The sequence below is a fragment of the Mustelus asterias genome, chromosome X (genome assembly GCF_964213995.1).
Source record: "Mustelus asterias chromosome X, sMusAst1.hap1.1, whole genome shotgun sequence".
NCBI lineage: Eukaryota > Metazoa > Chordata > Chondrichthyes > Carcharhiniformes > Triakidae > Mustelus > Mustelus asterias.
In genome coordinates this window covers 13,227,091-13,371,269 of record NC_135834.1, presented here as the reverse complement: position 1 = coordinate 13,371,269, position 144,179 = coordinate 13,227,091, and the positions used below count along the sequence as shown (strand labels likewise).

The following is a 144,179-nucleotide window of genomic DNA, read 5'->3' as shown; positions in this document are numbered from 1 at the left end:
TTGTCCAGACATTGACATCAAGCAAACCTGAGTGACATTTCCCTTCTGACAATTCAAAGTGCTGAATGTTGACATTTTCTCAAGTTATTAGCAAATTAACCACCCCCAACTTTACTAATACCTTCCCAACCTCAGTTTCCACTCCAAAGTCCTTAAATGTATTGTCACTTTCCAAATCCATGCCCATCTTCCTCACAACTCCATGTTTGGACATCTCTAATCAGATATCAGGATGAACTTTCGCTCCTCGCCCTTCTTGGCCTGTCTGCAAGCTTTGATGTGGAGATGCCGGCGGACGTGCAAGCTTTGACACAGTTGATCACATAATTTTCCTCCAAAGTCTTTCATGTAGCTAAGTGGGACTGTCCTCACCTGGTTCACACTTACCTATCCTGTCATAGGTATAGAGTTTCCTGCAATGGATTCTCTTGTCATTATGCACGGTTACCTCTGCAGTTCCTTTAAGGACCTATCCTGGATTCCCTCCTATCTCATCCACGTGCTGCCCCTCAACGACAGCATCTGAAAACACAACCATAGGTTCCATTTGTACCTTAATGATATGCAGCTTGACTTCACCACCACCTCTCTCAAATCTTCTACTGCCTCTGTGTTAGCTGACCGCTGTCCAACATCCAGTTCTGAGTGAGACACATTTCCTCAATTAAACATGAAAAAGATCAGAGTTCTTGCTAGGAACTCTGTTTAAATTTCCAAAAGACGGTGTCAGCTACCCTTGGGAAACTGCTCCCATGCTTTTTATTACTGGAAAATTGTGCAAGTAAATCACAAATATAGAAAAATATAAAAATCTGATCACAAATGGATAGAAATCTAATGCACTGACATGGGATCCCTTCACTGATCCTAAATTAAAATCTTACATTACTACACTGAAAGGTGGTGTTGCTTCGAGATCAATTTTGACAATGGATTGACGAGAACTACTGTGTCGATCAATGGAACAGATTTTTTCAGAACACACAGAATGGTTGAAAAAAGATTCTGTATTTTGATGTCATGCTTGGATAAGGTGAATGGGAAGTGGTTTTACATTTTAGAATTCTTTATTTACATCTGTCTGGAATTAACTGTATTGTTTTGTAACTTTTATTTTGCTTAGTCTATTTGTCAGCTGTGCCAAATTAATCTTGTAAGAAAATAGAGTTTAAACCTGTGATTATTATACAATTCCAAACAATCTGGTCATTTCCTCTTTCCATCTGTATATATTATCCTGTTTACATCAGAACTGAGTCTGCTCAATGTCATAAATTTTCTCGGCCAAAATTATTCACCTAATGACAATGTGAATAAAAAACATGGTCCAAAGTATCCGAGCAATATGTGCAAGCCAACACCATACTCCAGCAAGGCAACACTTAGGTAACAGTTTAACATGAACTACATATCACTGTGTATAATTTTTCAAATATGTTTGCTTGGACATTTTGTCTGTAGCATCAGAACAAATTGCTTCACCAACAGTACATATGAATATCAGATTGTATAAAGCGCCAATACTTTTTGTTGGTCATGACGCAAACTAAATGCACAGTGTGGGGGTGATTTTACCATCGAGTTGCGCCCGTTTTTGGGCATACAAATTTGGTAAAGACTGGCGTGAGGCAAGGAGCGTGATCTGTGCCCACCTCCGCACCGGCTCACACTTTACCAAGGCCCGAAAATGGCTGCAATCGGGAACCCGTCCAAAACGGGCGCAACCATTTAAATAATTTTGCATGGATTTCAATACAATTAACGAGCTGCACGCCTCACTTTACCGGCACGTCTGCGTTTACCACCACGTTCGCCCAATTGGGAATCGTCCTGGAACAGACATGCTCGATAAAATTCTGATTCGGGCGTTCCATCAGTGAGGGTTAGTGAGGAGGTAAGTGCCTACCATCGGACAGCTCCGTGCTGCTCACAGGGGTCCTTTCGTGGTGGCCATGGTCCGTTTCAGGCTGGGAGGGCTCTGCGAGTGTGTTGGGGGTGGGGTGCTGTTGCTCAGCAGGGTGTTTGAAGTCTGATTCACAGCACAGACCCAGGTCTCAGCACTGACCTCGGGTCTTGTGGGTACTGCTGGGTCCTAGTGCACTCAGCACTCTTCCAGCTGAAGGATGTGCACAAAGCCCTTGGAAATTTCACTGCTGCAGCCTCAGAACTTTTCAAGCAGCAATGTCTGTGCTCACTACTGGGGGGAAGATGGTGGGGGGAGCTGTGTTGGTGGGGGGCATGTGGGTGGGGAATGACGGGGCTGTGTTGGTGGGGGGCTGTGGGTGGGGAATGGGGGCTGGGTTGGTGGGGGTGTGTGGATGGGGAATGGGGGTGTGTGTTGGTGAGGGGGCTGTGGGTATGGAATGGGGGGTCTGTGTTGGTGGGGGGCTGTGGGCGGGGAATGGGGGGTGTGTTGGTGGGGGGCTGTGGGTATGGAATGGGGGGTCTGTGTTGGTGGGGGGCTGTGGGTATGGAATCGGGGGGGTCTGTGTTGGTGGGGGGATGTGTGTGGGGATGGGGGAGTGTTGGTGGGGGGCTGTGGGTATGGAATGGGAGGGTCTGTGTTGGTGGGGGGCTGTGGGTGGGGAATGGGGGGGCTGTGTTGTGTGGGGCCTGTGAGTGGGGAATGGGGAGGCTGTTGGTGGGGAATGGGGGGTGTGTGTTGGTGGGGGGTGTGGGGAATGGGGGGGGGGTGTTGGTGGGGGGCCTGTAGGTGGGGAATGGGGGGCTGTGAGTGGCAAATGGGGGTGTGTTGGTGGGGGCCTGTGGGTGGGGAATGGGGGGGTGTGTTGTTGGGGAGCTATGGGTGAGGAATGGGGAGTGTGTGTTGGTGGGGGTCTGTGGGGTGAGGATTGGGGGGTGTGTTGGTGGGGGTCTGTGGGTGGGAAATGGGGGGGATGTTGGTGGGGGCCTGTGGGTGGGGGGTCTGTGGGTGGGGAATGGGGGGGCTGTGTTGGTGGGGGCCTGTGGGTGGGGAATGGGGCGTGTTGGTGGGGGGGCTGTGGGTGGGGAATGGGGGGCTATGGGTGGGGAATGGGGGCTATGGGTGGGAAATGGGGGTGTGGGTTGGTGGGGGTCTGTGGGTGAGGAATGGGTGTGTATTGATGGGGGTCTGTGGGTGGGGAATGGGGGGGATGTTGGTGGGGGCTTGTGGGTGGGGGGGCTGTGGGTGAGGAATGGTGGGTGGGCTGTGTTGGTGGGAGGGCTGTGGGTGGGGAATGAGGAACTGTGGATGGGGAATGGGGGGGTGTGTTGGTGGAGGGGCTATGGTGCGGAATGGGGGTGTGTGTTGGTGGGGGGCCTGTGGGTGGGGGGCTGTGGGTGAGGAATGGGGAGTGTGTTGGTGGGGGTCTGTGGGTGGGGAATGGGAGGGATGTTGGTGGGGGCCTGTGGGTGTGGGGGGCTGTGTTGGTGGGGGGGCTGTGTGTGTGGAATGGGGGAGTGTGTTGGTGGGAGCCTGTGGGTGGGGAGTGGGGGGGGGGGGGGGTGTTGGTGGGGGCCTGTGTGTGGGGAATGGGGGCTTGTGTTGGTGGGGGCCTGTGGGTGGGGAGTGGGTGGGGGCCTGTGTGTGGGGAATGGGGGTCTGTGTTGGTGGGGGCCTGTGGGTGGGGAATGGGGGGGCTGTGGGTGGGGGGGGGTGTGGGTGGGGAATGGGGGGGGCTGTGGGTGGGGGGGGGTGTGGGTGGGGAATGGGGGGTTGTGTTGGTGGGGGGAATTGGCAGTATGGGCAGTGAGAGTTGCTGGGCAAGGGGCAAGCAGAGTTCCTTAACCTCTCCATGTGCTTCTCTCCTTCTCCAAATCCACCCCCTCCCTTTAGAGTGACGAGATGGCTTTTGCGATGCAACCAATCGATCTTGCTGTTCTTTTGGTTGCTGCTGGAGCTGAGGAGGAGGAGCAGGAGGATGAATTACGGGCACAGGAGGCCCAGGCCTTACCACTCGCAGGAGTAGAAGGTGAGGGCCACCAGAGGCAGCAGGTGGCCGCTATTCACCCGGGGCGGTGGGGGGGGGCAGGAGAAGGAGGGAGCAGAGACCCCAGCACTTCCGACACGAGTGTCGTTTGAACAAATGTCGGACACTGTGTGCCACCAACAGCTCTGAAAGGAGACAGTGCAACACCTGTGCCACTTGTTGCAGGATGTGGCACCTCAGGGCGGGGGCACCCATTCTCAGAGCTCTGAATTTTTATGCCACTGGCTCCTTCCAGACCCCCAGCAAAGATGCATGTCACAGTCAGCTGTCCACGCCTGTGTCAAGGACGTTACGGATGCCCTGTATGCCCGGGCTGGCCAGTATATTAAATTTCACCTGGAGGAGGCCCAGCAGGAAGCTCGAGCTGCAGGGTTCGTGGCCATTGCGGGGCTGCCTAATGTGCAGGGGGCCTTCGACCGTACCCACGTCGCCCTCGAGGCCCCGCTGCAGAATCCATGAAGATTTGTCAATAGAAAGGGGTTCCACTCCCTAAATGTCCAATTGGTTTGTGACCACAAGATAAACATCACGCACGATTGCGCGAGTCACCCCGGCAGCGTGCATGACTGCTTTATTCTGAGGAGCTCAGACATACCGGAGGCCTTTGAGGAGGAGCCCAGTCTGCAGGGATGGCTCGTGAGTGACATGGGTTACCCGCTTCGGACTTGGCTGATGACGCCTGTGTGGCGGCCCGGTATAATAAGGCCCATGTAGCCACCCGCTCTATAGTGGAGAAGTGCATAGGGCTTCTGAAAATGCGGTTGAGGTGCCTGGCCCGCTCTGGCGGTGCCCTACAATACAGCCCCCTGATTTCTTCCCGCATTGTGGTGGTGTGCTGTGTCCTTCACAACCTGAAGCAGCAGAGAGGAGACATATTGGAGGAGGAGGTGAATGCGGAGGCTGACCAGCCGGGCATCGCTGGGGAGGAGGCCACCCAGCAGGAGGAGGAGGAGGAGGAACAGGAGGAGGAAGAGGAGCAGGATGAGCACGCCGAGCAACACCACCCAGGCACTGGAAGACTGGCAGCTAGAATGAGGCATGCGAGGGCGGCTAGGGAGGCCCTGATCACCAGGCGCTTTGCTAACTAGGGGCCTGTGTCTGTGCATGTGGGTTCCATTCCACCCCCCCAAAATCCTACTATCTCCTGCAACATTGTAACACCAGAGTGGTGGGCCTGGGTACTCTGTGTTGGCGAGTTTTTGGCAGGCAAGAGGGTGATGACGACTTGCTAAGCACCATTATGATGATGCCCTGGTGCAAACTAGTCTGACCCCTACCTGAGCACCGCATGCACGCTGGCACCTGGACTCACGTCTGTGTCGTGGGTGAAGGATCAGTGAACCTCCATAGAGGGCCCGGGGCGGGTGGGGTGGGGGAGGGGAAGGAATCACTCGTGGGTTCTGGGGAACCAATGGCTTCAGTTTGTCAGTGGCACAGCAATGAGGGGCCTCCCCAACTGACATCAACATGAAGGATCTCTCCGGTGACCATCAAGGGAAGAGGATTCCTGTTCGAGGAAAATCTGAGACAAATTAGTCACAGGTGGGTGGTGAAAAAACATTTATTGATTACAATAAAACGGTGTAAATAATAAGTTCTAACATAAAAACGTGTGAACGGAAAACGTTAAGGTGCGTAAAAATTTATCTAACTAGTGCAGCCCTTCAGCCGTGCCATCTTAGTGCAACTATAACTTCCTAACCTTATGTGGCCTACCACTACGTCTTTGTGTCTCCCCAGAATGTACATCGGAGGTGGAGGGAGCCAGCTGCCTATCTCACCCCGTGGCCTGTGATGCGCTTGGTGGGCATCCTCTGGAAGGCCTGGACCTTGAGGGCCATGGCCGGCTTCCAGGTGTCTGGGACATTTCCATGACACCCTCTTCATCCGGCTGCCTCTGAGATGCCCCGGTGTCAGGAAGGAGGGGCGGGGGAGTCAGAAGATGTAGCCACAGCCACAGTCTCCTGGCTGGAAGGCCCCGGCATGGGCTCGAGCCCTTCCTCCTCCCTTGGGCGTCCTGTGGGCCCCTGGATCACTCCATGGGACGGCAGTGCTTCTGCAGTGAGCTCCAGAAGCTTCAGCATCACCTGGCCTTGCCAGTTCTGGAGGACCACCTGCGTCCTACCCTCTGGTGGTCGAGCCCTCTGCGATGGCCACCAGAGTTGGGGGCCACCAGTCAACGGTAGAAGCAAGTGCCCTCTGAGACTGGGCCATGCTCTGCAACCCCTCAGCCATGGCCCTCTGTGACTGGGCCACATTCTCAAGAGCTGCTGCCGTAGCCCGCTGTGTCTCAGCGCTGTCCCGCTGGGTCTCGTGCAAGCTCTTGAGCCTCTCAGCCATGGGCCGCAGAACCTCAAGAATCCTGTTGAGTCCCTCAGCTGTGGCCCTCTGGGACTCAGCTACGGCCTGCTGTGACTCGGCCATCACTTGGAGCCTGCCACTTATGGTGAGGATTCCCTGTCCCAGGCTTTCCACCGCGGACGCCACCCTTGCAGTGTTGGCCTGGGAACCACGCAAGACAGGCCATAGCTGGTCCAGCTGAAACCTTTGGGACTCGTCCCAGCAGCCTTGCAATCGGTCCAGTGTGGCTGTCAGTCTCTCCTGCATTCCCTGGCTCTGTTGCTGCATCTCCAGCAGCTGAGGGAGAAGTAATCTCAGAGGCCCAGTATGTAGCCTGGGGCCAGCTGAGTCCTCGCCTCCGGCAGGCCCCCATGTACCAGAGGCCTCGGACGTTCCCTCCTCCACCTGATCTACATTATCAGATGTGTCATACTCACCAGAGAGTGACCCAGAAGCCTCACCACTAAATGGACCCACCAATGTGTCAGTATCTGGGATGGTGAGTTGTGACGTGGAAGCTGATGCCAAAACGGTGCCACCCTCAGAGGTCCCTTCACCCATATCCTGCAAGAACACGTCCGAGGTGTCTGGGGCAGGATGGGCGGGAGCCGCAGTGAGGGCTGTGATGCCAGATAGCCCCGGGGCGTCCGGATCTGTCCCTGCAACACAGGACACAAGGTTAAGTGCAAGGGAGGGAGAGGAATCTGAGATGCAAAAAACCTGATTCACATTTCTCCATTGAACTTAGAACAAAACACAAAGAAGATTACATCACAGGAACAGGCCCTTCGGCCCTCCAAGCCTGCAGCGGCCATGCTGCCCATCTGAATTGTAACCCCCTACCCTCCCGGGGACCATATGCCTCTATTCCCATCCCATTCACGTATCTGTAAAGACACCCCTTGAAGGTCACTCTCATATCTGCCTCCACGACTCCCCCGGCAGCGCGTTCCAGGCACCCACCACCCTCTGTGTAAATAAACATGTCCTGTACATCTCTTTTAAACCTTCCCCCTCGCACCTTAAACCCATGCCCCTAGTAATTGCCTCAAATTGAGTGGAGGAATGACAGGTGCTCACTTGTCCTCTCTCGCGTGTCATGGTCGGTCTTCTCCTGTGGGGACAGAAGGAGCCCTGAAAGAAATGGTGGTGTGTCTCCTGTAGAGTATCACGGGGTGGTCCTCAGAGGGCAAGCGCAGTGATACTCTTGGCGGGGGGGGGGGGGGGGGGGGGGGGGGGAGAGAGGAAGGAGGTGCTTGGGGTCAGGGACTGGAAGCGTGCAAGGTGCTGGGGATGGGGGGATCTGTGGGTGATTTGGGGGAAGATGCAAGATGGGGTTAAGCACTCACTCTTGCTGCCCAGATGAGGCCATTGACCTTTTTGTGGCACTGCTTTCCTGTTCTGGGGGCCAGTGCCATGACACTGACTGAGGTACCAACTGCCTCCCAGGCTTCATTGCCGTCATCCCCCGGGTCTGCATCCTGCTGGGGGGGGAAGAGGGTGTCCCGCCTCGCCTCTGCAACATCTTGCAACCTGCTGAGATCGCCCTCTGTGAACCTGGGTGCTGGCCTCTTGGACATTTTATCCTGCACTGCCTGCCTCCTTGTCCATCCTTGGGGTTTTTATGGAGCTGCCCCTTGTTACGGCAGATCAGCTGCAGGCAGTTTGGCAGAGCATTCCAGTGAGTTAAATGAAATTTGCTTGTTAGCATTGAGGGGAAGGCAAGTGAGCACTTGGGTGGGGGAGGGGGAGGGGAATCAGTGCCTCTGTGATAATTGGAGGTAGGGGAGAGAGAGGGAGGTGCCATACAGTGATCGGGGTCGGGGGAGATAGGGGCCTTGTGCAGGTGGGTCGGAGTTGGGGGCTGCTGCCACTCTGCCTGCGATCGCTGGGGGGGGCGGGGTGAGGGGGCCAGGATCACTCTGCCTATGACTGGTGGGGGGGGGGGGGGGGGGGGGGGGTGCTGGAATCACCCTGCCTGCGATGGGTGGGTGGGAGAGGAGGGGGCGCTGCCACTCTGCCTGCGATCGGTGGGGGGGAGGAGGGAGGGGGCCGGAATCGGTCTGGGTGGCAGGGGGGTGATCAGATAAGGGGGTCAGTAATGTTGTGGGGGGGGGGTCCAGTGTCCGTGGGGGTGCCAGGGGAAGGCATTAACTGGCTCAGGAGGGATGTGGCAGGTGAACAGCATTCTTTTTTTTTCTCTGTGCATGCGCAGTTGGAGGCTCCGATCGGAGCTGCTGGGTTTTGGGCACGTTAAGCCCCACCCACAGGTTTCTGCAGTGAGAATCGTACTCGTTGATATTTTTGCAGACAGAGTGCATGTGGGGGGGCCTAAAAACGGCCCAGAAGACGGATCTGAAACTCTCCCAGTTTCAAGGCTGCCCAGCACTTAGAAAAAAATGGTAAAATAGCACCCTATGTGTCCATATTAATTGTCCTCCAAATACTATATGTGTTTCCACTAGAATTGAGCAATCCATCTGCACTCCACTTTCACAGAAAGCACTGGCTTGTCACTGGATGTCTTCTGCACTTTCAAAAATATTACAAAGCCCGGGTGCCATCTGCTGGTAAGCAAGATACATGTAAGCAAAAGTTCTTTAGTGGTGGAGACAACACATGCTCTTCTACCATATACCTTAATATCTAAGGAATTCAACTGGTCTCCCTTTCCCTTAACGGTTCAACAATTTTATCTGCTGGATAGTTGAACCGTGCAGATCAACAAGGTCCCAGATTTGATCTCTGGCTTATCCTATGTTAGCTGATGTCGACCAAAGCAGCAGCATTCTGGGTGCCTCAATTAGCCTCAGGGTTCCTGGATTAAGTAGGAGGAAAAAACATCAGCCTGAGTTTCCCATGCATGAGGAGGGGATCAGGCATGGCTAAGGTGCTCTCTATGGTCAAAGATTTTGCCGACACTGACCATCAAGGTTTAATGACACAACTACAAATTTGCATTTGTATAGCATTTGTAATTATAGTAAAATGTCCCAAAGTGCTTCACAGTAGAGTCATCAAACAAAATTTGACACTGAGCCACCTAAGGAGATAACAGATCAGATGACCAAAGGTCTGGTAAAGGAGAAAGGTTTTAACAAGTGTCTCAAAGGAGGAAAGAGATTTAAAGAGGCAAAGAGGTTTAGGAAGGGAATTCTGGAGCTTAGGGCCTCGATTTGGAGCAGCACGGTAGCACAGTGGTTAGCACTGCTGTCTCACAGCTCCAGGGAACTGGGTACGATTCTCGGCTTGGGTCACTGTCCGTGTGGAGTCTGCACATTCTCCCCATGTCTACGTGGGTTTCCTCTGGGTGCTCCGGTTTCCTCCCACAGTCTGAAAGACATGCTGGTTAGGTTGATTAGCCATGCTAAATTGCCCCTTAGTGTCCCTGGATGTGTAGGTTAGAGGGATTAGCGGGGTAAATTGTGGGGGTGTGGGGATAGGGCCTGGGGTGGGATTGTTGTCGGTGCAGACTCGATGGGCTGAATGGCCTCCTTCTGCACTGTAGGGATTCTATGATTAGGTCAGATGATCAAAAGCTTGGCCAAAAAGGTAGGTTTTAAAGGCAGTACGGTGGCACAGTGGTTAGCACTACTGCCTCACAGCGCCAGAGATGCAGGTTCAATTCTGGCCTCAGGTCACTGTCTGTGTGGAGTCTGCACGTTCTCCCCGTGTCTGCTTGGGTTTCCTCTGGGTGCTCCGGTTTCCTCCCACACTCCAAAGATGTACGGGTTAGGTTGATTGGCCGTGCTAAATTGCCCCTGCTAAATTGCCCCTTAGAATCAAAATGGTAAAATAGCAGCCTAAGTGCTGGGCGGACTTGAAACTGGGAGTGTTTCAGATCCATTTTCTGGGCCGGTTCTGAGGCGCCCCCATATGCATTCTGCCTGCCAAAATATCAGCGATTCCAAATCGCGCTGCAGGAGCCTGTGGGCGGGGCTTAACGCGCCTGAAACCCTGCAGCTCCCATCTGCATGCGCAGAAATAAAATAGAATGCTGCTCCCCTGCCACATCCCTTCTAGGCCAGATAATGCCTCCCCCTGGCCCCCACGGACATTGCCCCCCCCAACATTACTGACCCCCTTATCCCCCCACTCCCTCGCCACCCAGATCGATCGTGGCCCCCTCACCCCAGCAATCACAGGCAGAGTGGCAGATGCCCCCTCTCTCCCCATAGCGATCACAGGCAGAGTGGCAGCGACCCCCTCTCCCCCCCCACCAATCGCAGGCAGAGTGGCAGCGACCCCCCCTTCCCCCAGCGATCACAGGCAGAGCGACAGCTGCCCCCTTTCCCCGCACTGATCACAGGCAGAGTGGCAGCTGCCCCCTCTCCCCCCACAGCAATCGCAGGCAGAGTGGCAGTGGCCCCCCTTCCCCCAGCGATCACAGGCAGAGTGACAGCTGCCCCTTCTCCCCCCACAGCGATTGCAGGGAGAGTGGCAGTGGACCCCTCTCCCCCGACAGCGATCGCAGGGAGAGTGGCAGCGGCCCCCCTTCCACCCCCACCGATCACAGGCAGTGTGATTCTCCCCCCTTCATCTCAGGCAGAGTGATCCCCCACATTCCCCCCCCACCCCAGACCCACCTGTACAAGGCCCCCCATCTCCCCCTGACTCTGATGGTTGCATGACAACTCCCTCTCTCTCCCCTGCCCTCAATCATCATAGAGGCACTGATCCACCACCCTCCCCATCAGCACACCTGCAAATGCCCACTTGCCTTCCCCTCAATGCTAACAAGCAAACAGCATGTAACTTGCTGGAATGCTCTGCCAAACTGCCTGCAGCTGATCTGCCATAACAAGGGGCAGTTCCATTAAACATCAAGGATGGACAGGCAGGCAGGCAGTGCAGGAAAAAAATGACAAAACGACCAGCACCCAGATTCACTGAAGGCGACCTTGGGAGGCTGCTGGACGCGGCAGAGGCGAGGTGGGACATCCTCTTCCCCCCAGCAGGATGCAGACCCAGGGGGGGTGACGGCAGTGCGGCCTACGAGGTAGTTGCCGCCTCGGTCAGTGCCATGACACTGGCCACCAGAACAGGGAAGCAGTGCCGCAAGAAGGTCAATGGCCTCATCCGGGCAGCAAGGGTGAGTGCTGTACCCATCTGGCATCTTCCCCCAAATCACCCCAGATCCTTCCACCCACACCACCCTGCATACTTCCACCCCCTGACCCCCAAGCACCTCCTTCCACACACCCCCCGCCTAAGGGTAGCACTGTGCTTGCCCTCTGAGGGCCACCCCCTGATACTCTGCAGTCACACCATCATTTCTTTCATGGCTCCTTTTGTCTCCACAGGAGAAGACTGACCATAACACCTAAGAGAGGGCGAAGACAGGGGGTGGTGAGCCAGATCTCTGCGTCCTCACCCACTTTGAAGAGCGGGCGCTGGAGCTGTCCAGGGAAGGGGAGATCCAGGCCGTCAGCAACAGCAAGGTCAGGCTGAAGTCAAGAAGTGAGCACCTGTCAATCCTCCACTCAATTTAAGGCAATTTCTAGGGGGCATGCGTTTTAGGTGCAAGGGGGAAGGTTTAAAAGAGATGTACAGGGCATGTTTATTCACTCAGAGGGTGGTGGGTGCCTGGAACTCGCTACCGGGGGAGGTCATGGAGGCAGATACGAGAGTGACCTTCAAGGGGTGTCTTTACAGATACGTGAATGGGATGGGAATAGAGGCATATGGTCCCCGGAAGGGTAGGGGGTTACAATTCAGATGGGCAGCATGGTCGCTGCAGGCTTGGAGGGCCGAAGGGCCTGTTCCTGTGATGTAATCTTCTTTGTGTTTTGTTCTAAGTTCAATGGAGAAATGTGAATCAAGTTTTTTGCATCTCAGATTCCTCTCCCTCCCTTGCACTTAACCTTGTGTCCTGTGTTGCAGGGACAGATCCGGACGCCCCGGGGCTATCTGGCATCACAGCCCCCACACACCCTGCCCCAGAGAGCTCAGACGAGTCCTCGGAGGATATAGGTTGAGGCCCTGTTCCCCTGTATGTCGGCATGAAACACACCCCCTTGATTTTTTTTTGGCAGAGTGTCGTAAGATCTGGAGAGAAAACCAATCAGTCTCTCTGGAGAGAAACACGTAGCAGACATTTGTTTTGTGAAAATTCCATCCAGAATGTCGATTCTTTTCCCAATTTCTTTCTGCCTTGAAGATACTGACTTCTTCCATGGTTACAGCTTCACTGATGCAGATCATCATCCCTCACCCAAGTGGATATTGTTAATATGATCCATGCCGTTTAGTCAAATTAAAACAAATACACATTGGGCGGAATTTTCCGCGTGCCCCCATGGCATGTTTCACTGCGGTGGAGGCGGCCCACCATTGGCTAGCAGCGGGATCAGAAGATCCCATACTATCAACAGAGTTTCCCATTTTCTGCACCCCCGCCACTGGGAAACCCGTGATGGGGGTTCGTCGTCAGCGGCACTGGAAGATCCTGCCGGCAAGAATAGCCAGAAAATTCCAAACATTGCCTTTGTTTGCTGGACAGAGTTTATTGACATAGCTTACAATCAACACTACTTACCTCCCAGTGTCCCAGCTATCCCCATTTGTAATTGTTCCTATACTCATCACTGGTTTAACAGTGTACTTAACATTAAACCATAACAATGTAATTAATAAAACCTGAATGGATTTTATTCATATGTGAGGCTGATCCAAACTGTTTACAACCTTTGCGTCACATTTGAACTTCTACACCAGCATTAAGACGATTTCCTCTGTAAAATCACCCAACTCTGCCCCTGCCTTTGCACATCTACTGCTGAAACCCTTATCCATGCCTTTGCTATCAGTTGACTTGATTAGTCCAATGCACTCCTGGCTGGCCTTCCATTTTCCACCTTCCATACATGTTTCACGCCACTCCACCAGTGAGGGGCTGGTAAGATCAGAACTCGGAAACTCGTTGGCACATATTGTGCTCTCTGGATTTTGAGTACATGCCGCCATTCCCGCAGATGGACAGTGCGGGCTCAAAATTAGGAAAAAAACCTTTTTAGACAAAATAAATCCTTTTATAGAATGTGAGCATCACTGGCATGGCCAGCATTTGTTGCCCATTCCTCACTGCCCTTGGTGGTGGTGAGCCACCTTCTTGAAACTAATCTGTCAGTGATTGCCTTTATCATTTCAGCGTACGTTTTAAGGAAATTAACAGTGGATTATGTGGGGGCGATCTTCCCATAAAAATTTTAAGTGTCAAAACAGTCTAAAAACCGGGGTGGGAGTGGGGGGTTGGTGGGGTGGGAGGTGGATAAGATAAGGTGAAAAGCGAAAAATCTGTTTTGTGCCCAGTTTCTCGCCTCTCCCAATCATACCAGCACTGTTTTGCCGGCTAAATTAGCTTTGCACACAGCAAGGGCACGAAGCTGATTTCAATATTAATGACATTACTTAAATGTCATTAGTGAGTCCCGAACGCTATCGTCCAGGACTCACTTGCACTTACTTGCTCACCAGTCAAGGTCCTCACCAGCAAGAATCGCAGCTAGTCTCCGTCGGCAGAGACCAGACGTGATGCCTCGCCAGTGGGATTTGAGGCCATTGCAACCCCTAGGTGGTCTGGAGCAGGGCTGGGCAGTGCCCTCTGGGCAATGCCAGCCTGGCAGTGCCCACTGGGCACCCTGGCAGTGCCCACTGGGCAGTGACCTCTGGGCAATGCCAGCCTGGCAGTGCCTACTGGGTGCCAGGGCCTGACAGGAGTGAGGAGGGGAGGAGGCAGAGATGTGGAGCTCCAAAGTGGGGCGTGGGAAGGGAGGAACTCTGCAGGATGGCAATCGGGGATGGGGGGAACTCTGCAGGGTGGTGATCAGAGGGGGGGAAGGGGTCATGGGTCCCGATGTCTGGGTCTGGGGAGGGAGGGGGGTGTTCCCTATGTCTGTTTTGGGGGTTGGGGGGGCGGGGTTAAACGAGATCTGTCATTACACTGGGTGATCAGGGCAGCTGCACAATGGCACACCAAGAGCTCAGCAGCCAGCTTCACCAGCGAGATTAGGCTGCACTACTCCCCCTACTGGTGAGAATCACATCCTGGCTCTTTTTTTGCACTAAGATCCCTAAGATTACAACTCGCAGCTTGCTCAAATAACCAGTGCAATTATCTCCCCTTTTTCCACTCATTTAGCACTTAGAATCTTTCTCGCAAGCTCACGCCTAAGTTATTGCACCAATAAATGTTATTGCACCCAACTAATCTGTCTGTGATTCGCCTCCCACAGGTATGACTGTACCCACAAGGACTCAGAGTGTTGTTCACCACAGGAGAGGCCCTTCAGCCCACCAAGTATGCAATCCCCTTTTCCCAACGCCTGTGTCAGACCCCTAACTGGCATGGGATTCCAAGCTCTAATCCCAAACTGTCCCATCAGTAGGTGCCCTGGTAGTCTCACTGTGTCACACAACCTGGCATGGCATCCCCAGCTCCCGCTGGACCCTGGAACAACCCAACCCACACCCAGAGCATTGAACTGGACAGTTGAGCCCCCGACCCTCATTCAGACGTGGGCCCAGGCGCTAGTGTGCGGTCATAGAACAGGTAGGAGTCAGACATGTGGTTCCGGGGCTGCATCACAGTGTGCCACATAGCAAGTCATCATCACCCTCCTGTCTGAACCAGTAACTCGCTAACACGGCCAACACAGGCCCATCCCCCTGGTGTGATGTCAATGGGACCCAGGCGGGTGTGTGGGCAAGAGATGAGGGGAGAGGGTGGTTGCTGGCTCCAAGGGATGCACATAGGAGGTGGTGGATCGTATGCCCCCTAACTGTAGAATCTTGTGGCGATTAGTGCCTCCCTCGCTGCCCTGTTGGACCCTTGCCACCACATGTCCTCCAGCCCCCAGCTTCTCCTAGGCCGCCTCCTCATCCGCATGGGCCCCCGCCTCCTCAGGGGCATCCACCTGGTCGCCCTCCTCCTCCATGAAGCCTCCCCGTTGCTGCGCCAGGTTGGGAATGCAAGCAGACCATCACGATACAAGAGACCCATAGGGGGCTGGAGGGCACCGCCAGAGAGGTTCAGGCAGTCGAACCGCATCGTCAACAGCCCAATGCACCATTCGACAATGGACCGGGTGGCAGTATGGGCCTCATTAAAATGGGTCTCCAAAATGGGTCTCCACATTGGTCTCTGCCTCCGCACTGGCGTCATCAGCCAAGCCCTTAGCAGGGAGCCATTATCCCCAATGTACCATCCTGGCAGCCTGGACAGGTCTTTGAAGACCCCGGGGATGTCAGAGCTCCTCAAGTTGAAGCTATCGTGCACGCTCCCCAGGTAGCATGCACACATGCACATGACATTCATCTTATGGTCGCACATGATCTACACATTCATGGAGTGGAACCCTTTCCTGTTTATGAAGTGCAATGCTTGACATTTTGGGGACTGCAGGGCGACATGTGTGCAATCGAAAGCCCCCTGCACATTCAGCATCCCGGCAATGGCGGCAAAGCCTGCAGCCCAGGCTTACTGCTGGGTTGGCCCACGTTGAAATTGATGTCATGGCCTCCTTGGGCGAACAGGGCACTCATCAACTCACGGACACACTTGTGTGATTGAGGACTGGGAGATCCCACAGAGGCCCCCGCTGGAGGTTTGGAAGAACCCGGTTGTGTAAAGGTTTAGGGCCGCCGTAATCTTCATCGCCACCGGGAGCGGGTGTCCCTCTGTCCCTGGAGGTGACAGGTCCTCAAGGAAATTACATAGGTGCTGAGCCAGAGCCTGTGGCGGCACATGGCATCTGTCAGCTCATTCAAGAACATGTAAGACCTGAACTGCCGGGGCCTCTGTCTCCTCTGTGCCCTGGGCTGATGCGCGCCCGTCTCCTGACCCCAGCCAGTGACTTCCTGCTGCAGTCTCTAGCCCAGGTTGGCCTTGCAGTGCATGGCCGTCTCCTTCATCCTCCTCCTCCTCCGCTGCAGCCACAAGAATGACTGCCAGGTCTATTGGCTCCATGCTGAAATCCATCTTTGCTCTGGGAGGCCCAGTACCATGAGCCACCTCGACGGGTTGACGACAGTCACTGCACCCTCACCATGGGGGCACGGAGAGCATACGGTGGCTGTGCCCATCGGGAATGCTTGAAACATAGGCATGGGTGCACCCACTTGGATGTCTGGTTCAGTGGCTTCCAGCTTGCAGTTCAGACAGATGGTGGAGAAGCACCCTCATGACCAGCACGAGATGAGTTCCTATCGAAGGCACCACTGCAGAGTCCATGCAGTGTGAGGAGCCACGTTAACACATGCAGAGCTCCCTTGATTGGAGCAGCATGATGTAGGTGTTGCTTGTTTCTGTTCGGGGGGCCTGGGTTGGGATGTCAGCAGTCAGCCAGAGAGTCTGTCCAGCAGACAGATGGCAGGGTAACCATGGTGACATCAGTGGGTTAGGGGTCGATCTCATATGCAACCCCTCAGGGGTCATTCAGTGGGCAGGGGGAATGCACACAACAGGAGCCCCAAGCCAGCGTCGACCCCCAACGGTTGGAACCCCAGACCAGCACGAGCTCCCTCAAGCCACAGCACTCATGTAAGCCCTCCAACCCACACCATGGCCACGGCTGAGATGTCCACCTGCATCCTGGAGGTTGGTGCTCAGTGGTACTCACTTCCTCACTTACCTTCGCCACTACTGGGCCTGAAACTTACATGTAAATCAGCTGTAATTCTCGCTGGTGTGACCGCTGACCGACGAGCTAGTTAACGTAAGTGATGGGGAGCGACTGCGTGCTGCACTCGCTAATTATATTGAAATGCATTCAAATACATGCAAATTGATGTCTTGCCCATTTTGGGTGAGAAGCTGTTCACGCCAGGAAAAAATGGCTGGTAAGATGGTAACCGAAGTGAAATCAGGCAGAACGAGGTGGTAAGATCTCGCCCATTATACATTTATATACCCAGAATGTATAATGAGCATTGGAATGCTTGCTTTATTTTACTCATGATCCTGTCCTTCCTTAATTAACAAGATTGACTTTCATTCTGAGCCAGTTGTCAAGATGTACTCGCAAAAAATCTTAAAGCACTTCTTACCATGCTTTAATTTGACCATAGTCCATCAGTATTTGACGTAAATGGTTACAGCTGGTCTCACTCTACATTTACATAAGATCACAATCTATTTGGATCAGGATGTTTGAGTTACGCACCAAAGAAAACAACAGGATATTTATCCTACTGTTGATAGTTGTACCACAGCTGTATTGTTCAACTTGTGAGATAACACACAAGATATATTTTTCACCTTTTGACTATGTGTGAAAATGTTCTATCACACTGTTGATTTCAGCTTCAATTGCTTTTCTTAAAGAAAACACAAATGGAAACTATTATGTGTTACAGAAGCTAGTGGAGTTCAGAATCCACCGTTAGCCCATTGTAACATGTGACATATTTACGCAAAGTACTGTATCTTTAAACAGATGGAGTGGACTGGTATCCATGGACACAGCTGACATATATATGGTATAAAAAGAAAGCAACCATTTGCACTTATCTGGCACCTTAGCATGCACTCAACACACCCCAAAGCACTTCAGATACAATTAGGGTTGCCAACCCTCCCAGAATGGCTGGGAGTCTACTGGAATCGGCATCAATATCCCGGTGGCCTAAGAAAGCATTCTGAATTATTGGAATGCCGTTTACTCAGTACAAATAGAAACATGGAAACATAGAAGATAGGAGCAGGAGGAGGCTATTTGCCCTTCGAGCCTGCTCCGCCATTCATTACGATCATGGCTGATTGTCCAACTCAGTAGCCTAATCCTGCTTTTTCCCCATAACCTTTGATCCCGTTCACCCCAAGTGCTATATCCAGCCGCCTCTTGAATACATTCAATGTTTTGGCATCAACTACTTCCTGTGGTAATGAATTCCACAGGCTCACCACTCTTTGGGTTTGGGATGGCACGGCGGCACAGTGGTTAGTACTGCTGCCTCACAGCGCCAGGGACCTGGGTTCAAATCCGGCCTCGGGTCACTGTCCGTGTGGAGTTTTCACATTCTCCCCGTGTCTGTGTGAGTTTCTTCCGGGTGCTCCGGTTTCCTCCCACAGTCCAAAGATGTGCGGGTTAGATTGATTGACCATGCTAAATGGACTCTAGTGTCAGGGAATTAGCAGGTAAATGTGTGGGGTTACGGAAATAGGGTCTGGGTGGGATTGTGGTGGGTGCAGACTTGATGGGCCGAATGGCCTCCTTCTGCACTGTAAGGATTCTATGATATTCTATGAAATGTCTCCTCACCTCCGTCCTAAATGGTTTACCCTGACTCCTCAGACTGTGACCTCTGGTTTTGGACTCACCCACCATTGGGAACATCCTCCCTGCATCTACCCTGTCTCGTCCTGTTAGAATTTTATAAGTCTCTATGAGATCCCCCCTCATTCATCTGAACTCCAGTGAAAATAATCCTAACCTAGTCAATCTCTCCTCAAACATCAGTCCCGCCATCCCCGGAATCAGCCTGGTAAACCTTCGCTGCAGTCTCTCGAGAGCAAGAACATCCTTCCTCAGAAAAGGAGACCAAAACTGCACACAGTACTCTAGGTGCGGCCTCACCAAGGCCCTGTATAATTGCAACAACACATCCCTGCTCCTGTACTCAAAACCTCTCGCAATGAAGGCAAACACACCATTTGCCTTCTTTACCGCCTGCTGCACCTGCATACTTACCTTCAGTGACTAGTGCACAAGGACACCCAGGTCCCATTGCACACTCCCCTCTCCCAATTTACAGCCATTCAGTTGATAATCTGCCTTCTTGTTTTTGCTTCCAAAGTGAATAGCCTCACATTTATCCGAATTATACTGCATATGCCATTGATTTGCCCACTCACCCAATCTGTCCAGATCATTCTGAAGGATCTCTGCATCCTCGTCACAGTTCACCCTCCCACCCAGCTTGGTATCATCTGCAAACTTTGAGATGTTACATTTTGTTCCCTCATCCAAATCATTAATATCTTTTGTGAATAGCTGGGGTCCCAGCACCGATCCCTGTGGCACCCCATTAGTTACTGCCTGCCAATTTGAAAAGCATGCATTAATTCCTACTCTTTGTTTCCTCTCTGCCAACCAGTTTTCTATCCATCTCAATACACTTCCCCCAATCCCCATGCGCTTTAATCTTGCATGATAATCTCTTATGCAGGACTTTGTCAAACACTTTCTGAAAGTCCAAATATACTACATCGACTGGCTCCCCCTTGCCAACTCTACTAATTACATCTTCAAAGAATTCCAACAGATTTGTGAAGCATGATTTCCCCTTCATAAATCCATGCTGACTCTGTCTGATCCTGCCACTGCTTTCTAAATGCTCCACTATAAAGTCCTTAATATTAGATTCGAGAATTTTCCCCATTACCGATGTTAAGCTTACTGTTCTCCAATTCCCTGTTTTCTCTCTACTTCCCTTTTTGAATATTGGAGTGATATTAGCTATCCTCCAATCTGCAGGGATTGTTCCAGAGTCTATAGAATCCTGGAAGATGACTACCAATGCATCCATTATTTCTAGAGCCACTTCCTTAAGTACTCTGGGATGTAGATTATCAGGCTCTGGGGATTTATCCACCTTCATTCCCATCAATTTTCCCAGCACCATTTCTCTGCTAATATTGATCTCCCTCAGTTCTTCCCTCTCACTAAATCGTGCATTCTCCAACATTTCTGGCAATGATTTGTATCCTCTTTTGTGAAGACAGAACCAAAGTAGGTATTCAGTTGCTCAGCCATTTCTTTGTCCCTGTTATACATTCCCCTGTTACTGTCAGTAGGGGACCTACATTTGTCTTCACCAACCTCTTTCTCTTCACGTATCTATAGAAACTCTTAGTGTCAGTCTTTATGTATCCTGCAAACTTACGTTCGTACTGTATTTTCCCCCTTCTGTGTTGAGTGCATGCTAAGGTGCCATCATTGAGGATAGGGATATTTGCAAAACCTCCTCCTCCAGCAAGTTATTTAATTGTCCACTACCATTCACGACAGGTTGTGGCAGGACAGCAGAGTTTAAATCTGATCCATTGGTTGTGGGATGGCTAAGGTCCGTCTTATCACATGCTGCTCTTGCTGTTTGGCATGCAAGTAGTCAGGTGTTGTAGCTTCACCAAGTTGACATCTCATTTTTAGTTATACGTGGTGTTGCTCCTCGCATGCCTCCCTGTACTCTTCATTGAACCAGGGTTGATGCCCCAACTTGATAGTAATGATAGAGTGGGGGATATGTCGGGCCATGAGGCTACAGATTGTGCTTGAATACAATTCTGCTGCAGCTGATGGCCCACAGAGCCTCATGGATACCCAGTTTTGAGTTGCCAGATCTGTCTGAAATATTTCCCATGTGGAATGGTGGTAATGCTATACATGGTGGAGAGTAGTTAAAAAAAAGTTTCAAAAGTTTAATTTATTAGTGTCACAAGTAGGCTTACATTAACACTGCAATGAAGTTACAGTGAAAATCCCCTAGTCACCATACTCCGGCACCTGTTCGGGTACACTGAGAGAGAATTTAGCATGGTCAATGCACCTAACCAGCACGTCTTTCGGACTCTGGGAGGAAACCCACGCAGACACGTGGAGAGCAGACTCTGCACAGACAGTGACCCAAGCTTGGAATCGAACCCTGGTCCCGTGAGGCAGCAGTTAGAAATCATAGAAACCCTACAATGCAGAAGGAGGCCATTCAACCCATCGAGTCTGCACTGACAACAATCCCACCTAGACCTTATCCCCGTAACCCCACATATTTACCCTGCGAATCCCTCTAACCTAGGCATCCCGGGACACTAAGGGGCAATTTAGCATGGCCAATGCACCTAACCCGCACATTTTTGGAGTGTGGGAGGAAACCCACGCAGACACGGGGAGAATGTGCAAACTCCCGACAGTCACGGTATCCTCAATGTGAAAGCAGCACTTCGTCTCCACAAGGACTGTGTAGTAGTCACTCCTACCAATACTTTCATGAACAGATGCAACAGGTACATTGGCAAGGACGAGGTCAAGGAGGTTTTCACCCCTTGTTGTCTCCTTCACCACCTATCAGAGACCCAGTCTAGCAGCGATGTCCTTTAGGACTCGGTCATCAATGGTTCTGTCGAGCTATTCTTGGTGACAGACGTTGAATTCCCCCACCCAGAGTCTTGTCACTCTTCCAATTGGTGTTCAACATGGAGGAGTACTGATTCATCAGCTAATTGGGGGGATGCAGTAGATGATAATCAGCAGTCAGTTTCCTTGTGCATGTTTGATGTTATGCCATTAGACTTCCATGTTGAGGTCTCCCAGGGCAACTCCTTCTCAATTGTACACCACTGTGTCATCACTCCTGACTTTGTAAATGTCTTGGGTACTGGGAATTGTGCCAAAAGCCCTGTAGGTGAGACAGGACCTACCCAGGGATGATGATGGTGGGGTCTGGGATAGCATGGTGGCACAGTGGTTAGCACTGCTGCCTCACAGCACCAGGGACCCGGGTTCGATTCCTGGCTTGGATCACTGTCTGTGTGGAGTTTGCACATTCTCCCTGCGTCTGGGTGGGTTTCCTCCAGGTGCTCTGATTTCCTCCCACAGTCCAAAGATATGCAGGTTAAGTGCATTGGCTATGCTAAATTCGCCCTCAGTGTACCCGAACATGCGCTGGAGTGTGGCGACTGGGGGATTTTCACAGTAACTTCATTGCAGTGTGAATGTAAGCCTACTTGTGACTAAATAAATAAATTATCTGTATGGTATGATTCGGTGAGTATGACGATGTCAGGTTATTGCTTGACTCACCTGCGAGACAGCCCCCTAGTTAGTAAAGAGGACTTTGCAGGGTCAACAGGGCTGGGTTTGCCATCATCAAAATCAATGAAGGATGATTTGTTCAGTTTCATTGCGGTTTGACAACTGAGTGGTTTGCTCAGTCATTTCAGAGTCAACCACATTCCTGTGGGTCTAGAATCACATGTAGGTCAGGACAGCAGGGCATTAGCAAACCAGATAGGTTTAGATGATAATCACCATTTTTTAAAGTCCCAAATTTATTAATTGAATTTAAATTTCACCAGCTGCCATGGTGGGATTGGAACCCATGTCCCCAGACTATTAACCTGGGCCTCTGGATTACTAGTCCAGCGACAATACCACTACACCACAACCTCCCCCATTCTCAGAATGCATCCAAAGGCATTTGCTTAGGTATTATGTTACAAGTCCAACCTGAAGGATGACCAACAAAGCAGGACAAGTAAGAAAACTGAAGGCAAACAAGCACTTGGGTAATAAGTGACAATAACTTAATTAGGTTCACATTGAAAACAGACACTTGGAAAAAAGGGGCAGGTCAAACAATGGACAGGACAATAGGAGATATTTAAATATGAGATGACTAAGGCACAAGTTAAATGCATTCTGACTAGAACAAAGGGACTGCATCAAAAACTATGATTCTTTGGATGAAGAGAGGTTATGTTTAAGAACGGGTCTTTGATAAACATGAGAATAATACAGAACAGAACTGTGAAGAGTACAGTAAGTATAGAGGGGCAGGAAAAGGGAAAATTAGGAAAGCTAACAAGAAATTTAGAAAAGACTAACAGCCAATATAAAGGGAAAATGCAATGAGAACATAAGGAAATCAAAGAGTAGAACTACTTTAAGGATAAGTGGGAACCTTGTATTTGTAAATGAGAGATATTTAGTAAATAATGTGTAACAAGTTTTGCAGAGAAAGGTGAAAATGGGTTTGTAGGAGCACCTGAAGAGGACGTGGAAGAGTCACTAATCAAAATGAATATTCAAAAGGAAATTAGATTTGAAAAAGTCAATAGGATTAAATGATAAATATTGATGGAGGTTGGGGAGGAGATAGCAGAAGTATCAACCATAATTTTGCAAATGTCTTGGGAAATGGGAATTGTGCCAAAGGACTGGAGAGGCGTGAATATTAATATAATACAAGTTGAAATTGGTGAACACTTAAAGGCCAGTCATTGTGGATTTCTAAAGAACAAGTTAGGCCTAATTTTTGGGGAACAAAAGATACTGGGAATGCAGTGGATATTGAATATTTAGATTTTCAGAAGGCCTTTGGTCAGACGCTAAACAAGAAAGTTATTAAAAGATTGAGGCACCAGGTATTAAAATGGAATGTTACAATAAGATGGCTGGGGGCAAGAAAGGAGAGAGTAGGGATTAACAGATGTGTTTGAGTTGATCGATGCAAGTAACCCAGTATTCAAGGCATATGTGCTCGAGCCTCTTTTGTTTATATTTACATAAATGATTGAGACACAGACAAAAGAGGAAGGATATGGAGGTCTGTTGATGAAATTGGGGGCATGATAAACTGTGAAGTACAATGTAGGAGAAGCACAAGTAGATAGGGTGGTGAAGAAGGCATACAAAATGCTTACCTTTATTAGTTGGGGCATAGAATATAGGAGGAGGGATGTCTTGGTACAACTTTATAAAACATTGGTTAGGCCACAGAAGGAATATTGTGTGAAGTTCTGGTCGCCACACTATCAGAAAGACATGTTTGCAGTGGAGAGGATGCAGAGGAGATTCACCAGGTTGTTGTCTGGGATGGAAGATTTCAGCTATGAGGAGAGACTGTTTAGGCTGGGGTTGTTTTCCCTGGAGTAGAAGAGGCCGAGGGGGAATTTGATAGAGGCATAGATAGCATAGATCATCTTTTCCCCATGGCAGAGGTGTCCAAGACCAGATGGCAAAGGTTTAAGGTGAGTAAATGGTTCAGAGGAGATCCAAGGAAACTTTTTTTCACCCAGAGGATGGTAGAAATATAGAACATGCTGCCTGAGAAGGTGGTGGAGGTTAGTAAATGGAATTAGTATAGATTGGTATATGATGGGCCGAAGAGCCTGTTTGTGCTATAACTTTATGACTAGACAGGTTAAGTATGTGAAAAACGTAGATCAAAAGTGTGAAATAGTACATTCTGAATTAACTGTAAAAGGAAATATATTCTAAATGATAATGTCTGTGTGGAGTAGAGACATAATGAGATATAGGGATGTGGATACAAAAATCACTCAAGGTAGAAAAGACAGTAAAAGGAACAATGAAATTCTGGGTTTTATGTAGAAGAACACTGAATATAAAAGCAAGAGGTGTTGAGTGTGTGTGAGACATTGATCAGCTTAGAGTTAGATTCACGAGGAACTCCAGAGGTAATGCTGCAGGGGTTGGAAAAGACATTGCAGGAGATTCCCTGGTTCAGACTTCATTCGAAAGAGCAGGACCACATGAGGTCACTCAGTTGGACAGAGAAGGCATTGGAAAAGTGGCGAGGCAATAACTTGATTAAAGAGGTTCAAACAGGTTTCATTTCAGTGCAAATCTGTTTTGGACACCTATGCTAAGCTTGAATGTAAATTAGATGTCAAAACCCAAACTAACTTCAAATGAGACAACGGTCATGGATTCAGATCCAGGTTGTGTTTGCACTATAACTACAGTAAAGCTAGTTATAGCGTGAATGCCAAAAGTAGCATCGCATTTGGTACTAATGCAGGAGGCATTTTGCAAAACACTCGATGGGAAACTTTTCACCTTGGGGGGGAAATTTGTCTAAAATTCGGTGCCGGATAGGTTCACATCAATAAGCGGAGAAAATAACGAGAATTAGTGACCAACATCGTATTTGGCGCCTTGGGGAAATGTTGCCGGCTCTGAGTTCAAACCACAGCAGGTGGCGTTACTCTTCATCAGAATTAACTGCAAACGCTCGAGGACATTTTAAATAATTCGTATATTTAAAAAAAGTGTTTTCCTCAAAAAAAAGCAGGAAATAAAACAGCTCGTAACATAAATCTGTCGAATGTTCCAGAACAATTAGCAGAATTGACCATTCTGGAACTTTCCAGATCTCTCAGGGCAACTAATAGAGTTACTTGCTTCCGAGCTGGATTGAAGACTATTTTTTTTACTCACTCGTGTTTTATAGATTTAAGAAAACTTGTCAAGGCTAGTTGTGTTCGACTAATTTCGGCTCCAGCAAGACTCTTTGGGGGCGGCATTTTTCACTCGTTTCTCCTCAGGTGTCGAGCGCCTTTCGGAATCGCTCGGCTTTTCCCTGTCCGCGAGTCGCCTCTTCGGCGCGGAAGTGACGTGTGGGGAGTGAGCGGCGGAGCCGAGTTACTGAGTTTTGTTGCGAGTCCAGTCTGAGAAGTGGCACTGTCGTCGTCTCTGCTGAAGGAGGTTCACCCTTGACCTTTCTTTAGAATCCTTGCTAAAATAACTGTTTATTCTGCTTCTTCACCTTTTTAAAACTCTTGGAAAGTCACCAGGTGGAGAAGAGGCGGGAGGGGAAAATTGCGAGGCGAGTTTCCTCAGGAAAGCTCGGGTTAGCTTTCTCTCGGTCTGCAAGACCAGTCCTGTTTGAGACCAGGCTGACCACCTGGCTGTTTTAATTAAGTAGAGAGGGGGATTGAGAGAAAGAGAGGACAAAGGCTTTATTCTTATTATTGGATCGCTCCAGTCTGGAAAATAAAAAAAAAGCAAGCAACTGTAGGCGAAGAAAAGGAAGCCTGATCACTGACTGCAAGCTTCATTTGTTGGGGTGGGAGGGAATTGTGAGACCAAAAAAACCCCCAAAATTTTGACATCACTGGGCCCCTTTGCAGAATCGCCCCCACAAAGAAAGGGCTTTGTGACAGAGAAAGCTCCCCATCCTCGCCTCACACCCCCTCCTCCCCTCCCCCTCCCCCATCGCCGTAATAAGACTTGTCTATCCTGATTTTTCTTTAAAAGGCTGTTGCGTGTCTGTTTGATTCCTTTTGTAAGATTTGAAGTCTTATCGCACGGAAGACGGGAGTGATCACTAATCTTGTAAATTTTCTGACAGTCTGCAGTGGACAGAACAAAAATAATCTTTATTAATTGTTGTCGATTTGTAGTGCGCTCAATGTCAGGGACATTGCTGAGAAGAGACCTTTTAACGGAAACTACACCTACTTGGAGGAGTGAAGAAGGTGATTACTAAGCTCCCGTTCATCAAGTTAAACTCGGTGACTGTGCGCCTAAAACTTTCTTTTAAAAACAACGGGGATGGCTAAAAAGCAAAATCAAAAGGGTGAGTGAAAATCAGTAAAAGACATGCATGCTTTGCTCGAGTATTAATTTGTTTTTCTACACTTCGATACACCAAACTGCATTCACCTTCAACTTGCAGTAGGTTTGCCTCTTAATTTTGAAGATAATTTTGTAATCAGTTTTTCAAAACAATCTATTTAATATCGCAGGGTTTTAGTATGATGAAAAGGAAGTATGATAAAGAAAGGAAGGATAGACTATGAAGCTAGGCTAGCAATTAATATAAAAAAATGATAGTAAAAGTTTTTATAAATATATAAAAAGGAATAGAGTGGCTAGAGTGAATGTTGGACCCTTGGAGGACGAGAGGGGGGAGTTAATAGTGGGAAATGAGGATATGGCTGAGTCTTTAAATAAGTTTTTTGTGTCGGTCTTCACGGTGGAGGACACAAATAGTTTGCCAAATATTAACGATAGAGGGTTGGCAGCAGGAGAAATACTTAATACAATTAATGTTACCAGAGAGGCAGTGCTGGGTAGACTAATGGGACTGAAGGTGGACAAGTCCCCGCGTCCGGATGGAATGCATCCCAGGGTATTGAAAGAAATGTCAGAGGTAATAGTGGATGCGTTAGTGATTATTTATCAAAACTCGTTGCATTCTGGGGTAGTGCCGGTTGATTGGAAAACGGCTAATGTTACGCCGCTGTTTAAAAAAAGGAAGGAGACAAAAGGCGGGTAACTATAGGCCGGTCAGCTTAACGTCTGTAGTAGGGAAAATGCTGGAATCCATTATTAAAGAGGAGATAGCAGGGCATCTGGATAGAAATGGTTCGATCAATCAGACGCAGCATGGATTCATGAGGGGAAAGTCGTGCTTGACGAACATGTTGGATTTTTATGAAGATGTGACTAGGGCGGTTGATGGAGGAGAACCGGTGGATGCGGTGTTTTTGGATTTCCAAAAGGCGTTTGATAAGGTGCCCCATAAAAGGCTGCTGAAGAAGATTAGGGCACACGGAGTTGGGGGTAGTGTGTTAAAGTGGATTGGGGACTGGCTATCCGACAGGAAGCAAAGAGTCGGAATAAATGGGTGTTTTTCCGGTTGGAGGAAGGTAACTAGTGGCGTGCCGCAGGGATCGGTACTCGGGCCGCAACTGTTTACCATTTATATAGATGATCTGGAGGAGGGGACGGAGTGTAGGGTAACGAAGTTTGCAGACGACACAAAGATAAGTGGAAAAGTGAATCGTGTGGAGGACGGAGAAGATCTGCAGAGAGATTTGGACAGGCTGAGTGAGTGGGCGAGGATATGGCAAATGGAGTATAACGTTGAGAAATGCGAGGTTATACACTTTGGAGGAAATAATAACAAATGGGATTACTATCTCAATGGAAACAAATTAAAACATGCTACCGTGCAAAGGGACCTGGGGGTCCTTGTGCATGAGACGCAAAAGCCCAGTCTGCAGGTACAACAGGTGATCAAGAAGGCAAATGGGATGTTGGCCTATATTGCGAAGGGGATAGAATATAAAAGCAGGGATGTCTTGATGCACCTGTACAGGGCATTGGTGAGGCCGCAGCTGGAATACTGTGTGCAGTATTGGTCCCCTTATATGAGGAAGGATATATTGGCATTGGAGGGAGTGCAGAGAAGGTTCACCAGGTTGATACCGGAGATGAGGGGTTTGGATTATGAGGAGAGGCTGAGGAGATTGGGTTTGTACTCGTTGGAGTTTAGAAGGATGAGGGGGGATCTTATGGAGACTTATAAGATAATGCGGGGGCTGGATAGGGTAGAGGCGGAGAGATTCTTTCCACTTAGTAAGGAAGTTAAAACTAGAGGACACAGCCTCAAAATAAAGGGGGGTCGGTTTAAGACAGAGTTGAGGAGGAACTTCTTCTCCCAGAGGGTGGTGAATCTCTGGAATTCTCTGCCCACTGAGGTGGTGGAGGCTACCTCGCTGAATATGTTTAAAGCGCGGATGGATGGATTCCTGATCGGTAAGGGAATTAAGGGTTATGGGGATCAGGCGGGTAAGTGGTACTGATCCACGTCAGATCAGCCATGATCTTATTGAATGGCGGGGCAGGCTCGAGGGGCTAGATGGCCTACTCCTGCTCCTATTTCTTATGTTCTTATGAAAAGGGCTTTACAACAGAATACTAGTTTTTAGATTATTTCAGAAGTAGAGTTTTATTGAATCCCAGGTGTTGCTGCCCTATTCAGTGCAGGATTAATGAATGAATTCTGACAAGCTGATCCCCCAGTTTTAAAAGTATGGAAGGGAAAGAGAAGTGGAAGTGGGAGCACATACCAACAGTGGCAAGTAAGGGTGAAATTTGTAGACAAATTAGAGTGATTAGCAGAGGGCTATAATAGTGGATTTTATTTATCAAAAAACAGACTGCAGTAATGTTTGTGGTGAGGAGAGAGAGAGGCTTTTCTGTCATGTTCTGGGGCAGAGTGTCAGCCGTCAATCAGTTGGTAGTACTCTCGCCTTCCAGGTTCAAGTCCTACTTTAGGGCTTGTGCACAAAAATCTGTGCTGACACTCCAGTGCAGTACTTGGAGAGTGCTGCACTCTCAGAAGTGCTATATTTTGGATGAGTCATTAAACTGAGACTCCATCTGCTTGCTCGGGTGGAGGTAAAAGATCCCATGACACTATTTCGAAGAACAGGGGAGTTGTGATCAGTGTCCTGGCCAATATTTATCCCTCAATTAACATCATAAAACAGATTATTTGATCATTATCACATTGCTGTTTGTGGGGATTTGCTGTGTGCAAATTGACTGCTGCACTTTCTACGCTACAACAATGACTACACTTCAAAAGTACTTTGTTGGCTGTAAAGCACTTTGATATGTTCGGTAGTTGTGAAAAGTGCTATTTCAATGTTTGTTTTTCCCTGTTTTCTCATTCACTATTTTGCTACTCCTAAAAGGAAGGAAGTGCTAGCTGTTCTGATTCTGGGTAAAGAAAGTATTCCACCGATAAGGAAAAGATATGGAAAACAATATCAATATAATATTGACTATTGGCTCAATATGATAATAGAGAAGGAAAAATTAAAGTTCAAGGCAAGAGTTTGTGAATAGTAGATGGCAAATTAAAACAAGATGTGGAGTTATCGGCGTTGGACTGGGGTAGGCACAATAAGTAGTCTCACAACGCCAGGATAAAGTCCACAGGTTTATTTGGTAGCATGAGCTTTCGGAGCGCCGCTCCTTCATCAGGTGACTTTAACCTGGTGTTGTGAGACTACTTACTGAAATTAAAACAAGGTAGCAAGGGATCTTTGCCTAGGGAAAAATGGCAAACAGAACCATAGATCAGCAATATATTTTAAGCAGGAATGGAATGTCTGCAAATCAAGTACATTCCAGTGATAGGGAAAAAGTGTCCTGAAGGATTGGATTAAATGGCTGAATTGGGACATCAGATCAAATTCAAACCTTTCAAAGAATCATCCAGTTTTTAACAGGGTAATAATAAAAATGAAAGGACAAATGTAAAGAATATGTAGGAAAACTACAAACCGAGGTTAGGGAAGCTAATGGGTTAGAGAGAATTGGCAAAAAAAGCAATAAAAAGGTTTACTGTAGACGGTCATAAAACAATGGTCAATGTAGGGGTTGAACTGCTGAGAATTAAGTGAGGCAATGACCGAGATACGATGGACCTTTACCTCACTTTTCATGTGAGAGTTGGATATTGAAACCGGAGGTCATCAGAGTTAATATTCAGTGAGAAATGACGCTAAAGAAGTTTCTAAAACATAAGTAGAAAAATCATTTGGAACCTGAATATCAGGTCATTAAATTATTGGTAAATTGCTGAGGCTATCCGAGCTGCTATTGAAGAGTCCATCGTCTCATACAACATGTTCAATTTTAAAAATAAAAAAACTGTCCTTCCTGCCAGGAGTCCCAGAATCCTCGTGAACTTCTTCACCACACAAGCATGTATTGACTCTTTCTCTCTGGGCAGAGTGGGGTTTATTACAATTGAAGCTGGCAAGTTGAGTTTTAACAAGAAAGTGAATTGGTGGGTGGGAGAGCTGGAATGGCTGTGATGATGCTGAGGTGTCAGAAAATGCAATTATGCTTCCTCCAGGACTCCTGAAGAAATGCAGTTGGGTATATAAGGCAAAAACCAGAAGTTCCTGGAAAGTGAGAGACTTAGATTGAAGATGACGCGCTGCTGCCTTGTGTAATTGTTACCAGTTATTTCATACATAGTTGGAACTATGACTGGATGAAGTTGAAGACCCTAGTGGTCTTCAAAGCTGGCATCCAAACAATTGAAACTGATATGAACTTGCGTAAGCCACAACCACAATGATTGGAGTCAGCAGGTGGCTTCGATCACTTTTGCACTTTGTGCCAGCATGGATGATACTCTGGTCTGGAATGTGTGTTCCTAAGAACCATGACCAAGATGGTGCCGGAGCGTGGCGACTTCTTCCAAGCTGTGCCCAGCATACCCTCTAATTCTATCTTTTACTCTTGTTCTATGCTTTTAAAGAAAATTACAGATTTTGTTTGAGGCTATCTTGTTTACATCTGTTTGTTCTTTCTCTTTTTTCACCTCTATTTTGGAGGGAAGAGATTGTACTGTTCTATCACTTCCTCCTCTGCCATATTCTCTTTTTTTAATTATTAATTTTGAGCACAAAGTAATAGTTTTAAAGTGTGTGGATCTCTTGTGGCATAACTCATGAAGAATCAGAGGTTCCATTGTTGCAGTGAAAGGGGAATGGTGCACATTGCCACTGAAAGGATGTGGAGAAACTTTAAAATGAGGCACTGTGGGATGTATTTTTTTGGATCCTAATAATTTTGTTAGCCTGACGGATACTTCACACACGACATTTCCATTGCTGAACAGGAGATTGGATTTTCAAGTAGCATATCCCAGTATGATCTTTGAATGGCCAGTCCTGCTATTGATCCTAAAAAGAACTCTTGCCGCAGCTCCAAATCGTGATGGTGTTCACGAGACTTGAGTTAGGCAGCTTTGTGTTGCATTCTGAGAATTGAAAGGCACAGATTACCTTATAATATATATTAGATTGCAATATAATGCTGGAATATTCCAACTTGCTACCTGGTTGAGCCTCATTCATTCAACAGTAATAGCTCAGTGAAGCCCATGAATTTAAGCCTCAACTTTCTTAGCTTGGCATGGGCCATTGACAGAAATATTTTAAAACACAAATGACTGCTATAAATCTTTAACAGTTTGTGATTTTGTTTTCCTGGCGGATATTGGAATACTCTAAGCAGAATACTATATAATGTCCTGTGACACTGCTCAGATTTTTTTTAAAACCTTGAGTTTAGTGTTTCTTCATGTGCTACGGGTAAATATATTTGCCTCCCTCACATAACAGTTACATTAATAAATTTATCCATGTATGTAACAGGCAGTTTCAGAAATAAACCCTTGGATTTAGTTACATTGTGTTTCCTGTCAGTTATCTCTGAGGTCATGGTACACTTTGCTTTGAAGTTTATAAATACACAAAATTCAAGGTTAGCTCTACTTTTAACATTTCAGTGTGACAGATGTGCCATATTTTTTAATGTACTAATTGAATAATTATTACTCATCTCCTGTAGCATTGCTCAGCATTTAACTGAGTACTAGACTTAAGAAATTTGCGGAATAGTTATTAACAGTAGATGGACGCTTATGCTTTTATTCCAACCAAGTTAACCTCACCAAAGTTTGTGTACCTCTGGTTTTTGTTAACTTAACAGTTAACTTATTTGCATGCCAAGTATTCTGCAGTTAAAAATCACAGCAAATCTATATATGAAGTTGATTATCCACTGACAAACATGATTAAGAATTAGTCCAGTAATTTAATTTGTAAAGTACTGCAGCTTGTTAGATTCTGAAGTTTTCCTTTTTAATACACAATTTATGGGCAATCTTAAAAAGTTTTTTAAAAAACAGCTTGATGATTTTCCAAGGAGTAAATTGTAGAAATTTAAAGTGTTTCTCGAACTGTACACTTTGTAAATATACTTTAAACTCTCAAACCCCTGCTGTTACATTTATTTTGCGGTCAGGAAAACCCTTGCCGTCTATCTTTAAGTAATAAGATTGAAGTCTGCAAAACTTATGGCAATTTATTGTGATCGCCAACCCTGTTTTACTCTGTACTTAACATATTTGTAAATGAGGGAAAACCCCAAAAAAGATTCTAACAGAATCGCTCTGTGCTAATGACTCTCTCAAAAGAAAATGGACGCAGTTGCAACACAGAATTAGGGCAAGTTAGTTCAAATATTCTAGATCCTGATGATGATAAAAGGCAGCTCAGATGGCATTTTAAAAGCACCTGCCAACTTTCAAGTATTGTGTAGCCTCTTAGTGTAATCCTTTGAATGGCTTAGTAAATTGCAGAAAATGGGTACTGCAGCTTTTCACTTGACTACAAGATTAATTAAATGTTCAGAGGCAGATTTGCAGTTCGTGGGGCCCCGACCTCCCCTTCATTTATGGGTACCCTCCCAACCCCGCCCACCCTCGCCCCATAGAATGCAAAGCCAATAATACACAAATTTATCACTGTTTTGGTGTTTTGTAAAAACACCTGTATGAATATTGCTGAATTGAAATCCAAGCTTATCCCTTGTCCGAATGATGGTAAAGTTGGTCAATATTGCGATGCGAGTCTCCAGGCAAGCAAACATGGAATTTACTGATGAGAAACGAGATGGAAAAATCAGCCAATGACTTCACTGCAGTGCGGGACAGAATGAGCCAGTGCAGGAGCGAATACTGTAATCGACAAAATACATATACTCTCATTCAGTATTTTTGATGTCCAAAACTAAATTTGCAATGATTTCCAGAAGTGTGAGAGTGTAGCTGGACAAAAAGAAATCACTCTACAACTTCACCATCGCTGGTCACATATGTTAAAATTATTGTTAATTGGTCCATATGATCCGCATATGGTGTTGAATCAACTATTATGGAATAGTATTTGGTATCTTTAACATCATTAGTGAATTGGTTTCTGAGCCGCTCTGCCATTAGTGATGAAGTTATCATAGGTTTGGTGCGTTAAAAAGTTGTGCCACAATGTTGTTAACTTTTCAGATGCTGTTTGAGAAACCCATCAAATTCACTCGAGATATTCAAGGCAGGCTAAAAAATTACTTCTAAATTGACAATGATACCTCATCATGTCCTCTTAGAGGTAGTCCCAAAGAAGACAGCGGTTTGACTGTGGTAACAACATGTCTCAACATTTTCCTCCGATAAGAACACTACTTTTCAATCTGAGCCGATAATGCAGAAACAATTCTTCCAGATAATTTACATCTTTGCATGAATGCACACATAGCTTTAATATGAGCTTTGGAAGTTTCATGATCAGCAATATCTCTTCCAACATTTCTCCAGTTAGATTACCCATTGCAAATGCTTGTTTGCCCTTTCTGGGGTCAGAGAATCACAGGTAAATAACAGTAGACTCCATGAGCGGTTTCGAGGGGAAAAATCAACCAATTTCTAATTTCCATCATTCCATTTCTCTTCACCCTCAGAAAAATGAGACTTATGAAGACTTCCAACCTGTTTTCAGCCTCCAACCTCAAAATTTTCTCAATTTTTCCATATTATCTATTATAACTATTCCATCATACCCAGTGGAACAGATTCTAGCCATAAGGCAATATCTTCAGGGTAAGTTTCTTCCCTCACTTCAACAGAAGAATCGGTAATATCTTGTAGTTCCATTGTCATTTCAGAGTCCACTTCTTGTTCAACTTTTTCAGGCGATGTGGTATCTCTGGAAATCAGAAAGTCTAATCATCAGATAATCCACCCATACATTTGGTGGATGAGGAGGAATGCACAGTTTGTGTACTGCTCAATACTTTGAACTTTTTAAAGTAAAATGACAAACTGTCTTTTTGCCTGGCTTCATCCTCTTGCCTCACCTTCAATTTTCTGCGTTTTTGACTGTCAGATTAATAGTGTCACTTCATATTGCTAAAGAAACTGATCTTGATTTCAATGGCGTTTGCACAGTCAATCCCACATTTTTATCAACTTCAATTCAAGCTCAGGTCAGGGCCCTGTGCCTAGGCGTAGTGTGTTTCATTGTTCTGTTGGTCATGGCCGCAGTACGGATCCTGGACCATTGGAACTTAGAAATCTTTCCAACAGTGTATTCAAAATCAGCTAACCTGTGCACTTGGATTGATTTCAGAAGGCAGTCAATAGATAATTTGGTGACTTAGTAAATCATTCATCAATTTCATTTTTAAGCAACTGAATTTTACTTGCCTCGTAATAGATATTTGCTGTACAAAATAAGAGCTGTTTATATAAATTGCGATCCAACTGCTTTAAGATATTCTTGGCTTTGTTCATTGAACTTCTGGAAGAATTCCTGCAAGGGAAAGTAGGTTTCTTAAACATAGCAAGTTGTTACAAAATGCACCGCCTGAGAAGTTGGTGGAAACAGATTCAATAATAAGTTTTGAAAGGGGAATTGAATATATGCTTGGAGAAATTTGTAGAGCTATGGGAAAAGGAAGGGGAGTGCAACTAATTTGAGTAGATTTTACAAAGAGCTGGTAAAAATATGATGGGTTGAATAGCCTCCAGTGCTGTATTGAAGTGTCAGTTTAGATTATGTTGTCCAATCTCTGGAGTTGGGTCCTCATCTATGATTTTCTCAATCAGGCAAGAATGCTGCTATTAAGCTGAAGCTACTCAGGTTCCATTGGAGGAATTTATCAGTGGCATGTCAGGTAGGTAATGCTGTTGCAATCGGTTTTGCCATGACCTATGAGTTGTAACACCTCCATATAGTGTAATTTTTTACCTTCCCAGTATTTCTCTCTTAAACTAGAAAGAATATGTGCAGGTAAAATAATCTAGCATTTGGCAAAAAAGTAATCATGTCAAAAGAGGTTAAATGTATGCTGTGGGAAACAATACCTATAGTAATGGTATTCAGTGTAGTCTGGGAACACTTAAAACCCTACTTCTGCTTCCTTCTGCTTCATCTGTGGCTGCTGAAGACTCACCCTTTTACATACTTATGGGTTTGCACTCGTGTTTAAGGTCTTCCTGCCTGTGGGATGTTAATAGAGGTTGGTTGCAATACTGTCCTATCTCTGGTTCTCGGCAGAGAAAGTAAGTAAATTGTTAAGAGCACAGCTGATGTTAAATGCCAGGGTATTCCAGGAAGGGAAGCTTGAAACACCTGCTCTCTTATTTTGCAATTTGGGATAAGAACTAGGAGCAGGAGTAGGCCATCTGGCCCCTCGAGCCTGCTCCGCCATTCAATAAGATCATGGCTGATCTTTTTGTGGACTCAGTTCCACTTAACCGCCCGCTCACCATAACCCTTAATTCCTTTACTGTTCAAAAATGTATCTATCCTTGCCTTAACATTCAATGAGGTAGGCTCAACTGTTTCACTGGGCAGGGAATCCCACAGATTCACAATTCTTTGGGTGAAGAAGTTCCTCCTCAACTCAGTCCTAAATCTGCTTCCCCTTATTTTGAGGCTATGCCCCCTAGTTCTAGTTTCACCTGCCAGTGGAAACAACTTCCCTGCTTCTATCTTATCTATTCCCTTCATAATCTTATATGTTTCTATAAGATCTCCCCTCATTCTTCTGAATTCCAATGAGTATAGCCCCAGTCTACTCAGTCTCTCCTCATAAGCCAATCCTCTGCACCCCTTCCAGTGTCAGTATATCCTTCCTCAAGTAAGGAAACCAAAACTGTATACAGTACTCCAGGTGTGGCCTCACCAGCAACTTATACAGCTGCAACATAATCTCGCTGTTTTTAAACTCCATCCCTCGAGCAATAAAGGACAAAATTCCATTTGCCTTCTTAATTACCTGCTGCACCTGCAAACCAACTCCTTGAGATTCCTGCAAAAGGACACCCAGGTCCCTCTGCACAGCAGCATGCTGCAATGTTTTACCATTTAAATAACAGTTCATTTTGCTATTATTCCTACCAAAATGGATTACCTCACATTTACCAACATTGTACTCCATCTGCCAGATCCTCGTCCACTCACTTAGACTATCTATATCCCTTTGCAGACTTTCAGCGTCCTCTGCACTCTTTGCTCTGCCACCCATCTTAGTGTCATCTGCGAATTTTGACACACTACACTTGGTCCCCAACTCCAAATCATCTATGTGAATTGTAAACAATTGCGGTCCCAACACTGATCCCTGAGGCATCACTAGTCACTGATCTCCAACCAGAAAAACACCCATTTACCCCCCACTCTTTGCTTCCTGTTAGTTAACCAATCCTCTATCCATGCTAATACATTACCCGTAACACTGTTCACCTTTATCTTATGTAGCAGTCTTTGGTGCGGCACCTTGTCAAATGCCTTCTGGATAATGTGAGGAAAGATGTGAAAACTAGAGAATGATGTCCCAAACATCTTTGTGATGGTTTTAAATAAAATAAAAGTTCATTAAGCAAAATTCACAACAGGAAAGTTAACTAGAAAGGTACTTAATTAACTCTATGGCCAAACACAGTATATTTAAATGTACTCAGTTCCAAATCCTTGTTTTCCGTAACTTCAGAGCTAATCCTCCCAAACAACATCCTATAGGGTTCTAAAAGCTATAAGCAAAATCCAGTATGAGTTACCACACAAGCACAACTGGTTTTCCAAACGGGTGTTTCTACAGACACAGCTTGCTGGGAGCTTACACAGCTTTTCCTGCTGGGGGCTAAGTTCTCAAAAGAGCTAACGTGCATAGGTTGAAATTGCTCTTGATAAACTGTTTTCCCTTTTGAATCTTCCCTCATCTGAACTAACCTCCTTAGAAGTTACTCTCTGGGCACGGCACAGTGGTTAGCACTGCTGCCTCACAGCGCCAGGGACCCGGGTTCGATTCCTGGCTTGGGTCACTGTGTGGAGTTTGCACGTTCTCCCCGTGTCTGCATGGGTTTCCTCTGGGTATCCCACAGTCCGAAAGACGTGCTGGTTAGGTGCATTGGCCATGCTAAATTCTCCCTCCGAGTACCCGACCAGGTGCTGGAGTGTGGCCACTGGGGGATTTTCACAGTAACTTCATTTAAGTGTGAATGCAAGCCTAATTGTGACATTAATAAATAAACTTTAAAATTAATTACTTTAATTTTAAGTCCACCTTTTAGAATATAATTTTGAAGTTCACACCTCCCCTCCCCCTCTGAACTTTTAACATTTTACTCAAACCTTTGACGTTCTATTTTCCATTGTTACCAACTGCACATTTTCCTACATTATATTCCATCTGCCAAGTTTTTGCCCACTCACCTAACCTGTCTACATCCCCCTCTAGACTCTTTGGGCGAGATTATCCAGCTGCGCTCACACCACGTTTGGAAAATCCTGCCCGAGGCCAATGGACCTTTGCATGGTCTGTGTCCTGCCCGCTACGATTCCTGTGACGGGCGGGACGGGAAAATGCCACCCTCACTACTGCCTTCCCACCTATTGTGTTATCTGCAAACTTGGCAATAGTACATTCACTTCCCTCATCCAAGTCATTAATATATTAAGTAAGGCCAAGTGGTAAATTCTGGGTTTTCAGACTATGGTCTACACTTCAAATGGGAACATATCGGCATGGTGGCACAGTAGTTAGTACTGCTGCCTCACAGCTCCAGGGACCCGGATTCGATTCCCGGCTTGGGTCACTGTCTGTGTGGAGTTTGCACATTCTCCCCGTGTCTGCATGGGTTTCCTCCGGGTGCTCCGGTTTCCTCCCACAGTCCGAAAGATGTACTGGTTAGGTGCATTGGCCATGCTAAATTCTCCCTCCGTGTACCCGAACAGGTGCCGGAGTGTGGCAACTAGCGGATTTTCACAATAACTTCATTGCAGTGTTAATGTAAGCCTACTTGTGATAAATAAATTAATTTCCCTTTGCTGTAAATTAGGTTCCTAAAATACAATATGCTAAATGTGAGTAACTATTCTCTGTTGTGGTTAAGTTGAAGATATACTGCATTGTTTCTTGATTCCTGACATTCAAAGTAGAATCGAAAGTTGCTTGTTGGATTTTTGTTAATGGACAATGTCTGATATAAATGTATTGAGTTAAACCAAGTAGTGGGTTCCAGGCTATGGGTATTTTGTTCATGAGCATTCCATGGCGTTATCTTCATAATGCTACATTCAGTATCTTGGAAAGATATTACATTGTTTGTATTACAATTGGTCTCCATCAAAGGAAGTAGCATTAAAAACAAACATATGTCCAGAGTTTAGTTGATCATATGGGTAAGGAGGGCTCTGTATCAAAAGCTGTGTTAAAAACTCTCCCAGGAATGGAGATATGAGAGCAAAAAGGTGTTTCTGACGTGGATACTTTTCAGTGAACAGCCCCCATACTTAGCCTAATACAACTTTTCGGAGAGAGGTTTTGGCTAAGATTTGGCATTTGACAAAATGTTAGTGAGCAACACTGAATTTTAGTAACCTGTCCCAGCAGCAGGATTGATCAATCCTGGCAGCCCAAAAAGTACCACAAAGAACCTACTCCTGACTTGGAGTTGGTTGTGATGTAGAGCAGGGAAATTTGTTTTCTGATTCTCTGTATCTGGTGTCATTTAAATTAGATGTGGGACAGGTAGAGTTAGTTTTTACTGGACAAAATGAGTACTGTCTATGTTTTGCCTACGGGGCAGATATGGTTTTTTTTTGCAGGCCTGCCAAATGTAGTGCTTTATATTTCAGTGCTAATAAACAGGACAATGTGGGAACTTTAGCAATTGCATCAAGTTCACTTCACTTCCTCAAGTTGCCACATTTGCGATATCAAACCCAGCTATCGCTATTAGCTTATCACTAGGAGCATAGCCCAGTTTAAACAAAGGAATACAGACCTGAAGGTCCAACTTCATTTGCTAGTCTAATCTGAGTTAGCTGATTTGGTCTAGGTGTCAGTTGAATTGCCACAATTGACTTCAGCACCCCTTTGTGAAGGGGAAGAATTAGCTGGAATTCTTACTCCTAATTGCTGTCCAGCAGCCTCTGATGCACAGGAGGACAGGATCAGGCTCCTGTCACATCCCCATTTAAAATAACTGAATGACACTCATAATATCTAGGCTCACAATGGGTACTTGGGTGAAACAAGTACAGGTGACCAGCCGCTGCAGAAACAGGAAATGCCACATCAAAGAGTTAACACTTTCAGAAAGGAAGGAGAAAAATGGGAGATGAAAAATTAAGAAAAAGCAATATTATATATAAAGTTACTTGTGCTTAGGTATTCATTTTTTTATAAACGAGGACCAAGTTCTTGGCATCCCACAAACATTCTAGGAGATATTTTCATCCAGCATATTTGTTCTGTCGGGTTGCAACAGTTATGTTCATCTAGTATATTTGTTCTGTCAGATTGTGGCAGTTGTGATTCTGAATATAATGTTGCTACATCCATTGGCTTTAATGTTTGATGTATTATTTTGTCATGGGTGCTTTCGGGTATGCCTGCCAATAAAATTGTTGCCGTGCCATGCTTTCCCCGTGCCCCCAAGCCAAAGCTTTCTTGCAGTTTGCCTAATGGTTTGTTTTGCTTACAGGCACATTTTAAGCTATCATACTTGATATTTAACATTACTGACCATGTCGGTTTGAAATTAAGGCAGATAGTGTTTTTAAAATCTGGTAATTTTGTCACCACTTTTCTGTCTAATATTGTATTGTGTATGAATTAGAGCATCTTCCATTGTAGTATCTCGAAGACTGAAGCCATGGTGTTCAGCTCCCATCAAAAACTGTCTCTAAATCTATCCCCTTGCTAAACCTGATGCAAATTTTGATAGCATTGAAATTCCACTGTTCAGTCTGTTACTGCAAAATAGTTAAATTACTCTGCAAACTTGCTAATAGTTTCCACGATGCACTACAGCTGTGGAATTCAAAATGCTTCTTTCATGCATTGTTCTGGTGGTAGACACAGCACGATATATAACTGACACATGAATGTTCGAAAAATTATTCTCCCTTCTGCATACAGGCAGTTGGTAGAACACAAATATAACCATTCAAAGGGAGATGGCAATGCAGTGGTAATATCATTTGACTAATAATTGAGAGATCCAGGCTAATGATGTGGGACGAGGGTTCAAATCCCACCATGGTAGCTGGTGGAATAGAAGTTCAATCAATAAATCTGAAATATAAAGCTAAATTCAGTAATAGTGACCATGAAGCTATTATCGATTGTTGTAAAAACCCATCTGGTTCACTAATGTCCTTTAGGGAAGAAAATCTGCCATCCTCATCTGGTCTGGCCTGCATGTGACTCCAGACCCACAACAAATGGCCCAGCAAGCCATTCAGTTCAAGGGGTAATTCAGGATGGGTAATGTTTGCCTTGGCAGCAATGCCCACATCCCTTGAAAGAATAAAGGGAAAAAAATTAAATTGAACAAAAATATAAAATGAGCATGAAAATGCATTACTACAATCTTATTGGATGGTATTTATCCAATGAATTATGGCATTATTCGTCAGTTACTGTTTTGTACTAAATGAATGTTTATTTTGTACAATGCATTTTTTAAATAGCTCCTTAAGTTGCAACTTGTAAGGTTTGCCAAGTACGATTTCATTTTCAAGATGAGACCAAGCATCAGCTTCCTCCACCACAATAATATTTGATTTTATGTCTGTGATTACTTGCTAATTAGAAGTTACGAAACCACTGCATCGTTTCCTGTACATCAAATGCAAAATGTCTATGTTCAAATAAAGTATTTTTAGCACGGTGCTTACCCTTCCCATCTAGTTGGATGGGTGAATTATTTGAAACTGCATAATTCTGAATTTGCCAAATTTGAAGAATATCGATGCAGTGATATGTTGTAAAATAGATATAGGTTCTCCGTACTTCAGACTTGGATATAATGAAGGCTGCTGAAACAGGACCCCCACCCTCCCAGGACCTCCAGCTGAGATAATTCTCAATGAATGCAATCCTTCTTCTCAAAACACCTGTAAGTTTCACGCCTATGGAAAGAGGTAGATAAACAAATGCAAGGCAAATGAGCTCTATTGTATTTTCTAACAGATCAAGAATAGTAATGGCAGAGGATCATAAGTTGCTTAATAAAGCTTCCAGGTGTCGGCCTCAACTCAGTCGTAGTACTCAGTTCGGAACCAGTAGGTTGTGGATTCAAGTCCCAATCCAAAGACTTGAGCAAACGATCTAGGGTGACACTTCAGTGCGGCACTGAGGGAGGGAATGCTGCACTGAGGAAAGGTGCTATCTCTCAGGTGACATGTTGAACTAAGACCCTGTTTTTCCTCTCGGATAGATGTAAACAATCCCATGGTAAAAAAATTTTAAGAGCTGGGGCGTTGACTCGGTATCCTGGGTAGTATTTATCCCTTAATCAGCATCACTAAAGCAGATTATTTGGTCATTATCTTACTGCTGCTTGTTGGACCTTGCTTTGCACAAATTGACTGCCACGTTTCCTACATTACAACCATGACTAGACTTGCATAATACTTCATTGGTTGTAAAATGTTGTGGGACGTTTAGGGTTGTAAAAAGCATACAAGTACAAGTAATTTTGTTGTAGAGTATTTGATTGAGATTTTAAAATATTCCAGCATATTATTATGGAGTCTAGCACTAGATTTCATTTTTTTCATTGAGAACTGCCTTTGTGGAAAAAGTAAAAGAAAGAAAGTAATTTCCCACTTCAACAATCCAGTCCCGTCTGAATTGTGTTAGATGTGGGAGATTGCCTCCTTTTTGCTGACTAACATTGTTTCCATGAAACATGTGCTACTCGGGGCAAACACTGTAGGAGCTGTAATGAACCCTACACTGGGAGGCTGTGACTCAGCATAATTGTGATGTGGAGATGCCGGCGTTGGACTGGGGTAAACACAGTAAGAAGTTTAACAACACCAGGTTAAAGTCCAACAGGTTTACTTGGTAGCAAATGCCACTAGCTTTCGGAGCGCTGCCCCTTTGTCAGGTGGAGTGGAGAAATGCTCACAAACAGGGCACAAAGACACAAACTCAATTTACAGAATAATGATTGGAATTCAGTCTTTACAGATAATCGAAGCATAATACAGCATAATTGCCATATGTTCATTGCTATGTTGCAATGGTTCCCCAACCAGAGTGTAAAGTGTGGTGAAGACCGCCCCCCCAACCTCCCCTTTCAAGGGGAAATGAAGAAAAGATTCAAAATGATTGAAAATTCATGTACATATAACTGAAACTAACCTTCACCTTTAGCTCCATGGTTGGCATCCCCAAGACCCGAAAAACCTCAGGTCTCCTGCGAATGCACTAGCTGGCAAAGAGTTGCACGTGTGGTTTAGATTTTTTTATGTTGGTCAGGCCAATCTGCATGATCAATGGGACTTGGGGCTGAAGACAAAAGCCCCATGCGCCTAAGCAAAACCCTGGGAGAAGTGAGAGAGACGAGGAGAAGTTAAAATAACAGGCAAGACGAAAGAGAGAAGTTAAAAACAAAGTTCTCAGTAAGGGAAGAAGACAGCAAAAATAGGGGGTTATGCTTCACCTTTTTAATAGTATAGAGGTGTGCCATGACATAAAAGATTGGGAACCACTGCTATATTGTATTATTTTGTTTAACAATATTTTACTGAATGTGCTTAAAGAACTTGGCTAAATTATAGAGGTCTCCATAGGTTTGGTTGGATTTTGAGTAGTCATGAAAGGGAAGGTTTTGAATGATCTCCTACACGGTAATTTTAGTTGCCACTTTATTACGCCTTTGTCTGTTTTGGAAAACCATCATTGTTGCATTGTGTTGAAATTAAAAACTGAGAAATTATCAGTTTAATTATATTGTTTCTTTTAGAGCTTTTCTTTTGATAGAACTCAAATTTACTATTTTTGCCCTTGATTTTTCATGCAGCAAGACCTGGGCAACATTCAGGCTTGGGCCGATAAGTGGCAAATAACATTCGCAGCACATACGTGTCGGGCAATAGCCATCTACCCTTGACATACGATGAACGTCTGAGGATCGTGGGATTATATTCATTGGAGTTTAGGAGGTTGAGGGGAGATCTGATAGAAACTTACAAGATAATGAACGGCTTAGATAGGATGGATGTAGGGAAGTTGTTTCCATTAACAGGGGAGACTAGGACGCGGGGGCACAGCCTTAGAATAAAAGGGAGTCACTTTAGAACAGAGATGAGGAGAAATTTCTTCAGCCAGAGAGTGGTGGGTCTGTGGAATTCATTGCCACAGAGGGCTGTGGAGGCCGAGACGTTGAGCGTCTTCAAGACGGAAATTGATAAATTCTTGATTTCTCGAGGAATTAAGGGCTATGGGGAGAGAGCGGGTAAATGGAGTTGAAATCAACCATGATTGAATGGTGGAGTGGACTCGATGGGCCGAATGGCCTTACTTCCGCTCCTATGTCTTATGGTCTTATACAACAGCATTGCCATTACTGAATCCCTTGCCATCAATATCCTGGGGGTCACCATTGACCAGAAACTTCACTGGACTTATCTTTAAAAATATTGTAGCTACAAGAGCGGGTGGGAATTCTGCAGGTAGTAACCCACCTTGATTCCCCAAACCCTGTCCACCACCTACAAAGCACAAGCTTGTCTTCGAATACTCAATACCTGCTCAGATGAGTGTAGCTTCAACAACACTTGAGGCACAATACCATCCAGGGCAAAGCAGCTTACTTGATTGGCACTCCATTTGCCACCTTGAACATTGACTCATCATCATCAGCACACAGTAACACCAACCAGTGATTACCATCTATAAGATGCACTGCAGTAACTTCAATCTATAATGAAAACTATTCACAAATAGAAATTTATCGATAGCTTATCACAGTCTCAAAACATGTGAAGTAAAGGTGTTTTACTGATTATGCTAGTTTCTTGGGTAGGTTCCAGGGTGGGTGGAATGGAAATAAATGGTTAGGTGAGCCATGCAGAGGAGAAAATTGAAGTTGATTTAAGTGAGCTTGGGAGTAATTGGATGACTGTTCTTGGTTCTGGTCAAATTCTTCTCAAACGTTTATGTGACAGGACTGTGAGCACAAGATTGTGGCACTGAAATAGGAAAGAGACTAAAATGGCAGCCTCTTGTGTGATGTATAGGTATGGCACATGGTCCAAAATAGGTGATAATCTCTACTGTAGTATATTAATTTGCTGTTAACAGGATTAAACTAAAATTGTCAAAATGAAGAAGATTGAAATGAGATATGTTTTCCTTCTCTGTTATACTTGCCTGAAACATAGGTTTCCTTTTTTAAGTGTGTTCTTATAAAAGCATTTCAATGGTTCTCTCAGCATGTTTTCCGGTCCTTGATTTTCTTTTCACTGGCTGTTTGTGGAATTTGTCGAAAGTGATGATGAGAACAACCCTGTGGTGCTTCCTTTAGTTGCCTGTAATTAATCCTGCTATTTTTGCTGCAAATTAACCTGTCATTCAGCAATGGCTGCTCTGTGTTTTTATATAACAAAAGCTGATCTGTGTGACTGACTCATCTCCTGTCTGCCATCCTCAACCTTTAATATAAGGTGAGCTGATGCTCACCATCTCAGCTCAGATCAGTCGCAATTGGACAAAATACCACTCAACACCGGTGTACTACAAGGCAAACACGTTTGCAGTAAGTGACTTCAGCTCAGTTAATGAGCTGAGTCGCCTATCAGGGAGGGGGAAAGTTACTTAGACACTATCTTAGAAGGTAGTCACACATCTTACACTCAGGTCTTCTGAGGATGTGACTGTGACTGAGGCAGGTATGGGCATTGAGAAGGTGGAAGTGTAAGAGCCTCAGCGTTTGCAGTTGTCCAGCAGGTTTGAGATTCTTGCAGCTTGTATTCATGAGAGTTGGGGCTGCAAGGTGGTTGAGTGAACTGACCATGGCACCGTGGTATAGGAAGCCATTCAAGTGGGGCAACTAAATACAGTGGAGCCCCGTTTTAACGTGATGGTTGGGGTCCATAAAATGTTATCGCGAATGTTATCGGGGTCGCGCTAATTCGCTAAACCGGAAATAGCAAAAAAAAGGGTCCATCGCGCGATCGCGTCATATCCGATTTCGCACTAAATCGGGGCGCTTAAAATCGGGGTTCCACTGTAGTAGGTAATGGGGCGTTATATAGTCAGGGGAGTAGATACAGATCTCTGTAATCGAGAACAGGAGTTCAGAAGGCTGGTGCCAGGGTTTGAAGTATCTGCTCGGGGCTGAAGAGGAACCTGCAGTGGGAGGGGCAGGATTAAATTGTCACGGTCCACATAGGTACATGATGTGTTGGGTGGGTGGGAGGGTGAGCTGTGAGGAGGATACAGAGATGCTTCAGCATGATTTGGACAGGCTGAGTGTGCACATCTGCATGGCAGATGCCGTATAATGTGGATAAGTGTGAGGGTATCCACTTTGGTAGCAATAATAGGAAGACAGATTATTACTTGAATGAGTGTAAATTGAGAGAGGTGGATACTCAACGAGACCTTGCAGTCCTCATGCATTAGTCGCTGAAAGTAAGTGCGCAGGTACGGCAGGCAGTAAAGAAGGCAAATGGTATGTTGGCCTTCATAGCGAGAGGATTTGAGTATAGGGATAGAGATGTTTTACTGCAATTATATAGGGCGTTGGTGAGGCCACACCTGGAGTATTGTGTGCAGTTTTGGTGTTCTTATCTGAGGAAGGATGCCCTTGCTGTAGAGGCAGTACAGCAAAGGTTTACCAGGCCGATTCCTGGGATGCAGGTCTGTCATATGAGGAGAGAGTTTAGAAGAGTGAGAGGGGTTCTCATAGAAACTTATAAAATTCTAACAGGGTTAGATGGGGTAGATTCAGAAAGAATGTTCCCGATGGTGGGGGGAGTCCAGAACTAGGGGTCATAGTTTGAGGATAAGGGGTAAACCTTTTAGAACTGAGGTGAGGAGAAATTTCTTCACCCAGTGTGTGGAATTCACTTCCACAAAGAAGTTAAGGCCAAAACGTTGTCTAATTTCAAGAAGAAATTAGATATAGCTCTTGGGGCTAAAGGGATCAAGCGATATGGGGGGGGGAATCAGGATATTGAATTCGATGATCAGCCATGATCAAAATGAATGGCGGAGCAGGCTCGAAGGGCCGAATGGCCTCCTCCTGCTTCTTGTTTCTATGTGAAAAGAGGCTCTGCTTACGGGGTATGAGCAGCTAGGAGCTAAACTAACAAAGAGAACCTGGATTATTACCTGAGCCATGAGCAAATTGGCACAGGGTAAATAAGATTAGGGAGTTGAATGTGTGGCTCAAAGGTTGGTGTGTGAGAAATGAGTTTCAATTCATGAGGTGCTGGCATCCCTACTGGGGAAAGTGGGAGCTGTACCATTGAGACAGTCTTCACCTGAACCATGCTGGAACTAGAGTGGTAGAGAGGGCTTAAAACGGAGAGATCATGTGAGGGAAGATTGATAAATTAAAGGGAATGGGCAAGACAAGAGAGCAAGGGAACAATAAGGGTAATGATAATCCGAGTAAGACCGGAAGGGGCAGCATGTACAAACTAGTGCGCCAGCAGTTAAGGCCAGCAATTAGAAAAAAGGACAGAACTGAAGGCTTGGTATCCAAATTTGCATAGCATTTGTAAGAAGACAGATGAATTATTAGCTCAAATAGAAATAAATATGTATGACCTGATGGTCATTACAGAAATGTGGCTGCAAGGTGACCAGGGCTGGGACCTTGATATTCAAGAGTACTTGACATTTTGGAAGGACAGGAAGCTAGGAAAAGGTGGCGGGATGCCTCTGTTAATTAAAGATTATATTAGTACAATAGTGAGAGATGACCTTATTACTAAAGATCAAGATGTAGAATCTGTTTGGTTAGAAATAAGAAATAGCAAGTGTCAGAAGTCACTTGTGGGAGTAGTTTATAGGCTCCCTAATAGCAAATGCACTGCTGGATAGGGTGGACAGGAAGAAATCAAGGGGGCTCGTAAGAAAAGCATGGCAATAATCATGGGATGGTGGGGAGGGGTGGTTGATGTACATTGGAGGCTGGTAATATGCAATGAGACAGGCTTAATTAATTACCTCATAGTGATGGAGCCTTCAGGTAGCAGTGATCATAACATAATTGAATTTTGCATTCAGTTTGAGAGAAAGAAGCATGGATCCAAGACTATAAATACAGTTATGAAGTCAGCTGGGAAATTAGGTTAAAGAGTGGGTCAATAGAGGTGCAGTGGCAAACATTTAAGGGGATGGTTCAGCAAATGCATGTTCTAGTGAGAAAGAAAGAGACTCTAAGAGAAGGATGTACCATTTGTGGCTAGCTAAGGAAGTTAAAGATAGTATCAAATTGAAAGAAATAGTGTACACTTCTGCAAAGATTCGCGATGGGCCAGATGATTGGACAGAATTTAAAAATCAGCATTGATTTTTTTTAAAAAAGAGAAATTAGAGTACGAGAGAAAACTAGCTAGAAATACAAAACAAGATGGTAAGAGTTTTTACAAGTATTAAAAGGGAAAAGACTAACTAAAATTACTGTTGGTCCTCTGGAGTGTAAACCTGGGAAGTTAAAATGGGAACTGATTCCTGGGATGAAGGGGTTATCTTATGAGGAAAGATTGGACACGTTGAGTCTGCATCCACTGAGTTTAGAAGAATGAGAGGTGATCTTAATTGAAACATAGATGTTTCCCCAATGGGAGACTATAAACTGGGGGCACGGTTTCAAAATAAAGGGTCTCTAATTTAAGATAAAGATGAGGGGAATGTTTTTCTCTGAAGGTTGTAAGTCTGGGGAATTCTGTTCCTCAGACAGCACTGGAGGCAGAGTCGTTGAATATTTTTCAAGGCTGAATTAGATAGATTCTTGATTGACAAGGGAGTCAAAGGTTATAAGGGGTAGGAAGGAAAGTGGAATTGAGGCCACAACAGATCAGTCATGATCTTATCAAATGGCACAGCAGGCTCTAGGGGCCAATAGGCCTTCTTTTGTTCATAATTCATATATCTATATGTATATATAAATCGGACCATGATTTTGTTTTTAAAGCAGCCTCTTCAGAAAAGGTAAAAGGTCACAAAATATTGGGAAATTTACCGTTTGAAGATGCTTGTGGAACGTGCTTTCAATCTTGAATATTCCCGTGGCCTTTTATTTATCTTCTGACAATCAAAGAGAAGACAATTGTCATTTTAGTCGTTCAACAGCTTGCTGTTAGGACTCTGCTGGAAAATATCAACTGGATTTTATATCTAAATAGTCTATCTCCAGCTGGCTATCATCAAATTTAGCGAGAATCAGCATCTACCCTGCATTCTGCTACTCAACAGTGAAGTAAACTGTAAGGCCCGAGATTTGTCTCCTTGCTGAGTTTGGTGGCTGACCATTGACTGCAAATGAGATCGCCTGATAAATTATCCAAATGAGATTTTTCCAGCAAAGAGTTTTGATGACTTGAATGTTTTTCTGTAGCAAAGTGGTAAATATTTTAACAAATCGTTTCTTTCTCTGATTTTTCTGGATTGAAGTTACTACTGCCCACAGTATTCTTTCTTGAAAATGTATAGTTCTTCAAAACCCAGCTGAACACCTGTATCAGCAGACATTAGGTTTGTTACTGCAATTATACCCTCTGTCACACCAAGGTGTCTATTTGATTGTTTTTGCTTTCAAGTATTTAGACTATAAATGTTAACTTGGTAGGCCTTAAATAACTTTTGATGCTGCAAGGCATAGAAATTGCCATTCAAATTCTGGGTTGTTGAAGATGGCAAATGCTTCCTGTTCTGATTATTACTTAGCCACGCTTAACTCTAACCCAGATTTTATAACTCCTAAATGTGTTGGCAGTGCTGGAATTTATATTTGAGATTGCACCACATCTGAGGCCCTAATTACATAACTCGAGGCGAAATGTTTGTCTTAAAAAGCCTAGAGTTTTAATAATGCAGGTGATGTCACATCTTTCTGCTGAAAAACCTTTTAAATTACCCACCAGGGTTGTACTTTCCAACTAAATTTGGAGGGTAACCCATTTCAGTACTCAAATGTGGTATATGTCTGGCTGCTTATTTTTAGTTCCTATATATTAGCTTTTTGTTGCTGTGTAATTAACACTACTGTGATTTAATTTTAACTCCAAAAATTAGAATCGGTGTATTATGGTATTAAAATGGAGCCACTATGAACAAGATGCTCATCCATGCTTTTGTACTTGCAGACTCAACTATTTCAATGTTCTCCTGGCCAGACTGCCCTAATTTTGAACCCATCCAAAGCTCTGCCTATATCCTGACGTGCAACAAGTCCTGTTTGTACATTACCTCTGTCTCCTCTGACCTGTGTTAGCTTCCAGGTCACCATTGCCTTAATTTTAAAATTCTCACCCTTGTGTTCAAATCCTTCAAAGTCCTCATCCCAACTTATCTCTGTATCTTCCTTTGTGCTGTACAACACTCCCAAGAACTGTGTTCCCCGAATTCTTTTTCACCCACCCTTTCTTTACTACTTCATTGCTAGGCAGGATTTGGTGGCTGTTGATTGGGAGAGGCTGTTCGAGGGTAAATCCACATCTGGCATGTGGGAGTCTTTTAAGGAGCAGTTGATAGGACTGCAGAACAGGCATGTACCTGTAAAGAGGAAGGATAGGAAAGGTAGGATTCGAGAGCCGTGGATAACCAGTGAAATTGTGGGTCTAATCAAAAAGAAAAAAGAGGCATACATGAGGTCCAGGCAGCTAAAAACAGATGGAGCACTGGAAGAATACAGAGAAAGTAGAAAAGAACTCAAACAGGGACTTAGAAGGGCAAAAAGGGGTCACGAAATGTCCTTGGCAGACAGGATTAAGGAGAATCCCAAGGCATTTTATACATGCGTTAGGAACAAGAGGGTTGTTAGGGAAAGAATCGGACCTCCAGGACAAAGGAGGGGAATTGTGCTTAGAACCAAAGGAAGTAGGTGAGATCCTAAATGAATACTTTGCATCAGTATTCACAAAGGAGAGGGACATGTTGACTGGTATTGTCTCAGAGAGATGTGTTGACCCGTTAGAAAAAATCTCAATTACAAGGGAGGAAGTGTTAGGTTTTTTAGGAAACATTAAGACAGACAAGTCCCCAGGGCCGGATGGCATCTATCCTAGACTTCTCAGGGAGGCGTGAGATGCAATTGCTGGGCCTCTAACAGAAATTTTTGTCTCTTCACTGGACACAGGTGAGGTCCCAGAGGATTGGAGGATAGCAAATGTGGTCCCATTATTTAAGAAGGGTAGCAAGGATAACCCGGGTAATTATAGGCCGGTGAGCTTGACGTCCGTGGGAGGGAAGTTGTTGGAGAAGATTCTTAGAGATAGGATATATGCGCATTTAGAACTGAATAATCTCATTAGCAATAGACAGCATGGTTTTGTACGAGGGAGATCATACCTCACAAATTTGGTTGAGTTTTTTGAGGAGGTGACAAAAACGATTGACGAGGGAAGGGCCGTGGATGTCGTCTATGTGGATTTTAGTAAAGCGTTTGACAAGGTCCCTCATGGCAGGCTGGTACAAAAGGTTAAATCTCACGGGATAAAAGGTGAGCTAGCTAGATGGGTGGAGAACTGGCTTAGCCATAGAAGACAGAGGGTAGCAGTGGAGGGGTCTTTTTCCGGTTGGAGGTCTGTGACTAGTGGTGTTCCGCAGGGCTCTGTACTGGGACCTCTGCTGTTTGTGATTGGAGGAAGATGTAACTGGTGTGATCAGTAAGTTTGCGGACGACACGAAGATTGCTGGAGTTGCGGATAGTGATGAACATTGTCAGAGAATACAGCAGGATATAGATAGGCCGGAACATTGGGTGGAGAAATGGCAGATGGAATTTAATCCAGATAAATGCGAAGTGATGCATTTCGTTAGATCTAATGTAAGGGGGAGCTATACAATAAATGGCAGAACCATCAGGAGTATAGACACACACACGGACCTGTGTGTACAAGTCCACAGATCCTTAAAGGTGGCAGCACAGGTGGAGAGGGTGGTGAAGAAGGCATATGGCATGCTTGCCTTTATTGGACGGGGCATAGAATATAAAAGTTGGCATATGATGTTGCAGCTGTATAGAACGATGGTTAGGCCACATTTGGAATACCGCGTCCAGTTCTGGTCGCCACACTACCAGAACGACGTGGAGGCTTTGGAGAGAGTACAGAGAAGGTTTACCAGGATGTTGCCTGGTATGGAGGGTCTTAGCTATGAGGAGAGATTGGGTAAACTGGGGTTGTTCTCCCTGGAAAGACGGAGGATGAGGGGCAACCTAATAGAGGTGTATAAAATTATGAAGGGCATAGATAGGGTGAACAGTGGGAAGCTTTTTCCCAGGTCGGAGGTGACGAACACAAGGGGTCACGGGTTCAAGGTGAGGGGGGCAAGGTTCAACACAGATGTCAGGGGGACGTATTTTACACAGAGGGTGGTGGGGGCCTGGAATGCACTGCCAAGCAAGGCACGCTGGGATCGTTTAAGACTTATCTAGATAGCCACATGAACAGACTGGGAATAGAGGGATACAAAAGAATGGTCTAGTGGGCACATGAGCGGCGCAGGTTTGGAGGGCCGAAGGGCCTGTTCCTGTGCTGTATTGTTCTTTGTTCTTTGGCTGTGTCTTCGGCTCAGCTTTGGATTGCTTTCCTAAACCTCTCTCCCTCCCTTCTCCTTTATGACACTCCTCAAAATCTAACTCTTTGACTTTTAGTCACTTGTCAAAAGTTAATAATTTGATTAGCTTAAACATTGGAGTGAATTTAAAATATATAAAATTTTTCTTATATGATTCAGATATATTACTATTCATTCCACCGGCTTTAGATTTTCGATCTATTTAGTCTTGTGATCATACCCAAAGCATATAAACTATGTAACTCGCTGTTATCTGAGCTCTCTCCTGCACTAATTAGTTTCAGTTTCCATTCCCCACTATTTTCTGATTTGGTATCTTTGGACAAACAAGCTTAGCTTGACTTTTCAGCAGTTACATGATTACACTGATTGTTTGAATAACAATTATCTTCAAACATTGCTTAAATTGTGATCCACTTTGTTTTCCCGTATGAAATTCTAGTGCAGTTGTCTGCATCAAAACTGCTGAAGGACTTATAGATTGTTTGGACTCTTAAGAGTTTGATTGTTAGACTTTGAACAGACTTTGTTCTGTATTATGATCATTGGAAATGACTCTAGGCACACTGATATTTGCTTTCAATTAGAACAGTATTGTCACGAGAATTTCAGTAAAGTGCAATAGTGAAGTAGCTTTTCATAATACATTGGGCAATGAAGGAAATGAAACTTCTATCTTAATAGTCTTGTTTATATCTAAATATTTGTAAGTGATTAACACTGAGGCTCCACTTGTGGGAAGCAAGCTGCTGGTTATTTCATTATTGATAAATAAAGGTTGTCATTGGGGGTACAACATGAATAATACATAAATGTATGCAGCATTTAGCAAAGTAATGCAATTTCTGATCATTATCATGTATTGAGATAGTCCAGTGGAAATGTGCAAAGCCGCAGGGCCTGAAAACAACTGCTGCAACTCAAGACTGTCATTCTTTATTGAAGTGTGAAGTTCAGCTTAATTCCTTTGAAATGTTGCTTAAACTTTTTAAATGGGAAAATATTTTTAGCAATTGAATGTCTACTGTTCAATTGTTATAGCACAGAGGTCACACAGATATTTTGAATAAGTGGAACTTAATTGACGCTTCGGACTTCCTATGGTATTGCCTCTGTGAAGTTTCCTCTGGAAAGATGCACCTCATGATGATTTTTCGGTTTACCAAGGAACGAGGGAAAAGGTGCTTTGGAATATGCTATGTCCTTTTAAGTTTTGTAGTGAATGGGCTTTTGGAGCTACAAATTCAATAGTCAAATGTTGCTACAAAAAACCTTGAAAATGGAGATTGTAATCTTCTGGTGTTTTGCAATGGCTGAAGTTTGCAAGCAGTACACCTTGTATTAGATGTGGATGTCTGAGTTTATCTGAGAGAGGGAATTTCTCCAAAGTTCATGCAGCTGTGGATTTGCCAAACTTAATAAAAATGTGCTTATTCCAAGATCATGGATAGTGGCTGTTAAAAATATCACCGTTCGCTGTGAAAAAGGGCAATGACAGACCACAGCTATAATCTACACACACTATACTTTCATGTGCTGTGGGTCTTGCAGGCATGGCCAGCATTTGTTGTCCATCCCTAATTGCCCTTGAATTGAGTGGCTTGCTGAGCCATTTCAGAGGGCATTTAAGAATCAACCACATTGCTGTGGAGTCACGTGTATGCCCAACCAGATGAGATTTCCTTCCCTAAAGGACACTAGTGAACCAGATGGGTTTTGACAATAGTTTCACAGTCACCATTAGATGGTGATCTGGAGAATTCCAGATTTTTATTGAATTCGAATTCCACTATCTGCTGTGGTGGAATTTGAACCCGGGTCCCATTACCCTGGATCTCTGGATTACTAGTTCAGTGACAATACTACTACGGCTGTAGGGACCACATGGTTTGTCATTCCTAGATACACAAGGGTGGGGAGGGGATAGTGGAGGAGGCATGTTAAGCACAAAATTCTCAAATTTAACTGTTTTTGAGGCAAGTATTGGATGGAAAGGGCTTCACAGTGTTTAGAACTAGCTCGTTTTTGGATATCCTATGCTGAAATGCCCAGGGTAATGATAATATCCAGTATCCTTGTTTTTACAATAGTTAACCACTTGGTTATTGCTGGGTCGCTGGACAGTAGCATAGTTCTAGACTCTTCCACAAAGTACAGTAATCCTCCAGATAGGAATGACTTTGAAAAGTGGGTAGCAAAACCAGTTTCAAAGCGATTAACCTTGCTTATGAGCACTTTATAAATAATTTGAGTGCAGTAAGGTTATTCACTTTTCCTGAGTTGATTCTTTTAACAGTTTGTGGTGAATTTTCCTCTTCCTTTTAGAAGTAGGGTTGGTAATGTTTCAAAACTGATAAACAGGGTCAGGAACGTTCATGTATGTGGACACGCACAAAGTTGAATCCATATGCAGGGTAGGCGTAACTGCAGTAACTGCATAGTGTCATGAAAAAGTGCTTCCTGCCAAATAACTCACCGACTGAAAACCCAAATTGAACTAAAAGAGGCTGAGGTTTTATGGTCAAACGAGGAGAGCGAAAGAAGGGGAACCATCTGACCCCTCCTCACCTAATCGTAACAATGCATATTTATAATTTCATGCAGCGCTCTTATCAGAATCAGAAGGTCGTGGGTTCAAACCCTACTCCTGAGACTTGAGCATCTCATCTATGCTGGGAATGCTGCACTGTTGGTGCTGGCATTTTTCAGATGAGAAATTAAAGCCTCATCTGTCCTTTTGAGTAAAAGTGAAAGATCTTAACACTATTCACTGAAGAGCAGGGAAGTGTCCTGGACCACATTTGTCCTTCAGCAAGCACCTAAAACAGGTGATTTATTTCATTTGTGCTTTGGAATCTGCTGAGTGCAAATTTTCTACATTTGCTACGTTACACCAGTGATTATACTTCAAAAGTACGTGATTGGTTGTAAAGTGCTTTGGGCTCTCCTGAGGTTATAGAAAAGGCTATATAAAAATGTTAAGTGTTCGTAGTTGCCACCCTAATGATGGAATAAGTTCTTCTATGATGTATTAATATTTTTGCTTCGGAAATGGGAAATGTTTCAAAACGATTATCCAGTGGAAGGTTTTTGGATACAATTGAAATATGTATGTTTTGGGGGGGGGGTTAGCAGAGTAAATGCGTGAGGATACAGGGTAGAGCAGGGTGGGATTCTTGTCAGTGCGGGCTTGAAAAGCCGAATGGCCTTCTCCTGCACTGTTGTAATTCTGAAATGTAAAGCAGGTCAGTGAGCGTAAAGGAAAAATACTATTTTTGTTTTCTGATAAAACAGTCAATCTTTTTTCTTCAGCAGATGTTGGCTCATCTGTTGCATATTAGCATTCTTAATTTTTTTGATGGCCAGCAAGTTCTGCCTGAGAACAAATTTCTCTGGATTTTGCCATTTCATTTCTACAAAATTGAATTCCTTTTAGGGCAAGCTTCTCGGTTGATAGAAAAAAACGTAGAGACGTAGAAAACAGGTGCAGGAGTAGGCCATTCAGTCCCTCGAACCTGCACCACCATTCAATATGATCATGGCTGATCATGCACTTTCAGTATCTCACTTTCTCTTCATACCCCTTGATCCTTTTAGCCACAAGGGCTACGTCCAGCTCCCTCTTGAACATATCTAACAAACTGGCCCCAACAGCTTTCTGTAGTAGAGAATTCCACAGGTTCACAACTCGCTGAGTGAAGAAGTTCTTCCTCATCTCAGTCCTGAATGGCTTATCACTTATTCTTAGACTGTGACCCATAGTTCTAGACTTCCCCAAAATTGGGAACATTCTTCCCGCATCTAGCCTGTCCAGTCCCATCAGGATTTTATGTTTCTATGAGATCCCCTCTCATTCTTCTAAATTCCAGTGAGTACAAGCCCAGTCGATCCAGTCTCTCTTCGTATGTCAGTCTTGCCATTCCAGGAATCAGTCTGGTGAACCTTCGCTGGACTCCCTCAATAGCAAGAATGACCTTCCTCAGACTAGGAGACCAAAACTGCACACAATACTCAAGGTGTGGCCTCACGATGGCCCTGTATAACTGCAGCAAGACATCTTTACTACTGCCAAACTTCGATCCTCTTGCTGTGAAGGTCAGCATGCCATTAGCTTTGCTCGCCGCCTGCTGTACCTGCATACCAACCTTCAGCGACTGTTCCACCATGACACCCAGGTCACGTTGCACTTCCCCTTTTCCTAAACTGCCACCATTCAGATAATAATCTTCCTTCCTGTTTTTGCCACCAAAGTGAATAACCTCACATTTATCCACATTATATTGTATTTGCCCATTCAGCCAGCCTGCCCAAGTCACTCTGCAGCCTCTTAGCATCGTCCTCACAGCAGACACTGCCACCCAGCTTAGTGTCATCTGCAAATTTGGAGATATTGCATCCAATTCCTTCGTCCAAATCATTAATGTATATTGTGAATAGCTCGGGTCCCAGCATTGAACCCTGCGGTACCCCACTAGTCACTGCCTGCCACTCTGAAAAGGACCAGTTTACTCCAACTCTCTGCTTCCTGTCTGCCAACCAGTTCTCTATCCACCTCAATATATTATCCCCAATACCATAAGCTTTAATTTTGCTCACTAATGTCTTGTGTGGGACCTTGTCAAAAGCCTTTTGAAAGTCCAGATACACAACATCCACTGGTTCACCCTTGTCCACTCTCCTGGTCACATCTTCAAACAAAATTCCATGAAATTTGTCGAGCACGATTCCCCTTTAGTGAATTCATGCTGACTTGGACCAATCCTGTCACCACTTTCCAAATGCTCAGTTATTACATCCTTAATAATTGACTCCAGCATTTTCCCCTTCACCAATGTCAGGCTAACCGATCTATAATTCCCAGTTTTCTCTCTCCCTCCTTCATTAAAAAGTGGGGTTATATTAGCTACCCTCCAATCCACTGGAACTCTTCCAGAGTCTATAGAATGCTGGAAAATGATCACCAATGTGTCCACTATTTCTAGGGCCACTTCATTGAGTACTCTGGGATGCAGAGCATCAGGCCCTGGGACTTATTAGGTTTTAATCCCAGCAATTTCCCCAATACAATTTCCTGACTAATAAGGATTTCTTTTAGTTCCTCCTTCATGCTAGACCCTTTGTTCCCTAGTATTTCTGGAAGATTATTTGTGTGTCCCTTAGTGAAGACAGATCCAAAGTATTTGTTCAGCTGCTCTGCCATCTCTTTGTCCATTATGAATTCACCTGATTCTAGCTCCAAGATACCTGCATTTATCTTCACCAGTCTTTTTTTTTCTTCACATATCTATAGAAGCTTTTGCAGTCAGTTTTTATGTTTTCTGCAAGCCTACTTGGGGCGGGCACGGTAGCACAGTGGTTAGCACTGCTGCTTCACAGCTCCAGGGACCTGGGTTCGATTCCTGGCTTGGGTCACTGTCTGTGTGGAGTTTGCACATTCTCCTCGTGTCTGCGTGGGTTTCCTCCGGGTGCTCTGGTTTCCTCCCACAGTCCAAAGATGTGCGGGTTAGGTTGATTGGCGATGCTAAAATTGCCCCTTAGTGTCCTGAGATGTGTAGGTTAGAGGGATTAGTGGGTAAAAATATATGGGGGTAGGGCCTGGGTGGGATTGTGGTCGGTGCAGACTCGATGGGCCGAATGGCCTCCTTCTGTACTGTAGGGTTACTATGATTCTTTACTATGATACTCTCGTATTGTATTTTCCCCTCCCAAACTAAACCCTTTGTCCTCCTCTGCTGGATTTTAAATTTCTCCCTGGCCTTAGGTTTGCCGCTTTTTCGGGCCAATTTATATGCCTCCTTTTTGGCTTTAACATTATCCCTGATTTTCCTTGTTAGCCATGGATGAGTCACCTTCCCCATTTTACTCTTACACCAGACACGGATGTACAGTTGTTGAAGTTCATCCATGTGTTCTTTAAATATCTGCCATTGCCTATCCATTGTCAACCCCTCAAGTATCCTTTGCCAGCTTATCCTAGCCAATGCACGTCTCATACCATCAAAGTTAGCTTTCCTCAAGTTCAGGGCCGTAGTCTCAGATTTAACTGTCACTCTCCATCTTAATGAAGAGTTCAACCATGTTATGGTCGCGCTTCCCCAAAGGATCTCTCGCCACAAGGTTGCTAATTAATCCTCTCTCATTACACAATACCCAGTCTAGGGTGGCCTGCTCTTTGGTTGGTTCCTCGACATATTGGTCGAGAAAACCATCCTTTATACATTCCAAGAAATCCTCCTCCATCGCATTGCTACCAGTTTGGTGAGCCCAATCAATATGCAGATTGAAGTCACCCATGATAACTGCTGAACCCTCGCTGCAAGCATCTCTAATTTCCTGCTTGATGCCATCCCCAACCTCACTACTACTGTTTGGTGGTCTGAACACAACTCCCACTGGAGTTTTTTTTTGTACTTTGGTGTTCCGCAGCCCATTCCACATCGTCCAGGCTCACGTCCTTCCTTACTATTGCATCAATGATGTGGCTACTGCTTGGTTATCTTAACTGCAGCTTTTGACAAAATGTTATTACTGTATTCTACAGGTTATTCTTCAAAGCAAATGACCACCATATTCAAAGCAGTAAGCATATTAATAATGCAATCATGAGTTCCTCTAGTTTTTAGTTTTTTTTTCTAGATTTCACTTCTTTTAGCTTAATTTAATATAGAATCCTACAGTGCAGAAGGAGGCCATTCGGCCCATCGAGTCTGCACCAACAACAATCCCACCCAGGGCCTATCCCCGTAATCCCATATATTAATCCCTCTAACCTACGCAATCGGGACACTAAGGGGCAATTTAGCATGGCCAATGCACCTAACCCGCATATCTTTGGACTGTGGGAGGAAACCGGAGCACCCGGAGGAAACCCACGCAGACACGCGGAGAACGTGCAAACTCCACACAGACAGTGACACAAGCCGGGAATCGAACCCGGGTCCCTGGCACTGTGAGGCAGCAGTGTTAGCCACTGTGCCGCCCCGGTAATTGGGATTGTAACAATGCTGCTTGATTACCCTTTTCTTGTCAGTCACCCATTCTTCCAATCCCTAACGTAATTAGGCTGGTTTCACAACTGTCTTATGGATTCTTCCTTTCAGTTTCAGCACTACTTTTCTACTCACAACACTCCACTGCACTCTGATCCGCTTCTGCAGGCTCAGATTGTTTGGTCTACTTTTCTTCCTACCCATCTTCCAGTACTTTGCTCCACTTCTCCAGATATTCAGTCATGTTCTTACCATCGTGGATTTCATTGTTTGGCTATAAAGCTAACAATTCATAATTCAGGATTGTTCTGATTGTAGCAAAGTAAATGTTGAAATTAGTCTTTGGTATGATACCTATATCTAAATTGTATTTTTATCATTCTTATTCCCTAATCAATTGATACACAGTTTGCTGTCTAATTGTAGAAGCTAAAATTAAAATGTTGCTAAAAGGATTATTCTCATTTAAAATTGGCTTCCTTGGTTAAGGATGAACAGGTTCCAGATATTGCAAAAATAGCAAAACCCTGATTACAAAGGAACAGCTGGAGATGGTGTGGTTGGAGATATGATGACTAACAAAAGGGGTGTCTACGGGTTGCTTTCAGAATGAATTGTGTGAAATTACTGGCAAGTCCACATATTTCTTTTTGAGTGACTATTGGTTCCTGATTGAAACATTGATCTTAAATCTCAGGTACCCAGCCAACTGTAGGAGCTGACTGATTTCCACCAGCATTAAAGGCTTTTCTTAATGTTGGACTGCATACTGTCCTATGCAAATACGAGGTCCAGCCAGCCACCTCTTAATATTTAACTGATAGTTTTTGATCGTGACCATACAATTGGGAGGGAAAAGTGCTGAGCTGAAGGCAGATCCTTTCATTCCAAATACGGATAAATTGTTTCTAAGATACTTTAAACCTCTGAAAGCTAGTTTTCAGAAGAAGTGCAGCAAAGTCTCCCAGAATGTTTAAGCCTCTTGAATGGTTTTGTTGGCATATGTCTGCAATTGAACAGAGACTGGCTTGTTCCAAGAAGAATAACTTGCTATCACCAAGAATTTAGTCTAATTCTAGTTCAGAAATTCTGTGCACTTTTTTTACAAAAATAAAAAGTCACCTATGAGAATAGCTTTGAAGAGGTGAAGCTTGTATAATGAGATGGCTTAGAAATAAATTCTAGCCAAACTTGTAGAAACACTGGCAGGTTTGTGTGACGCATTGCATACTTTCAAAAGGATCCTCCAGATTTGTTTCATCCTGTTAGGAAATGATCGAGTTATTTTAAAATGTGGGGGCAAGTGGTTTACTTTGTGTTATACAAGTTTGTGGACTGGATATTGAACTTATGGCAACTTTCACTTGCAGGAACCATTGAAATCCTCGTTCACTTAACAATTATAACATGTATCTTCTGAAATTTCATAGGGCATACGTGTTTATTAAAAATAATTGGAACAATGTATGTTGTAAAATGGAGCATATAAATACAGTTTAACAAGGTTAGGTTAGAGGCTTTGCATGGACCGCGAGCCAATGTAGGATAGAGAGGACAAGCGTAATGTGCAAGTAGGTCTTAGTGTAGGGTAGAATGCAGGCAGAATTGTGAATGAGCTACAAGTTTACAAAGCACAGTGTATGAGGCTTGGCAGGAGTGTTTTGATATTCTTCAGTCTCCTTGACAGCTTTTGGATTGGTGCCTCGCAGTTGCCTTTGTTAATCTATATAACGTCTGACCAGTAAAACCAACCATAGTCATTATGTCTGAGACACTATATTCAATTACTCGATTGATTAATGGTAATTCGTTCTGTTTTAATAGAAATATCATAAAGGTGGGTGTGCCGTTTAAGGCAATTGTAACAGTAATTTAATTTGAAAGAAAGTGACTTGGCCATTCACAGAAACCATGGGTTGTTCCTCAGCGAATGGGCACCACATTGGATGTCAGTTGAAAATCTTGCCACTCTGATTACTTGGACATTCCTTTCAGATCTCCCCCCACCCTCCAAGTTCCCAATTATTTCCCCTTTTTACCCCTGTTCACTTGAAGGAATTGATTTAAGTGGAGGTTATCCTGGATAGTGGTCTACCATCTCCTAATTCAAGTCAAGAACAAAGAGCCTGTGAGCAGATCATTTGCTTGCTCTTTTGCCAGAGGACATAGATGTAGAATAGGAATACTGAAGAGGAAGGGATAACTGATAAAATAGATCCTTATGTAATGAGCTTTTGTGACTGACTCCTGTAGCAATCTTTTCTCTCTTAACCTTGAGGTTTCAACTTGAACCTTATTTGGTTCTAGGCACCTTTTTGTTCCGGTATAAAAATGAACACCTGTGCAGAAAATACAGTGTAGCTTGACCTTCGTAACTGCTTGCTTTGGGTGGACGAGAAAATGTTTTAAATAATTCCACATATATTTGCCAAGTGGCTCGGATGCTTGCTTGAAACTTGAACATTTCAATGAAGCTAACATATTGTATTCTGAACAAGCAGCCAGTGGATAAACAATCTCCGAACACAATTGCTATTCCTTTGTTTTTATAGTTGTGAAATGTGGCTAGCAACAACAACATCTCTGATCGTGCCTATTAAGGGTTTTGATACTTGGAATCTTTGATACTTTAAAAACAATTTAAATACTTTTGAAAGTGTATTTAATTGATGATTTTTCATCTGGAGTATAGCACACATAACAGTTATTGGCTGCCTGAAATTGTTTCTTTCAATTAGGATTGAAAGTTTAAACATACTGGGGCTTAACATTGACAAAATCAAAAAGCAGATCTGCAACGTACAATGGGAGAGGAATCTATGAATGAAACAGTAATTGATCTCTGAATCTAGATGGATTTTGCCAAATCCACTGACACCTGTGGTAAGCTGGAACAAAGCAAAATAAGCATACTATCTGAGAATAAAAATTGTCATTTTTGTTTCAGCAGACGTACTGATGGCTTGTCAGAGAGGGAAATATGGGCATGGCATGTCGTTTCCAAAAATAATGGGTCTGTGGAATGCATTTCCTTAAAGGATAATGGAAAGGGTTGAAGGTTAAACAAACTGCTCAGGCTGTTAAATACCACACTAACTTGAGTAGAAAAAGATTTCTAAAGATTGCCTCTTTTTAGAATTAATCATGTAGAATGAATTATCTTTGGACCAATTTGATGTCATTTGCAAACTATTACTGTACGATTATATTTGGTTATTGCAGCCTTCAACCATCTATAATCCCTAATCTCTTCAGTGACATTAATGATGGGCAATATTTAACAATGTTTAATGGTTATGTTCTTTAAGCACAAGCTTCATCTGTAAATAGTGTTTTAGTGCAAGTATCGTTTGTTGATTCCTGGACAATTAATTTGCAATTTAAATATACTTTTGCAGTTACACAAGAGTTTCAGAAATCCCATGCAAATAAGGACATGGCAATGCTGCAATGTTGCATCTTCTTACTTGCAGTATTCAAAATGTTCTGTGGGTGTTGGCTATCGTTAAATGCTTTTGTATAGTAAAATACGTGCAATATGAGCAAAACTTACCTTTAAGCGCGCGAAGTATAAAAGGTAGGCTGCAGTATAGAGCAGGCAGCGTCGGGAGCAGGCAGTGGAGTGCGTGGGAAGCAGAGTGTGAGCTATAAGGCTTTGGCTCACAGGGCTTGTGTGGGAAGCAGAGTGTGAGCTATAAGGCTTTGGCTCACAGGGCTTGTGTGGGAAGCAGAGTGTGAGCTATAAGGCTTTGGCTCACAGGGCTTAGGCAGAAAGGGCGAACAGGGGTGAGTTTAATTCATTTTTGCTGTTTCTACCTGGTACTGGCAAGGTATCTAGAGGGGATGGGTGCGCAGGCAGTGCTATGTTCCTCTTGCACTATGTTTGAGGTGAGGGACGACGACAGTGTCCCTGCTGATTACATCTGTGGGAAGTGCACCCATCTGCAGCTCCTCCAAAACCGTGTTAGGGAACTGGAGCTGGAGTTGGATGAACTTAGGATCATTAGGGACGCAGAGGTGGCCATAGACAGAAGCTTTAGGGATACAGTTACTCCGAGGAATGAAAACAGATGGGTGACGGTGAGAGGGGCTGGGAGGAAGCAGTCCGTGCAGGGATCCCCTGTGGTCGTTCCCCTTAGCAACAAGTATTCCGCTTTGGATACGGTTGAGGGGGATGACATACCAGTGGTGAGCCGCAGTGAGAGGATCTCCAGCACTGTGTCCTCTCTGTGGCTCGGGAGGGTAAGGGGCAGAGCGGGAGGGCAATAGTTATTGGGGACTCGTTAGTTAGAGGGATAGATAGGAGGTTCTGTGGCAGCAAAGAGACTCACGGATGGTATGTTGCCTACCGGATGCCAAGGTCCGTGACGTCTCAGACCGTGTTTTCCGGATTCTGAAGGGGGAGGGGAAACAGTCACAAGTCGTGGTACACATTGGTACCAATGACATAGGTAAGAGAAGGGACGGGGATTTAAAGCAGGAATTTCTGGAGCTGGGCTGGAAGCTGAGAGCCAAGACAAAACATGTGGTCATCTCTGGTACGTTGCCGGTGCCACGTGATAGCGAGTTGAGGAACAGGGAGAGAGTGCAGTTAAACATGTGGTTGCAGGGATGGTGTAGGAGGGAGGGTTTCAGATATGTGGATAATTGGAACACATTCTGGGGAAGGTGGGACCTGTACAAACAGGACGGGGTGCACCTGAACCAGAGGGGCACCAATATCCTGGGAGGGAAATTTGTTACGGCTCTTCAGGGGGGTTTAAACTAATTTGTCAGGGGAGTGGGAAAAGGAGTTGTAGTCCAGGAGTCAGTGAGGGTGATGAGGTATTGGGGAAGGTATCAGGGTCAAGGGTGGGTACCGGTAGACAGGAAGGTGGGTTGAAGTGTGTCTACTTCAATGCAAGGAGCATCCGGAACAAGGTAGATGAACTTGGGGCGTGGATTGGTACTTGGGACTACGATGTTGTGGCCATTACGGAGACGTGGGTAGAATCAGGACAGGAATGGTTGTTGGACGTTCCGGGGTATAGATGTTTCACTAAGTGTAGGGAAGCTGGTAAAAGAGGTGGAGGAGTGGCATTGTTAATCAAGGATAGTTTAACGGCTGCGGAAAGGCACTTCGAGGGGGATCTGCATACTGAGGTAATATGGGCTGAGGTTAGAAATGGGAAAGGAGCGGTCACGTTGTTAGGAGTTTACTATAGGCCCCCAAATAGTAATAGAGATGTGGAGGAAGAAATTGCTAAGCAGATTATGGATATGTGTGGGGGTCACAGGGTAGTTGTCATGGGGGACTTTAACTTTCCAAATATTGATTGGAACCTTTGTAGGTCAAATAGTTCGGATGGGGCAGTTTTTGTGCAGTGTGTGCAGGAGGGTTTCCTGACACAATATGTGGATAGGCCGACAAGAGGTGAGGCCACATTGGATTTGGTACTGGGAAATGAACCGGGCCAAGTGTTAGATTTGGTTGTGGGAGAGCACTTTGGAGATAGTGACCACAATTCGGTGTCTTTTGTTATTGCAATGGAGAGGGATAGGGCCGTACGGCAGGGCAAGGTTTACAATTGGGGGAGAGGTAATTATGATGCGATTAGGCAAGAATTAGGGGGCATAAGTTGGGAACAGAAACTGTCAGAGAAAGGAACTAATGAAAAGTGGAACTTTTTCAAGGAACAAATACTGGATGTCCTTGATAGGTATGTCCCTGTCAGGCAGGGAGGAAATGGCCGAGTGAGGGAACCATGGTTCACGAAAGAGGTGGAATGTCTTGTGAAAAGGAAGAGGGAAGCTTATGTAGGGATGAGGAAACAAGGTTCAGATGGCTCGATTGAGGGTTACAAGTTAGCAAGGAATGAGCTGAAAAAGGGGCTTAGGAGAGCTAGGAGGGGACACAAGAAGTCCTTGGCGGGTCGGATCAAGGAAAACCCCAAGGCTTTTTACTCTTATGTGAGGAATAAAAGAATGACCAGGGTGAGGTTAGGGCCGGTCAAGGACAGTAGTGGGAACTTGAGCGGCACAGGCTTGGAGGGCCGAAGGGCCTGTTTCCTGTGCTGTACTGTTCTTTGTTCTTTGTGGAGTCAGTAGAGATAGGCGAGGTGATGAATGAATACTTTTCTTCAATGGTCACCAAGGAGAGGGGCCATGTTTTTGAGGAAGAGAAGGTGTTACAGGCTAATAGGCTGGAGGAAATAGATGTTCGGAGGGAGGATGTCCTGGCAGTTTTGAATACACTGAAGGTCGATAAGTCCCCTGGGCCTGATGAAATGTATCCTAGGATTCTTTGGGAGGCAAGGGATGAGATTGCAGAGCCTTTGGCTTTGATCTTTGGGTCCTCGCTGTCCACGGTGATGGTGCCAGAGGACTGGAGAATGGCGAATGTTGTTCCTCTGTTTAAGAAAGGGAATAGAAATGACCCTGGTAATTATAGACCGGTTAGTCTTACTTCGGTGGTTGGTAAATTGATGGAAAAGGTCCTTAGAGATGGGATTTACGACCATTTAGAAAGATGCGGATTAATCCGGGATAGTCAGCACAGATTCGTGAAGGGCAAGTCGTGCCTCACAAATTTGATAGAATTTTTTGAGGAGGTAACTAAGTGTGTTGATGAAGGTAGGGCAGTTGATGTCATATACATGGATTTTAGTAAAGCGTTTGATAAGGTCCCCCATGGTCGACTTATGATGAAAGTGAGGAGGTGTGGGATAGAGGGAAAGTTGGCCGATTGGATAGGTAACTGGCTGTCTAATCGAAGACAGAGGGTGGTGGTGGATGGAAAATTTTCGGATTGGAGGCAGGTTGCTAGCGGAGTGCCGCAGGGATCAGTGCTTGGTCCTCTGCTCTTTGTGATTTTTATTAATGACTTCGAGGAGGGGGCTGAAGGGTGGATCAGTAAATTTGCTGATGACACCAAGATTGGTGGAATAGTGGATGAGGTGGAGGGCTGTTGTAGGCTGCAAAGAGACATAGATAGGATGCAAAGCTGGGCTGAAAAATGGCAAATGAAGTTTAACCCTGATAAATGTGAGGTGATTCATTTTGGTAGGACTAATTTAAATGTGGATTACAGGGTCCAAAGGTAGGGTTCTGAAGACTGAGGAGGAACAGAGAGATCTTGGGGTTCATATCCACAGATCTCTAAAGGTTGCCACTCAAGTGGATAGAGCTGTGAAGAAGGCCTATAGTGTGTTAGCTTTTATTAACAGGGGGTTGGAGTTTAAGAGCCGTGGGGTTATGCTGCAACTGTACAGGACCTTGGTGAGACCACATTTGGAATATTGTGTGCAGTTCTGGTCACCTCACTATAAGAAGGATGTGGAAGCGCTGGAAAGAGTGCAGAGGAGATTTACCAGGATGCTGCCTGGTTTGGAGGGTCGGTCTTATGAGGAAAGGTTGAGGGAGCTAGGGCTGTTCTCTCTGGAGCGGAGGAGGCTGAGGGGAGACTTAATAGAGGTTTATAAAATGATGAAGGGGATGGATAGAGTGAACGTTCAAAGACTATTTCCTCGGGTGGATGGAGCTATTACAAGGGGCCTAACTATAGGGTTCGTGGTGGGAGATATAGGAAGGATGTCAGAGGTAGGTTCTTTACGCAGAGAGTGGTTGGGGTGTGGAATGGACTGCCTGCAGTAATAGTGGAGTCAGACACTTTAGGAACATTTAAGCGGTTATTGGATAGGCACATGGAGCACACCAGGATGATAGGGAGTGGGATAGCTTGATCTTGGTTTCAGATAAAGCTCGGCACAACATCGTGGGCCGAAGGGCCTGTTCTGTGCTGTACTGTTCTATGTTCTATGTTATTACCTCCTTGGAGAAGACATGTCATCTTTTTAATTTAGAAACTGCATTATTGATACTGAGAGGAGAGGGGAAAAGAGTGACTTTGAGGTCAGATCTTGATTAACTCAATTGTTCCATAGATTAATCCAAGGCATCACTTTAACAATTTTCCTATGCTTCAGATGGTAAAATTGTGTGCTCATCTGGCAACAGATGTATACTTGGCTTTGGAAAGAGGACAAAGGTTAATTTTACAATGCTGCACTTGACTATTCCTTATTCAGTCTGTGATAAAGTATTTGTTCATTGATCTAAGAAGCTTAAGAGTAACTGTTTCTGGTCTGCAGCTAAATAAACACCCTTTGTGTACAATAGTGATCTAGTTCAGAGAAAAGAAGGATTTCAAAAGTATGTTTTTTGCCGTTTTCCATAATTTAGTTTCCCTTCAAAAGTTAACTTATCTGCTTTGTGAATTTGTCTGTAATTTTGTTTTAATCATCTCCACACTTGAAGTTCAAAGGCGTGTTCAATGATTTAAACATGTCCCTACCTTTTTAAGTCTTTCGTATTGATCTATAACAAAAGCTTTCCCAAGTTCAGGAGAGTAAGAATTAATTATTGAGTGAGAAGAATTGGCAATAAAATGGCAATAGAATTGGAATAAAATGCAAACCTCTTTTAGAAGCTGGATTTTCATTTTGGGTAAGATTTTCTTAACTGGATGCTTGAGGCTCAGAAAGATGCATTCTTCCTAATGTGGTGAAGGAGACAAGACAATCCAACAGCAAATTGCTGCCTGCATTATTTTCCACATCAGACAATAGTTAACGTGGCAAGGGCCTGGCTGTGGGTGCATACCTAGGAGGTGGCATGGGGAAGGAAATGATCATTTGAGAGAGGAATAAGTGTGTCTGGCATTTCGGTTACTTCAGTGAATTTAATTGGGGAAAATTATTATCTTTCCGGTATCTCTACTGCAAGGTAAGGGTCGCCTTCCTCCAGATCAAAAGGGGGAATGTTGGTGGTGGAAGAAACCTATTGGAAAGAAGTGCTATTGATCAAAGAAAGTAATTGCTGTGTGATTTTTAGTTTTAAATGTGAATTTTCAATGTCCTTCGGTTGAATACTGTCTGAAATTTAGCTGCATCTTGGATTTCTTTTCTGTGACCATTGTGAAACATTTCCTCGCTCCATTGCTTTGTCACATGGGTGCAATTTTTCTGTACGAGTTAAATTGAGCAAATCCTTTTTAACAATTTAAAAACCAAAAACATAACAAAATAATCATCCTAAACTTTATATATAGACGAAAACATACCCAGTTCCCTGATTTGGATTTCAGAAAGGTTATTGCACAATGAGATTGTAGTCCTTTTGCTGCAGGGTTCAAATAGTTTTTCATAGTGGAAGATACCCTTGGAGATGTAGTTCCTAGGTTGTGTGACCAGTGCAAGGGAACCTCCAAGTAGACTTCTTGCTCTTATTCTTTGTATTCTTTAGATCAACCCAGAATTCTTTAAAAAAACAATTTCTGGTACAGTATAAATGTCTTGTAAAATTTGGGAGTTTCTGGGCCATTGAGACTACTAAAATATACCAAAGAAGGTATCCATTCAGGAATGAACAATGAAGAATGTGAAAGAAAAGATGTTCTGGAGATTTGCTTATTTAGTTTTATGCACCAGGAAAGTTAGATTGCATTGACTGTCAGTGGAAATAGAATTGATGGACTGAGTGATGTTGACAATGAAGAACTCGGTGTATTTGCAGAGATTCCCAGTTGAGCATAAAGGTCTGACAATAGATCTCCGGTTAAGCACCAGACTTCCTCTCCATCTCCTCTTCATTTGCTACATCAGGGGAAAACATGTCAACTAAAATATGCTTGCAATTTTGGCCCATAACTTCCTGGCTCGCCAACCTTGAATTTGTGGGTTACCCCAGCTGGGAAATCCCACTCTGAAGTTTCCAGGTAAGGATTCATGTGGCAACTGTCCAGAAGCGCTAACTTTCCCTGGACAATTGCGATGTGCTGGGAACCATCTGAAAAGTGATATAAATCGCTAACTTTGGATGGTTCTGCCAGGGCTGGGTTATCCCTGACCTCCAAATCACCCCTTCTGAGGACACTTGCCTTCTCCCTGGCCTGTCAATTTCACTGGGCCCTTTAAACTTATCTGCTTTACGGCAGCCAGTGCAGTAAAAGGAAAAGGTGGCATGGCCACCCTGAATCCAACATTGCTGGACTATGCTGGGGCCTGTAGGAACGCTTTCAATGCAGGCTCAAAGCAGCTCCAGCCATCGGAGGTTGCAGCACAATTGTCAAAAACAGATAAGTGCGCATTACGGTCTTGTAATTCCAGTGGGCCAACACTAGTTGTGAGTCGTGGCCCTTAGTTTGAGATTTGATTTATATGACTGTAACACTACATTCTGCACTCTCTCCTTATCTATGTATGGTATGGTGTCTATAGCGCGCAAGAAACAATACTTTTCACTGTATACTAATACATGTATCAAATCAAATCCAATGATCCTGAGGAAAATGGGGAAATAAATAATGAAGGTGTCAGAAAGTGGTATGCCAGAGAATTGGATTCTGGCCAATATATAGTGCCAAAAAGGAAGACCCAATAGCCTGATAATTACAGAGCAGTTAGTGTAATATTTATGGTGCAAGAAATTTGGGAATCATCAAAACAAAATGCAAAATATTTAAATGAAGGGAAAATGATTTGAAGCAGCCAGCATGGATTTCAGATTCCATGCACAGGTTGTGCTTGACAAACCTGGTCGACCCCATTGAGAAGGTGACAGTTATGGTGGAGGTAAGGAGTTGCAATGCATATGATGTATAAATTATACTGAGAAGAAATCCGTGACTATTTGAAACGGCCTGATAGTTTGAAATTCCTGGAAGAAAGTCAGTTGATTTATTATTAGATTATTGACTTGTTTATTGTTAAATTTGTTTGATGTTTTAAACTTAAAACCCTGTCTGATACGATACTATGCTGCATTTCAAGATAGAAGTGAGAACTTAAGCTAGCCCAGTGCCTGATTGACATTACCAGACAAAGTTTTCCTTTCTCCCCCTCTGAGTGTTTAAAGTAAAGATCCTCAAAGGTATAAGCAGCTGGCATTCATGCTTGAGAATAATTAGATACATAAGAGCTGAAATAATTTAGGGTACAAAGGTTGGACAGGGCTCAAATCATAATGGTGCATCTCCTGACATCTTTTCAAACTTCATGCATGAAGAATAACCACTTGTGTAAGAGGACTGCTAGTGTCCATGGGGTTTTTGTTAAAGATATGCCTACCCAACCGCTTGGGGTTTTTAAACACTGGCATGACTGCTGCTATAGGAACAGTTTGTAGACATTTGTTGCATGTTCAGTGTCAAAGTGGTTCATACTGTGAGTTATTTTATTGAATGGAAATGAAATGTTAATTGATTTACATTAGGACAGAATAGTACAAGAACTATTTCTCCTCTTCAAATAGTATCGTGTGATCTTTTAACATCTGGTCAAAAAGGCAGACGAAGTCTTGGTTTAACATCCTATTGTAAAGGCAGAACCTCTATCAGTATTGCACTGGAATTATCCTACTAGGCATTCAACATCTGGTGTAAGTTCAAGCTATATAAATTCCAGTATTTAAAGAAACATACATTTATTTAGTCTTGCTCGCCAATTTTTTTAAAGTTGGAAGAGTATTCAAAATCAACATTTCATTTTGGATTAATTGTTTCTAAAATATTTCATTTTAAACAAAATCCTCTCATACTTATAAGAGATTTGAAAGTAGCTGTTCTCTGCAATATTGAGTCCTAATTTGCCAAGTTCAAAACCTCACTCCAGCTGAATTTTTTGTTTCACTTATCTTTTAATCCATTCTTTGGGAATGTTCTTGGAATAAAATGTTATTATCCCCATGGGGGAACAGTAAACCAAATTCACCAAACTACCCCCAAATAAGAAATCACCAACAAGATTTTGCTTCTTCCAGAACCAACACAAAATAAACATGAATTAAGAGGCGGTGGGATCTTTCACTTTCCCACCCAATTGATTCGGTCCTTGAGTTGCATTCCGTGCCTTATTCCATTTGAGGACTCCGGAGATGGTTGTCCCTGGAAATGGTTGTCACCAGAACTGCGCACTCCTACAAAACTGCCTTAGCTAGATTCACAACAGGCTCTTGATTTCCCAGAGTCTCTAAGATAAAGGCAAATTACTGCGGATGCTGGAATCTGAAACCAAAATCTCAGCAGATCAGGCAGCATCTGTAAGGAGAGAAGAGCTGACGTTTCGAGTCCAGATAAAGGGTCATCTGGACTCAACGTCAGCTCTTTTCTCTCCTTACAGATGCTGCCCGATTTGCTGAGATTTGGTTCCCCAGAGTCTCCTTGATCCCCCCTCTTTCATAAATCCAGTAAAACAGTTTGGTGGGCTCTGGTAAAATTGAAGCAGCAGCAGTAAAATTGTCCGATTTGCAATCCCTGCTCTAACCCTATCCCTGTTTTCAGCTTTTTGTCCCGTTTAACTACATTGCACATATACAGCTCCTCGTAAATATGTCTCCTCTGTTCTCCCTGCTTTTGCAGCTCTCCTTTATTTATCTTCTCCATGTCTGGGCACATGGCTTTTTGTATCTGGACTGCCTTCCTGCTGGTACTGTTTCCAGGTCAAGGGTCATCAGGTCACATGGACCAGTATTATTTCTCCGTCAAGAAAATTACAATTTACAACAGATTCAAACTCAAGTCCTTTTTCAACATGTTTAAAAACAATTACAGATTCCACAGACACTTTAACGAACTTACAAATGTTCCTTACTGCACAGCATCTGGGTAGATTGTTTAGCACGGTTTATGCTGCATCATTTGTGGGTGAAAGTCATTCTAAAAAAGACATATGACAGAGACGGGCCCTTCGGCCTAATTCAATCCAAAAGGTTAGGTGGATTAGCCATGATAACTGCACAGGGTTATGGGGGGGTGGATTCTGGGCCTGGGTAAGAAGCTCTTTCAGTGAGTCAGTGCAGTCTCAATGGGCCAAATGGCCGCCTTCAGCACTGTAAGGACTCTATGATTCTTAATAATACCTGAAATTTTATATTTTGAGAAGGGGGAGGAATTAGTGAATCAATATTGTTAGTTATGCTGCAAGTATCTGAATTTTCCTGAATAAAGGTTTTCTAATTTTCTGGTTTCCGGAAGTATTATTGACGAGATAAAGTTCCTGACATTTCGAAGGATGAGAAGTGATTTCATTGAAACATATAAAATTCTTAAGGATCGTAATAGGATAAACGTTGAGAGGCTGTTTCTCTCACCTGGAGAGTCAAAACATTGGGCCATAGTCATAAAATAACAGATAGGACTGAGGTGACAAGAATTTTTTTCACTTAGTGTTGTGAATTTTTGGAGTGCTCTATTGCAGAAAGCTATGGCTGCTGTCTTTGGATGCAATCAGTACAGAGTGTGTTACGAAGGGCACAGGGGATCGTCAATAGTACAAACGCCCTTATTGAGTGATCAGAGGCACACTCAATGGGAAGTGAGCGGGGCAGGTTAAAACCCATTGCTTCAACCCAGACCATTGCTGTGCGTCCCAAGGTATAGATTTGTTTGGTGTAAGCCGTGGGTGCGGCTCTTCCTTTGGTTATCAATCTGGTGTTTTAAATTGTGGATAAATTAAGGAAGGTTAGAACGTGGTGACTTATGAATATTCAACCCTAACACAAATGCAGAGTCCTGCTTATTAAACAGGCAATTTGTTAGCCCTGATGTCTCCATTTTGTTTGTGCAATGGAAAGACATTGGATGTTTTAGATTGGTGGAAAGACAAGGGAAATGCACATATGTGATCACATTATCCTGTAGGTTTTTTGCAAAAATTCCTCTACGTTGTATAAGACCACTAAATGCTAGTGCACAGCTACAAAAGGGCTAGTGGAACGTTGGCCTTTATTTAAAGGACACTAGAATTTGAAAGGGAGTAAGTTATGCTTCAGTTGTGCAAAGTCTCGGTCAGATCCCATCTGGATCAACATAGTGTTGATCTGTGATCAACCTGTGCTAAGTGTTGGGTACCACATCTCAGGAGGGGGATATATTGGCCTTGGAGGGGGTGCAGCACAGATTTACCAGAATGAAAGTGCAGTTTTGAGTGTGAGATTATGAGGACAGGTTGCATAAACTTGGCTTTTATTCCATGGGAACTTGATCGGTTAGATACAGAGAAACTATATCCTCTCGCGGAAGAATCCAGAACAAGAAACACAATCTTAAAATTGGACCTACTTAATTTAAGAGCAAAAACAGGAAGCGCTTTTCCCCCAAAAGACTGAGTGCTGGATCAATTTAAATTTTCAAGAGTGAGAATGCTCAATTTTTATTAGGTAATCTCGGGGTGCAGATCAGCCATGTTCTAATTGAACAGCAAAACAGGCTTGGGTTAAATAGCTGACTCCTTTCCTGATGTTTATGGAACACCTCAGAACAGGTAGCGTGTTGGTTGTTCTGGTTGCTAGGTGGATGCTTCTATTGCTAACGTATGGGTGTGTTATTTTTAGCTTTGCCTCTAAACAGCTGGGGAATTTTGATAACAGGACAAAGGTCTGTAACAAAAGTTCATTTTTGTTTGCTGTATTTGAAAAGGGAGGTGACTATTGACAGTGTGCATTAGAATAGCTCTTTTGTAGACGTCATAGAGCAATTTTGCAGAGGCACTGATGACATTTCACAATATTGTGATTATCAGTCATTTATCTGGATATGCAGTCGCCTTTGACCAACCCTGATGCTATTCTTTTGTATCATAACTCATTATGTTTGCGGGAGAATCCCTGATCATTGAGTTTCCATGCCGCAGTGCGTATTGTGTTCTGTAATGGAATGGTTGGTCACTGGTTCCTTCTACTCCACACGTGCCAAATTTATCTCTCTCCTCCCTTCCCATGTTGAAGTCCTGGGTTATGGAAGTCTTTGTATCATTCAAACTAGAAAACTCCTAACATTTGCTTTGGTGTGATGGCTCGTGGAGTTGCCTCATGAGCTCATGTGAGATGCATTTCGTCTTTATGCTGCAGCCACATAGTGGACAACAGGAATCACTGAAGAAATAATTGGGCCATCTGTTCTTGACATTGCCAGAGTATTTGTGGAAAAGACCAGTTGGATGAGAATATAGTTCAGTAAGCATATAACAGTGCTAGTAATTTGTAATAGTGGCATAACTTGTAGTGGTAACACTAATTAGGAAGGTTCAGTTGATGTATGTTAAAGCTGCTTGCAAAAGATATTTTTAATGTTTTGTTATTTATTGGTAACTGGAAATGCCATTTGGATTTTTATCTTTGGATCAGATTTGTTTGTTTTTGCGCAAGCCATTTTTCAACATTTTGGAGCCATGGAAGTTGTGGAACATGCACAATTGTGTGTAATTCAGTTGCTGGTAGGCTTGTGTTTGCAGTTCGTTCATGGGCGGCGCGGTGGCACAGTGGTTAGCACTGCTGCCTCACAGCTCCAGGGACCTGGATTCGATTCCTGCCTTGGGTTACTGTCTGTGTGGAGTTTGCACGTTCTCCCCGTGTCTGCGTGAGTTTCCTCCGGGTGCTCCGGTTTCCTCCCTCAGTCCAAAGATGTGCGGGTTAGGTTGATTGGCCATGCTAAATTGCCCCTTAGTGTCCTGGTATGCTTATGTTAGAGGGATTAGCAGGGTAAATGTGTGGAGTTACGGGGATAGGGCCTGGGTGGGATTGCTGTCGGTGCAAACTCAGTGGGCTGAATAGCCTCCTTCTGCACTGTAGGATTCTATGATTTCTATGAAAGATCCAGATTCTAAAGCACACAGCAGTGAATAACCAAACATTTATGGCTAGAATGATGAGCCCATACAATGCCTTTCCTTCGGAGCAAGGGGATACAATATCCTTGTTGGCAATGTGACAAATCTTAAGTACAAACATTCAAGACAGGCCAAACAGGAACTAAAGTGCATAGCTATAATGTGAAATTTGGAATACACCCAGAGTCCGTTCCGAAACATCTACGCAATACAAAGTGTTAGAATATAAAACTTCTATGGAGCTGTTCAGAAAGGCATATTCTAGAGCTACCAGGAAAGCATCTGTTTTGTCAGGAAAAAGTAAATTTGAATGTGCAGTTTTTGGAAATAAAGGAACTTTTTGAATTTAATCCTTTTGTATTTTCCCTTGGTAGAAAAAAGTATTTTTTTATGTTTGCACCATGCTCCTCCCATTAAAATGTTTCTCCTGGCCAAAGATTCTTTTGCTCTAAACTTGGCAGAAAGCTGTATGTATTCAACAACTTGTAATCCTCATTGCATCATTTGATTGTCCCTTTTCTGTCCGTATTCTGTTAACTCTATTCTGTTGACATTATTCAGTGTGACAGAATAAACATGATTTGGTTTCATTGGTACTAAGGTCATTTGACCCATTTTTTGTTCAACCGTCCAAAAAGTTCATAAAGTCTCTCTCATTTCATCAGTTTTTTCCAAAAGAGATTCCAGAGCTTGTGCCATATATCCATTACCCTTTGTGTGACTAATTTCCTGAGATCAATTCTAAATTTACATTTTTGCTAGTTTGAATGTAAGTTGCCTTACCTTACTGTTTAACTTGAAGCTTATCTCTTTGCATTTCCTTAACAATCTTGTACAGCTCTTAAGATCAGATGCCTGCTTTCAGACTGGTAAACCCAAGTTTCTGCAGACTTCCCTTATAATTTACTAAATATAAGATGCAGCGCAGTACACATTTTTATTGTATAAATGTTGAATGTTATAAATATTAGTGCCCTTTGGCTATATCAAAGACTGATGTCTCCTGAATTTGACCATAGTGATTTTTAGAAATGCAATAACTTGGAGAAATTGGTGATTCTGGAAAGTTCTGTTTCCTGACACTGTTACAAAGCTGATGCTCTGCATTCTATCCAAATGATGTGTTGCTACAGACCTGATTAAACTGTTTTTGTTGAGCAGTCTTTATCTGCAGCAGGGATTAAGATTTCATACCAAAATGGTGTAAAGCTTGTGAATTTTATAAAGTTACAATCGAGGGGGGCTGAAAGGGGATTTGAAGTTGTTGTACTATGGGATATATGGGCAGGATTGTCTTGATGTGCACTTTTCCAAAATTTACTACCTTTTCTGAGATTCATCATTATTCCATTCCAACTTTCGCGCTACTACTCAATCTCCAGTTGACAATTGAGGTTTTCATTAGGTGCAAGGTTTGCCCCTGTTGTTCAGCTGTAGAGCAGCTCCACTGCAGCATTATCGAGCATTTTAACTAGTACTGAAGAATGTGGGTACAGTGCATAATACATTGCTTTGCAATAATGTGTAGAATGGAAAATTATGTCAAAGTTATCCTTCCACTGAACCATGTAGATATTCCTTTCAGTGGTGAACTCTTCTTCCTAAGTAATCTCCTGAAGGCACACAATAGCCAAATAATGCTTTTGAGAAGAGACATGTGCCTTTGGGGTCATATGTATCTAGCAAGTAGAGTGGAAAAACTTGCAAATGTGTCCACTGTTATTCAACCCTGAATATTTGCATTCATTCACATTTGTACTCTGTAGTGGATGTGAAATCTGATGCCAATAAAAACTATGCCAGTGTTTCATATAGTTCAGATTTTCTGTGTTTGTACATAATCCAGTAATCCATAGTTTTATTTTATAATCAAATATTTGTCCAGCACCCTTTTGGAGGAATTGATTAATATAGTTTTAATTGAATGGCAATAGTTCTAGATATGGATGCCTCTTAACTGAAACATATAAGATTGTTAAGGGGCTTAATGGAGTAAATGCTGAGAAAATGTTGCCTCGAGCTGGGTGATCTCTTCCCTTGCTAGTTTTCTGACCACTACTTGGTAAGAGTAAATTAAGAGATGTGTTCCCTTAAGAGTACACTTGGCTTTTCAGAAAACATTTCATACATTTCTGCATCCAATACTCTATGAAAGTTGAGCAGGTTTTTTTTCCTGCCCCTCATCTGTTTGCTATTGCTAAAACTAGTTTTGAATACAGTAATTCTATTATTCATTCTATGTGCCTTTATATTTAAGATCAATGCTGATATTTTATGAAAGTCCAAATGTATGTGTCCACTGAGAATGCTATGTCTCCTAACTTAAAGTTACATTCTCAAATTATTTGAATAGATCTAGAAAGTATGGCTTGTTTCTGAAACCATACTTCAGATGAAAATTGATTGCATCTTGTGAAACGTTGTTGAGTATTTTTGTGCATTACTGGGCTATGACTCCTTGATTTGTATCTTAATTTTTCTTGGTTCTGATGGGCCACTGATTTGGAGCTACTCAATGCATAAAGCATGCCCTCACCAACCTCTTCGTATATTCTTGAGTAAGATGTCTCATCATCCAGCTACACTTAATACTTGGGATTTATATTAATGATTGATGCCATAAGTTACAAACTTTAGAACCATTTTGTGATGGATGAATTCTAAATCCACCCAAGCAGGAGCCAAAACATGATGCAGGAAGGTGGACATAATATGGAGCTTTCATCTACTTCTTTTGGCCCTTTCACCTTTCAGCCCTCTCCCTCCCTCTTCAGCCTTAGTGTGTGCTGCCTGCAATTTATGTGAATACATTTTTTGAAGGTTGAATCCTAAACATTCCTGTTAATTTTGCTGGATCAATGGTTACCATGTTCATGTGACATTCTTCTGTTGATTGTTTATACACAGGTGTTTATCTGTTAATGATAATTAGGTTGTCATGTCCATTAAGATAAAAGGCAGAAAAATGTCATGTGAATGAGCAAAGCTCTGCGAAACAAACCATACTATCAAGTGCCTGGACCAGACACTCCAAGGCCATCCCTACTGATGCCATCTACTGCATTATTAATATTGAAATTGAATGAGATGGGTATCGGTGGACAGCCTTGCCTCACTCTTTTGAGATGGATAGGGTCAATGGATGAGTTTTCTACATAGCTATCAATAGATCTCAGACCTGGTCAACAGATCCCAGATAAAATCCAACATTTAATCTTGTACTCCTAATCAACTTCTTTTAGGACCACAGGAGACCAAGTCTTACAGTAATCAAAGAAAGCAATATAATTGGCTTTCTTCTAAGCCTTATTATATTGTTCAATCTGATATAAAGTGGAACCTAATATGTTGCTGTGATTCCTCTATTTTCATCTCTTCGGGTGTTCTTATGGACAGAAACAACTGTAATCTGGAGAAAAGTGGAATAGGTGCCTCGAATAGGATTCCATTCGATCTCGGAAGAGGTAGTTTCTGGGCAGATGTTGGATCCTGGCGCTAAGACCACTCACTTCCTCTCCTCCCCTCCCTTCCTTGCCTACAGCAGCTTTTAAGAATTTGGTATAGTCGTGTGAGATATACAAATGCCTAAAGGAGGCAGATTAACGACAAGAGAAAAATATGTTCACAGCCCCAAGCTAAGCTACTATACTCCTGACTGTCCCATGATTTTGGGTAATGATTAGTAATGTTGAAAGATTTATTTAGCAAAATGTTCACATTAACTGGCGTGCTCTGCACTTTGCATCTCTGCAAAATAACTTTTCTATGTACTTGTCCAATGCCTGTGCTGTAACTTGATTTTTTAGTACAGGCTGCAGGATTATTACATTCAAAGATCATGACCTTGCGTTCCCTCATACTGAGGACTACTATACAGTGTGTTCTATTTAAACCGTAAAGGTGTACATTTAGATTTTACATTAAGATATGCACTTTATAATGTTTATTCCACTATGGCTCTTCTACAAAGCTGAAAACAAATTATTGGCCACATTAAAAGAAACACACAACAGCATCAATCAAACACTCGGTCACATGAGCAATGTTGTATAAGCAAAAAATAGAAAACTGTTTTCAACTTGACATGTTTCTTCGGAGTTATAAAGTTGTACAACATTGTTCTCAATTGTTTTCAAGATTCTCTTGGCTGAAATCTAGCCCTTTTTAATTTAATCTAAAGATTACTGAAGACTTCTCTAAGTAGCCAAACAGGAGAGGACCCCTTATTGGGCATTCACTGAATTGCACACTCTGCTTTTAATGGTCACAACTAGGAATATTTTGCTGGGGACAATGCATATACAAAACAACTTGACTCGATGTCAAAGCTTTTGAGAAGGAGCAGCAGTACTTGAAAAGTTATCCAGGCATGACTGCTAATGTGGTCAGTCGCATATACCATGATCTGTCCAATAAGGAAAGGCCTTCACATCAGAGTTCACAAGGCTCAACAAGATCACCAGAAGGAACTTGAGAAGAAACTGTCTCCCTTTGCCAAACCCAACAGCTGATTCATTTGTACCTCGAATATTTCACACTTGGAGTTCTCATTGCATTGGAATCATTTATAAGGCGGAGAAGCCTATTTCAAAATTCTCCTTTTGCTTTCTGTAGTGCAGCGGCTAACTTTTTCTTGGAGTGCTCTTATCAAGGAGATTTTAAAGATAGCATCATCTGTGTTACAGTAAAGAAATAAAGTCCCTTCACAGCATCTTGTATTAAAAAAATGTTAGATTTGAAAGAAAATAAATTTAATCTTGTTTGAATCCAGAACAGTCACTAAAATGTTGTTTACTGATGATTGTGACAGCTGCTCTTACTGTCTAAACTGTGTCGATTGAAATGTTAGAATTCCAGTGAGAACATATATAAGTGAAATAATTCTGTAAATCTCTTCCTAAACAGATCCCACTGGAGTCATGTTTGACACTCGATTCAAAGCAGTGATGGCCCAGGGAGGATCCAATGACAATATAAAGGAAAAGGTAGCAATATTTTGTACATTTAGCTCACCATATTTAGTATACAAGCCAATGTCAAGAATATTCAGTGATTTTAGAATTCTCAGTGCATTATCAGAAAATGGTGGTTGATATCATAGAAACCAGTACAGAAAGAGGCCATTCGGCCCATCGAGTCTGCACCGACCACAATCCCACCCAGGCACTACCCCCATATCCCTACATATTTTACCCACTAATCCCTCTAATCTACACATCCCAGGACACTAAGGGCAATTTTAGCATGGCCAATCAACCTAACCCGCACATCTTTGGACTGTGGGAGGAAACCGGAGCACCCGGAGGAAACCCACGCAGACACGAGAAGAATGTGCAAACTCCACACAGACAGTGACCCAAGCCGGGAATCAAACCCAGGTCCCTGGTGCTGTGAAGCAGCAGTGCTAACCACTGTGCTACCGTGCCGCCCATAAATGGCATCCATAAATGATGAAATTAGATTTTTAATTATCCTATGATGAGGAAATCTGCCCATCAGGAATTTAGCCCATCGTTGGAAGCAGATTTCCTGATCTTTTTCATTAAAAATAATTCAACAGTCCTATGCTATCATAGCAACTCATTTTTAAACCTTTGTAGCTTTCTTTTGTATGTTGTACTGGATTAAGATGTAGTAGCCTGAAGAGCCTTTTACAGTTTGTTGCTTTCAACTTGCCAGCTAAGGATAATATGGATCTGAGTCAAACAATTTAGATGAAACGTGGTTACATAGCAACAAATGTCTGTTATGTGGTGATTGAATGCAGTAATCATTTCAAAAATTCTCTAGTAGTTTGCATCTGATTTTCTCAAGAAAACTGACATGGATGAATGCTTGTTCCTTCCCCTGCCAAAGATGGGAACATTTGTATGTCAGTTGGAAATTAATAGCAGTAGGTTTTGTGGAACCTTGCTGTGTGCAAACCTAGCAATGTGACCTGATACAATAGCATGAAGTCATCTGACTGTGTACTTGATCCTAGAATAGGAGTAGCATAATACCCTGTCACTTTTTCCTTTAACATGCAAAAGAAAAGGTCTAAGCCTTTAATTGCTGTAACTTGTACTTGGAGTGGTATTGCAAGGTTTAAGAAAAGAAAGGGTTTGCGTCTAAACAATGTTTGATCACATCCTTAGGATATCCGAAAGTACCTACCAGTGCTAATTATTTCAGCTTTGAGCAGGAATTCTTAAGGAAGTTTTCTCAATCATGTATTTCCTTGAGTAATTTGACAACTGACACCAGTTCTGCTCCCTCACCATCATGCTTCAGCAGCATCACAAAATTGTTATGGCACAGAAGAAGGCCATTTGGCCCATTATGTCTGTACCAGCTCTCCAAAACAAAACATGACATGGTGCCATTCCCTTGCCTTTCCCCATACCCCTGAACATTGTTTCTATTCAAGTAATCTTCTAATACCCTTTTGAATACAGAATCACAAAATTGTTAAAATATCATCAGCATTCCTCTGGTGGAACAAAACCATATATTAAATGGGCTGAAATGAGCATGGACAATCTGTTGTAGCCCTTTGTTTTACTTTCCTTAGAAGTGGATACGACTAGCGAAAATCCCTCCTGAGATCTCTCTCTACTGGATTTAGAAGCCTTTCCTTTTTGAAAGTTAAAATTATTTTGAATGGAAATAAAAGGTGACTTGCTGACTGCTTTAATTCCCCAGAGATTGGGGAATTGATACCATTTTCTCATATTCCAAAAATGAATTTAAGATGTATCTGTGCATCTTAGAAGGAAGGGAATGGGGAGAGGTAATATATTCGCATGGATAGAAGATTGGCGAGCTGGCTGGCTAGCAAAGACTAACAACACCAGGTTAAAGTCCAACAGGTTTATTTGGTAGTAAACGCCACGAGCTTTCAGAGCGCTGCTCCTTCGTCAGATGGAGTGGAAATCTAGGCTAGCAAAGAACAGAGTATACATTAATGGGCCTTTCTGATTGGCATGTTTTAACGAGGAGTCTCACAGGGATCTGTGCGGGGACCTCAACTTTTTACAATTTATATCAATTACTTGGATGAGGGACTGAAGGCATGGTAGCTAAATTTGCAGGCGACACAAAGATAGATAGTAAAGTATGTTGCGAAGAGGACCTACGGAGGTTGCAGAGGGGTATAGATGGGTTGAGTGAGTGGGGGAAAAATCTGACAAATGGAATATAATGTGGGGAAAATGTGAAAATTTTCATTTTGGCAGGAAGCATAAAAAAACAGCATTACTTAAACAAAGAACAGCTGCAGAATTCAGAGGTACAGAGAGATCTCGTTGTTCTAGTACATGAGTCACAAAAGGTTTGTATGTAGGTACGGCAAGTAATTATGAAGGCTAATGGAATGCTATCTTTTCTTATGAGAGGAATTGAACATAAAAATAAGGATGTAATGCTTCAGTTATGCAGGGCATTGGTGAGACCACATTTTGAATGCTGTGTGCAGTTTTGGTCTCCTTATTTAAGGAAGGATGTACTTGGGAGATGGTTCAGAGGAGGTTAACTAGATTGATATCTGGAATTAACAGGCTGACCTATGAGGAAATATTGGACAGACTGGGCTTGTCTCCACTGGAGTTTAGATGAGTGTGGGGTGACTGGATTGAAGTATATAAGATCCTGAATGGTCTTGACAAGATGGGTGTGGCAAGAATGTTTCCCGCTGTGGGTGAGCCCAGAACTAGGGGGCACTGTTAAAATTAGAAGTTGCTCTTTTAGGGCAGAAATGAGGAGAAATCTTTTCTCTCTCAAGATTGTGCGACTTTGGAACTCTGCCTCAAGGCGGTGGAAGTGGGATCATTAAATATTTTTAAGGTGGGGGTAGACAGATTCTTGTTAGGCAAGGGAATTGGAGGTTATCAGGGATAGATTGGAATGTGAAATTCGGAACACAGATCAGCCATGATCTTATTGAATAACAGGCTTGAGGGGCTGAATGGCCTACTTCTCCTATGTCGTATGTTAGTAATATAAACTAAATGGTACAGTTTTAAAGCTGGTTTGGGAACAGAGACTTCCAAGGTTTCACCTACATAAATCTTTGAAGATGGCAGGGCAAGTTGACTATGCTGTTGTTTTTTTTAAAAAAGCACATTTGGGATCCTTGACTTTCTATATAAATGAGCATCAAGTTCAAAAGGCAATCTTCCACAAGGGGGCAAGATAAACTGTGTGTGTACAACACCCAGCCGGATTGATGAATTCAATAATTAAGTATTTGAATTGAACAAATTCGGAGCACACTTTCTTTCATATGTCATACAATTTTCCAAAAAGGATTGTTTTATTTCTCCCCTTTTCTGCTCTCTGACTGCTCATTTCCTACTACTTTTCACTTGCAAAATAATTTTAAAGCTAATTTGTACATTGATCTCAGCAAAGCATGATTGCATTCCTGCACCTATTCGCATAATCCCCATCAGCATTTTCTTTTTCAAGTGCTCACGACAGAAAAGATCCTTCATTGTTCAAAGTTTAGTTTCTCACCATGATTCTGAACTTGTAACAGATTAACATACCACATTGTGAGAATTCTTGATGCACTCACCATGGAACAAAACCACTTTTTTCACACCAGAAAGTGTAATACTCTTTCAGGAACGAAGGACATAAATTGCTGCAAGCAATTCAGAATTCAGTGATGATTACAACATTTCACATTTTCTCTCCCACCCACACCATCCCGTTATTCGGATTTCTAGACCACCCAATAATGTTAGGGATCTGCATCAATTCAAGTTTTAGATTTAACATGACCATTGTGAAGCATATTTTCTCATTAACTATTTTCATTTACTTGTAAATTTGACCAAAAGTTCATCTTTTTCATCTTTAGTACACTGCAAGCTAATTATTAGAAATATCTGTCTGCTTTTGGGTAAAGCAATAGTAGCAGAGTTAGGAGATTGTATTTTCATTACTGTACTTGTGGTCCTGAGCTCAGAATTAGTGGGGAGGAAATTAATCTTGGGCAGCAATGCAAAATTGGATGAAAAAGAGTTTTGGATAAAAATGGAGTTTTGTGGAAAAGTACAGCTGAGATGAATGCCATCCTCAATGTGTTCTGTCAAATAGCCTTGTTGCCAGTATCCATATTAGAATAAGGATTTTGCATAAATTTCCAACTACAAAGTTCTGTTGCCAATCAGACAAAATTGTTGGAACGGTGTAGCTTTTCTCTGTTTTAGGTCTTCTAATTGGACCATGCAATGTGTAATTGTGTTTTAGATCACGTTTTCATACTTGTAATATTTGTACTCTTTTCTCAGATTAGTGCTGTCCGTGCAATAGTTCCTAACAGGAGTAATAATGAGATAATTCTGGTGTTACAACATTATGACAACTGTGTTGACAAAGCAGTGCAAGCTTTTATGGAAGGTAAGACCTTTTGCTTCATTTTATTATATTCTAATTCTTGAGACTATATACAATTAAATCCAACTTGCTTTCAAACGTGCAACAGCAATTTTTAAATAATGGCCGTTGATATTAAGGATAGAGGTCAGGAGCATATAATAGAGGTCAGAGCAACAATGCTCTGTAAAGCCAACAAAGCAAGTTCAAGTCATAAGCAGTATGGTAAGCCTTAGTCTTCAAGGAACGCATTTGCAATGATTCAGCCAAGCTGGGCAGATGATGCTCCAGTTACTTCTGAGTTGAACTTTTAGCATGGCTTTGATATTTGTACCTTTGTACATAAAATGTACCCCATAAAGCAATTCTTTGGACTGCATTGCATGTTTTAATTGCTGGAGTGCTTTTAATGCTTTGTTTTTATAATTTTCTTTCTGTTCTCTCCTTGTGCTAGAAAATAACATTCTGAAATAAAAACAAAGCCATGGTTCAAACAAATAAAGACTCGAGCTGTGTCAAGACGCTACCAATTGCATTTTGAATAGTCATCATTTTATCCATATCTTTGTGATGTTAAATGATTGATACATCAAACTCAAATAGACTTTGTCCCATAGCATGCTATTCTTAAACGTTGACTACACCCAAACTGAAGAGTACTTGATAGGTGTGTGTTCTTCATCAGCAGACAATCCCAGGTTCTGTTGAATATAGCTGCTTATTTGTTTCCCCCCACTGTACAATCGGGCACTAAAATGACAAAGTTTACGCTCCTGTTGTTTTAAAAACTGATATTCCCCATTAGGTTTCCTCAGCAGATATTGGGTTCAGTGAGGTATTAGTCATTGCAAGAGTTCAGCCAGTCCTCTATACAGTAAAGATTAACTTCCGTTTACTCTTGTGCTCTTCCACCCACCAAAATGTTTCCTGGTGGACTCCCAGACTGATTTGTGAAGAGTAATTTATGTATGCTTTGCTTCCTTTTCACTTCTGCAGTCCAATTCCGAAAATAACCCTTGCTAGATTTGAAAAAGATCCAGAAAGAGGCATCAAAATGTTGAATGTGGATCATAGCTATATTTTCAAACTGAAATTTCATATAATGTTCTTAGAAGCTAATCTTCATTATTGCTATGATGCGGAGCTAATCTTCATTATTGCTGTAAAATTGGACATGTTGTTGAATCTTGCACTCATCAGGAATATCAAATTTTAAAGGGAGCAACAATCTTTCCTTTAAAGAAAACAGTCTTTTGAAATGAATAGTTCTTAACCTAAAGAAGACAGTAGAGGCCAGCACTGTCTGACTCTTCAAGGTTCAGACTCAAGAGGGGTGATTCTCCCCAAAAAAAACCAAGTGCACAACAGTCGGGAAAATGGGAGGTTTTCCTGCCCGTTTTTTGGGCGCACATAGTTGAAGAATCTCTGGAACTCTGTGCTCCACGGAGTACCTCAGGGATTCACGCCAGTGAGTGGGGGGGCAGGGCCTCATCCTGCTGCAAAGGGCAGAATCAGTGCGCTAAGCAGGCCATTGCGCATGCACTGATCTGTCAGTGAGGAGATCAGCACATGCGCACTGCGCAACCCCCCACCACCACACACATTGCCAGCCTCCCAACCCATCCCCCTGCCTGCCGGCCTACGTGGGCCAGCCCCAATCGCCAGCCCCCCCCATTGCTCCCACCCTCCTCCTTCCCCCAATCCCATGGCAGAGTGTGTAGTGCCCCGTTGGCACTGCCAAGTGCCCAAAGATTTCTGTCCTGGGCTCGCTGATCACATTGAAATTGCGATTTCAATACGATAATCGACCTCGCGCCAATTTCCAGTGCAAGGCTGATTACATCGAAAAACATTGCCTGGGAGACTCACAATCAGCTGGATGCTGGTCGCGAGTCCCGCTTTAGGCCCCCTCACTAATGTCTCCCGGTCCCCAAGATTTGCTATCTTCATTAAACTGCATTGCCCTTTTATCTTGAGTGGTTAAAGGTGCTATGTGTTCTAAATATTGTGCAAATAAGATCTTTTAGACAATCTCTTTGTTTTCCTATCTTTACAGTATCCTTTTTCAGTCTTGTTAATTCTTGTGGCATTACATATGTTTCACACACTAGTCATACCCGGCCCTATCGGATTGTTATTGTCAAACAGTGCTGAAATAGGGATTCATCCAATCCGTTTGAATGGGATTTGCATCCAGGTGCCCACAGTAAAAGACCGGTGTCTAACTCGCTTCATTTTCAGTTCCCCAACCTTAAAGGATATTATTCTAGCAAATTAATAATTTTGGTTAATGATTAATCTATTTTAATGAAAAGAAATAACCCCTCACCTTTGAAGAAAAAGAAACATTACTTTCTTTCCGATGCCTTCTGATTATTGCGTTGTTTTAGTTAAGTAAAATACTTTGTAATCTCTTACATTTTGTAGAAAAGCCTGTTTATGATAAATGTAAATCCTCCTTACATTTTCATTCAGTTACAAATCTTACAGACTCTGGTCTGTCACAAATGTCTGCCCTCTGTCAAAAGTGGATTGTCAACTCAACTTTAAAATTCCTTTTTGGACTTTTACCAAATTTGACTTATTTATACGATACCAAATGCCCAATGGTTATCACTAATGCAAAACGCTTCAAAGCATAATGTCCTGAATTTCTGTTGTGCCAGAAAGACATCAACTGAAACACATTCCTGCTGACACATAACATTTGCAAATCAGGTTCGTTTTCGTGACATTGACAAGTCTGTGTGCCTATCTCCATAACGTTTTCTATATTTTGAATAATTTTTGCAATCTTTCTCCTTTTTAATTTAATGAAGGTTATGCCACAGAAGTTCTGAAGGAATGGAGTGTAACGGGAAAAAAGAAGGTAAGGACCATAGCAACATCAGAACAGAAGGAGACCCTTCAGCCCCTCAAGTCTATTCTGCCATTCCGTTAGATCATGACTACTCTGCTCCTCAACCTACTTATATCGGAATGCATTCCCTTTGTTCCCAAACCCAGTTTCCTACCAACTTCCCAGTCAATTTCCAACCACCTTTAAGCTTCCAAATTGGAAAACTTGTAAGCAGTGGTTTAAACAATTAGATGGCATGTTAAAGTAAAAGTGTTTACAAAGGTCTCTTGTCTTTTAGTGGAAGAAAATAACTTTTACTTTCATTGTGTTTAGTCTTATTAAGGGGTTGCGTGGGCCAGTGATGCCACCAACACTTCAGAATAGTATTGTTAGGAATGACAATTGCACAAGCTTTTTGCAATTGAAGTCCCACCTTCATGCTGAGGACCTCCTCCATTGTGCTGTGACACTACTTAGCTAAATGGGTAGATTCAGAACAGATTTAGCAACTCAAAACTTCCCATCCATGAGATGCTGTTGGTTGGGGCAGCAGCAGAATTGTATTCCACCACAATTTGTAACCTTGTGGCCCAGCATATTCCTCACTCTACCCATACTAGACCAACCCTAGTTCAATGAAGAGTGTAGGAGAGAATGCCATAAGCAGCATGAGGCATACCTAACAAATGAGGTGCCAATCTGGTGAAGCTATAACAGTAGTAACACCATTCGATAGAACCAAGCAATCACACAACCAACGAATCAGAACAGAGTTTTGTGGTCCTGCCACATCCCACCTCAATGATGGCAAAGCCCAGCCTGTGAGTGCAAAAGAGGAGGTTGAAACATTTGCAACCGTTTTACGAAATGCTGAGTGCATGATCCATCTATGCCTTCTCCTTGGGTCCCCAGCATCACGGATGCAAGTCCTCAGCCAGTCCAATTCCAAGAAACGGCCAAAGACACTAGATACTACAAAGCCTATAGGCACTTACTGGCTGCAGTACTGAAAGCTTGTGCTCCAGAAATAGCCACAAGTCCCCCCCACCATTAACATCATGGGGGCTCCATTGGCTGAACTGAACTGGTCCAGCCATATAAATATTGTGGCTCCAAGAGCAGGTCAGAGGCTGGGAATTCAGCGGTGAATGACTCGCCCTCTGATTCCCCAAAAACCTCCCACCATCTACAAGGCACAAGTCAGGAGTACAATAGAATACTTTCCATTTGGCTGAATGAGTGCAGCTCTAACAACATTCAAGAAACTCAGCACCATCCAGAGTAAAGCAGCCTGCTTGATTGACTCCCCATCCACCACCTTAAACATTCATTCTCTCCATTGCCAGGACTATGTTTCCCCTCAAGTCTCACATCTCCCTAAGTTCCTTCATGGTTGCAAGGTCAAAATCCTGGAACTTGCTCCTGAACAGAATGCGTGTGCCTTCAACTTTCAAGAAAGTGGTTCACCACCACCTTTTTGCAGATAGGTCAGGATGAGCTACAAATTCTGACCTTGCAATGAATATGGCATGTGACCTGGAGAACAGATTTGAATCCTTTCATTGTTAATGTTAGGACTGTTCATTCCATTAATGGACAGTGTCTGATTGATAACCAGTCTCCTTTAGAAAGAGATTGTGACAAGTAATTCATCCATACTTCCTAAAATTTTACACTTGCATGTTTAAAGTCAACTCAGTTCAATATATGTAAATATTACCCAAGCCATGTTGCGCCATCTGATCAGTATGCCTATTGTATGTAAATTTTATTTACCAGCCACTGGTATATTTTCCGATATATACTAACCCTTTTTTTTTAAAATCCCAGTTTAATTCTGCTTTATGCCCTGGACTGGAGAAAACCAGTTACTGGATTGGGTTTAAATAAGACCTTTAAAACTAGCTAGAGCAAAGACTCTGTTTCCATTTTGTGGACTGGATTCAAGCCTAGGTCTTATAAGGTGAAAAGGCAGTCTGCTAATTCACCACTTCCCAGCTGGTGCCCTAAGGACTTGTTTTTCATCTTTTATCACTAAATTCATGCTCATTCATGCCCAGTTCAAGTCCTTTACTTTTTTTCTCTTTTTCTAAAAATATAATTTACTCAAGTATGTTACACAAGTGTTCAAAGTTAACATGACATAAATTCCAAAACAAAGCTGTTTCTTTCAGTACCATATGTGGCACCTTGAGGTGCCTTTCATTTCCTATTTTCTGGTAACCTTTAATGGATAGGCAAGTCATTTGCTCCAAAGCTTCTCCATTGCACTCCTTGTTCTTATTGATCTAATGTATCTCTTTTACAATAGTGTAGTTGGAATTGAATGCTGTCACATGAGAAACAGCAAATAGAAACCCATGTCCCACAAACAATATGGTCACCCAACAATACACATCCTGAAAAAGTCTAGCTGAAGTGTTTAAATGTCCTATTTATATTCTGCAGAGAGGTCTGTTTAAACCCCACAGACTTTTACAGCACATGCCTGCTCCGAACTGAACAGTTGTTCGACAACTATTATAGAAAGGATATTATTAAACTAGAAAGAGTGCAGAAAAGATTTACTAGGATGCTACCGGGACTTGATGGATTGAGTTATAAGAGGAGGCTGGATAGACTGGGACTTTTTTCTCTGGAGCGTAGGAGGCTGAGGGGTGACCTTTATAGAGGTCTATAAAATAATGAGGGGCATAGATCAGCTAGATAGTCAATATCTTTTCCCAAAGGTAGGGGAGTCTAAAACTAGAGGACATAGGTTTAAGGTGAGAGGGGAGAGATACAAAAGGGTCCAGAGGGGCAATTTTTTCACAGAGGGTGGTGAGTGTCTGGAACAAGCTGCCAGAGGTGGTGGTAGAGGCGGGTACAATTTTGTCTTTTAAAAAGCATTTAGTTACATGGATAAGATGGGTATAAGAGATATGGGCCAAATGCGGGCAATTGGGATTAGTTTAGGGGTTTTTTTAAAAAAAAGGGCAGCATGGACAAGTTGGGCCAAAGGGCCTGTTTCCATGTTGTAAACATAGAACAGTACAGCACAGAACAGGCCCTTCGGCCCACGATGTTGTGCCGAGCTTTATCTGAAACCAAGATCAAGCTATCCCACTCCCTATCATCCTGGTGTGCTCCATGTGCCTATCCAATAACCGCTTAAATGTTCCTAAAGTGTCTGACTCCACTATCACTGCAGGCAGTCCATTCCACACCCCAACCACTCTCTGCGTAAAGAACCTACCTCTGATATCCTTCGTATATCTCCCACCATGAACCCTATAGTTATGCCCCCTTGTAATAGCTCCATCCACCCGAGGAAATAGTCTTTGAACGTTCACTCTATCTATCCCCTTCATCATTTTATAAACCTCTATTAAGTCTCCCCTCAGCCTCCTCCACTCCAAAGAGAACAGCCCTAGCTCCCTCAACCTTTCCTCATAAGACCGACCCTCCAAACCAGGCAGCATCCTGGTAAATCTCCTCTGCACTCTTTCCAGCGCTTCCACATCCTTCTTATAGTGAGGTGACCAGAACTGCACACAATATTCCAAATGTGGTCTCACCAAGGTCCTGTACAGTTGCAGCATAACCCCACGGCTCTTAAACTCCAACCCCCTGTTAATAAAAGCTAACACACTATAGGCCTTCTTCACAGCTCTATCCACTTGAGTGGCAACCTTTAGAGATCTGTGGATATGGACCCCAAGATCTCTCTGTTCCTCCACAGTCTTCAGAATCCTACCTTTGACCCTGTAATCCACATTTAAATTTGTCCTACCAAAATGAATCACCTCACATTTATCAGGGTTAAACTCCATTTGCCATTTTTCAGCCCAGCTTTGCATCCTATCTATGTCTCTTTGCAGCCTACAACAGCCCTTCACCTCATCCACTACTCCACCAATCTTGGTGTCATCAGCAAATTTACTGATCCACCCTTCAGCCCCCTCCTCTAAGTCATTAATAAAAATCACAAAGAGCAGAGGACCAAGCACTGATCCCTGTGGCACTCTGCTAGCAACCTGCCTCCAGTCCAAAAATTTTCCATCCACCACCACCCTCTTCTATGACTCTAACTGTATGGAATGGTAATGTACATAATAGAAATGTTGCAGTCAAGGTGAAATTCTGCAACTGTTTTGAGATGTGTATTTCTGTATGTGTAGCTGTGTGTAAGTGAGGGCTGTGTAAAGTGATCTTGCCTTGCGTCTGACCCCTATGCAATCAGAAAATACTTGATGCTCTCACTGAGTAGAGAAAAAACAATTCTGAAAACATGTAACCATAATATGATAGAATTTTACATTGTTTGAAAGTGAGGTAGTTCATTCTGAAGCCAGGGTGTTAAATTTGAACAAAGGAAATAATGAAGGTATGAGGGGCAAATTGCCTGAGGTAGAAAGTGGGCAATTCGACTCTCCAAGCCTGCCTCTCCATTCAGTATGATCATGGCTGATCCACTATCTCAGCAACCTACTACTGCACTCTCCTCATCCCTTGACACCTTTAGAGTCCAGAAATCTATTTCCTCCTTAAATATATTCAGTGATTTTTGCCTCCACAGCCTTCTGTGGTGGAGACTACCACAGATTCACCACCCTCTGAGTGAAGAGGTTTCTTCTCATCACAGTCCTGAATGACCTACCCCATATCCTGAAACTGTGACCCCTTGTTCTCGACTCCCCAGCCAGAGGAAACAACATCCCTGCATCCAGTCTGTCCAGCCCTGTCCGAATTTGTACCTTTTTAAGCTGATCCCCTCTCATTCTTCTAAATTCCAGTGAATACATGCCCAGTCGACCCAATCTCTCTTCATACAACAATCCTGCCATCTCAGGAATCTTCGCTGCATTCCCTCTATGGCAAGGATATCCTTTAGAGTCATAGAGGTTTACAGGCCCTTCGGCCCAACTTGTCCATGCCGCCCTTTTTTTTTGAAACCCCTAAACTAATCCCAATTGCCTGCATTTGGCCCATATCCCTCTATACCCATCATATCCATATAACTATCTAAATGCTTTTTAAAAGATAAAATTGTACCCGCCTCTACTACTACCTCTGGCAGCTTGTTCCAGACACTCACCACCCTCTGTGTGAAAGAATTGCCCCTCTGGACACTTTTGTATCTCTCCCCTCTCACCTTAAACCTATGCTCTGTAGTTTTAGACTCCCCTACCTTTGGGAAAAGATATTGACTATCTACCTTGTCTATGTCCCTCATTATTTTATAGACCTCTATAAGGTCACCCCTCAGCCTCCTACGCTCCAGAGAAAAAAGTCCCAGTCTATTCAGCCTCTCCCTATAACTCAATCCATCAAGTCCCGGTAGCATCCTAGTAAATCTTTTCTGCACTCTTTCTAGTTTAATAATATCCTTTCTATAATAGGGTGACCAGTATTCCAAGTGTGGCCTTACCAATGTCTTGTACAACTTCAACAGGACGTCCCAACTCCTGTATTCAATGTTCTGACCGAAGAAACCAAGCATGCCGAATGCCTTCTTCACCACTCTGTCCACCTGTGACTCCAGTTTCAAGGAGCTATGAACATGTACCCCTAGATCTCTTTGTTCTGTAACTCTCCCCAACGCCCTACCATTAACTGAGTAAGTCCTGCCCTGGTTCAACCTACCTCGCATTTGTCTAAATTAAACTCCATCTGCCATTCGGCAGCCCACTGGCCCAATTGATCAAGATCCCACTGCAATTGGAGATAACCTTCCTCACTGTCCACCATGCCACCAATCTTAGTGTCATCTGCAAACTTACTAACCATGTCCCCTATATTCTCATCCAAATCATTAATATAAATGACAAATAACAGTGGGCCCAGCACTGATCCCTGAGGCACACTGCTGGTCACAGGCCTCCAGTTTGAAAACAACCCTCTACAACCACCCTCTGGCTTCTGTCAAGAACAGTAAGAAGTTTAACAACACCAGGTTAAAGTCCAACAGGTTTATTTGGTAGCAAAAGCCACACAAGCTTTCGAGGCTCTGAGCCCCTTCTTCAGGTGAGTGGGAATTCTGTTCACAAACAGAACTTATAAGACACAGACTCAATTTACATGAATAATGGTTGGAATGCGAATACTTACAACTAATCCAGTCTTTAAGAAACAAAACAATGGGAGTGGAGAGAGCATCAAGACAGGCTAAAAAGATGTGTATTGTCTCCAGACAAGACAGCCAGTGAAACTCTGCAGGTCCACGCAACTGTGGGAGTTACAAATAGTGTGACATAAATTCTGATTCTAGGATCGCATGATAAAGACTCAAGACTGTCAAGAAGCCAATTTTGTATCCATTTAGAAAGCTCAACCTGGATCCCGTGAGATTTAACTTGATGCAACAACCTACCATGCGGTACCTTGTCAAAGGCCTTGCTAAAGTCCATGTAGACAACATCAACTGCACTGCCCTCATCTACCTTCTTGGTTACCCCTTCAAAAAACTCAATTAAATTTGTGAGACATGATTTTCCACTCACAAAGCCATGCTGACTGTCCCTCATCAGTCCTTGCGTCTCTAAATGCCTGTAGATCCTGTCTCTCAAAATACCTTCCAACAATTTACCCACCACAGATGTGAGGCTCACTGACCTGTAGTTCCCAGGCTTTTCCCTGCAGCCCTTTTTAAACAAAGGCACAACATTTGCCACTCTCCAATCTGCAGGCACCTCACCCGTGACTATCGATGATTCAAATATCTCGACTAGGGGATTTCCTCCCTAGCCTCCCACAACATCCTGGGATATACCTCATCAGGTCCTGCAGATTTATCTACCTTGATGCGCTTTAAGACTTCCAGCACCTCCTTCTCTGTAATATGTACACTCCTCAAGACATCAATATTTATTTCTCCAAGTTCCCTAACATCCATGCTTTTCTCAACAGTGAATACTGATGAGAAATATCCATTTAGGATCTCACCCATCTCTTGTGGATCCGCACATAGATTACCTTGTTGATCCTTAAGAGGCCCTTTCTTCGATAAGAAGACCAAAACTGCACACTATACTCCAGGTGTGGTCTCACCAAGGCCCTGTACAGCTGCAGTAAGACATCCTTGCTCCTGTACTTAAGTCCTCTTGCAATGAAGGCCAACATACCATTTGACAGTACATAGGCAATGGTTAGTCCGTAAAGCGTTATTACATAGTTTACAACAACTATAAATTCCTTCATGGCAGAAAAATCCAAGACATCAGTCAGCCATAGCTAACAAAGGAAGATAAAGCTGTATAAGATTATTTTTAAAAGACCTATAAAGTTGCCAGAAATGATAAATCTGTGGATTGGGAGGATTTTAGAGTACAGCAAAGGAGTGCCAAGAAACTGATTAGTCCCTGGGATCTGATATTCTATATCCCAGAAGTGTTGAACAAAGTAACTATGGAGATGGTGGATGCATTGGTGATCATCTTCCAAAATCCTATAGATTCTGAAATAGTTCCTGCAGATTGGATGGTAGCAAATGTCACCCCACTATTTAAGAAGGGAGGGAGCGAGAAAACTGGAAACTACAGACCCGTTAACCTTATCAGGAAACATGCTAGAATCTATGATAAAGGATGTGATAAATGGAATGTTGGATAATAATGATCTGACTGGGCATTGACAGCATGGATTTATGAATGGGAAATTATGTTTGAACCTGTTGGTAGTTTTTTGAGGATTTTTTAATCAGTAAGGGAATCAAGGATTATGGAGATAAAATGGGAAAGTGGAGTTGAGGATTATCACACCAAATCAGTCATGATCTTATTGAATGACAGGGCAGATTCAATGGGCCGAATGGCCTACTTCTGCTCTTGTGTTTTATGGTCTTATGTTACTAACAGAATTGACAAAGGCAAGTTGCTGGACATGGTATATTTGGATTTTCAGAAGGCTTTTGATAAAGTCCCACAGAGGGTTGGTTAGCAAAATTTAAGCACATGGGATAAGAGGTAATTTAATGGCATGGATTAAGGATTGGTTTATAGGCAGAACGCAGATTGGGAATAAACGGGTCATTCTCGCATTGGCAGTTGTGACTAGTGGGGCACTGCAAGAATCGGTACTTGTGGCTCTAGCTGTCCAAAATATATATCCGTGATCTGGATGTTGGGACTGAATGCAATATTTCCAAATTTGCAGGTGACACAAAGCTAGGTGGGAATGTGTGATGTGAGGAAGATGCAAAGTGGCATCAAGGGGATTTGGACAGACTTGGTGGGGGGAATTTTCCTGTCCCGCCTGCCACACCATCCGCCACAGGAATCGTGGGGGGGGGGGGGGGGCCTCGGGCAGGATCTTCTGGTTTTGGGGCGAGCGTGACTGGAAAATCCTGCCCAGTCAGTGGGCTAGAACATGACAGATGGAAAATAACGTGGAAAAATGTGAAGTTATCCACTTTGGTAGGAGGAACAGATGTGCAGGGTTTTTCTTAATGATAAAAGATTAGAAAATATAGATGTATAAAGGGGCCTGCCTGTCCTTTAACGCAGTAAGAAGTCTCTCAACACCAGGTTAAAGTCCAACAGGTTTATTTGGTAGCACAAGCCACAAGCTTTCAGCGCTGCCCCTTCATCAGGTGAGTGGTGTTCTGTTCACAAACAGGGCATATAAAGACACAAACTCAATTTACAAAATAATGGTTGGAATGCGAATCTTTACAGGTAATCAAGTCTTAAAGGTACAGACAATGTGAGTGGAGAGAGGGTTAAGCACAGGTTAAAGAGATGTGTATTGTCTCCAGACAGGACAGTTAGTGAGATTTTGCAAGCCCAGGCGACTCACATTCCAACCATTGTTTTGTAAATTGAGTTTGTGTCTTTATATGCCCTGTTTGTGAACAGAACTCCCACTCACCTGAAGGAGCAGCGAGCGCTCTGAAAGCTAGTGGCTTGTGCTACCAAATAAACCAGTTGGGCTTTAATCTGGTGTTGTGAGACTTCTTACTGTGTTTACCCCAGTCCAACGCCGGCATCTCCACATCATAAAAGGATATGGGATAGTGTGGGAAAGCATTTAAAGTGGATGATCAGCCATGATGGAGCATGCTCGATGGGCTGAATGGCCTCCTCCTCCTCCTATGTAACAAAAGCTTTCATGAAAGCTGGTGTTCACCTGCTTCCCGCAGGTAGTGGTGACTTTGAAAGAAAATAAAGATTTTCAGCATTTTAAATTATTTGAAAACAAACATTTTTTGGGGGGCATCTGTCTGTTTAACAACCCCTAGAACAAAAAGAAGAAGATTAAACCAAAGCCACAGGTCAAAGCAGAGCCAGGAGAACTACAACCTAGCAAAAGTGCAGCCAATAATGGTGACCTGTCTGCAGCTTCTTGGGAGAAGGAGGAAATAAACAATTATCACATCAATGGATCTGTAAATGATGAGTCGGTGGATTCGCTCAGTGAACAGTTGGATAACCTGTCTGTGGATGCCCAAGAGCTGGAAGATTCCGAATTGATGCCTCCTGAAATCAACAGTATCATGGGTCAGTGTATCTAAATTTAGCTCTAATTGATTAAATTTCCTTGTTTTATCATCTGCACATTCTTTCCCAAATAATTGTAAAAATCTGCATTTGTATTTTAGGAGTGGGATGGCTACAATTCAAGCCAAATTAGAAAATCTGTGTTCCATTTTATGTTAGCTGAGAACTACCTATGACACTGAAATGTGTTAATGATAACACACACTGCCGTCAGTACTCCAGCCATCTGCACATTTGGTAGAACTAACAACAAGTTATTGCTTTGCTGTGTGTTATATGTATAGTTACAATTGGGTTTGATTGCCAGAAAGCTATTGCAGTGGAGCAATTCGAGCAATAACAAATTCTATCATGCCACCTCAAAGTAACTTATGTATTTCATCTCAGTCGTGACATTTAGTGTATATTGTATAACTTATTTCCTGACAATCTGCTGCCAAAACAAAACTTAATATTCTGGTACTGACTTTTTGATGTCATTGATTTTAAAGTTCTCTTTCATTAATTTTACATGAATGTCATGCTAACTTAAAGTTCTTAATATTCTCACCACATAATAGTATATAAATCAAAAATGGACATTTATTTTTAAAATGTGTTTATACACATGCAATGTGCAAAGAATATTGGCAAGAAGCATAACAAAGTACAGCACAGGAACAGGCCCTTCGGCCCTCCAAACACAAGCCAATCATGATACCATAACTAAACTAAAAATAAACCTTCTGCCCTTACTTGGACCATATCCCTCTATTCCCTCCTTATTCAAGTACCCGTCCTTTGCTTTGACAAAGGGTCATCTGGACTCGAAACATCAGCACGTTTCTCTACTTGCAGATGCTGCCAGACCTGCTAAGATTTTCCAGCATTTTCTCTTTTGGTTTCAGATTCCAGCATCCGCAGTAATTTGCTTTTATGCAAATAATATTGACAGTAAATTCAAAGCATTCAGTCCTCTGATCTTGCCAATGATTATTTAACTAAAATTTTGCTCTTTTTTCCTAACCCATTGATTAAATTATTACCACGTAACTTACTACCAGCCATCTATTTTCCAGTTTGTAACTAGATGTTACAGACTAAATATTTTTGTTAACACCAGGTTAAAGTCCAACAGGTTTATTTGGTATCACGAGTTTTTGGAGTGCTGCTCCTTCATCAGTGGTGAGTGATGAAGGAGCAGTGCTCCAAAAGCTCATGATACCAAATAAACCTGTTGGACTTTAACCTGGTGTAGTGAGACTTCTTACTGTGCCCACACCAGTCCAATGCCAGCATCTTCACATCATATTTTTGTTAATGTCTAGATGTGGTGTCTGCTTGGATTTCAGATTATTGCCCACATCAGTCAGTATTTTCTATTTTTAAAAAATATATGGATATATTATACATCTGTATTTTAAAAATATTGCTTATTAGTGAACCACTATTGTACAGATTTGAACTATTTTGATCAGGCCCTTTGGACTAAAATCCAATTTAGCTACTTTATAAAAAAATATATATTTGCCATGTAAATCTTTGACAGGGCTAGTTTAATTTTTAAAAGTCCTGATGTTTACTGTAACCTTTAGCTTAGATCATAAAGTTTTCTGTGACTTTTATACATGTAATGTTGAGACAGTACTAAAATCTTAACCTCATGTTATTCTGAAACAAAAAATACTTGACAGGAAAAAAATGTTTTTGCTACAATATTCATTTTGACACTTCAACCAATATCTTTCAGTATCTGTCGTAGAAGATGAAAAGTGTAAAACGGAGTCAAAATTCCAGCCTCGCCGTCATTTCCATAGTTCCCAGTCTACTAGAACATATCAACAAAGGAATACAACGAAGTCCAGGTCACGAGCTCCTTCAGGATCACAATCCTCTACCTCTCTTTCCCTAGTCACACCAGATGATGGTGCATTTGTTTCATCTAAGAATAAAAAAATAGGTAAGAGGTATTTACAAGACATTTTGCATGATTTAAAATACTTCATTTTATCCATGTTCAACCACATGGACTGATTTGGGGGGACTGGGGGAGGGCGGGGGGTGAATTATCTTGGTCATATAATTTTTGTTCCATTGACTTCTGTTTTATACCTTTATTTGCAATTCCCTGCAATGCCATGGTTGCAGATAGAAATACATGTGTTTAATCACAGGCAGAATGTATTGCACTTTGTGCTCAATTTCTGTATTTTCATCAAGCTCTACTTTATATTTTCCTTATTGGCATCAAAATGAGGGATGCCAATAAGCTAGAAAATGGAACTTTCCTGTTTTACCACACTGTTGGCATTGAGCATTTCTGGATCGGGTTTCACATAACTTAGCTGAAGATCAAAGCTTTCCCTTTCTGATATAAGAAGGTGCATTAATCCCAGCCTTGGGACCAGTTGAACTTTCCTTTACCAGCTGTCCCTCTGGCCTTTGAGAATTTCACTTTGTGAGTTATTATCATGAACCCAAATTCACTATAAACTGGTTCGAAACTGTCCAAGCACCTTCCTTTTAAGATTCCTATTCATGATACTACCCACATACGGTGTCTTTTGGGGAATGCCTTGTGGCCATTCTATGGTATAATTGGGTGTTCTTTGGTTAAATTGGTGTGTATTTAGATACCCAAGATATGCTGTGGATATAGTTTATCTGGACTTTAGTAGGGTATTTGACAAGGTCCCACATGACAGATTGGCACCAAAATCACATGGGATTCGGGACTGGCTGGCTAGGTGGATACAGAACTGGCTTGGTTATAGAAGACAGAGTAGTTGTGGAAGGGTGTTTTTCAGAATGGAGATCCTGTAGCTAGTGGTGTTCCGCAGGGATCCGTGCTGGGACCTCTAGTATATATAAACGATCTGGAGCAAAATGTGGGTGGTCTAATTAATAAGTTCGCAGATGACACAAAGATTGGTGGAGTTGCTGATAGCGCCGGGGATTGTCAGAGGATACAACAGGATATAGATAGATTGAAGACCTGGGCACAGAAATGGCAGATGGAGTTTAATCTGGACAAATGCGAGGTGATGCATTTTGGAGGATCAAATTTAGGTGTGAATTACACAGTAACTGGCAGAACCCTTAGGAACATTAACATGCAGAGGGATCTGGGCGTGCAGGTCCACAGTTCCCTAAAAGTGGCAACACGTGGTCAAGGTGATTAAGAAGGCATATGGCACACTTGCGTCCATCAGCCAGGGCATTGCGTACAAGAGTTGGGAAATCATGTTGCAGCTACATAAAACCTTGGTTAGGCCGCATTTGGAATATGTCGTGCAGTTCTGGTTGCCACATTACCAGAAGGACGTGGAAGCTTTGGAGAGAGTGCAAAGAATGGTCACCAGGATATTGCCTTGTCTCGAGGGTGTTGGCTCTGAGGAGCGATTGAATAAAGTAGGATTGTTTTCACTGGAAAGACGGAGGCTGAGGGGAGACCTGATGGAGGTCTACAAAATTATGGCATAGACAGGGGGGGCACTCAGAGGCCTTTCCCAGGGTGGAAGTCTCATGCAAGGGTGCACAGATTCAAGGTGAGGGGGGGAAAAGTTTAAGGGAGATGTGCGGGGGAAGATTTTCACGCAGAGAGTGGTGGGTGCCTGGAACACATTGCCAGAGGAGGTTGTGGAAGCAGACACCTTAGCTACATTTAAGAGGCATCTGGATGGGTACATGAATAGGGAGGGAATAGCGGGATACGGACTAAGGGCAGAGGTTGTTTTAGTTTAGTTACAGTATCATGATTGGCCCGGGCTTGGAGGGCCAAAGGGCCTGTTTCTGTGCTGTACTTTTCTTTGTTATGCATCTCAGAAGCATGCACATCGCATCTGCTTAGTTAAGTACAGGTATTTATTGTTGAGTTCGTGTATCTGTTAAATTTCAGATACACTTCCAGGTCTCTGCACATGGACTGGATTTTGTTAATTTTGTCAAAGGTTGGTATTTCATCAAGAGCCTGATTTAGTAATTCCAAAACAAGTAGCAAATTGGGGAATTTGCAAAGCAGAATATAAATTTATATGAAGTTAATATGCTTCGAGTTGTGCTCTACGGTCAACTTTCATGCTGTGTTAAATGCCCAACTTTGGAAAGACAATATGGAGGAAATGAAATGCTTCATATCTTTGGTAGTTTCAGCTGTGACATCTTGTGAAAATGTTGCCTCTGTGCAATAAATGGGTTCACCGTAGGAAGAAAAATCTGTGCTAAAATCAAGTGTCTTGCTGACATGCCTATGACCAGTTGCAGTCTGAATATACACATTAATTGATCAAGAAATTTGCTCAAGAAGTCTTCCAGCTTCAGACTCTTTCTAGTGCCAGACCACAAATGAGATTAGTCACCAAGCTCCCCAGGACGAGCATAATCACAATGGTACCCAGGTAAATTTTGGATACCACACACTTTACAAAGAAATCATGCTTTTGAAAAATTAAAAGATTTATCATATCACAGAAGATACTGGTCGCAATTATTTTCAATAATTGTGAGAACTCTGTCAGGAGTTTACAGGTTTTAATTTCACCTGCTCTTAGTCTACTTCCAAGAAAATAATTTGCTGTAAATACTTGAGGTTTTCTTCACCTCAGCCAGAATCGTTATCTAGGTTTGTTTTGTGTTCAGTCTCCTTAAATGCTGGCATGATATTTGGTTGACATTGTGTCATGTTCCTAACTCTGAGGAACTGTGCATGCTGTACAGGTTTTGTAGGGTGTGAAATTGCAGGGCTTGTTATTTAAAATCACTGGACCAGTAAGCTGCCAGTTAAAATTATCCCACAAGCAATATCACAATGTTATGTGAGACTGTGGCTTCAGTGACCTACTGGCAAAAGAATTCCTGTGTAAATGCCCAATCCTGCCATATGCCCCTTGTATACCTGAAGGCTCTCATCAACCTCAGCCTAACTGCCACCTGCAGAGCTATGTTTACTATAAAGAACTGTAAGTGGTGCAAAAAAAATACTTCTGCATGATGTGAAATGGTATTCGGATTGAAATGATTTGAACCACCTTTTGGGTTCAGAGGCCATTCACGTACCACTAAAAGTTTGCTCTTCTTGTATGTGCTTATTTGTACCTCTATGTTACAGTCCAATTATAAAATCGTACATCAAGTTTGAATCTCATTAGAATCATAGAAACCCTACAGTACAGAAAGAGGCCATTCGGCCCATCGAGTCTGCACCGACCACAATCCCACCCAGGCCCTATCCCCATATCCCTACATATTTTACCCACTAATCCCTCTAACCTACGCATCTCAGGACACTAAGGGGCAGTTTTAGCATGGCCAATCAACCTAACCCGCACATCTTTGGACTTTAGGGTCATGTTTTCTTGAGTTGGCCAGTAGGAAAGGAATTTGTGGTGGTAAACATGTTCATTTCTACAAGGGAAGAGAACAGGAGAATTGAAAACAGTCACCGTGTCTATCTTACTCGAGCTACGATAAATGTGTTCCTGCTCAAGGTAAAGCGGTGCTGCCACTTAAGATGCTGCATCAATCTATTTTACCTGCCAAACAGAAGAGTGATACTGTCTACTTGACTTCATTTTAATTGAATTTGTGCAAATAAAAGCCTTTCAGTGAGAAATTGTTGACTGGATATTTTGCCTTTTTTGGAGTGGAGAAGTGCAGAGGAACTTGTTACATTAACAAGAGTAAACTGAATAGCAGCCAGAAGAAGTTTGGTCTATCTGAACAAGGTTGACCTTCGCTTTCACTGAGATAGGGTTTGTGGTGGTTCTGCTGGTGAGGGTCACAGCTTGAATGTCATAGTGGAATCAGCGGAGGATGGTGACATCTCTGAAGGCAGCCAAATTTGAGGAGGATACTTTCACGGTTGATAGAATCAAAGGATCTTGTGAGGTCAAAAAGGTCCATGTAAGTGCTGGTTCTGGCAGGTGGCAGTTGAGGGGGACTCTTGAAGTGATCTTCCCTGTGCAGGCAGGAGGGACATGCCTCTGTAGTTACCAAAATCAGACTTGTCTCCCTTCTTGAATATAGTCACAACCCCAGCATTTCTGAGATCCTCTGGCATATGTTGTTCTTCCCAGATGCATTCCTGAAAAGGTCAAACTTACCTGCCGACCGTGGGGGACCTCAGCTTGTGACCGATCAAAGTAGAGCAGGTTCAGTTGGGAAGGCACCAAACACATTGAGAGACTTCATTGGGATCAAACAGTTAAAGTTGAGGCATTGGAAGTACCTTGCAAACAACCTATCTACCCAACTTTTTGAGCACCACTTACTCCTTGTGGCAGTCTGAGAGTCGCACAGTGGACTTGCTAACCATTTCAGAACCCATCAAACCAGAGTTCTCCTCGATCCCAAGGGACTGTCGAAAGAAAAAAAGAAGGTATATCCCACCCTCCTGCTGGGTTGAAGCAGCAAGCAGCAAGGACACTACACTTCAGTGTGCAGTTGTGTTATTGTTTCAGAGTTGCTTTATTGCATCCGTCCAGTAACATGACAAAATACATTAAATCCATGTAGTCCAACTACAGGCTCAAAGTACGTAAAACTGTTTTTGTAACTGAACATTGAAATCATAGAATCCCTACAGTGCAGAAGGAGGCCATTCGGCCCATCGAGTCTGCACCGACCACAATCCCACCCAGGCCCTACCTCCACATATTTACCCGCTAATCCCTCTAACCTACGCATCCCAGGACTCTAAGGGGCAATTTTTAACCTGGCCAATCAACCTAACCCGCACATTTTTGGACTGTGGGAGGAAACCGGAGCACCCGGAGGAAACCCACGCAGACACGAGGAGAATGTGCAAACTCCACACACTGACCTGAGCCGGGAATCGAACCCGGGACCCTGGAGCTGTGAAGCAGCAGTGCTAACCACTGCGCCACCGTGCCGCCCATTGTATTCATGAATCTATTGAAAACCACTCTACTTTTAATTTTAATGTTTTCTTTGGATACTTGTTCACAAAATAATAACTAAGTGACACAACAATGCTTTGCAAACACAGCAGTAAGATCCATTTGTCAAGCCGTGTTCTTGTGTCCAGATCTGGTGTTCATGTGCAGTCAAATGGACACCAGTAAATTTGTGCAAGAGCTAAAGTAGATGTCTTTTCTTGTTTGTACATACAGTAAACTGCTGACAAGCCTCAGATAGTGTAATACACTGGTTGATTCTTCAGCAAACAATTAAAGAATAATAATGTGCTTTAATGTTCAAATAATATTATACAGGCCATGAATAAATTCTATATTTGCCCACTAATGGAATGCAAATCACTGAGTTTTTAAAAAATAAATTTACAGCATTTGGGCATTGCTAGCCAGCATTTATTTCCCATCCCTAATTGCCCTTTAAAAGGTGGTGCTGAGCTGCCTCCTTGAACCGCTGCAGTCGCTGAGGTGTAGGTACACCCACGTGCTGTTGGGGAGAGAATTCCTGGATTTTGATTCAGTGGCAGTAAAGGAACGGTGATATATTTCCCAAGTCAGGGTGGTGAATGTCTTGGAGGGGAACCTCCAGGTGATGGTGTGCCCATATATCTGTTGCTCTTCTCCTTCTAGATGGTAGTGGTCATGGGTTTTGGCACAAGCTCCCAGATGTTAGTCGGAGGACTTTGCACAGTCGATGGGGCTGGGTTTGCTGTTGTCATTTCCGGTGCCTAGGTCGATGCCAGTCTGGATTCACATCTTTATATTTTCTTTGTAGTGGTTGCCTACAACTGAGTGGCTTGCTAGGCCATTTCAGAAGGCATTTAAGAGTCAACCACATTTCCTTCCCTAAAGGACATTAGTGAACCAGTTGGGATTTTATGACAATCAACAATGGTTTCATGGTCATCATTAGACTTCTAATTCCAAATTTTTTTATTGAGTTTAAATTTCACCATCTGCTGTGGTGGAATTCGAACGTGGGTCTCCAGAGGATTACTGGTCCAGTGACAATACCACTCTGCCACCACTTTTCCTAACATATTGTTTGCCATTAGATTTGATGCAATGCAGTGTCATGCAGACCAATGGGGGGGTGGCTTATTCCACATCAGAGACTTCCTTCGATAGCACCTACTAAACCCATGTCCTCTACTACCTAGAAGAACAATGGCAGCAGATACATGGGGTCACCACCACCTGCAAGTCCACCTCTAAGCCGCACACCATCCTGACTTGGAAATATATCACCATTCCTTCAACGTCGCTGAGTCAAAATCCTAGAACTCCCAACAGTGAGTGGTTCAAGAAGGCAGCTCACCACCACCTTCTCAAGGGGATGGGGAATAAATACTGGCCTAACCAGCAACGCCCACATCCTATGAACTAATCAAAGAAAAACTACCCTCTACTGTATTGGAGGAATGTGGCAGGGTTGTCAGTCCTGTACATGACTATAAGTGATTGGTACTGAACCTCAACATACTGTGGAAAACCATAAAATAAAAATGTCCAAAGTGAACCTTTAACCATTGTTGCTCTTGTAATTGGAGCCAGGCAATATCATCCCCTCCGCATCCAGTATTTACAAAGGTTTAACTGCAGATTCAGCTGTGACTTTCCCTGCCCCCTGAACAGTTTCTCCAAGGTTTTTCCTCCTCATCATCATTGGGATCAAACTTTAGACATCTTTGTTTCCACTAACATTCTGTTATGCTAGCTAATCCACAATTAAATTAATCTGATGATCAATGTAATATCACAAGTTATGGCCCCAGTTAGGGCAAATAGCAAAACATAGGAAAATGACTAAACCAGCCAACATGCCCTCAAGGCCATTTAAGGATGGTCAACAAATGCTGGGGTAGTTAACTATGCCACATCCTGAAGGAATTTTTTTTTAAGAATCTACAACGCATTTATATTGTCAAACTGGATAAAAGCAAATTACTGTGGATGCTGGAATCTGAAACCAAAAGAGAAAATGCTGGAAAATCTCAGCAGGTCTGGCAGCATCTGTAAGGAGAGAAAAGAGCAGAAGGAGGCCATTGGGCCCATCGAGTCTGCACGACTCTCCAACAGAGCATCTTACACAGGCCATAACACCGTAACCCCACACATTTACCCTGCTAATCCTCCTAACCTATACATCTTTGGACACTAAGGGGCAATTTAGCATGGCTCATCAACCTAATCTGCGCACCTTTTGATTCAAAACAGAGTCAACTGCATATGCACAATTGTTTTTTAGTCACAATTTTGGACTTTGTTTCTCCCTGTTATACGTTATACCTCCCTCATAAAAGCTAACAAAAAATGTTTCACTGACTTGTACAGGCAGCCTGATCATTTGTTTTTGTTAAATCGAGTCTCTCTACCAGCAGTAAGTGTGAAGTAAGTCCAGTTAATCTCCTTAGTGCAGAATTGAGGAGGTGGTGCACCGTTTGATGGGTCGCCTTTTGGATGAGATGTTAAATCAAGACCCCCTACCTGCCCTCAGATCGATGTAACAGAAGTCCATGCACGATTCAAAGAACAGCAGAGGAGTTCTCACACTGTTCTAACCTATTTCTGTCCCGCAATCTGATTACCTGCTTATTGTCTCATTCCTGTTAGTGGGGGCTTGCCTTGTGCTGCTGTGTTTCCTATATTACAACATTCTCTTAATGTTGTAGCTAATAGTGTGATTATTTTGGAGAGCTTTTTGGATCCTTCCGTACCTCCTTTTGCCAAACTGATAGTGAGGGGTGTAGTTTCATCATGGTATCAATCATCTCACTTTTTTTCCACTAGGTACTAATATAGAGAAGTCAGCAAAAGACTTGCAGCGATGTACTGTGTCCCTAGCTAGGTACCGGGCGGTTATTAAAGAAGAAATGGACATTTCTATTCGGAAAATGAAGGTGGCATTTGCTGAACTACAGAACTGGTAGGTCATTCACTGAACATAAATGACAGATTTCACCGTCAATTATTAAGCTGCAATGTAATAAATTGATAAAAAAGGAAAAGAATCTCAACTGATACTCATTTCAGCGGAAGTTAATAATCCCTCTTAAATACTGAACTCCTTTTTTAATGTGCCCCATTCTTCTTTTAGCGTGATTGGGAAAGATCTGGATCTGTGTCTGCATTCATCTGTCAATAACCTGTTTCATTGTGAACACGTTGTCAGCTAGATTCTAGCTGCATTTTCATTTAAGATGTGTAGAATGTTTGACCAGGAGGAAGGGAGTACACCTCATCAAGGAATGTGTTTAAATGATCAATGACTGGGCTTTGCAGCATTCAGTAAGTCTTCTTGTTCTGTTAGGATATGAGCCACCATGTTCCCAACAATTATTTGGCTGGGATTGCTGAATTGCACCTATTCTGAATTACTGCTTGCATATCAATTATACCTGCTGATGACACTGGGTGTTTTTTTTTTAAATAGAGTGGGAGGTTTCATCATATTGGATCTACTTTGTGTCAAAATTCCACTGATGTTAGTTTTGGATATATTAATGACTCCTTAGAAATGTTTGGAAACTATATCTAGCAATGACCTAAATGCAGATAATGAAGTGGGTGAGGCAGGATAAGCTGCTGCTGAGCAGGATCTGGCCGTTTAAGGAAAGAACAATCATTATGCAATTCCTATATTTTCAGGCAATACGAATGTATATGAAACTTGATTTTGTCACCAAATCCTTGCTGTGTGCCTTTAGTCATATCCTGTTGCCTGACCACACCCATAACAAATACAAGATTTTTTAAATAAAGTGTAAACAAATTTTACTAAGGACTAAAGTCCACCCAAGTCAAAATATGACAGTATATTGTCTTGTGGATCACTTCTTAAAAATTACCTTCTGTAACCTTCTACTGTCTGTGACCCTATACAGATCTCTAATTCTGCTCCATAATCCAAACCTTAAACTTTACTATCCCTGAGAAATGGGTGGCCTTCCAACCTGCCCGCCCCGCCTCAACTTTTCCATGCAAGTTTTTTCTTTTCAGTTTCCTTATACACTTTTGTTTTGCACCAGTCAGAAGGGAAGGTGACCTGTTCACAGGAATCTGTCAGTCCAACTTTGAACTCACCAGTTTGTTTCACTTGGCTTTAATAAGCCTATTGCAATTAGGAGCCTGCCATATGGAGGATTTCAAGGGAGAGCCTGCATAGATGCATTCTGATGAATTATATCACTTAACTCCGTTCCAATGATGTACTTCCATAGTTTTGAAACTATAGTGGTTGTTCAAATATTTCTGCAAAAGTATGCCTGGGTTGTTATTTCTTGTATTCTCCAATCAAATCCTTTTTTTTGAGACTCTCAAGCCTTGCTGTATGTAATAGTCACTGCCTTATAACACTGCATAGTCTGTTGTTCAAGGTGATGAGTTGTGACCAGTAGAGCTCCAGTTTAATCTGCCAGCAACACACTGTCATGTATGAAAAGGAATGTAGCAATACTTTAGCAGTGCTTGGAACAGACACTGAGGCCATCTCTTTATAACACCATCCAACCCATGAGGACATCAGAAAGGATGGATAATTGTGGACAACCTTGCATCATGGTTTTTTTTTCAAGAATGCCAGATTCAGTGACTGCTGTATCTAAGCTCTTCCTGGACCATAGAAGATACTTTATCATAATATGGTACATATTTACTAAATTTTAAAACAAACTTGTGTGGCCTACATGTGGGGGCAGCTAGCAACTAATCCAAATGATGATTTTTTGCTTTCACCTATCTGAAGTAATTGGAACTTGTGCATCAATTTTAAGTATTTTTTTGACAACGCATAAGTGAGAAAATTAACCATTACCAGTAAAATAGCACACTTTGTCATTTTAGAACTTAGATTGGTAGTTGCAGTTTGGTAACTAGTGTGCATCGTACAGAAGAACCCTGTTTAACTTAGAAGTGAAGTATTTATTAACCTCAAACCTGTCCTTTTGTGGAAATTAAGGAAATACTTGCTAAACAGTCATGGAGAAAATGTTAGTGACGATGAGAATCAAATATATTTGTGGTGATTTGTTGTGGGTTGAATTTGAAGTCTCAGATTAACCATCAAAAGGAGATGAGGGTTCCCCAGTGTCAGATTTGGGGGGTGACCCAGAGCTGTGCTGGGAATCCCCCTCGGGTAAGCGTTTACCTAGCAATTGTCTAGAAGAACTAACTTCCCCTGGATAATTGCACTGCTGGGAACCAAGCCACAAAACGATTTAAATTGCTAAGTTTGGATGGATGGTTCTGCGAGTTTTACATTCATAGTTACTCTGAAAGACCCAGGCAGAGCCCCACACAAGACCCCAACTCCCATGGGATTTCCCCACTTTCCTTTGACCCAACCGTGCTAAACCTCATAACAGCCCCACCGACCCAAATGACCCGGATATACAAACACCCCACACTTAGTTTAGAACCCTACCTTCTCCCCATGGGACCTTTAAACTCACCTGCTTTATGGCAGCCAGTGTCGTTAAAAAGGGGAAGTATCTTCCTTTGCTTCACTCCTTTAACATTTCACCACTGGAGCCAGGGTCCTGCTTTGCTGCTTGAATCGCACCCGGTCTGAGTCAGGAAGGTCGGTGACACAGGCGATTTAGAATTTAAGTGCAGGGAAATCATGTAGCAATCCGCTGCTGTTATGCTATGGCCCGAGATTCTTTAGAACAGAAGTTACTGTGAACCACAAGTTGTATTTTGCAGTATGTAAATGAAGAATTTAAATCATTTGGAGACTCTTTACCTTTAATGAGTTTTATTCTCAGATATTGCAACAGTCACTGAGCAAGGTGCTATCTCTTGGCATTCTACTGTATTGCTCCACAGGTTTCCAGTCACTGCACAACTTTTTGACCTTTGAGAGCTATGACTTCATTGCTGTAGATCTACAGGGCAAATCATCCTGTACTGTTGGCAGTAGCATGCCATTATATTTCTAGGACAAAAAACAACTATAATTGTATTTCACAGTATTGTAATTAATCAAATGAAAAGCCAAAATTCAATCATCAAATCGTCACAAAGATTGAAATTTTTCTTAAATCTCAACATGCCAGGGACAGATTGTATCTGCCATATTTAGAATATTTTTCCACAACTTAAAGGTCATTGTAACTCCTCCTTCCCTTTGGGTTCATTTAATCTGTTGTATTACTCTTCTAGATACCTGTATTTTGTGGTTATCTGCTTCAGGTTGTTGCTAAGCAACATGGCTTAGACAGTCCATTCCTCAATAGTCATGTGATTTGCGTGAAAACAAAACTTAAAACTAATTGGAAGGGCAGGGACATTGAAACTATACTACACATTGTGATTTTTCTATGTTGAAATTCACAGTGCAGTAGAGCAGCTTTTTGCCGTTTTGCAGAGCAGTAAGATTGCAGTTTAGTTTCCTCAAGGGCAGAGATGGGATTGTAACTTGACTTTAGCCACATTTTTGAGAACAACGTAGATGAAGGTTTGGAAGTAGATCATCCACCTTGTTTATTTGTAGGAGGTGCCGGGTCTGGGGAAGCAAGAAGGATAAAAATAAGAACAAAAGATACCCCCTGAAAAATTTCCATTGGTATAGAAACTATAATTTGGCTTCTATTACACAATTTCCTTTAATACAGAAGCTTGTGAAGAATTTTTGATGGAAAAAGGTAGGGAAATGGAGAAATTACATGTGAATAGAGATCAAGACTTGTTTCCAGACATATAGTGTAAATATCAAAGTGACATTGGAATGTTTATCTCACAGGAGCAAATAATCAACTAATGCACTAGTTTCAGAAACAGCAGTGTGTTTTGATATTGGGTTCCTTGTTCACTTAGAAACATTGTGATTGGTCTAATAAAGTGATTTTACTGTAAGTTAGTCACATCCTTTGTCAGATGTGCTTATCTGGGGAAATCTAGCTTGTTGTGCTTCCTTTTGATGAAGGAATAAAGAAACATGCTTAATGCACAACCATCCAGAAGAGGAGGGAGGATAGTTGAAATGAAAGATAATAGTTTATCATTCATAATTGGGTGTGGGCATTGCTGGCAAAGCGAGAAAGTGGTGGGGTTTCTTTAACCACTGGTAGCATAATGTTATAATTAAAACCTGTTAGTTCACTTCAGAGAGCAGTTAATAGTTGACTGCATTGCTGTGGCTCTGAAGTCACATGTAGGCCAGACCGGGTAAGGACAGCAGATTTCCTTCCCTCGAGGACATTAGTGAACCAGATGGGTTTTTCTGATAATCGACAATGGTTTCATGGTCATCAGTAGATTCTTAATTCCAGGTATATTTTATTGAATTCAAATTACACCATCTGCCGTGGCAGGATTCGAACGCGGATCCCCAGAACATTAGCTGAGTTTCTGGGTTAATAATCTAGCGATAATACCACTAGGCCATCACCTCCCCTCAAATGTCCTTCAGATTGAGTATACAAAACTGAATGTAGTACTCCAGATGGGGTCTGGCCAAGGCTTTGTACAACTAAAGCATAATTTCCTCCTTTGTGTTCCAGCCTCATTAAGATTAACCTTTTGATTATTTTTTGTAGCTGTGCATAAGTTTTTGGTTTTTAATGTACCAATACATTCATTCCTTTGCTCCTGCACAGTTCTTGGTCTCTTGTCATAAGAAAATATTCTGATGTCTTTCTTGGATTCAGACCTCACTTTACTCACATTGATCTCCATTTGGTACAGTTTTGCGCATTCATTGAATCTGTATATTGCTTTGTAACTTCCTGCTCCCACCTACTTGCATGAAACCTTATTCAATAGCTTCTGAGAATCCATATAGACAACATTCGTGCACCCACCTGTACTCACCATGTTAGTGGCCGTATCTTACCATTCCTTCACTGTCACAGGACTAAAATCCTGGAACTTCTTCCCGAACAGCACTGTGGGTGTACCCACACCACATGGGTTGCATCTTTTCAAGAAGGTAGCTCAGCACCACTACCTCGAGGTGGCCTAGCCAGAGACACCCATATTCCATGAAAGAATTAAATTGTTATCTGTCAATCTCTTTGAATGATGTTAAATAGCTTTTTGGAATTTGAATCACTCCCAACTGTCAATTAATCGCAGGTATGATAAAGGAAATGTAAATAAAATCATGTGCCAAAATCTGGAGTACAAAGCAACATTGCTGAAGTTCTGTCAACTTTTTAATATTACTGATGAGAAACAATTTTATCCACCTAATCGAAGAACCTTAACACTTGGGATAAAAACTGCATTGTTGTTTAATGACCTCTACACATACAACAATTTGGTTACATAGCAAACAGCAAAACATAGGAAAAATGACTAAACCAGCCAACTCACCAAAGGGTGTGGTTTTAATCTCAATACTAACATATGAATGGATAGGTTTTCATTTTGCTGTTTGCCACCTTTTCTCTAATTGGATTGTTGACTTTATAATAACTCTGTGGCCCATAAGATATGCTCACCACAATGGAACCATGCAGTAAAGTTGTGTCAATTACTGGCTGATAGCACTCTCGTGGGACAATTATCTTAAACAAAAGAAATTTCAAATTAGTAAATTGCAGGGACTAGAGGAAGTGGTTTTAATAACAAATAATTTTAAAGGTTTTGGTTTCCATTCCTAAATTTTTGTTCAGTTTCTGAGCTTTAAAACAAACTCTTCCAATGCAAATCTGTGTTGTGTGATTAATTGCTGCCTTTTCTCTCGTGTGTCCAGATACCTCTGTGGAATGAAGTGGCTAGCAGTTCACGATGCCACCATCTGGCCATAAATTTAAAAAAATGAATACTGTTTTTTTCGAGCTTTGTTTTTTCAGGCGTGGGTTCATTTGACCCAGTGGCCACTCTGCTTATGTGGGCCTATATGTTCATTGTAGCCATTCAACCATTGAGGGAGATCAAAACTGAGCCTAAACCTGCCCTTCACCCAGTGCACTTCCAGCTAGATAGCAATCAGAGACTGTGTGCTAAAAGAAGAGCAAAGTTTAATGTTAAAATATTTGTTGTTGGTGCAAATCTCATTTAATTACGTCAAAGATTAAACAGCTGTTTTTTGAAAGCTGGAGTGAAGATGAAGACAACACCAAAAGGGTGGATCAGGGGAGCGAGAAACAGAGTTAACGTTTCAGGTCAAGATCCTATCTCCAGAACCTGAAGAGAGGGTGAGTAACCTGAAATGGTGACTCTGTTTCTCTCTCCAGCAGATATTGCCAGACCTGCTGAGTATTTCTAGCATTTTCTGTCTTTATTTTGGATTTCTACCAGTGTTTTGCTTTTGTATCAAAAGGGTGGAAATTTGTGCACAGCTGTAACTTGGTCAGTTAGAAATCTAGCATCAGTTTCCTGGGTAGTGGTATCATTTTGATCCATATTTAGACACCGAAACTGAGATGAAATCTAATTTCTTCACATTCTGGTTTCTGTTTTCTATTTATTTGCACCTGTTGTCTATTATCTGCTATCTATGGTATTTTACCCCTTTTAATTTACATTCAGAAAATTACATAGACTGTACGGATGTTATACATTTAACTACTAGATCAGACACTACAATTTGACAGCTTGTCAATTAAAATAATAGTGTGAGGGTTTGACCAAGTGGCTTTTGTCATTCTTCTCAACAGTCTTTACTGGTCCTACCCCTCTTTAACTCACAGGTAACTGGGTGAGCTAGTTGCGTAGACAAATTCATAGATTTCTGTGAGCTGCCTAAAACATTCATAGGCCATTGTCTGAAATTACTAGATCTGGAATGCAGTGTGTGGCAAAATTTTCTTTTAGTAATGTAATGACAGCTTCTGAGTTGGGACTGCGAAGACTTATCAACCTCAATCCACCTGGAGTAATAGTCAACAACTGTGAGCAACATGCTACCCTTGAGCTGGAAAAGGTCAACTCTGAGAGATTCCCACAGTCTGAATGGAAATGAGGATACCGTCAGTGGTTCCTTTTGCTCCTGGTGACGGATCGCGCAAGTAACGCAGCTTGAAATCATTTCCTCTAATGATTTTGAGATTCCTGGCTACCAAATGGAGTTCCATGCTCTAGAACGACGCTGTAATGCTCAGGTGTCCCTCATGTATTCTCTCAAGGACCTTGAGTCTGAGGGCTCAGCACTGGTTTGATGCTAGTTTTGATATTTTCAACCTTGCTGCTTTAGTTAACACCCTCTCTCTTAAACATACAAAATTGAACATATGGCCAACAACCTGAGAGAACCTTCCCTACCCCACTAGCACTATTTAAAAGGAACATCAAAATTTTCAAGAGTAGTAACTTATGACTTTCCGTTAGCTCTCATTGAGTCGTGATGCCTGGAATGGGCAGGTTGTCTTGTGAGCAAAGGTTGGACAGGCTAGGCTTGTATCCGCTGGAGGTTAGAAGGGTAAGGGGCGACTTGATTGAAACATATAAGATCCTAAGGAGTCTTGACAGGGTGGATGTGGAGAGGAAGTTTCCTCTTGCTGGAAAATCTAGAACCAGGGATCACTGTTTAAAAATAAGGGGCCTGCCATTTAAAAGAGAAATGAGGAGAAAGATAATTCACAGTTATGAATATTTGGAACTCTTTTCCTCAAAGTGGTGGAAGCAGAGCTCTTGAATATTTTTAAGGCAGAGGTGGATAGATTCTTGGTAAGCAAAGGGCTGATAGGTTATCGGAGGTGGGCAGGATGCAGATTTGAGGTTACTATGAGATCAGCCAATGTCTTATTAAATTGCAGAGCAGACTTGAGGGGTTGAATGGCCTACTCCTTGTTTATATGAAAGTACTGGTGTTTCAAGAAGTGAGGTGAAGCTGGCGAAGACTGCAGGGAGTGGTGCTGCGTATGAGGAAGGAATTGGTTGTTTACCAGCCATGGGTGCTGCAGCAGCAGTCACCCTTACTGTGAAAAAGGGATGGTGCAAAGGCAGCAAATAATGCAAGTTACTTGCAGAGGATTAAGAAGTACGGGGAAAGGCTATCAGCAAGAGCCCTAATCCACCTAGTGTGTTATGGAAATACTTTTCCTCCCTCCACCTTAGCCAGAGGTAGTGTGTTTGTCAGCTGCGATTCACCAGGTCGATGCTCTCAGTACCCTGCCTGTGGCTGTGAAGCAGGCTGTGATCATTAATTTGTGTTAGGATCCTTTCAGGCTCCAGCTGATGACAAATCTGACATCTCTCAGTTCACTGTCCACTGATGCACCCAAGTGGTGGCAAAGGTTCTGTACTCGAGATAAGGTTTTGCTGTATTTACTCTAAGTAGAGAGAAGGAAGCATAGGGCACATATTTGCCAGGATGGTGGGCTTCTCCATGGTGCTTAGTGTGTGTCAGATCAAGTGATGATCTCATTTGTCTCTTTCCCCAGTTGACTGTGCGCACACAGCTTTACAGACACTTCACCTCAATGCTGAGGTGTGCCAAAACCGCATTGGGCCAGTGTGACATGTTTGCCGACTACTTGTTAGGCCTAAAGTTTACGATTGAGATCTGAATGTGCAGTTGGTATGCAACCGCCCCGGCACATCATGCGGTTTATGCCCAATACCCTGGCAGTAGGCATGATGCAGTCCTCCTACTCCAGTCTGCTGTTCCAGTAATCACCATGTCAACCAGGAGGGTGGCTGCTGGCTGATAAAGGATCCCCTGGCTAATGATTCCCCTGTGCAACTCAATTGCACAAAGGGGTCATAGCATGCAGGAGCAAGGAGGATGTGTTGATCTTGTTTAAGACACGAGTTCGACAGGAGGATTGCACCCAGTTCCGGGCATCACACTTTAGGAAAGATGTAAAGGTATTGGAGAGAGTGTGGAAAAGAATCCCAAAAATGGTTCCAGCAATGAGGAACTTCAGTTATGAAGATGGATTGGAGAAGTTGGGACTGATTTCCTTGGAGCAAAGAGGAGATTTGATAGAGGTATTCAAAATCATAAGAGGTCTGGACAGAGTAGATAGGGAGAAACTATTCTCCTCTGTGAAAAGATCAATAACGAGGGCACAGATTTAAGGTAATTGGCAAAAGGAACACAAAACCTTTTTCATGTACTGAGTAGTTACAGTCTGGAACGTACTGCTTGGAAGTGTGGTAAACTTGGGTTCAGTTGAAGCAATCAGAAGGGAATTAGACTGTTAACCTGAAAAGGAAGAATGTGCAGCGCTACAGGGAGATGACAAGAGAATAGCAGTAAGTGAGTTGCTCGTTCCTAAAGCAGACATGATGGGCTGAATGGCCACCGCCTGGCCTGTAATGATTCTGTGACTCTAGGTATCACCAATCTCTCATTATAAATCGGTAAATCATCCACGACATGTCTTTGTTCCTCAGAGTATTGCTTCAGAGTGAGATTATTTAGAATATATTTTGGCCTTTTAATGTGGTATTCCTGAATTTTTGTAGATTCTTCAGCTGTTTTTGCGCCTTACAAATTTCATTTCGTCTCTTGTTGGTAGCAAATGTGTGGTCAATGGGGTGTATAAGACTCCTTATCTTCAACAAAATGTATGCCCTCTTGTTCAAGCTTTTCAACTACCTTTGTAGTTTGTTTTCCTTGGGTGTATTCGATTGTGGCATTGAATCTCATCCAAGTCAACTGAAATGTCTGCACTCATGGTGGCATCGTTGCTAATTCTTTAGCATTTAATAAGGTAACCGATAGTTTGTGGTCTGTCTCGATCATGAACTTTAGACCTAAGTAGTCAGCAAACATCTCACACAGGCTCATGTAGCTCCTCGTGCTTCATTTACAATTATAGTGTATCTTCGTTCCATTTCAGTCAGTGAGATGCGTAGTCTGCATTTACCATCTCTCTGAATTGTAAATTATTGCTTCTACTCCAGTCGATGATGTATCTGCAACAACTAGAGTAGGCCGTTCTAGATCCTAGTGAGCCTATATGTTCAATGGAATGAGCATCTCTTTTATCTTTTCAAACAATATTTGTTTTTCTTTCCAACACCATGCTTGATCATGCCTAAGCAATTGTCGGCAATAGTTCATTTACATCTGCCAGATTAGGCACAAACTTTCCTAATTAATTGACCATGTCCATAAAGCGTTGAAGCTCCATTATGTTGCGAGGTGGTGGCAAATCTTTGATTACCTTGGTTTTATGAGGATCAGCCCTGATAAAGTGTCCCAGAAATTTAATGGGTGGTTGGAAGAGCTCACATTCATCATTATTAAGAGTTAGTCCTGCTTTTCTCCAAGCATTGCCACACTGCTCTCACTCTTGCATCATGCTCCGATTTAGTCGACCCATGGATTAGATGGGCAGAAAACCCCATCTAATCCTTCTAAAATGCCCGTCATCAACCTCTGGAAAAATCTCTGGTGCTGATGTAATTCCAAAGAGTAGTCAATTAATGCAATGTCTCTCAAATGGCATGATGAATGTAGTCAGTAGTTTGGATTTCTTGTCTAAAGGTAACTGCCAAAAAGCACTGCATGCATCTAGATTGGTTAAAAATTGTGCTTTTCACTAGCTTTGCTTATCACAGACACTATTGGTTGGATCTCCCTTTCCACAGCTTTGTTTAACTTTAATTCATTTACAGGGTGTGGGTGCTGCTAGTTAGGCCAGCATTTATTGCCCATCCCTAATTGCCCCTTGAGAAGGTGGTGGTAAGCTGCCACCTTGAACCACTGGTGTAGATACACCCACTATGCTGTTAGGGAAGGAGTTCCAGGATTTTTGATCCAGTGACAGTGAAGGAACAATGATATATTTCCAAGTCAGGATGGTGAGTGACTCAGAAGGAATCTTCTAGGTGGTGGTGTTCCCAGGTATCTCCTGCTTGTCCTTCTAGGTGGTGGTGGTCATGGGTTTTAAAGGTGCTGCCTATGGAGCCTTAGTGAGTTCTTGTAGATGACGCACACTGCTACTACTGTTGGCAGTGGTGGAGGGAGTGAATGTTAAGTAGGCTGCTTTATCCTGGATGCTGTCGAGTTTCTTGTGTTATTGGAGCTGCACTCATCCAGGCAAGTGGGGAGTATTCCATCACATTCCTGACTTGTGCCTTGTAGATGGTAGACAGGCTTTGGAGAGTCGAGAGGTGAGTTACTTTCTGCAGGATTCCCAGCCTCTGACCTGCTCTTGTAACCACAGTATTTCTATGGCCAGTTCACTTCAGTTTCTGGTCAAAGATAACCCTGCTAGGATGTTGATAGTGAGGGATTCAGCGATGTAATGCCGTTGAATGGCAAGGGATGATCCTCTCTTGTTGGACATGATAATTGCCCAGCACTTGTGTTACTTCCTACTTCTCAGCCCAATCCCGGATATTGTCCAGGTTTTGCTGCATTTGGACATGGGCTGTTTCAGTCTCTGTGGAGTTGTAGATGGTGCTGAACATTGTGCAATCATCAGTGGATATGATGGAAGAAAGGTCATTGATGAATCAGCAGAAGATGCCTAGGATGCTGTGCCAGTTACCCAAGTACAGAGGGCTCAGGCACAGTTGGGCAGAGCTTGGGAACCCCCAAGTGTGCTTGACTAGCCTGGGACATCCATTCCATTGGGGCATTAGTTTACAGGATTTTCTGGAGTTTGAGTGGAAGCTCCCAATAGTATCTATCCCTCCCGTGAGATAATCTGCCTTATCAATCATTAACCGTATCCACAAACATTGCAGATGTGCCTGAAATCAGTTATCAGATTACCAGGTCCACCACAGAGGAATTGGAATGTCTATCCTCAGCCCAAATTATCACTAGATAGATGAATATAGAGAGGGAGAAAGAAAGGGCCAGCCAGAAAGATAAAACCAACATGCAAGGGAAACGATCAACCAATGGGAGATGAGAAGAGAACCCATTACAGGAACGTGAATTGCAAGTTCCACACAAGGTATATATAGTACAGGACACTCCCTCATTATTAGTTGTCAATGTTCAAATATACAGTAATGTAAAACAAAAGTTCTGGTGATGAATATTTGGGTATTATTATTTATTATTTGGGTATTATTTTATTTATTGATATTTGGGTTTATTAATCTCACTGGAAAAAAGAGCAGCAATCTGGAATGTGTTCTGTTAACCAAACCACATTCTATTTCCAGGGCATTTTTTACTGTTTCCTGGTACTTGTCTCTATATTGAGAATGCCTATCCTTTCACATACCAGAAATCTTTACCTAATGCTTTGTATTTTCTGAGAAAGTGATAGGGTCACAGTGCGCATTGCAGAGATTTACTATATCTGAATGCCATCTTAAAATTCTAACCTTTGTAGCCTTCTCTTCACTCAAAGGACATGAACTAAGACTTTGTTACAGTGTTTTGAGCATCGCTATCATTTGAGCATCCTGGAATTTTAATACAATTATTTTTTGTGATATTAATATTTTGCCAAATGTTATATTCCCATGTGGATGAGATTACAGCTGTTTAACATAAATAATGGAGACTAACCACACTAGTAAGTGAATGGAGCATTGTGGTAGTATGTTCTGCTCTCATTAAATGTTCAACAGAAAAAACTTTTGTCACTTAATATTTACCACAAATTGGTTCTGCATTTGATATCAACAATGTGTCAGTCAGCGCTAATGATGTCAGTCAGGTCCAGTCAAGATTTGGTCCAGAAAAAATGACAGGCATAAAAAGTATTTGGAAATGATCACAAAGCACTTTATATTCATTTGGTTGAAGGAAATATATTTGTACAAGCTCCTTTCTTGCAAAACACTGTGCTTAGTCTCTGTACTGAAAATTATTTATGTGCCTTACATGGTAAAGCATGGGTTGTGTGTACAATTGTGGGAACGGTGGCTGAACAGTTAGATACTAAACTACCAGCCTACAGGTTGAGTTCAAATACCACCAGTTGTGAAATTGAATTAAATAAAATAACCAAAGAAGCTAAAACCCAACTGACTTGCCAATCAATATCCTTCCAGGGAGGAGCCTGTCACTACACATGAACACTGGTCCCACAGTGCATGGTCGACACTTATAGATGGGCAATTAATAATATGTGATAGTGTTTTGCTTGAGACATATTGTTGGCGTAGAGATGAGGGATCTTAACTCTGGATAATGACATTGGGTGTTTGAAATGGGTGGGGGGGGCAAAAATTCTATTCTCCATTGCTAATTTAATGCTTACAAAAGTCACTTTTTTTAAAGAAAAAGGTTTGCGATAAAAACATGATTTCTGTAGTTCTACTTATGGAGCTTTAACTGGTGGTATGATGCAGAATTTTTTTAAGTACTCCTTTGATTTTCCCTGTGCAAAAAAGTGGTTTGAATGTTTCTATTCTTGGAAAATGCATGTCATGAATTGGGACACATTCTTGTCTGGTCAGTGCAAATTGTACATTTCATACTTTTATTTGCTCTTGTCTGTGCCACTATGAGCCACTGTGATGCAAACAACTGTATATCTATCATGTTAATAAAAGCAATTCCATTTTTATTTTAGAAAAGCAAAATACTGCGGATGCTGGAATCTGAAACAAAAACAGAAAATGCTGGAAAACCTCGAGGTCTGACAGCATCTGTGGAGAGAGTATAGAGCCAACGTTTCGAGTCTGGATGACCCTTCCTCAGAGCTCTGACAAAGGGTCATCCAGACTCGCAACGTTGGCTCTACTCTCTCTCCACAGATGCTGTCAGACCTGAGGTTTTCCAGCATTTTCTGTTTTTGTTCCGTTTATTTTAAATGGAGTACTAGGCTGTTGACTATGAGTACTAAATTAATGTAATCATGTTCCGTTATCTTTTTAAAACACAGCATTTTCATTAAAGCTATGAAACCACTCCCTGATGGATGTTTTGTAGCAACCAGATAATTTATGCTATAATTAAGTTCTTCATTCTCATTCCAGTTGTGGTGTACTGCCTTTTATTATTAGGTTTTGAAGATATTTCTCCTCATGCTCAGCTATCGATTTATCAGCTTTTTACTGCTGCACATGAAAACATATTTACACATTTATTAAAATGTTTTACATTATTGTTGATGCAATTAAATGTTTCATGTAAACTTAGTATTTCAGAGAAAATCTTACATATGAACATTATGCCATTAAAATTCTTCAATCTTTCCAGTTTATCAAATGATTGAGGGAAAGTTTATGAACTGAGTATGAGTGAATTACAAGGTATTACTCGGAGAGTGAGGTTCAGATAATCCAACCTGCAAGAGTAAATTTTAACAGTGTATGAATGTCACCTGCCTTTTAAGATTGGATCACTGTTTGACTGTTTGAAGTGAAGAAATCATCCCCTCATCCTGCAGGTTTCCCCTTCTGTTTAGTCTAGTCAGGTTTGTTGATGATCATGATGCTGAGTGTAAAACATTTATCGCTTGCCACTCCTAAAGGTGTCAGGTTGTGATTAGGATTAAAAAGTTCTAGCCTGTTCAGTTCATCCATATTCTGATTAGGAATACCACTACTCCCACTCGAAATATTGTTACCTTTTTAAGTAAGATAAAACAAATTGGATTATTGGCACAATCACAATATTATCAATTAGTGGTTTGCATTCTAATTGATCCCCAGCTTGGAAATATGACTATTAGTACTTGATATTTTCAAATCTGTATAGTTATTCCAAATTCCATTATGCATTCATTTTTGGCTCATTAGAAATTGGTCACCAATATTTGCATAGGGACGTCGGGAATAATTGGCATTGGAAAATCACTTTTACATATTAAAGTAGCCAGAGATCATAGAACCCTACAATGCAGAAGGAGGCCATTCGGCCCATCGAGTCTGCACCAACCACAATCTCACCCAGACCCTATCCCCATACATTTACCCTAGTTAGTCCCCCTGACACTAAGGGACAATTTAGCGCGGCCAATCCACCTAACCCGCACATCTTTTGGACTGTGGGTGGAAACCGGAACACCCAGAGGAAACCCACGCAGACGCCGGGAGATCGTGCAAACTCTGCACAGACAGTGACCCAAGCTGGGAATCGAACCCGGGTCTCTGGTGCTGTGAGGCAGCAGTGCTAACCACTGTGCTACCGTGCTGCCTAGCATCCAACTCCTGATCACCACTAACCCTATGGGAGTCCAGAGGAAGAGCCTGCCCCAGATTTTATAATGACCATGCAACATTAAGCAGATCACAATTCATATAAAATATTTAGCTTCTACGGGGCTTTACTATTGCTAAAACAATTTTTAGTGTATTAAAAATCTTATGTTGTCTGACTAATTGTCAGTGTCACTTAACTTGTACAAAGAAAATTACAGCACAGGAACAGGCCCTTCGGCCCTCCAAGCCTGCACCGACCATGCTGCCTGTCTGAACTAAAACCCTCTACCCTTCCAGGGACCATACCCCTCTATCCCCATTCTATTCATGTATTTGTCAAGATGCCCCTTAAAATTAGTCCACTTGTCTCATCAGGAACTGATCTACAATTTCAACCTGAGGCCCAAGATGGGGCAGCTGTGTCGGTTCCCCTTGCAGAATCCAAAACAGGACCAGAAAAGGACCAGTGGATACATTTTGAAGTTATATTTCAAGTTTCTCTGTTAACCAGGTGGAGGAGTTCTCCTCCAGATCTCGCGAGGGACGCTTGGGCCTCCCCTTCACTGAGGTGCCCTATCCCCTCCCCCACCATCTATGATAATGGTCAGATCTTTCACTCAAGCAACCCACTCCCAACCCCAGTTGCTCAAACAGGCTTCTTATGCTTCCAAACCCTCCTGGTAGCCTTTGGACATCCTCATCCCCCAATAGTTCCACAGATTCATCCTTCCCTGCTACTGACGGCCAAGGACCCTTCACATGGCCTATTGATAGAAGTAGAAAACCTAATTAAACAACTTCATGTTTTTGCAAAGTAATGTTGCTGTGCATTATCCCAGTTCTTCCACATTTTTTTCCAAATCTTCCCTCCATTTTGTATAATCATCCAAAACTTTAGCCGCTGTTTGGAAACTGTTAATTTCAATGTCAAGAGCTGCATGGATGAAAATCCCATTTTGTTTCACACACAATCAGAGCTTTTTAAAAAAAAACAACCTATTCATAGATTACATGCTGCCACTACTTAATGTATTGAAAAATGTAAAATTAAGTTTGTTGCACTAGAAAGAGAAAGGAATAAAATACTTAATAGCTTGATTAGTATCACAATTATTGACAATTTATAACATTCCTGAAAGGTTACTCTTTAAAAATTTGTTCTCGGTCATTTTCTAATTTTCACTTAAAGGGTTACAATATGATTCAAACCATTCGTGATTAGGGATTACATCCCAGTGAGACTACATTTTTACAATTGGAAACCACCAAATAAACCTTTCTTGCTTTCATTGCAGTTTCATGGACAGGGAGGTGGCACTGTTGGGAGAAATGGATAAAGTCAAAGCAGCAGCGTGTAAGTGTCTAACCGTTTTACAGTCTAGAATGGGATCCTGTTTTAGGAGTTATTGCTGTGGCAGTTTGTGGAGTGCTCAATTATGTTTATAGTCTATTAAACTCCATCAAGGTCTTACATTAACACTGCAATGAAGTTACTGTGAAAATCCCCTAGTCACCACACTCCAGCGCCTGTTCGGGTTCACTGAGGGAGAATTTAGCATGGCCAATGCACCTAACCAGCACGTCTTTCGGACTGTCGGAGGAAACCCACTCAGGCACGGGGGGAATGTGCAAACTCCACACAGACAGCGACCCAAGCCAGGAATTGAACCCCGGGCCCTGTGAGGCAGCAGTGCTAACCGCTGTGCCACTGTGCTGCAGTAGTGCCACATTTGTAATGATAAATGGTGGATAGAAAACCACATCTCCAAATTTGCTGACAAAACAAAGATGGACAGTATTGTAAACCATGTTGATGGAAGTGGAAAGTTACAAAAAATACATTGATAGATTAAGTGAACAAGCAAAACTGTGGCAAATGGATTTCAATGTAGGCAAATGTAAAGTCTTCTATCTTGGACCTCAAAAAGATAGAACGGGGTACTTTCTAATTAGTGAAAAGCTGGAAACAGTGGAGGTCCAAAAAGTTGGCGGGGGGGGGGAGCATAACTCGAGGTCATCGATTAAAAAATAGTCATCCATAGATAGGTATCCATAACAGAATTCAGAAGAAACTTCTTCACCCAGAGTGGTGAGAATGAGGAACTTGCAACCACACAGAGTAGTTGAAGTGATTTGTACAGATGTATTTAAGGGGGGAATAAACCAGTGGTGGGCAACCCATCTGGGTTCTGAGTGCGGCCCCATGAGACATTTGTTGACCATTGCTCCAGGCGCAGGGTTGCCACATTCTGCTGATTTCCGTCCGTGTCGTTTTTTTCCTACCGGTGTGACTGAAGTGATTCAAGAACAAAGAACAAGAACAAAGAACAATACAGCACAGGAACAGGCCCTTCGGCCCTCCAAGCCCACGCCGCTCCTTGGTCCAAACTAGACCATTCTTTTGTATCCCTCCATTCCCGCTCCGTTCATGTGGCTGTCTAGATAAGTCTTAAACGTTCCCAGTGTGTCTGCCTCCACCACCTTGCCTGGCAGCGCATTCCAGGCCCCCACCACCCTCTGTGTAAAATATGTCCTTCTGATATCTGTGTTAAACCTCTCTCTCCCCCCCTCCCCCCTTCACCTTGAACCTATGACCCCTCGTGAACGTCACCACCGACCTGGGGAAAAGCTTCCCACCGTTCACCCTATCTATGCCTTTCATAATTTTATACACCTCTATTAAGTCTCCCCTCATCCTCCGTCTTTCCAGGGAGAACAACCCCAGTTTACCCAATCTCTCCTCATAACTAAGCCCCTCCATACCAGGTAACATCCTGGTAAACCACCTCTACTCTCTCCAAAGCCTCCACGTCCTGGTAGTGTGGCGACCAGAACTGGACGCAGTATTCCAAATGCAGGCGAACCAACATTCTATACATCTGCAACATCAGACTCCAACTTTTATACTCTATGCCCCGTCCTATAAAGGCAAGCATGCCATATGCCTTCTTCACCACCTTCTCCACCTGTGACGTCACCTTCAAGGATCTGTGGACTTGCACACCCAGGTCCCTCTGTGTATCTACACCCTTTATGGTTCTGATTCGCACGTAAAGCAAGGGTGAGTGAAGTGAGGTGTGTGCTGATTACACTCAACATTGAGTGTGAGAACCGTGCACTCCCTCTGTGTCCAAAGTGTCAATATTTCTTTTGTTTTTACCATTTGAAGTTGATATTTCTATTAATATATGAATGATGAAACACTTTCTATAACTCTTTGAAATATTCGGCGTGTATTAAATGTGTTTAATTTTATTCATGGGGACATGGTTTGTGAACAAGCCCAATTTCAATCTTGTGACCCACTGAAATGAAGGAGGGCCACTCATGCGGCCCATTCACTAGCCTAGGTTGCTGGAATAGAGGGTTACAATGGTAGAATTAGATGAGAGAAAAATGGGAGAAGACGCGAGTAGAACAGAAACACCAGCATGGACTGGTTAGGCTGAATGGCCCGTTTCTTATGTTTCCATGTAATCTTAGGTATGTATGAATCCCAGTCTCACCAGAGTGATTGGAAATGAATTGTACTTAATGACAGACTCTGGGTTCTTGGCAAGGCCATCAGATGGTGCGTTTATCTCGGAAAACATCCTGCATCCAGATAAAACTGCTAAATTAGGTTACAGATAAATTAGTTTCAAGTTTCTGAAGAAGGCTTAAATTAAGCTTTCAAAGAAGCTTAAACTACTTTTAAAATTATTGAAACCCACAGATAGGGTGAAAACATGCTGACCTCTTGAGATTATATACCAGGCTGGTTGCATCATAGAGGGTAACCTGAGCACCTCTGCATTTATAGCTGATTTTAAAAACATGTTTGTGCTATAAGTTCATATTTTGATGCCAAATTAAAGTATGTTCATCTTCAGTGTAAAGTTTTCTGAATCACTCCCTTTGAATTTATATGGTAAATTGTCAAATCACTGCAAACGTAGCAGCTTGTTGTCTTTGTTGCAATGAATATGGATCCAAATTGCTTGCGTAAGTGTTGGGCCTCTAGCACTGACCTTTAAAAGAAACCGTCCAAATAATTAAAAGCTTTATGTCTGACATGCATTATACCTCAAAGGGTTTATCCATGCTCTGTGGAGCAAACATTCATTATTAGCACAAATACTACTATCTGTGATGTTAACTATGCTAATTGTTATCTAAACAATTAGATATTTAAACAATTAAGCAAAATATAACTGAAGCGACCTATAATTGTAATAAATAACTTCTTTAAATGTCTCCTTATGGGCTACATGAACATAGGCCTAGTTTGACTTCCTTCCTGATTACTTTGGGTCTTGCAATTTTTGTTGCTCCTTGCCTTGCTATTGTAATCCGTCTCGCATGGTGAGTTCTGGATTTTATGTTCATAAATTGTTTTTTTTTTAAATGAATAATTTTTAATACTACAGTCAACGCAGCTATTCACACGAGCTTGCGTAGCTGTGACATTTCAACTACAATTTTAGTTATTTCTCACAGCCTGGTTCTGTAACTTTCAAAACGGCAATTGCTGAGAATAATGATTTATTTTAAATTGGCAAAAAGCTGAAAGAGAAAGGAATGTTGACCATGGTTTTCTTCTAAAGCGGCAAAACATATTGTCTTGCTTTGGAAATTATTCTAACCGTTCTATTCGATGAAATGCTAGGTGTGGAATTTATATTAAAGGAAAAGCTTTCAATTGAAGTACAATAATTTGTTTCATTGAGGGGATATTATGGATTCCCTCACTCCTGCTAAAAACTTCCATCTTCAGACTTAATAATAAATACATTTCTCACTACAGAAACAAGTCTATCTAATGTAATTTGCAGTCTGCTGTTTCCATACCATGACTATCAGAACAGCCTATGATGCCTTATTAGTGGGTAATGGAACATGTTGCTGTAATCTGTGTTTTATTGATTTAAAAATTAAATTGCTTTCGGTTTGCATAGAATCCCTTCAGTGCAGAAGGAGGCCATTCGGCCCATCGAGTCTGCACCGACAACAGGCCCTAACCCCACATATTTACTCTGCTGATCCCCCTGACACTAAGGGACAATTTACCTTGGCCAATCAACCTAACCCACACATCTTTAGACTCCTCTGACCAAGAGAACAGATAGGTGAATAACCACCTCTCTGGAATCAGCTAGTGCCCCAATGAACTGCTTGCTAGGAAGTCTTCAGTAGGTGTTTTTCCTAGATTTAATTGATATCTGTGAAGAGTTCATTTGAATACATATTACACAGGTTGACTAGTTTTTGAGGCTGGCGCGCACCCACAGCCAGATTAAGAAACTCTTTTACAAAAAGCAAGTTTGTATAATTAACTTCTGACCTGTTTTGTGAAGAAATGTTTTACTTTCTGCAAGTGAACAGATCAGGCAAATTGGAATTCTAGTTCAAACTGAATTGTGTGTCAATAGGTTTTTTCAGAATTGACAATACATAAGTGTATGGCTGTACTGAATGATGTCCTATTGCTTTCACATGCTTTTCAGTGGATATCCTGGACAGTCGCCAGAAGAAAGCTGAAGCGTTAAAGAGAATGACGGACAATGCAGTCCGCATGTCTGAGGAACAGCTAGTGGAGCTGAGAGCGGATATTAAGGTAAGATTGTTGCAGTTGAAACATTGTGAAAGCATTGGAGCACTTTTAAAAGCGTGGTTTGATTGTTCCTTAAGTGTTTACTATCATCTTTAGCCCTTAAATTTATCAAACTTTAATCAGTGACCACTTGTAACAGTTACAGCTTGGCTTGAGATCCTAAAAATCAATTGCTTCTGGATGCAGCAGAAGAACTGCCCAAGTTTGTTACCTTTTCAACATTTGAACTCCATCTGTAAAGCAATTTCTGTTTAGAATGAGGAAAGCAGTGTTTTAGTAGTTTAATTGAGTTCTTATCAGCTGCAGTGATGCCTGTAACTTGGGTGAATATCTTGCAGCAAGCCATCTTCAACATTTCTTTTTCTTGCATAACAATTTGTGGAAGAATATTGAATATTTGTACTGAATATCCACCCTGATAGAGAAATTCACCTGTGCTTTAGGTTTTGTAATGCTAATTGTTTACTGGGTTTTTGTTTTGTTCTTGTTTCCATCCTCCAGTGTTAAATCTTTATTTGCCATTCCTTGGTTCAGCAAGCATGTACACTGTCAAATGCTATTTGTTCTGTCCAACCCTTTTACTTGGGAGAGGAATTTTCCTCACTCGAGGGCCAATAGATTAAAAATAGAGTAAGTAATAAAAACCAACAAGGTGTGAACGGGCGAGTTTGAGTGGGTGTGTATGTGTGTGTGGTGGTGAGAGTGAGTGGGAAAAACCTGAGATTGGGCATATATCAGCTTCTCACTCACTTCCACACAATCACTTAGTGTCATGCACTAACACAGACACACACACACACACACACACCGCCACAGACACACACTCTGGCGCCTGTTCGAGTACACTGAGGGAGAATGTAGCACGGCCAATGAACCGAACCAGCACATCTTTCGGACTGTGGGAGGAAACCGGAGCACCGGGAAGAAACCCACGCAGACACGGGGAGAACGTGCAGACTCCACACAGACAGTGACCCAAGCTGGGAATTGAACCCAAGTCCCTGGTGCTGTGAGGCAGCAGTGCTAACCACCGTGCCACCCCTCTAATTCTCTCTCTCACACACAGGCCCACACACTGGCAGCTGGCTCCAGTGCCCACCCCCCTCAGATTCCCAAGCCTCCCACTCACCCAGATTCCTGGCAGCTCCAACCCACCCATTCCCATTGAACTTACTTTTCCGCTGTAAGCTCCCTGACCATAAACAGATATTAAAAATTTACATAGCAACTGATGGCGTTTTGCTCATCCAATCACAGGCTGGTTTCGCCCTACATTGTTTGAGCCTATCAGCAGCCAATGCATAGAGAAACCGGCCTGTGATTGGCTGAGCAGACGGAGCGTTTTTTTAATTTCTTTTTGGAAAGTTTTGAATTTGAACTGTTACATTTCCAAACGTAACAGTTCAGACTCAAAACTTTCCAAAAATAATTTTTTTTAAAAGCCTGGTGGGCCAGTTCCTGGACAAGCCTGCAATATTATATTGAAAACAAAATCCTATCTCTTCTGGCAATTAGCTCCCCATGTGAGGAATTACAAATGTAAATTCCTATCCTGTTGCTTCATTTGTTTTTAAACCCTATTTATTTGCTATTATGTCAAGCAACAAGTAGTGGCTTATTTTTAATTCACTTCTGGAAGTTGAAACTTGATTCAAAATGTTGATGATACACAACATAGAAACATAGAAACCCTACAGTGCAGAAGGAGGCCATTCGGCCCATCGAGTCTGCAGCGACCACAATCCCACCCAGGCCCTACCCCCACATATTTTTACCCGCTAATCCCTCTAACCTACACATCCCAGGACTCTAAGGGGCAATTTTTTTTAACCTGGCCAATCAACCTAACCCGCACATCTTTGGACTGTGGGAGGAAACCGGAGCACCCGGAGGAAACCCACGCAGACACGAGGAGAATGTGCAAACTCCACACAGACAGTGACCCGAGCCGGGAATCGAACCCAGGACCCTGGAGCTGTGAAGCAGCAGTGCTAACCACTGTGCTACCATGCCGCCCCTGTGATCACTTGATGTTGGATTGATTGGCATTTTTTTCTGGTTTACTCTGATAGATTTTTCTGGGTAATTGAATTTCTTCCATCAAATGTGGACACCAGGAAAGCCATTCCCATGCAACCTTGTAGAGAGCATGCACTTGTTAGTCCAAAATTTCATTTTCATAGTATTTCAAGATTGATCTGAACTTTAGAACTGTCCCTTCCACATATTTCTATCTGTATAATGCAACCTTGCTTTAGTGGTAGCACTCACTTCCAAGCAAAGGTGCACTTAAGCACAGAATATAGATGGATGTTTCAATGCAGTATTGAGAATGCTGCACTGTCTGAGGTAGTATCCTTCAGATGACCTGCCTGTCAGTTCAAGTGAATATTAAAAGATTCAGTGGCACTTTTTGAAGAGTAGCAAGTGTTTTGCCGACAACCGAAACTATTCAGCTATTAATTTTTTTCATTGCTGTTTGCGGGACCTTGCTGTGCGCAAAATAGCTGCTGCGTTTGTCTACATGGCAACTGTGACTATTCTTCAAAGGACTTCATTATCTGCAAAGCACTTTAAGTTGTTGTGAAAAGCATGGTAAAGCACTGTATAAATGCAAGTTCTTGAAAGTAAAAACTGTCATTTTTGACTGATAAATTGTGCTTTAATTTTATTCATCATGGGATGTGGGCATTGCTGGCATGGCCAGCATTTATTGCCTATCCTAATTGCCCTTGAAAACATGGTGAAGAGCTGCCTCCTTGAACCATGGAAGTGTGTGTGATGAAGGTGCTCTCAGCACTGATAGAGTTCCAGAATTTTGCAGCAGTGAAAATGAAGGAACAGCAAAATATTTCCAGGTCAGATGGTGTATGACTTGCAGGTGTTGGTGTTCCAATATGCCTGCTGCCCTTGTCCTTCTAGGTGGTAGAGATTGTGGGTTTGGAAGGTGCAGTTGAAGAAGCCTTCGTGAGTTGTTGCAATGAATTTTGCAGCCATGATGCACCAGTGAGGAAGGAATGGGAAGCCAATCGAGAGGGCTGCAATGTCGTGGATGGTGTCAAGGTTCTTGGGTATTGTTGGAGCTGCACCCATCCAGGCAAGTGGGGAGTATTCCATCGCACTCCAGACTTGTGCCTTGTAGATGGTGGACAGGCTTTGGGGAGTCAGGAGGGGAGTTGTTCACCTCAGAATACCCAGCCTCTGATCTGCTCATGTAGCCACAATATTCATATGGCTAGTCCAGTTTGGCTTCCAGTCAGTGGTGCTGCTGAGGATGTTAATAGTGGGGGATTCAATGATAGAAATGTCATTGAATGTCAAGAAGAGATTATTTTAAACTCATGTCGGAGATGATCAGCACCTGGCACTTGTGTGATGCTTGCCATTTTTCAACCCCAGCCTAAATGTTGTCCACTTTTATGCTGCATGGAACTGAACACTGTGCAATCATCAGGAAACACCCCACTTTCAACCTTGTATGACCTTCCCTCCATTATATGAAGTAGCTGAAGATGGCCGAGGAGACTACCCTGAGGGAGTCCCTGTCTTGCTGGCCTGGGGCTGAGATGATTGGCCTTTAACAATCACAACCAGAATGGTACCAGGGATGTCGGACTTCAGCTATGTGGATAGATTAGAGAAACTGGGTCGTTCTCCGAAGAGAAGGTTGAGAGGAGATTTGATCAAGATGTTCAAAATCATGGGGAGTCTGGACAGAGGGGGAGAAACTGTTCCCACTGGCAGAAACGTCGAGAACCAGTGGACACCAATATAATGTGGTTGACAAAAGAAGCAACAGCGACCTGAGGAAACTCTTTTTTTACACAGCAGATCTGGAATGCACTGCCTGAGCGTGGTGGAGATGGATCCAAATGTGGCTTTTGAAAGGGAATTGAATAATTATCTGAAGAGAAGATTTGCAAGGGGGTGTAACCTGCTGAGTTGCTCTCGCAAGGGCTAACACAGAAACAATGGGCCGAATGGCTTCCTTCTGTGTTGCAACCATTCTATGATCTTCTTTTGTGTGACGTATGACTCTAATCAGTGGAGAGTTTTCTGTGATTCCCACTGATTTTAATTTTGTTAAGGCTTCATGATGCTGCTATCGCCTCACCCCTGGAATTCAGCTTTGTAGTCTGGAGCCAGTTGGTCCCAGCTGAGCATCAGTGAGCAGGTTGTTGGTAAGTGCTGCTTGATAGCACTGTTGATGACTTTTATAGAATCCTACAGTGCAGAAGGAGACCATTCAGCCCATCGAGTCTGCACCGACCACAATCCCACCCTATCCCCATAACCCCATGCATTTACCCTAACTAATCCCCCTGACACTAAGGAGCAATTTGGTGTGGCCAATTCACCTAACCCGCACATCTTGGACTGTGGGAGGAAACCAGAGCACCTGGAGGAAACCCACGCAGACACGGGGGAAAATGTGCAGACTCCCCACAGACAGTGACCCAAGCCGGGAATTGAACCTGGGTCCCTGGCGATGTGAGGCAGCAGTGCTAACCACTGTGCCGCCCCCAAAAGTTTGTTTATTCGTGTCACAAGTCTGCTTACATTCACACCGCAATGAAGTTACTGTGAAAATCCCCTAGTCGCCACACTCCGGCACCTGTTTGGGTACACTGAGGGAGAATTTACCATGGCCAATGCACCTAACTAGCACGTCTTTCGAACTGTGGGAGGAAACTGGAGCACCCGGAGGAAACCCACACAGACACGGGGAGAACGTGCAGACTCCACACAGACTTTGTTGAGTATTCTGATGGGGCATTAATTGGCCAAATTGGATTTGTTCTACTTTTTGCAGCAGGACAGATATGGGCAATTTTCCAGGTTGTTGGTTGGATGCCTGTACTGGAACAGGTTGGATAGAGATACTTGCAGCACAAGCCTTCAGCACCACAGCCAGGATGTTGTCAAGACCCGTAGCCTTTGCTGTGTCCAATGATTTTGTCCATTTCCTAATGCCTCATGGACTAAATCGAATTGGCTGAAGACTGGGATCTGTGATGTTGTTGACATCCAGAGGAGGCAGAGATGCATCATCAGCCAGTAGTGCCAAATGCTTCAGCTTTGCCTTTTGCACTGATGTGCTGGGCTCTCCCATCATTGAGAATGGGGATATTTGTGGAGCCTCCTCCTCCACATTATAGACCTCCGTTCTGTTACTCTTAACACACAGTTTGCCTTTTCTTCTACTGTCACCATTTTCAATCTGTTTCTGCAACGGAGATAAAGCTTTCAAAAAAGAAATCATTTTTTAAAATGTTGAATTATGTTTTCATATAGCATTTGCAGTTTGCTCGTAACTTTAAAGTTGCACAAGAACTTTCTAAAACATCCTGTATCGGCCAGACCGGGTCAGGATGGAAGATTTTCTTAAAGGACGTTTATGAACCAGATTTCTTTTATGACAATTCGGTAGTTCCATGATCACCACTGCTGAATTCTGGCTTTTCATTCCAGATTTATTTAATTAAGTGAACTTAAATTTCCCAGTTCCCATGGTGGGATTTGAACTCCTGTGTCTGGGTCATTATAGAAGCAAAATACTGCATATTCTGGAAATCTGAGATAAAGACAGAAAATGCTGGAATCACTCAGAAGGTGGGGCAGCAACTGTGGAAAGAACGAGTGTTGATGTTTCAGGTCAATGACCTTTCATCAGAACTTTGAAGGATCATCAAACTGAAACATGGGCTGCGATTCTCCCATTGCGAACCACAACCTTTTTGTTGGGTCGCAGCGGGAGACACGCATCTGCGGCCTTGAACAGGGATTTGCGCATGCACCGGGAACGCAACGCACCTCCCACAGCCGGCGAACAGTCGCCGGTCAGACCACGCTGGAAACCGGCGGGAAGGCAGGTAAGTCATTTAAATCTTTTCTGCATATATTTTAAATATGTAGATTAGTTAATTATCAGGACCTTTCGGGTCCCGATTGAATCTCCCACCCCGCCAGGAGTACTTCATTCCGGTGGGATTCAAACTAGCTCCCCACGTTCGGGGAACTGCCGGAATGAAGGGGAGGGGGCAATTGGGGCCCCCCCAGGGGTTTGGGCAGCGGGGAGGGGTGGTGCCCCTGGGCATGGGCACCCTGGCTGTGGCACCCTGGCTGTGCCACCCTGTGCCCCTGGCACTGCCCAAGGGGCAAAATGCCTATGCCCTGGAAGCACCTTGGCACTTCCCACCAGGCATTGGGCAGAGCCAAGGGGGTGGGTCCTATTGTGGGCAGGGCCGAGGGGGCAATTGGTGGGGGGGGTCCTGCTGCCACTGCAGACAGGATTGGTCTGGGGTGGAGGGAGGGCAGCGATTTTGGCGGAGGGAGGAGGGGGGAAGAGATCACCACTGCTGGGGGGGTGGGGCCTGGACATCGGGGCACTCCCGGGATGAGGGGGGGTGGGGGGGGGGGATCAGGGCTGGCCCGGGAATTGCTGTGGGGGCCGCGATCGTGCCGTTTGGTGGGGGGTGGGGCAGCACTGCGAGGATCCCGGGCAAACAGGAGATTGACAGTTTGGGGCCACTGCGCATAGCCCCCCCCCTCCCCCCTCCCCCCTCCCTGGGTTTTTAATGAGATTCGCGACTGGGACCTCTGCAGTGCACAGACTGCGGAGATTCGGGTGAGAAGCTGAACTGAGAAAACAGTTGGGATTTAGAACAGTTCTCCCACCAATTCAGCACTTTTGGGAGAATCGCAGCCGTTAATTCTGTTTCCCTCCACAGGTGCCACCTGACCTGTTGAGTATTTTCACCATTTTCTGTTTTTATTACTGGATCATCAGTTCAGGCCTCTGGATTCCTGGTTCAGTAGCATAGTGAAAAAATCACTGCTGAGGAATTAATATTTTTCCACATTTTCGAAATCGGCTGCTTCATTTCCAGTGTTAGCACAAGTGAGGTCCATCTCCTCTGCTTCAACACTCTGCCTTAGTCCTAATCTTAAATGACTATTTCCTCTGCAGCGATGCAGCATCTCCTGTCCTCAAGTGAGCCATTTTTATGGCTTGTGAATCAGATTAATAATTTTCATAGAAATCATAGAAACCCTACAGTGCAGAAGGAGGCCATTCGGCCCATCGAGTCTGCACCGACCACAATCCCACCCAGGCCCTACCCCCACATATTTTACCCACTAATCCCTCTAACCTACGCATCTCAGGACTCTAAGGGGCAATTTTTAACCTGGCCAATCAACCTAACCCGCACATCTTTGGACTGTGGGAGGAAACCGGAGCACCCGGAGGAAACCCACGCAGACACGAGGAGAATGTGCAAACTCCACACAGACAGTGACCCGAGCCGGGAATCAAACCCAGGACCCTGGAGCTGTGAAGCAGCAGTGCTAACCACTGTGCTACCGTGCCGCAATTTTGTATGCACCTTTTCACTGTGGAGACGTACCATCTCGGAACTGGGCCAAGACTGCCCAAGTTAATTTCACACAGAATCTTACAGGAGAAAAAGGGGTGTGCCTTTTTATTTTTAGTTCTTTGTCTTTTTTTCTGCCCAGATGCTGAGAAATATTGTGCTTCTATTTTGTGCTTCATATCCAGGATATTTTCCACTACATAATATCTTTATTTCATTTTTGGAAGAGAGCATTATGCGGAGTAAGCTCACAGGGATATGGCTGGTATTCAGTTAAACACCAGACAGTTTGATTGGATTTGTTCAGAAATCTGAGATTTCAGTTTAAAGTTTATTTATTAGTGTCACAAGTAGACTTACATTAACACCAATGAAGTTACTGTGAAAATCCCCTTAATACCTTAAATGTCTGCAATATATTGGTCTGTAAGTTATGCTTTGGGATGCCAAATAAGCCATTTATTTAAAATGGACCTGTGCTGCTAAAATAGTTTTTAAAACAAAAATGGAATTTCAGGTGAATGCGATAAGAATTTGTGTTATTATCATATGGCGTTATTTCAGGGCCTTTATACAGAAGATGACTGTTGTGTAGTGTTGAGAATTAATACACTGTCCATAAATTGTTTTTAGATTTATATTTACTTAAACAAAATAGTCCCAAATGTATTTGATAAATACACACTGCACAGTAGTGGCTCCATTTTAATTATCTCAAATTGCACAACGGTCTATAAATCCAAACTGTCAGTTGCACAACTAGGAATCATGATTATTGTATAATTTAAAAAGCTAAGCTACCATATACCTGGACTACATCTGCAAGAGTTATTTTTTTAAATGTATTTTAGCACTTTGTTAGTGAACGAAAATATGATGAAGACCTGGGGCGATGTGCACAGTTCACCTGTGATGTGGAAGAACTCAAAGCGAGTATCCAAGCCTTTGGACAAGGTAAGCTGAGGCTTGGTCATGTAACATCTAGTAGAAAAGTTTGACTTGCAGGTGGGGCATTGTGCATTTCTAATTCAGATAGTAGCTACAGCACAAACTGGAATGTGTAATTGGGATCTGTTGCATGCGTCTGATTTCTGTGGCTTTAGCGTGGGAACGGAGATGTAGACCAGCTATTTTCACTAAGAGGTCAATATGTGTAGTTATACTTGCAGTGTTTTCAGTGTAAAATGCTAAGTTGTTGAATTATTGTTGAAAATGGGAAGTGTCTGCTGCTGAATTTTGTGAAAGGTTAGTAAAGTACAACTTAATGTTTCAGTTAGATTTGTGTTGCTGTGCTGAAAATAATTTTGTAGACTCTCTCTTTTGCCAGCTGTCAGCCTTACCTAGTGGCCTGCTGCAGATTAATTATCTGCAGAGATTTGCTGCCCAGTGCTGCCACCTGCCAAGTCCAATGTTAATTGCTAATGCCGCAATGTAATATTTCAAAGGTACCATTTTAATTGTCTCCCTGTAATATTTTAACGTGCATTGCAAACTATAACTTACAAAGTCTAATAACGAGTAGTCACACTGGGAATGCAGTGGAACACGTGCTTGTCATGACCTGCAGATGGATCCAGTATAGATAGATTGCAGGGAACATCTGAAAGAGACAAAATTGCATTGTTTGCAGTCAGATGTAGACGTTTCTGAAGGGAGATGTGAGCAATTGAGCAGCCTCAGAATGGCAATGCCCAATGTGAATCAGCAGTTCCTGGCATTCTTCAGCAGGACTCTGGGCAACCTACCTCCTAATTCTACATTCACTCTTTTACATCACATACTCTTGTCAAGTACAATTTACATTAACAATCTCTGCAATATATCCTCCCTTAAAAGTATTAAGCAATTACATGTCACTGGGCGCAATTACATTGCCAGCCAGCATAGTAAGGCACTTGATCGCACAGCTGCGCACAAATTCCGCGTGTGCGCAGAAAAGACTTGCGCAACATTCTGGAGCAAGAAGGAGCAGGAAGCTCAAATCCTGTACTGATTTTTGTGAACAAGTGGACAGAATCCAACAAATGCTGATTTAGTAGTTGCTTCGTATTTAATTGTTGCTTCAATAACTGAGTTTTGCTCAAAAAGGAAGAGTCCCTTAAAAGCATTTAACTGTAAGAAGACTTTCCCACGACTAAGTTCATACACTTTGTTAGCTGACTTCAGTAACTCAATGCAACAATGTGTTTTTAAAAAAAAGCAGAATGAAAATCTCACTCACGCTCACTTTAATGTAACTTATTGTCAGTACTTTCACAAGAAGTTTCATACACAGCTGCTACAAATGAAATTTGGTCCTTGAGTGGGACCAAACATTGAGATTCCCACACTGTAAATGTGACCCAGTACAAAACAGGAATTGTAGAGTCGAAGAAAAGCCTTGAAGTACTGCAGTCTTGCATCATGAGAAATAAATCCAGAGAAATGTTGACAAACCAGATCAAACAAAACAATTTCAAACACATTTATTCCATACTTGTTTCATTAAGTTTACCATAAACTTAAAATGTCTACTAAAATAATTCTGAGTACTATTCTAGTTTGCCAGTAGCTGTCTTGGCTCGAACGTCAGAAGGCAGTTGGTTCATCCTCAACTTAGGACTTGAGCCCGTTATCTAGGCTGATTTGTCAATGCATTCCCAGGTCATGTTGCATTGTCAGATGCCACCAAAACTTGTGATCAGATGTTGAACTGAGTGAGGCCGTATCTGCCCACTCGGGTGTATGTAAAAAAAATAAATGCTACCATTTGAAGGAGTAGGAAGTTCTCCTGATGTCCTAACCAACATTCCTACCTCGCACACCAACACAAACAGATGAGTTGGTCATTAACCTCATGCTGTGCATGAAGCAGCTGTTGCGAATTGCAGTTATGCAGGCACTCAGTTGGATGCCAAGTGCTTTGGAACATCCTGGGACCATGACTAGGTGCAACATAAATGCAAGTTTTATTTCTAGTTTACTTGCCTGTTCACAACCGGCCAAGAGTCACCATATCATGCAGTTACAGACCTGCAAAGAATACCTTCAGAGCATTCTCAGGTGACCAAAAAAGAGCTGGCCAAGCAGAAGTTTCAATTTCTTGTTTTATTTAAATATACCAGCCATTGATAACATGTCCACAACTGTGTGACCACTTCCCCCCACGATTGACATTTAAGCATGATTCACCGACCTAGTGATGTTCAATTTGTTTAAACTTTTCAAATTAGGCACTCTTAGCATGAATGTTGCTCGCCTTTCTGACGTTCTGAATAATTCCCTTTACCTCTGCCATGTTTTACATGGAAGAGGACGGGGGAAGGATTATCTGTGTTACACATCTGGTTTATGGACTGCACCCTTCGAAAGGCTATTCCAAAGTAATCCTGCTTTTCCATTGTTTTATAATATGTTTTCTTTCTGTTTTATGCAGTGTCTCATCCCAAGAACAATTACTCGGCTAGATCAAGGTGTAGCTCTGTGTCATCTATGTCTGTGACAAGTCGGAGTGATGTTTCAGCTCCTGACTATGCTTCAGACCTCAGCCTTACAAAATCAGTGAAGAAGAATCCGTGTTCTGGAGACATTACAACAGTGACCGCTAACTCTGCAAGCCAAACTTGCCCATCAAATCGACCGGTATGAACAGTTAACGTTCCCTTTACACACCAAAGAAAATAGTTCTTGTAATCCAAGTAAAGCTATTCTTGTTTTGATTAATACATCGATGTGAATAAAACTCACTCAATTACATGTTGTGCATGAAACGTACTTGACATCGGGTGAAGTTATCAGGTCTTGTTTAGGTGAGTTCACCTGCTTGATGTCCTCTGGAACAACTCAAAGTGAACTGCTTCCCACAGGTGGAGTCAGTCCAGACAATGCTATGGGCTTCCGAATGGTAGATTAGTGGGGCTAGTTGTCAGTCTTGGTAAGGTGCATGATTGTGGAGGAGTTCCCTTAAGTTAAAATGTGAACTATCTTAAAAAGAAATTGCAATACTTTACCTGTAACTATTGCAGTTTTATGTGCGATAGATCCTGAATAGACTAAAACTTTATACAGTCCATCTACTCCACCCATTCCTTTCCTGTTGATATTTCAACAGTTTCTCTCTTTGCATGCTAGAGCATAGTTTCCCACGCTAGATGCCAGTCACCTTTGTAAATTCTTTGTCTACCTTGCTTGTTTACTCAGCTCCTCCTCCCCACCACCTCTCTCAATTCCTCCACTGTTACTAAATTATTAGACTGCTTAACTGACATCCAGTACTGGAAGAGCAGAAATTTACTCCATTTAAAAACCACATGGGGGGGAAGACTTGAAGCCGCTGTTTTTGGTCCCGCCCCAAACTCCATTCTCTATCTACCAAATTAATCTGTCTCCGTGGCAACAGTCTGGGATTAAGCAAGTCTGTTTGCAACCTTGGTGTCACATTCAATCCCAAAATCAGCTTCCAACCTCATTCATATCATGAATACTGCCTATTTCTACCTCCATTTAATTGCCCGACTTTGCACGTCTCAATTCATCTGCTCCTGAAACCTTCAGCCACGTCTTCATTACCTCTAGATCTTCATTATCTCTGGACTCTACTATTCCAAATCACTCCTGGCTGGTCTCTTACATTCTACCCCCTAAACTTGTGCTCATCCTGCCCTTATCTTATCTCACAAAGTCCTATTTCCCTATTACCCCTATACTTCCTGAACTACATTGGTTCCTGATTAAGCAATACCTCAATTTTAAAATATTCATCCTCGTTTCCAATCCCTTCAGGCCTCTCCCCTCCCTATCTTTCTGATCTCCTCCAGCCCACAACCCTCTGAGATCTCTACACTCAACTTTGGCACCTCTTGTGCATCCCCAATTTTAATCATTCTGCCATTGGTGGCCGTGCCTTCAGTTGTCTTGGCCCCAACTCTGGAATTCCCTTCCTAAGCTTTGCTGACTCTCTACTGCGCTTCCCTCTTTTAAGCCACTTCTTAAAACCTACCTTTGACCAAGTTTTTGGTTGTCTAACCTAATATCTGCTTAAGTGGATCAGTGTCATGCAACCAAGGAAAATGAGCAGAAATGCATACGACTGTAAGAAACAAAAGAAGCTGCACTGGGGATGTCATGAAAGATAAACAATATAAAGTGAATCTATTAATTGTGTTGTTCTGCCCTTGAAAAGGTGCCCCATGGAAATAGGAGAGCAGGTTACCGACCTCGTGAGAATAGGATAAATGGCCCAAGCCACTTTGGAAGAAATGACTATAGGAATCGGTACCGGAATGGACCCAAGAATTACTCTGACACTCGATACAACCCACAACCTGCACCCCGTGATGTAACCGCTGATAGAAGCCAAATGGCAGCTTCTAATGACACAGCTGCATCTTCTGCCCCCAGGCAGTCCTACTCACCACCTCCTCTTGCCAGTATCCTGCCTCAACGTAGGCCAAGGTCAAGTGGAAATGAAACCCATGTGAACTGCTGAAAACGTCTTGCATCCAGCAACATGCCAGCGTCCCAGCTAGACATGATAAAACACAAAATGGGTTTACATTCACCTTGTCTGTGCCACCAGTGATTTGTCTTACAATATTTTTCTTTTTCCTCCTTTTCCTGGTTTTTTCCTGGTTTATTACTTTTCCATATTTTCACAAGTTTTTGAATTGATAGCGTCTGTCTGTTAATCTCTTCTGGAAGAGGGAGCAGTATTTGGCTGTACCTTAGATATGTTATTTAAACATTGTTGCCTGATTTGTCATGGTTAAATCAATTAGGCTTTGCTTTGAACACTAAATCACTATGCATCTCAAACTGTTAGGAATGAAAGTGCCTTCTACTGATAGTGTTCATCACAACCATTTAACTATCCCAGACCACACTTAAAAATAAAACTCAAAGGACCAAAGACCTTCAAGTTTGCTCTCATCATTATGCTGGAGACCACCATCTAATTGTACAGGGCACAAATGTGATGCTTTCTTTAGTTCTCTTTAGATTAAACTTTTTTTAGTAATGAACTGCCTGAACCTGTGTATATTGTGTGCTGAGGATGAAAACATGCTGTGTCAGGCTGCATTTACAAAATGACGATAGCAAAGGTGCAAAGTGGTTTACTTTTATACTGACACTGCAGTTACAGTTTGAATTAAGAGTCAGGGCCTGGCTAAGAGGGAGACTAACTGGAGGAGTTTTGGCCATATCAAATTTACACTCTGCAACTCTAGTTTATTAGCTGAAATTACTTTGCACCAATGTTAAAACTTATAGTATGGATGCAGAAGAACTGATGCAAAGTGTTAGTGAATCTGTGCTGCTGACTTGTATTTGCTGCTGTTCTGTTACTCCCAAAGCCATTTCCATATTTGTTCCAGAATAGAAGTTCACTTGGCTCTGAAAAAAGTGAATTTTTTTAGTGTGGTGTGCCTGAGGTGACCCTGCATTCCCTCCTAAAATAGGTTTTTATATGTCAAGGTTGCAATATGATGCCACTAAATGTCTGTGATGCACCCCTTTTTTAAAAAAATCTGCTGATCTGAACATACCCTTTATCTGATGCATTCTGCATCTAAGGGAAATCGAAGAAGTGACTTCATGTAAACAGGACTATAAATTCCAAACATTATCAGCAGTAAACCAGTAATAGCAGCAAATGGAAGATATAAACAGGAGACTTGGTAAATAGATGCCCTTTAGAGCACTGGTCAACTTTGACCTGTAAGATTTTTTTTTGCTCTCCTGTTTTTTAAAAAAATAGACAAAGTTCCTAACTTGATTACTTTGATATCTGCATTTTAGTGGTGTATGATTAGAACCATGTCCTGTAATGATTCTGTAATTGAGAAGTGAAGCACACAACAGCTAGTGTATTTTAAAACAAAAATGACACCTGTTAAAATGCAGTATCTTTCAAGAGTCAGTGATTTTTGTTCCCTCGTGCTGACTGACAGGAAAAGCAAATGAATAAGCTTTAAAACATTAATTTGGATCAAATGCTGCCCCTTCTAGTTTATTACTTTTCTAGTGTTCAGATCATTACAAAAGTTGTAATGAAAGGCCATGCAGCCTTCTAGATTCATAAACACATATACAGATATAGACCACTGATGCCCAATCCATATTCCTTCATTCTTTACTGCAATCAAGAATCTTGAACAATTTATTTAATTTTAAAGTTTCAACTGTGTTCACATTCAACACACTAGGTGGAAGTCTATTTTAAAGTGTGAAGTAATTACATTAAAGATTATCGTAATTAACCCCTACACATTTTATGTTGAGACAAGGGATCATGTCATAGATTCACTGAGCATATTGTTGGCTACCCAGGACCAGACCAATTATTGAAAGTTAGGCTATGGGAGTAATCCATTCTTCAATTTGTTGATTTTTATTTACATGACTGAAACTGAATCCACCAAACTGTGGTATGTTGGTGGCATGTTGGTACATTATGGCTGCATCTCAGGCAGTAGAATTGCTGTTCCCTCTTAATGTAAGTCTTTTCCTGACATATGTCATGTATTTAAAAATTAGTTGATGAATAAACAGTATTCTAACCTAATCCTGTACAGCTGTGACTTTTTCCCCCTTAAGTTACTTTGAGTCTGGGGAAAAATCTCAAGCAAGACTATATGGGTGTCCTTGGGGAGAGTGTCTCTGGATACAAGTTTGCTATTACTTCAGTTCATTCCTTGGAGGGTGGATTTGCAAATAAATAATGTGCAGTTGCAAGATAAGCTGTAATTTTGTAACATTAATACGAATGTTGACTTAACCTTTCTGCTGCCACTTCTAAGTGGTAATAGCCTATTTAAGTGAATTCATGTGGCAGGTAAAATTTGTTGGAGCATTTCAGGAGGAAGAATAAGGACGTAATATAAACTAAAGGGTACAATTTTGAATGGAGTACAGCAACTGGGAGACCCAGAGCTACGGAAATACTGTACAAATCTTTGAAAGTAACAGACAAGTTGATAAAGCTGTGTTTTTTTAAAGTGATCCTTGGCTTCATAGAGGCAGAGTACAAAAACAAGGAAGTTAATCACTGGTTGGGCCTCAGCTGGAGTATCCAATTCTGGGTAACGCATTTTAGAAGGATGTGGGGAAGTGGGGTGCTTAGTCAGAAATTTGGTACAGTTCTTTTTGTTTTACTTCCAGTAACTGGTGGGTGTTCTTTCATCTCCAAGCTAGGAAACTAACTTACTAGTAAGGTTAAACATGGTAGTGCAGGGAGTGTGCCATGACTGCAACATGTGGGAGCTCATGGAATGAATTAGTTCCAGGCAACCATATTTACGGTAAGTGTTTACAGCTTAAGCAGTCTGAGTTACAAATGTTTCAGAACATAGAGGAAAAGACACTTTGTTCAAGAGGCAGTATCACCCATTGACCAATCTGAAGTTTTACTTCGATGTCAGACACAGGAGTACGCGAATGAGTGTCAGCCAGGTTTGTGGATCCACCATGTAGTGATGGAGGAACCCGAGTCCTTGGCGTTGACCAGCAAGTACAAGGTACCTGTGGCACCATGGCTCAAGCTGGCATTCAAATGGGGGAAGTGAAAAGTAATGTGGTATGGAGACTGTTCTCTGTAGGTCTGTGACCGAGTTCTGAAGGTTGTGTTTTCTGACCAGTGCTGGGGTTAAGGACATCTTGTGGAGTTGGGTTGTGAGACGTTTCCAGTTGTGGTGGTCCACTAGTTCAACCTCAGCAACCAATGGCAATGAATGAGATTCTGGTGAGTTTGAGGAGCTTAAGGTCCAAATTAAAAAACGCACCCTCAAAGGTAATAATCTTGGGATTGTTACCTGAGCCACGTGCCAATTGGCATATGGTCAAGCAAATTAGAGCATTAAACACATGGCTCAAAAGAATGGTGTAAAAGGAAGTGATTTTTATTCATGGGCACTGGCACCAGTATTCTGGAAAGGGCAAACTGTTCCATTGGGATAGGCACCACTTAAACCTGGTTAGGATCAGTGTCCTGACAAATAATCCAACTAGGGCCGTGGATCTGGTTTTAAACTATTTGGGTGTGGGCGTTTCAGTGAAAGAAATAGAAATTCAAGGAGCTTGAGTTGGAAAAAATAGTGAGCCTGAGAACAGCGAGCAAAATGTTGAAAAGTGTAAATTAGCCAGGAATACAGATCATAATACATTATCCCCTCATACCAATGTGAGAAGATTTGTGTCTCAGACAAAATACTAAGGATATATCCAACCTCCATCCAACTGTTTGATATCTGAAAACATATGGAATACACTGCATGGAGTGTATTCAGTCAGGAGAGTGATGGAAATTAGGTGGAAAAAAAACACCTCTAAAGTGGCAGGAACTTAAGGTTCTCTGCAGCTCAGCCTGGAACAATGTCATTTACTAAACTGAGGTGGAGTGCCATATACCTCTATCTTGTGTTAAAATTTCAGACTCAATGTGGCCTGAAATGTAACTATGCATAAACAATCAGGAGTGGCTGAACAACTGTGAAAGGGGTGGAGGGAAAAGAGGTAAAAAACCATGCCCCCAAAAAATTGACAGAGTCACATCTTCTTCACGTTTGACACATCAAGACCCTTTGGTTCACTATAAAAAGCCAAAATGCTTTATATCACACACATCAGGTTCTCTATACAACATGGATACTTTGTATATCTACAAATAAGCACTTGCTTTTTCACTATTTCAGTGAAGATATTGCCAGCAGCACTATTATTCCGTTTTTCCTCCTGCCTTGAAGGTTTCCTATGTTGGGATGCAGTTCTATAAGCACTGGCCAGCCATTTTTAATGTGCAAGCCTTGATAGTTACAAGCTATTCTATTACAGAAGGCATCATGGCTAAACCTGAACTCACTTGATATCTGCAAACATACTTTTCACCAAGTATCATTTGCTATGCAAACTATCAAAGGATAGACCATTCACGGTCACGTGAAATGAGACTGATCCAGAGAAAGATACCATGTGTCAAATGACAGAGACCATGATGCCCCTCTATTGA

At 42.9% G+C, this 144,179-nt stretch overlaps 2 protein-coding genes across 3 annotated transcripts in view; both read left to right on the top strand.

Moving 5' to 3' along the window:
- The window catches only part of dnajc22 (DnaJ (Hsp40) homolog, subfamily C, member 22), a 6,723-nt gene extending 5,443 nt beyond the window's left edge, over positions 1–1,280 (top strand). The window contains exon 3 of the mRNA XM_078201108.1: positions 1–1,280. This exon is cut by the window's left edge and continues 1,684 nt beyond it. The gene's annotated coding sequence lies outside the window, so the exon portion shown is untranslated.
- Positions 1,281–25,447: 24,167 nt separating this feature from the next.
- On the top strand, positions 25,448–141,738 carry spats2 (spermatogenesis associated serine rich 2). Of its 2 annotated transcripts, none has more exons than XM_078201283.1 (13): positions 25,448–25,537; positions 26,236–26,411; positions 79,584–79,663; positions 83,957–84,065; positions 86,861–86,910; positions 96,098–96,356; positions 98,086–98,295; positions 106,058–106,193; positions 122,524–122,582; positions 126,715–126,824; positions 135,049–135,151; positions 137,613–137,818; positions 139,359–141,738. In XM_078201283.1, the coding sequence occupies exons 2-13, from the start codon at positions 26,387–26,389 to the stop codon at positions 139,662–139,664; spliced, it is 1,653 nt and encodes a 550-aa protein (XP_078057409.1). In that variant the 5' UTR covers positions 25,448–25,537; positions 26,236–26,386; the 3' UTR covers positions 139,665–141,738. The 2 variants fall into 2 exon arrangements, with proteins under 2 accessions (XP_078057409.1, XP_078057410.1); XM_078201284.1 differs by having other exon boundaries at positions 25,466–25,658.
- Positions 141,739–144,179: the final 2,441 nt, after the last annotated feature.

Excerpts from the sequence above, each read along its gene's own strand:
- spats2 (XM_078201283.1), top strand. The coding sequence starts at position 26,387 with ATGGCTAAAAAGCAAAATCAAAAGG. Across the intron at positions 79,664-83,956 it reads ATGACAATATAAAGGAAAAG|ATTAGTGCTGTCCGTGCAAT; the intron begins GTAGCAATATTT and ends CTCTTTTCTCAG. Across the intron at positions 98,296-106,057 it reads ATCTAAGAATAAAAAAATAG|GTACTAATATAGAGAAGTCA; the intron begins GTAAGAGGTATT and ends TTTTTCCACTAG.